This window comes from Cygnus atratus, chromosome 27 (genome assembly GCF_013377495.2).
Source record: "Cygnus atratus isolate AKBS03 ecotype Queensland, Australia chromosome 27, CAtr_DNAZoo_HiC_assembly, whole genome shotgun sequence".
In the NCBI taxonomy this organism is placed as follows: Eukaryota; Metazoa; Chordata; class Aves; order Anseriformes; family Anatidae; genus Cygnus; species Cygnus atratus.
This window is the reverse complement of record NC_066388.1, coordinates 5,036,399-5,153,836: the sequence shown is the minus strand read 5'-3', so window position 1 is coordinate 5,153,836 and position 117,438 is coordinate 5,036,399. Positions and strand designations below refer to the sequence as shown.

The following is a 117,438-nucleotide window of genomic DNA, read 5'->3' as shown; positions in this document are numbered from 1 at the left end:
GCAAATGCAGTGGTCCTAAGGTTCAGTTACTCTTGCTTGAGGTGGATGTAGCTATTAAATCTCTGCTTCTGAGAATCATTTAATCTCTGTTTTTATTTCATGAGGGCATTTCTGATAGGAAAGTGTCAGGCCCTTTTGAAAAGCTTGAAGCATTGCTGGTCACAATTTCTGTGCTAGTGTACAGCAGCACTGGAGACTAAAGAGAAGGAGTAATTGAAGAAGATTTCTTCTTTTTTTTTTGTTTTTCTTAAAAAGAAATATTAAGCCATGTCATCTTGGCAATAAAATCCAAGGCTGAGGATGAATTTATTGATGTGCCCTGTACCAAGTGCCCAGGGAATGCTGGAAAGCAAGTGATGGAGAAAGTGATCTGTGTTATTTGGGGAGGATTGTTGCAATTTTAGCAAAGCTGCTCCGAGTTTCTCAGAAACATATTGGCAGGGTCACTCGGCAGCTGTTTTGAACCACCGCAGAGGCAGGGCAGCAACAGACCTGAACAAGACCCAGAAAGAAGACTTAAAAGGGTTCAAAAATGGAATGCAGTGCAAGCTCATCCTCTCTAAGGATGGCATTTTTACCAGGAAGTTACTGCACCTTGCAAACTCCTGCCTTAAGCATTAACAGGAGGAAAAATGCTCTCTGGTTTGTTTTTAGCTTCTTCGGTGCTTTGCCAGCAGCACACAAAGAAATAGCCATACGCTTCTGCTGCTTTTCCTCTCAACATAACTCTTTGTTATGGCAGGAGTGCCATGCATTTCCAAGTGTTGGCCTTTTATTTATTAAATGATGGCTTTATTTCCACCCAGCAATGTCTGCCAAAAGCGCTCTAAATGAAGAGCGGAGATTATACGTAACGCAAACAGTCCCGCTTGCAAGGCTGTGCACAAATGAAATGAAGTCAGCTAAATTGGATGATTGCTCTAAGCAATTTAAACCCAAATACATCTTGCTCGAGTTACCTCTCTTCTTTACTCCTCCTGTTTTTTTGGTCCTGACTTGCACGTTTGCAAGCAAATGCCCAAAGATAGGGTATGTTTCAGAGTAATTAAAAGCCTGTTAGAGGATGTGTCTCAACTTGGCTTGGTGATGGGGACAGAAGGGAAATGACAAGGAGTTGGTGGGGGGCTGCAGAGTCTCCTTGCCTTGCTGCAAGGGAGGTTCGGGGGTATTGTGGGTAGATTTCAGCATCCTGGCTCCATGCAAATCTTCCCAAACACTTTGCACTTCCATTCCTAGAAATGTAGCAATTGCACCACGTGGTTTAGTAGCAACCATTGTTTGAGATGAGTAGAAACATTCTGGAAATTCAGCTGGATGAGATTTGCTTGCAGCTGGCCAATATCCTGTCTGAAGCATGCCAGTGCTGGGTTCCTATAAAAAAAACTCTTAGGTTAGTTAAGGCTTCCTGCAGCATGGTTGCTTTTTGGGGATGCCAGAAAATGTGGTTATAAATAGTTGACTGGTTCAGCTAAAGCTTGGGATTCCCTCCTTAAAAGCATTTCCTGAGGGCATCTGAGAAATTGCCAAGTTTGAATGTGCTGGGTCTTGTCAGACATGCCTCAATATTTCCTGGAAGATTGTGCTTTAATGTTCCTTGCTCCTAAAAGAAAAGGTATCTGCTTTCTCTGAGAGGCAGAAAAGCAGTGCGGAGATGCTGGCCTTGAAGATCCTGACCCCAGGACTGGGAACAGCAAAGATACCTGTGGGTGAGTTTGTATTTTCAGCCATGTTTCTTCTAGGATGACGATGAGTCCAAGGGAAGAGACTGTGTCTCTGGAAGAAGCTTGCGGCCAGCACAGATGGAAGAAAAATGGTTTTAATCCACAAACTTGCAAAACCCTTGTGCTCTGGGACCTTTCTGGCTTGCACATGACTTGTATTTGGCTCTGTACCAAAATACTATGGAGGAAAGCACAAGGTGGCTTGTGTGCAGCTGTTTCAGGGTAGGGTGATGGCAAAGGGAACCCACCGGCTTTTTTGTGCCACCCCACCCCAGAAATGTGAGGGATTTGCCTCCTCTCCCTCACCACATGCTGCTGGAGGAAGGACTTGATTAGATAATTGTACCGTGAGTGGCTCCAACAGCTGTCAGGACAGATAAAGGCAAGAGACAGAAAAGACCTTAATTATTTCCCTGGTTTTTGAACATGGGAAAAGGCCACTGGGATGGGTAAGGATCAAAGGAGTGGCGAAAGGGGCTGGAGGGAGGGGTAGGGGTTGATCTGTATACAGATGTGGTCATCAGTTTGCTTTGCACTTAATTTTGACTTCTGAGGAAGCACACATGATGCTTATTGCATTTTTATGTGGAATGTCTCTGAGCTGTGCTGGGGTTTCGGGCCGGCAGAGATGCCCCGTCCTTGGTAAAACTGTCTTTATTTCTTTTACTTATATGTGATTATTTTTGTGTTGTTGTTTTTTATTATTATTATTATTGTTGTTGTTTAATTGGAGTTCCTCCCTGTGGATGCTGGTTTTCCTGCAGCAGAGATGAGTCATTCATGCAGTGAGTTCATGTTGAGACTGGTGCTGAAGAAAGTGCATTTAGCGTAAAATATTATGGCAAAGGGAAAGGACCGCCAGACCATCTGATCTAGCACCTGTTCAGAATTAGGGAAGGAAGCTATAGTTGTGCACTGCTGAACTCAGCAGCTGTGTTTTACCCAGTAGGGCTTGGTTAGCACTGACATAGATGACTTGCCACTCCAATCTATCTTAGTAGCCAGAGCTTGCATCTGGCTGGCCATTAATGACATTTAATACTGGCTCTAGGAACTGATTGCATTTCTCAACAGATAAAACTTCACTATTTGACACTGAACAGTATTTCTTTATCTAGAACCAATTTTTCTTCTTGGGGATTCAATCTACGTCAATATGGCAAAGCATATGTTCAGTGTGTTTGTCCAGAGGCTTATCAGAATCTGATGTCTCTTGGCTTACGTAAGCACTAGGGATTTTTAAACCATCAGTGTTTTTACTAACAAAAGACCAAATAGAGAAAGCAGCTCTTGCTACAGGTGCCAATGATTTGTACCAGGTCACAATGGGGAGCACTAGTGGAAAGGCCACTTGAGCCACTTGCTTGGCACTTGGTGCTGCTGTCTTGCATTGCAAATGTTTCTCAAGCTCTACCTGCAAATTACTCAGTCCGTATTTTCCCAGCTGCTCTGAGTTCAGCTGTGTGAGGTCTGTACATGTTGATCCCACATCACCAACCACTGCAAGGATAGAGTGGTGAAGCTATTGCTAAAGCAGTCGGCACAGTTATTTTGGGATTTGAGAGGAAAAAAAAGTCTTGAAGAAGTGAAATGCAGTTTAGTTTCTCAGAGTTAAAATTCAGGCTTGGGGGAAATTCAAGAGCTGTAAGGCATGGAAAGTGGCCTGAGCTCTTGCAGTTCCACCTTTTCCACTAGGTATGGAAGTTGCAGAGGTTTCAGGGTGAAAGGACTGTTGCCAGTAGGATAAATGGGGGGGGGGGGGGGTCTTGTTACTTCATTTGTATATTATCCTCTGACAAAGACTCTCCACAGCCTGTGTGTGAGCCCACCTAAATGTCTCTGCAGAAGGTGGTCAGAGAATGTGCGCTTCTCTCCTGCATGAACTTCAGTCCAAAATAGGAACTGGTGCCCTTTGGAGATTTAGCAAGCAGCTAAATTAAACCTGTTGTTGTTGCATGCAAAATGGCTTTTAAATAGCAAATTTGTACAATTTGGGGGGCTTTTCCTCCATGGAGCCTGTGCAAGGCAGAGGCAGCAGGAAGGTGACTTTCAAGGGAAGGTGACTATTTCTGGCAATAAGTTATTCAATTCTTCTTTCTGCATGCTTGACCTTAAGATAACATGTAGTGTGACTGCCACATCTAAGGAAGCAACAACCAAAGGATTAAAAAAAATCTATATATTTGCCATAGAGAAATTGGAGTTGGTTGTTAACCTCTACTCAATGTGTAGGTGTCAGAGGACTGGATTTGTGTGCTTTCTGCTTTCTTTACTCATCTCCCAAGTACGTATGGTGGTAAACACAATGCAGTTGTTTACTTGGGGCTACAGTATACATAAATGTACCTTACAGTGGCCCCTCAGGGCCCTCCTTTTACTTGTTAGGGCTTCAAAATGGATGTGATCTACACTAGATAGGAGTTGAAGGACACTGAGAAGTGAGGTGATCCTTTACTGCACATCTTTACTGCTCTGCTGTCTCCGAGTTGTAGGTTTTGGTTTAAAAAGCAAAAGCAAAAGCAACATTTTGGAAGTGTAATAAATCAGTTTATTTGGCCAACAGAGAGATTCTCTTATTTACGCTGATATATTTTTTATTTCTTATGTTCCCACAAATCCATATGTTATGTCACATGACTGTAAATATTTTCTCTCCCTGGGATATCCAACAAATGGATCCTGCTAGTGCTCGGTGCAAGCAATAGCTGTTGGGAACTGGTATCACCTGGCTTTGTGCTGGTTTTTAACCAGAGGTATGGAGACAAACTGCAAGTTTGGCACAATGGCATCAAACCAAAATTTGGTCCTGCTTGTGGCCAGGATTATTTTCTACCTTGAGATGTTGGCTTTTCTCTCCACAGTGTAGTTGAGCAGAGTGTTTAATGCTGCAGCTGCAGAACATTACAGTTGCTTTCAGTGCTGCTCAGATTGATGTTTGGCTTTTTAGTCTTTAGGACAACTTAGTACAGGGACTGCTTTTCCTCCCCATTAATCATATTTGTTTCTGGTGGCTTCAGATGCTCCTCTAAGGTACACTAAAGGATCTAGTGTTGGCTTAAAAGCGTAGAAAGGCTTTGTACTGCAAGGTGATTTTTTTTTTCCCTTAACGATCTTATTGTGATGGCATGGGGTATAAAAGCTTTTAAATTCCACATAAAATGCACAATTTTGGATGAGAATTGTTGGTGATGAGTTGATTTCAGCCATTGTGTGTTTCAGCTTTTGCTCTAGAGCTCTGTAAGGACTGATATATAGTTCAGCTCTGTTTTTTTTTCTTACTGTCCATCATTGCAGATGAGTTATCATCATCATATCCAAGGCATGAGACTCAGCTCCACAAGGTGGATAAGACGCAAGAAGCCTGTATCACAGTGGCATTTCTGCTTCAGGTCTGAAGTAGTAGAAATGGCTAAGCCTAGGAGACTTTTGGGGTGAGAGAGTGATAAAGCTGAGCTGCATTACTACAAGAACATAAAGGAATTTGTTCTGTAGTTATAGCCTGAAGGGCTATGCATCATATCCCTGAAACTATAGGGTCTCAAGGAAACAATATGAGGAAAAGACAATCCTGAAACACTGGGTGAGTAGAAGATCACTGAATGGGCAAATCACAGGGATCTGCTCAACCCAGCCTCCTGTTCTGGCATGTGTTTTTCAAGAGGGAGAAGGCCAGTTTCCATGTTCTTCTTCAAGATCTTCAGCAAGCAAGGGCAAGGGTGATTGAGCATGCAGAGTAGTAATTTTTTATTATTTTTCTTTTACCCCTCTAGATGCTTCCTCTCCTTATATAGTATCCTCCACCATTGTTAGTGGTTTTGGGAAGGAAGTCCTTGTTGCTGGAGATGGGCACTAACACCAAACTACCTAGACTCTGATGTACCCAGGAGGGTACTGTTCAGGTTCCTACTTTCTTGAAGGCATGGGAATGAGAGCAGGATTGTACAGCTGGACTGGGGAATGCTTATTTTATTGTCAGGGCTCTAATCTGGGCTTGCGTGATTGGGGGGAAAAAAAAAAAAACAGAAGCCACTCTGGTGATAACATCTGCAAAGTGAAAGCTTTCGTTGTGTTAGAGGCTTTGGTTTTCTCTATTGCCATAGGAATGGAGTGTGCTGGCCCAGAGTTGCACATTGATGTTGGTGGGAAAGAGTCTGGGAAGAACTCGTGCCTCTGCTACACGCAGCTGAGTAAGAGAGGCAGCAACATTGTCATCAATGCCCAGGTTATGCATTACTGGTTTAATGGTGCATCAAGCATCTAAGCTGCAAAATAACTTGACAGCACATCACAGCAGATACTGCAGAAAGCTGCAGCTCTATCTGTTACACTGATGGACATCAGGTCTCTCTCACCCATCACTTTTCAGTAGTCTTGATGGCACATTTGATCCTGCCACCATGGAGTAATTCCTTGAAAAAGCCAAGCAAATTGCAGGAGGAATGTTTGCTAGGGATGAAATTACAGATGTCTGATTGCATTGTCATTATGGGCAAATCATAACAAGCTTGGGGACTTCCAATAAGGTTTTGATTTTTTAAAAGAAAATATTCTCAATTAAGAAAAAAAAAAAAAAAACATGGAAAATACATGTTCAGAAAAATCTGTGTATAATTAAATCCATTTGACTTCTTTTGAAAATGGGAGGGAGGGGAATTCCTTCTCCAAACTAGAGCCCAAGATGCTGGATAATGACTTCTTTTGAAAATGGGAGGGAGGGGAATTCCTTCTCCAAACTAGAGCCCAAGATGCTGGATAATTTCTGTAGCCCCATGGTTTTATTATTTAGCACATTTAGACAGGTATTTCTTGGTCATGTATTAAATACCCATGGAAGAGACTAAATCTCAGCACAGGAATGAGAAATAGGTATAGCAGGAAAACTGCACCATCTCCATCAATGTTTCCCAGGTGGAAACAGGTCTGTACCCCTCAAAACATTGTGGGGTTGGGGATCAGAGGGAACGTTTTTAGTTATTTCTAGTTTGGTAACCCATGTCATGAGTTTGTGATTTGCTGTTGGTTAATTAGTGAAGCATTTTATTGAAGAGAGAGAACTGCAGTGACTCAGGGCTTTGGAGCTGAGTCTTTCAGACTGTGCAGACAGCACACAGAGAACATAATTTGCATAGAAAATAGAAAAAAAATCCTCTTTTCCTGTGGTTTATGAAATAATAAAACATCTTTAAAAAAAAATTCAAATCTGCCAGCTATGAGCTACAAATTCACCTTAGTTTTGCAATCATAGCTTCTCTGTTGGCAAACCCTGATTATTTTTTTATTATATTGTTTATTTATATATATATATATATATGTCTGGCTATCTCTGTACTCTTTGGAACATACTAGTGTGGTGGTTTTACCTTTCTAGGCAGCTCCACCACAACCACTCTCTCACTCCCCCTCCTCAGAAGAGGAGGGGAAGAAGACAAGGAAAGAAACAACTCACGGGTTGAGATAAGGATAATTTAATTAAAGGAAAAAATAATTAAGGAAAAATTATTATTAATTAAACAATTTAACTAAAGGGAAAAAAAGGGAAAGGGGAAAAGAGGAAAAAAGCAACAAGCAAAGGCTGTGTGGAAGTGCAGAGGAAAGAAATTACTCTCTACTTCCCACAAACGAGCAATGCTTGGACATGTCCTTGAAACAGGGCCTCGGCGCATGTAGCCGTTGTTCGGGAGGACAGACTTTTTCACAACAGGAGCCCACCCCTCCCCTATTCTTCTTTTTTCCACCTTTTACTGCTGAGTGTGACATCAGATGGTACGGAATATCCCTTTGGTTGGTTTAGGTCAGCTGCCCTGGTGATGTTCCTTCCTCACCTTTTGCCCACCCCCAGCCTGCTGACTCCTGGGCGGCTTGGAGGGAGTCCTGATGCTGTGCCAGCACTGCTCAGCAGTGGACACCACACTGGTGTGATACCAGTGCTGTTCTAGCTACACATGCAGAGCACAGCACTGTATGGGCTACTGCAGGGAAAGTTAACTCCATCCCAGCCAGACCCAGTACAACTAGCCCCAAATTATAAGCAATATTTTGACGAAGCAGTATCTGTCAGATGTCCCATCATGTATGTGTTTTTGTTGGTTTTGAACCTGAGCTCTGTGCACCTGCACCTATCCGCTCAGCTCCAGCACTGGTGCAATGATTCTCAGCAGAGCAACTTGCCAGAGGGGAACACACCAAAATGTCTAAAAAGTAAGAGAAAAGAGGGAAAAAAAATGGACCCAGTGAATGGGGCCTGTAGGAGCTACAAGGAAGAAAGCAGAAACTCCTGGCACATACAAGCCTTGAAAATAGAGAGCAAAAAGGGGATGCTCTCCTGCCTTCTCTAATAAAGTTGCAGGGCTTCAGGCTGTTGAGGCTGGAAGCATCAGTTGTTTCCTGAGGGGATAATGCAGATTTATGGAGGACTGCTCCATCCTGTGCAATTAGAAGTGATGCTCTGCAGACCAGTGCTAACCGAGGAGGATGCTTGAGTACAACTGAGCCATAGGACCCAGAAATGCCTCTGCTCCGCATCACTTTTGCCACTGGCATGGGCACAGTGTCTGCAGTGTGATGCTGATCCTGGCACCCCCAAGCCCCGCTCTTTGTCTTCCTCTTGTAATCAGAGTGTTTTACAAATCAGAAAATTGCACATTAATGCTTCAGTTTTATTCCTGCTCTTTATCATACAACATTGCTTGCTTATTATCTTAACCCCTCAGAGCTATTTCTCTTCCCCCCCATGGTTCACTTTATTCTTTATAGCTGCTGCACTCATGATTGTACTGAGCCAGCTGTGCCATGGTTTGCAGAGGCAAAATGTTTCTACTTTAATCACTGCCTGCCTGGGAAAATACAGGTTAAGTCATCACTTCAGTAATACTATTGCACCATGGAAGGTCTCTTCATTTGATGATGTGTTTATTAAACAGGTTGGTGCTTTCATCTGCTGCAGGAAGGTGTAGTGAAGCCAAGGTAACAGTTCAGGATGGGGACAGGCAGTATGTAATTTGGGAGCTTGCGGTTAAATGTAGCTTAGGTTTGAAGAATGCAACACACAGGGTTTCATTTAGAAACATGCATCTTGGTGTATTCATTGCCCAATTAAAAAAAAAAAAAATTACACCTGCATGTGACTCAAGAGCATGGAGCATTAAAAGGTCAAATAAAGCATTAGCCAAATGCCACTGTTTTAGAAATCCCACATCAAAGTTTGCAAATGGGGATAAGATCAGCACAAATATTAGTGAATAAAATCACAGGGACAAGTGAAAGTTGCTTTCTGCAGCTCTGGGATGACAGGGAGCAAAATCAAACTCTGAATCAGCAAATGGGGTCTTAGTAGGGTTTGGCAGCTGGGAAAAGAGGAGGTAGCTTCCAGTTTAAGCCCGTTATGCTGTTTGGCTTCAAACGTTCTCCCTTGCAGGATGAATCTCTAAACGCTGCAGGGCATCCAACAACTTTTTTTCCTGCCTCTTGCTCCTTTTTGCAAAGCCCTTCACTGTGGATAACTTGCCCGCGATTTGTCCCTTCCTTTGGAGCTTGTAGCAAAACTTTCCTTCACCCATGTTTTAGACAAGGTGAAAACCCATCTGTGAAGCAGCAATGCTGTGCGCAGGGTGCTGGGAGCCTTCCCATCTTTCCAGGCAGCAGCTGAAGAGAGGTGCTGGGAGTAACAGTAATTCAAAACTCATTTCCTGTTTTTGACACTTTTTTTTTTTTTGATAATTTGGTTGCAATTTGTCTTCAATTAGGTGGCGTTGTGAAATTTGAAATAGCTGCAAGTGCATCCACACAGTCAGCAAGGAGATCAATGCTCTGCATCATTTGTTTTGTGCTTCTTCCTCGCAGTTCAGTGTGTCTGGCTTGCAAAAGAAGTGCAAGTAAGAGCAGTAGCAGCACCACTTTTCATGCAATTAAATGTTAATCTGGTTGAGAGGAACCATAATTTAGGTGCTGTTGTGGCTGTCTGAAGAAGGATTGAGAGAGACTGTGGTAGCTGCTGCTTCTCCAGCTCAGACAGAGCAGGACGGATCCCATCACTGCACCAGGCCTGTGTGCAAAGACTTGACCTTGCCTGGGCTGAAGTGCTAAGCGTTAAATTAGCACTTTCCAGCTCTAACTTGGCTGTAGGGAATTGCAATAGGATCCTGTGAAAATACTCACTAATTAATTTATTCAACAGGTGCAATTAAGGCAGTGAACCCAGTCATGGAATTAGCAAATGCTGACTGCTTGCTCCCTTCCCACCTCTAGTGGTAAGCCAGCTGTTCCCATACCACTTAAATATTGGTGCTAATAAGGAGGATTTTGGCTGACCCTATCCCATGTGCAGCTAACAAAACCCAAGAGCTGCAGCTGCAAGCAGTGCACAGCACCTCTGCTCCCATCTGGCAGCTCAGCAAAATCATTGCAGAGCTCCAAAAGGCCACGGATCTAGTTTTTGACCCCCAGACCCATAACAAAAGCTCCCAAAGACCCTTTTCCCCAGTTCTTTCTGCTTGCACAGGGCTCGCCTTACACCTAGCAGAGGCACAAGCAGCCAGGTCAAACAGGTCCCCTCCTTGCCCCAAGAGCACCAAAAATCCTGCATAAGGACCTCTCTGTACTTCTGGGCTGAAGCTGGGGGAAAAACTTATGGTAAAGGTAAAGCTGGCAACGTTGGAGGAGGCAGCCACATACCTAGGCTTGTCAAACTCATCATGCCAATGATTTGTGATTTAATATGCTAGGGAACCCCACTCAAGGGAAGAAGCAGCATCTTTATTAAGTTTCTTGTTATGCCACCTGCATGCAGAGCACTGTGGAGAGCACATCAATACCACAAGATGGTCCCTCAGAAGGCTGAGCACATTTTCCTGCAGACTCGGTTTTGGCTCTGCAGAACTATTAGAGGAAACTTTTTGCCTGTAAAGCCCAGGGTGATATGTGGGGTGGATGGGAAATCCCCATCCCTGGGCATTGGAGGGGGACAGGGCTCTGTTGGTGGAAAATCTCCCCCCAGTAGCAGCATTGCCTCCTCAAATGACTGCAAAACCCCAAATTTTGACTGCTGGTTGACATCCAGCAGTTTCTATAGTCCTTGCTGGTCCTGAGCGTTAAATGCCAGCTGAGGCATTTCTTCCTGCAGTTAATGATTGCCTGGGCTTGATTCTACCAGGAATGGTGCCACGTTAATGATTAAAAACCATTAAAAGCTAGCTTGTTCCACATGTGTGAAGCCTCTCTGGGTCCTTCACCTGGCTCCAGCAGCATGTACTAGTGTTGTCCCAAAACTGGGTTCTTCACCAGTGTGCAAAGAGCCAATGAACACATAGAGCTATTTATTTCGTGTCTGTGCAAAGATGGGTGTTAGTAGTAGTTTCACAAAGCTACCACACTGATCGTCCCAATCACGGTTTTTTATGCCTATTTCCTTATTATCAGTTAATTATTACAATTGGTGAATAGAAGTTAGTTTCTATATTTCTAATGAACATTTTAACATTAAATGTTACGTACAGTAACATTTTAATCTACTATGCATGTGCTATAAGGGGTGGTCTTAAGTGAGGAGTAATTTTTTTATGAGGAGGGGACTTCCTCTTCAGAAGGTGTGGTTTTCACATAATGAGCTGAGTTCATCTTAGGGATGCAGCTTGGGTATCTTTATATCACATAGCCAAGTGTGGATTCCTGGTGTCTAGTCCTAGTTCTGTCTGTCTTTTGTTGTTTGTTTGTTTGTTTTGTGCAAGATCTTACTGTCCTTTCTTGGTGACTCACCCTGTGATCTTATTTTATTTGTTAGTCTTTCATCACCAGTATCTCCAGAGGGGAAAAATATTCAGGAATAAAACTCAGTGACCCCAAGTTGCTTTCTCTATTGATGGGCTGCTTTCCTGTCCCCTTTCCCTGCTCCCTCTGTACTCTGAGAACATCACACATAAGCGACCTTAAATAAAGTTTCAAGTCTTGCATAAATGTGGACTTAAGAATTATTCAACTCAATGTTAAGCTTTCTAAAAGCTCTGCCTGCATCTCCATTGTGTCCAGCACAGCTTGTGCATTATCTATCCATTATGGTAATGTTAGTAATAAATAAATGGATGATTTAAGGTTGGTTTCTATCTCCTCATCTCTGAGTGCTCTATAGATGCAAGTGGCAAAGCATCTGTATGCATTTGTGCAGCCAGAAGAGTGCTTGTTCCTTATTGTCTATATTTTACAGAAAAGAAAGCATGGTATAAATTTTATTCAGTTGAAGGAAAAAAACAATTAAATTTAAAGATCTCTGTCCATCCGGTAAAGGGTGTTCAGCTTGCTAGGGAAAAGGCTATGCAAGGAGTGTGGAGAGGGTCTTGACACTGCTTTTGCAGGCGTGCAAATGATTTTATTTTTTCAAGGAGAAAAAAAAATAATTTCTGAGGCACATGAGAGTTCCCCAGAGCCCAAGGTCTGAGTAACAGTGAAAATCAGCACTGTATAAGGAAATCTCTCCTTTCTGGAGTGCATCAGACAGAAAATTCTCCATAAACATTGTCATATAGAAGTAATCAGAGAGTTTTATCACTTTTCCCATCCATGCTGCACAAACCTGATTTTTAGAAAAGAGTTATATGGCATAATTTGCCATTTGTAGAATATAGGTGGTTATTTACCTGGCTGATGGGGAAATGATGCTGGGAACAAGTCTGCAATGTGCTTGCAGCATTCTGGCCTGATTTATTGTACCAGAGGTTTCAGGTTTGCCTGTGATACAGTGGGGATGAGAGTCGCCCTGAAACTACTTGTAAAACCTAGGATAAAGCCAAATTTTGTAATGAATTGTTCTCTTAAATGTCACTCTTAATTAAGTGCATCTCCTGAAATGTCTCCTGCTCAGCCTTTCACTGGGTATTGGGGTTTCTCACTGCAGGAGTGCACTGGGCTCTTCCAGCACTCTGGGAAGGACAGGAAGCCCTGATTGCAACACATTTGCTGTAAAAAAAATTTCCACAGACCTACTCAGACACCGATTTTTGGAACACGTTTTGCAGTAAACCTGCTTGAACAGAGGTTTGCCGTCGATCTCAGCAAGAAAGCCACGCAGCAAAGGCAGTAAGGGGTTAACGCCAGCTGCTCATGCTTCTGCCTTCCCTCTTTCACGCTGGGTCCCTGCCAGGCGGAAGCAGTTCAAGTTGAAGGCTGGCTGCGCACGGGGCGGTGCGGTGCATGTCGGCGCTCCTCGGGCGGTGGTGGAGGGCAGCCGGGGCAGGGAGGGGCTGGCAGGCAGCGGGCAACCCCCCCCAGCCGGAGCTGCAGAGATGGCACAAGCTTCCGAGTGCCGAAACTCCCTCCTCTATTACTACAGCGTCAAATTTGCTCTGTCCACCTATGCTACCCTCTTTTCGGTAGGTGCTCGGGTTTGCTTTGCTGTCCTTCCTGGCATCGGCCCCACGGTGCCACCCCCATGGGTTCGATTTGACTTTCCAGTGTCAAAATTTCCTCTTTCAAGGCATCAAGCCCCTGTGGTAAAATCTGGTGCCATGCGTGTTGCAAAGTCCCTTGTGCTTTGAACTAGCTGGGTCTAAAAAGGACAATACTGGGTGAAACTGCAGGTTTTGATGGATTTAAGACCATCATCCTCAGACTGTCCATCCCCAGAGCTGCTCCTGCAAATCCCCTGTAGCAGCAAACTGAGTTTCAAGACACGTGGATCACAAACGTAGAAATTTAATGGAAATTTCACATTTTTATGGTGCAAGAAGTTATTGGACAACAGCATTGCCCATCTCAGCTGTTACCTTTATGTGGTTTGATAGGGATGAGGTTGAAGCTGAGCATAGAAGCAGCCAGCAATGCCCATTAGCATGGATGTGGCAGTTGTGGGTATTTGGCTAGGCTATTCATTTTTAGAGGAAACAATGAAGCTTGTTTTTAAGCAGTTTTGACTCAGATATGGTCAGGGTGAAGCCTCCCTGGCACCTGGGAGGGTGCAAGCACATGTCAGGGCCAGGGAAGCTGGCAGGAAATTCCTCTTCCATTAGGGACAGTGCATCCACAGTTAACAGATTGGATGTGAACTTAGCACCTTCCCTGGGTTAATCTTGCATAATGCAGTCCATAATATTCACAGATATTTCCTCCTGACGTCTAATTAATCATATTTGCCCCATGCATTGCTGCAGGCTGGGTGTGTATAGTGGTATGCATATCTAATTGGTGCAATTGATTGCACAAATATCTGTGGTGTTCCCAGGCAGGCTGAACAGAAAACAGGGTTGCAAGCAAAGTTTGAAAATGCTTTTTTCCCGTTTTGTTTTGTTTTATTTTATTTTATTTCATTTTATTTTATTTCATTTTATTATTATCAGTGAGCTTCTTGGAGAGCAACACTCATCCTTGCTAGCTGGGGATGGTGAAGTGTGTCATCTCACCACACCAAAACAAACTTGTGTCTGCCTCAGAGCATGAATGAGAACAAGAAAAAAAAAAAGGCTTTTCTTTTGCAGAATATCTCCTCAGGTTCCTGTGGCCTTTGGGGCAGGAAGGCTCCTGGTGGGAAAAGAGATGTCAAGTATCCCTTGAGGGCATCCAGAACCCCTGTGGGACTCCTGCTGCACCCAGTGAGAGCCAGAAACCTGGAATTTGTAAAGCTTTTGTGCCTCTGGCTTGAGTGAAGCTGCCTGGAGTTTTTTGTAAGGGATAGTGCAATATTTTTGCTTGCAAAATTAATCTCTGGGAAAACCTGTTACCATGGTTTTGTTTTCTCTAAAACTCTGAGTTTTGCTCAGTTTGTGGTTTCCTAAAAATGCCTTTAAGCAGCATGGGGATGAGGGAAGAGGTGCAATTTTTTTTTTCTTCCGGTCAGTTTGAACCTAGGTCTTGGCTACACTTTGCAAATGCAGATTAATGAGGGGATGCATGAGCACAGTCATGATGCCGGACGCTGATGGATTGCTGGGCACGTTGTGGGACAGAGCTCAGGATGGAGGAGCACACTGCTGTGTGCTCATCCATGAGCAAACAGAAACTCCATAATTCCCCAGAGACTTGCAAAAAAGGCTATTTTGTTTGGCTCTGACCCAGCCTGGCTTCAACCTAGGGGGATGTATTTGCTCATTGTTGGTCCTGTGGTGGTCCTTGTACATGTATGTTGAACACTGAGTCCATATGGATTGCATGGCTCTGGCATCCTTTTCACTCCCCTGACCTACTTCTGGCCTCATTTGCACATGTCACCTTTGTATTAATTCAGTGGCTGTCCTGGACTGTTCAGTCTCACTAACCAGATGTGACTGGAGCCAGGCTTCACTGCGGCCATATGCACTTGATAATAATTATTGTACAGAAACTTCTTGCTTGCACTGAGTGAAGGCCTTGAAAATGCAACCCCCAGGGGGGTGGGGGTGGGGAAACAGTGGAAAAGATGTGATTCACTGGGAAGGACTGAAGAGGTTTGGGGTGAGATGCATCACAGCTTCCTAGCATTGGGTGTCCCAGCCTGCAGCAAATTGGTTGAATAGAGAGAATAACACCACTGGATTCTTTCCAGCACTTTCCTGTAATGAAAGCAAATATTTATAGGTGGGAAAAACAATAAAGAAGTGTGGGATAACTCTGAGAGTGGTTCTAAACCACACATGGAGCAAATTGCCTAGAGGTTTGAGCATCACAGGTTGGACCAGCAGCTTGTTGCCGCTTACCACAAATCACAGGTGACATCACTGTAGCCCATTATATTTTCTCTCTTGAAGGTCTCATCATCTCCCAAACTCCTGGAGATCTGGTCTGCCCCAAGAAAAGGAGAAAAAAAAATCTGCTATCCTGCCGATAGCTATGACTTTTATTTTTTGTGCAGTGCCTCTGCTGTGCATTGGATGTTCATGTTTACAGGGCAAGAAACAGAAGGTGTGCGACAGGTCTCCTTGCTGGTTTTATCCAGGCAAATTTAATACAATTTATCATCCTTTTTTCTTGTTGGAGCAACTCAGTTTGTGACCTGACTTAGAAAAGGAAAATTGCTTGGTGCCACAGACTTGTTTTCAAACTCATTTGTCCCCTAAACTGAGATTGCTGGAATAATCCAACAGCACAGGAAAGTTTTGCATCTAACATTTCCGTTTTAGTAAAATATTCTGTTTCATGAGTAACTTTCCCACATTTTGCAAGGAAAATGTTGTCAAGGTTTCAGCTGAGCATAAATTGATTTTTTTAGATAAATGATTTTTTCATATTATTACTTTTTTCATACATTTAAAAACTGCGATTTTAATTGGCCATCATAAAAGCATAGTTTTTACAATCCCACATACTATCAGCAGTTAGGCATTATATGATGTAGTTAACCACAGTATTATTAATCCCATGATTCTATCCTTTAATGATTAAAAGTACTCAGTACTTTCTTTATCGTGTTTTCTCACCTTTACATTATGGCAAAACATTTTGACTTTTCAAAGAGGAAAAGAAGTGCCCTGTCTGCTAATTTGAAGGCTGACAGGTCTTCAAAAACTGGAAAATTTGATTTTATTGTGAGCCAGGTATATGAAGAACAAGATTTGGAGTTTTACGTCAAGTTTTGCACCTCTGGTCAGCTGGATGGATAGCAAAGTGATGCCCTATTCCCTCCTCTCCTCTATGGACCAGTCCTCTGACTCACATAATCTGTCCGCCTGGGTCTGTGTGGGCTTGAAGCCACCATCGTCATGACTTTTTCGTGTTCCCAAATAAGGAGCAATTACTGCCTGGCATTAGCATTGACTCATCAAATTAATGCTGCCTGCCCTGGAATGAGCCATGTCTGCTGCTTGGCCCTTGGCAGGCTTTGAGGTTGCACTGCTTTGACCATGTTTACATCCCCTGGGATTTGCGGGACCTGTTTGCTCTGCCTGTGGCTGAGAGTGGCTCCCATTACTCAGGTCTTTTGACTCTTGGAAAAGGAGAATGTGGCACCTCTTAGGTAGTAATGGGATTTTTAGGAGAGGGTAGGACCATGTGTGTCTCTGGTTAGCATTGGTTAGCTGCCTCTTTGCAAAAGCCAAGTCATACAAGGATGTAGAAGCAACACCAAGAATCAGAGAATCCATGGCTCAGAGACAACTTTGCAAACTCCCTGTACCACCTGTGGGTTAGCTGCAAGGTCATGCCTCCCATTTGGCACTCCTGAGCACTGCCAGCATCATCAGAGCTGTGTTTTACCTTGTCTGTGCATTAATGTCCTTTCGTTCCATTTCTTGGCATTAGTGACCTCCAAGGGCTCTAAATGACCCCTCAATCAGTGAGATTTTCACCAAACTCCCCTTAGGTTTGCTCCCTCTCAGGACCCCACAGCCCTCAGCTCATTTCTTTGCTATTAGTTGGAACACTGTCTTTCCCTGCAGTGATGGTTTGATCGCATGGTTAGTATACAGAGATGGGATAATCATCCTATCATTACAGAGCAAGTGCAGATTTGCTTTTTCTCTTGGATGCGTTGCAGAGCACTTGTAATTACCAGCTGCTGACTATCCTGGTGTTTGCGCTGCATTAAGGTGATCATTGGGCAGTTGATAATATAACTACAGAAGATTTACCGGCAGGCTTCATTGTGTGTCTTATCATGCCACAAAGTGTGGGTAGTAGACAGTGGTAGTGACACTAGAAATCAAAAACATCTGCTTTGACTGAATTTGTATGGCAATAACATCCCCACTCCCGTTCCCCCCCCCCCCCCCCCCCCAGACAAGCCCAGTGAGATTTCCTTTGCAATCTCCCTTTGGTAGGAGACATACTGATTCATCCATTCCCTTCTGTGGGGTATGTGTTGCTCTGTGAGGTCCTTTCTTGTGCTTGAAGGTGCTTTGAGTGGCAGCAATTCACTTTTTTTAATTTGAGGGTGCTTTTTAGCAGGCAGGATGTGGAGATGGGCTGGGGTCCAGCCTACAGTGATAACCCTAAGCCAAGCAGTCTGCGAAGTGCTGAGTGACTTCTTAAAGTAGGAGTTGAGCAGAGAAAGATAAAAAAATCAAGCAGATCAAGACAGTATTTGCCAACTTTGCTTCTTCCAATTTGCTTGTTAGTCCTGGGGAAGGGAAGAGTTTGAGGTGTGCACAGCACTGTCCGGGCACTCAGAGCAGGGTCTGGGGCTGCAGTGATGCTGGGAGGAAGGACCAGCACAGCCTCCTGCATGCCACATGCTTTAAATGTTTTGAGGATCATTTCAGCCCAGGAAAAGCTATTTTTAAGCACTGCGTCCTGAAAACCCTCCTTGGTTTTGCTCCCTTGGTAGCAGCTGAAGACCAGCCTGTGCAAGATGTTTCATCAGCCCGAGCCTCCAGCCCTCAGCCTCACTTCCAGATTTCCTTCATGCACTTTCCAAAATCTCTTCCTTCATTCACATCACATATCATTAATTAAAATGGAGAAAGTATTTCTGATTGGCATGCAGGAGGGACATTGGGGATTATTAGCAGGCGATGCATGATGTGTGTTAATATCTACCCCCTACCTTCAAATCCAAGTGTATTTGCTGGGTCGCAGTGTAAGAGAGAAACATTAAATCAAGCCTAATCCCAACACACTGAGCTGATGCTTAAAATAGAGGATAAAGGTAAAAGTGTGATTAAAAGTCAGTTATCAGAAATAGGCCTGTGTGTTTAGTTTCAAATCGCTAACAGTTTGTAAAATATCACAGGTCTAAGCTTGATTTTTTGAGAGATTTCAGTTCCTCTATAGAAGAGATGTAGCTTGGAAGTGGATAGTGGTGGATGGACATAAACTAGCTACAATAACTCTCCACAAATAGTGTCCTACCAGAGTAGAGAAGAAAATAAATAATCTCCCCAAAAGAGCATAGATTGTGTGAGAAAATTAAGGATTGAAGTGTCAGTGCAAATTAGCAGGAAGGCTTTGAGCAAACTCATGAGGAGCAATGTAGCCCCTTAGGAAGGTGAAAGCAATGGAAATGGAACAAGAAAAGGAGTTTTTCTCCTCTTTGGCAGTACAGCATTTCGAACATGGGCACCTGCAGCCAGCGTCTTTCCTGAAGGAGTTTTCGCTGATATTTGGTGTGGAGAGAGCTGCAAAAAGCAGCATGAAAATCACTCAGGATGCTCCTCACTTTCCTCACTGAACTTTCTAGGTGTCGACTCAGTACCAGCCATTTGACAAATGGCGCCCAACAGCACCGAGCACTTGGAGTCACCTTGCTGGCTTTGATTTACAGGAGCTGAAAGGATGAAAACAGGCCTTTTTGGAGACCTGTTTTATCCCAGCACCGCTGGGCTCTTTTTTCACTTATGGCTGTTCTACTGAAGGGGGGGAGGAGGGAGGAAGTTTGTGCAGTCCATTGCTACTCTTTATGATGTCTGAGATCTAGTGGCTCTCTATGAGTTTCAGAGCAATTTGGTACTCAAGCCAGGTGCTGTAGTGGAATGAGTAGCGCCTGTCCCCCGCCTCGCTCCCCTTGAGAGGAAGCTGCAGGCCACCATGAGGCCTCCCCTCTGTCTCCTCTTCTCTGGGCTGAAAAAATCAAGTGACCTCAGCCATTCCTCCTACATCTTCTCCTCCAGACTTTTCACCATTTTTGTGCATGGTGATTGAGCTGAGGCCTCACCAGCACAGAGCAGAGTGGGACAGCCACTTCCTTGAGCGGCTAGCAATGCTGTGCCTAAAGCAGCCCAGGGTACGGTCAGCCCGTTTGGCTGCCAGGGCACACTGCTGGCTCGTGTTCAACTTGCCGTCAACCAGAACCCGCAGATCCCTCTCCGGGGGGCTGCTCTCCAGCCTCCTGTACCCCAGTCTGTATGCATAGCCAGGGTCACCCCGTCCCAGGTGCAGAATCCAGCGCTTGCTCTTGTTAAACTTCCTGCGGTTGGTGATTCGTCAAGATCTCTCTGCAAGGCCTCTCTGCCCTCAAGGGAGTCAGCGGCTCCTCCTAATTTAGTATCAGTTGCAAGCTTACTTAGCATGCATTCCAGTCCTGCATCCAGATCATGTATAAAACATTGAAGAGAACTGGCCCCAAAATGGAGCCCTGGGGAACTCCATTAGTCCCCATTAGACACCAGCCCAATGTAACCCAATTTACCCTTTAAGCCCAGCCTGTCATCCAGTTGTTCACCCTTTGTAGCATGTATTTTTCTAGCTGTATGCTAGACGTTTTGTCCAGAAGGATACTGTGAGAAACAGCATCAAGAGCTTTGCTGAATTCCAAAAAGTTCACATTTACTGGTTTCCCTTGGTCAGCTACGTGGGTAACGTTGTTGTAAAAGGAAATTTGGTTAGTTAAACAGGACTTTCCTTGTAAGCCCATGTTGGCTGTGACAAATGACTGTGTTGTCTTTCAGGTGGTTTTCAGTAGCTTCCAGAATACTCTTCTCCATAATTTTGCCAGGCACTGATGTGAGCTGACAGGCCTGTAATTACCAGGGCCTTCTTTCTTAGCCTTCTTGGAAACTGGGACAACATTTGCAAGCTTCCAGTCAACTGGGATCACTCCAGATTCCCAAGGCCATTGAAAAATAACCGAGAGGGGTCTAGTGGTGACATCAGCCAGCTCTTCTTGATGAATCCCATCAGACTAATGTGCATCTAGCTGGAGCAGCAAGTCCCACACAAGTTGTCCCTGGGGCCTCTTCCACCTTCACCTTTCCCTCAAAGCCTCTGCTTTTTCCCATTGGCACCTGATGCCCATCTCATACTTCCCTTCCAGATCCTTGGCCTCATGATCCTTTGCATCGGGATTTATGCTGAAGTGGAGAGGCAGAAGCACAAAACCTTAGAAGGAATCTTCCTCGCTCCAGCCATTGTCCTGCTTCTGCTGGGCTTCACCATGTTCTGTGTCTCCTTCATAGGCATGGTGGGGAGCCTCAGGGACAACCGGACACTGCTAAAGACGGTAAGGCTGGTGCCACCGCCGGGTTTTCTGGATGATTTCAAGGAGGAACTAATGAGTCACCACCATCACATACTGGAAGTGTGTGCCCCTTACTGGCTTTAGGTGCTGCTTGATGTTTTTAGCTTAGCCGTGGAACCAGTGGAGGAGTAACAGGGAGAGGATATATATAAATTGCAGAGCCAGCACCCTGTTATCCTCAGATGAATGCTGCCCAGCATCTGCAGGAGGCATTGCTGCCTTCCACCTGGGGCAACAAGTGAATTAAGGGCTTAGATCCTGTCTCTGGTGGAGGGAAGGCTCTGCTTAATTTTATTTTAGTTGCAATGATGCCAATAGAAAGTAACTTTGTTTCCTTTTCCATGGAAGTATTAGTAGAGAGGAAAATGGCCTTTGAAGCCAAACTGAAAGAAATCCAGGACACTGTTGCAAAACTGTTCACTCCTAACCTGTTTCCCAAGGGTTGTGTCAGAATTGCAGCATCCAACCACATGTTCTCCCCTATGCTCTTGGGGTAACATCTCTGCCTCCAGTGAGAAGCATGAGACTGAAGGGGTTTATAAACTGAATTATAGGGCATTGACGAAGCTCCTCCATCACGCTCAGCCAGGGCTGATATCCGGTGACAAGCTCAGTGCTAGCTCTGCTGGTTTTACAGCTGTGACTGACACTCCCTCAGTGACGAAGTTGCTTTCAGATCAATAATCTGTGCCAGTCCACAGAACCTTCCTGCTGGCACATGCATGCCTTGCATGCTAATGGTTCACATAACACCTTCCTCTCCTACTAGTTTGAGTTGATAGGTTTATTAAAATCAAACACAGGGTAGTTAGCTAGCTCTCACTTCCACTGGCTTGCAATATTCCTTTAAAAATTGCTCAGCATTTCACACGCAGGGAATCACACAGAATCATCTAGGTTGGAAGAGACCTCCAAGATCACCTAGTCCAACCTCTGACCTAACACTAACAAGTCCTCCGCTAAACCATATCACTAAGCCATAAATCTAAACATCTTTTAAAGACCTCCAGGGATGGTGACTCAACCACTTCCCTGGGCAGCCCATTCCAATGCCTAACAACCCTTTCAGTAAAGAAGTTCTTCCTAATACCCAACCTAAACCTCCTCTGACGCAACTTTAGCCCATTCCCCCTCATCCTATCACCAGGCACGTAGGAGAATAGACCAACCCCCACCTCGCTACAGCTTCCTTTAAGGTACCTGTAGAGTGCGATAAGGTCGCCCCTGAGCCTCCTCTTCTCCAGGCTGAACAATCCCAGCTCCCCCAGCCGCTCCTCATAAGACTTGTTCTCCAGACCCCTCACCAGCTTCGTTGCCCTTCTCTGGACTCATTTGAGCACCTCCATGTCCTTCTTGTAGTGAGGGGGCCAAAATTGAACACAGTACTCGAGGTGCAGCCTCACCAGAGCCAAGTACAGGGGGACAATCACTTCCCTAGCCCTACTTGGCCACCTGAGCACACTGCTGGCTCATATTCAGCTATCAACCAATACTCCCAGGTCCTTCTCTGCCAGGCAGCTTTCTAACCACTCATCTCCCATACTGTAGCGCTGCTTGGGGTGGTTGTGCCCCAGGTGCAGGACCCGGCACTTGGCCTTGTTGAACTTCATACAGTTGGCTTGCATTTTGAACTAACACAGATGAGAGCCCAGATCAGAAAGACAGTATTATCTTTGCTCCTGCATTACTGGATGAAATTATTGTTGTTTTCCAATACATCTTGTTCCATGCCACCTGTGATAGGTGGTTTTTACATTGCATTTAAGGTGACTAGGATCAAAACTGTGCTCTGTTGAGGTGTGATACCACCTGGTCCATTCAAGAACTCAGAATAAGCTGTCTATTGACTGTGAGTGTTTGGAGAAGTCTCTAAATGAGAGGTCAGAGAAGTCCTGTCCAGGTGACACTTGTGGTATTTAAATAGCCCTGATAGCTTGATAAACAAGCAAACAAACAAACGATTTCTCTATCAACTGACTTTTTTCTTTCTCTCTGGGTTCTGAGTTATCCCAGTGGGCATTTGCCTGGACTGATTTATATCTCTAGTATATTACCACCTTTTTGCTGTCCATAAAAGCAATTTGAAGAGCTCCATGTTTCTTCATGACATAAGCCCAGATGATATTTTTCTGCCAAAACTGAAGTTATGTCACCTGTGGAGAACTTTATATCTTTTTTCTCTGTCTACCTTTAAAGCTATACAGTATTATGTTCATTCTATCTAGGATTATTTCCAAAGAAGGATAATCACATCAAATTTTTCATAATATTTTCCTTTCTGTGCTAATACTTAGGATTCGTGGCTAATACTCTTTTTCTTTGGCTGGCTTTGGAAGTGGAAAATTGACACATCAGAGGGTAAGAAATCTCATCCTCATGGCAACCCAGGGCAACAGAAACCCAAGCTGATTAACTGCATTTCACAGGTTGTCAGTCAAATCAATTCTGTGATGGGCATAGCTGAGAAAAAGAAATAATCCTGCCTATTTGGATTGTTGTTTTTTTCTTTTCTCCCTGTAGATATAACCAGCTTCATGCCTGCCATGTGGAATAAATAAAACAATACACGTGCAAGTCATCAAGCACAAAAACCCTTGCATCCCTTTTTGATAGGTTACAAGAGAGGGGATGCTGGTCTCTTGTGTCAAAATACATTGTGTTTTTATTTTTCAGAGGTACTCCGGGCTTCTTGGTCACTCACATTTGGCTGCAGATTGCCACAAATTCATTATCTATTTTCTAGCAGCAGATAGGGGAAGTGATATTTCTAATAATGGATCCAGCCTAATTCGCAGTCTTTGAGCTGTAACAGTTTCCCCCATGGATATATTCATTTTGATGGGCATCAGCACAAAGAGGAGAACATGACAGCAGTCTTTCTGAGGTGAAGTGCACTTTATCCCAGTAGCCCAAAACAAGTCCCCAGGGAGACTGGGCTGCACTGGAAAGACCATTGCTGCCAGCATGGTTTTATGGCACTGGATTACTTGATGCCTTTATGTGCTTTTACCTGCTCATAGTTACATTGGCTTGAACATCCGTACATGCCATTTTCCACGAAACCACACTAATAATGATGAGTAAAAAAATTCCCTAAACTTCAAATCAATAATAAAAATTGAATCGTCTCTTCATCTAAAAATACGTCTTGCTAACTTGGAAAGCAGACAGTAAATTCCTCCTATTTAGGAAAAAAAATATTTCAGTGCCCTACAAAAATCCATCAACTAGCACTTGACATTAATAACCAACTTTTACAAAGTATTGTAAGTGTAGGTGTGGGCGTGTGCATACTTGTTACATCCTCATTCATCCCAGTCATTTACTGCTATTAAAAGGATTATCGTTTTTCACAGCCTCGTGGACAAAACTCTACCAATGTTTCTCTTGGGCAAAACAGTTATGAAAGCCACCAAACTTCTAACTCTGATTCTTGATGTATTATTCTAATATCCCCCCTGCAAGATTACTACAGCTGAAATTAGATTTTGGTATTAATCTTTTCTTATCTTATTCTCTCAAGACATTACCTGTAATTGCCATAAACATGCACACACCTCTTACCCATGTGTAAACCAGATTATCACTTCTTTAGTTACTTCTCTAATATCCAGAGCACAGACTATTCAATAAAGCCTCCATCTGCTTGCAGTTCTCAGCTCAAGTATATTAGAAAAATTACAGTCAAGACCTAGGGATTTTAGCTGCTGATAGAAGTAATTGGTGTTACAAAGACCTGTGCTTAATAGGTGGGCTAGGAGCTTCTGCTTGGGAATCAAGTTTTAAGTTGCTGTTTGCTCACCATTAAAATTTACAAGGCTTGAATTACTGTAAATTGTCTGATGAAGACAGCTTGCCTCTGTTTTCAGGAAGTTCACGGTGATTTAGCAAATGGATTGTAAAATAAGTATTTCTCTTACTCAATTAGATGGCTGAGGGGTGTGTGTGGTGGAGGGGGGAGCTGGGTTGATTTGGTTTAAGATGTGGAAACACTATGGAACAGGTGGCTCCATGCAGTTTTTGCACTTGATTACATCCAAATTGACTCTTCTTCATAGTGTTTTTAGAGCTCTTTTTGACAAAAAAGTGTATCATACTCAGCAACTCTTGCCTGGGTGCTTGGTTCCCATGTATTCATCCCATGTATGTTTTGCCTTCCAAAAAGTTACTAAACCCCTGAATTTGCAGAGGCAGTTTCTGTAGAGTTGCATTTGTTTTATGTAGAACAGGAAAGAGATGAGAGTCCAGGTCAGACAAGAAAACCAGCTTTGCTTTTTTTGTGTGTGTCTGTTTGGTGAGCTTCTTGGGTTCTTCCCTTTCTGCCCTGGATTGGCCCAAATTCATCACATGGGGCAGAATTTGACCTTTGGTCTGTGAAAGCGAGAGATAGACCACTGCACCAACTCTTTTGGCCTTTTGGAAGTTGTATATATGTATATATATGTACATATATATATATATATATATATTTGGCTGTACTGCTGTTTCCAAAAGACAGTAATGCCGAGATGTGAAAAGCAAACTCTGGCAACCACCAGAAGCTTTGCCGTTTGTTTTATTTGCAATTCTTATATTTTTTCTCTCAAGGTCAGGCCGTGACATGACTTCCCAAGCAGAGCTTGAAGTGTGCCTTTTCTACAGCTTCTGATTGCACATGTAAATAGAGAGACTAAATGCTAGAAAATGTCATATTTGTCAGGTTTGGAGAGGGGAGCGAATATGGCTGTGGGGAAACGGGTGGCAATCACAGAGCTATTGTGTGAATGGAGAAGTGTCCTTCTCCCAGCAAGACAAATTTCACCTTGAGGACAGTCAGATACTACAGTGATTTGAAGCTTTGCAGCCCTTGCCATTTCTGAATGAAAGCAATCAGAAGAACACGTGTGGAGGAGCACTTTGAGGTCTGAGCTGGTCCAAGCAGCTGGTTTTGTTCCCAATTGCATGGATAAAGGGGCAAAAATTACACAGAAAACCTATGTTACAGCAGAGCTGTGCAGAGCATCCCTCTGCTCCATCACTAGCCCTAATTATTACCCAAGAGCAACAACCTAAAATCAGTTTTAAGCCAGGGGATTTAAAAAATACCAGTAAGTAGCACCTTTCACTTAGTTTTCTTCCATGCCTGGAAACATTGTGTGAAACTATTTAAAGAACTAGTGTTTCCAGGTGCATTGCTTGCCCTTAACCCACTCAGATACTTGATTCGGACTAATTCCTCTTTTTTTCAAGGTTCTGGAAAACGTCTTGGTTGAAAGCAGAGCATTTGCAAGGGGTATCCAGTTCACCCATTTACCATGGAATGCTCAACTCCAGGCCAGCAAAAAGAAACACTCCCTTGAATATCAGCAGTAAAGAGACAAACTCCTGAGGCACAGGGTTTGGAACAGGCATCATCCCTGTGCCATGCTAGCAATGGCTTAAAATGAAAGTCTCATCATGACAACCCACGTGTGGCAACATCCATGGCTTGAGGAGTTTGGTGAGAATTTGGGCTATTCTGGGTTTGCAAAGTTTGCAGCTGATGGCTGGAGGTAGTTTTTACTGCCCCTGCAAAATGAATGAAGGAGAACCAGGCAATTGAGGAGGCAGCATCCCAATCTGCAGAAACAAAATGGGGTATTTATGGGCAATATGGAAATTCCCTTACAGAAAAAAAATTAAAGCAACTTCCAACGGCAGTGGGATTTGAGCAGCATCTCCTTTAGGCTGTTTTTCAGCTATTTCTGCCCTTCTGGGGAATGAACAAGGCAAAAGAGTTGCCACTTCTGCTCTAGACACAGCAAGAGACCCTACCACTTGTATTTTTCCATCAACTGCTGCTCCAAGCAGGGGAGATGTGGATTTAACAGAATCACAGAATGTTAGGGATTGGAAGGGACCTTGAAGGACCATCTAGTCCAATCCCCCTGCCAGAGCAGGAACACCCAGATCAGGTCACACAGGAACACATCCAGGCGGGTTTTGAATGTCTCCAGAGAAGACGACTCCACAACCCCCCTGGGCAGCCTGTTCCAGAGTTCTGTCACTCTTACCGTAAAAAAGTTTTGTCTCATATTTAAGTGGAACCTCCTATGTTCCAGCTTGCACCCATCGCCCCTTGTCCTATGATTGGATGTCACCCAGCAGAGCCTGGCTCCATCCTCCTGACACTCACCCTTTACAGATTTATAAACATGAATAAGGTCACCCCTCAGTCTCCTCCAAGCTAAAGAGACCCAGCTCCCTCAGCCTTTCCTCGTAAGGGAGATGCTCCACTCCCTTAATCATCCTCGTGGCTCTGTGCTGGGCTCTCTGAAGCAGTTCCCTGTCCTTCTTGATCTGAGGGGCCCAGAACTGGATGCAGTATTCTAGATGTGGTCTCACCAGGGCAGAGTAGAGGGGGAGGAGAACCACTCTCGACCTACTAATCACACTCTTCTGATACACCCCAGGATACCATCGGCCTTCTTGGGCACAAGGGCACAGTGCTGTCTCATGGTCATCCGGCTGTCCACCAGGACCCCCAGGTCCCTTTCCGCTATGCTGCTCTCCAACAGGTCAGTCCCCAACTTATACTGGTACCTTGAGTTGTTCTTGCCCAGATGCAGGACTCTACTCTTGCCTCATTATATTTCATTAAATTTCTCCCCGCCCAACTCTGCAGCCTGTCTAGGTCTCACTGGATGGCAGCACAGCCTTCTGGCATGTCAGCCACTCCTCCCAGTTTAGTGTCATCAGCAAACTTGCTGATGGTGCACTCCATTCCCTCATTCAAGTTGATATATTAGTAGTTGATACTATATCGAGTAGTACTGGTCCCAGTACTGACCCTTGAGGGATTCCACTAGATACAGCCCTCCAACTCGAATCCATCCCATTGACCACAACCCTCTGGCTTCTTTCCTTCAGGCGGTTCACAGTCCACCTCACTACCCAATCGTCCAGACCCCACTTCCTCAGTTTAGCTGTGAGGATGCTGTGGGAGACGGTGTCAAAGGCTTTACTGAAATTAAGATAGAAACATCCACTGCTTTACCATCATCTATCCATCCGGTTATGTCTTCATAAAAGGCTATCAGGTTGATTAAGCATGACTTCCCCTTGATGAAGCCATATTGACTGCCCCTAATGACCCTCTTATCCTTGATATGACTAGAGACAGAGCCAAGGACAAGTTGTTCCATCACCTTACCAGGCATGGAGGTGAGGCTGACCAGTCTATAGTTACCCGGGTCCTCCTTCTTGCCCTTTTTGAAGACTGGAGTGACATTTGCTTTCCTCCAGTCCTCAGGCACCTCTCCTGATGCACATGACTTACCAAAGATGATGGAGAGTGGCCTAGCAATGACTTCCACCAGCTCCCTCAGCATCTGCGGGTGCATCCCATCAGGACCCATGGATTTATGGATGTCCAAATTGCTTAATTGGTCCTTAATCCAGGCCTCATCAACAGAGGCAAACTCCTCCTTTATCCTGACTTCCTCTGGGGCCACAGGGATACGGGGCTCCTCAGGACAGCCTCCGGCATTATAGACAAAGAAAACATTCAGTAACTCTGCCTTCTCTTTATCTTCTGTCACCAGGACACCCACCTCATTCATCAGTGGGCCTACATTGCCTCTAGTGTTAGTTTTATCTGCAATGTATTTGAAGAAGCCCTTTCTGTTGTCCTTGAGCCCTCTTGCAATGTTTAATTCTGAGGAGGCCTTAGCTTTCCTAGTTGCCTCCCTATATCCACTGACAACAGCCTTATATTCCTCCAGAGTGGCCAGCCCATCCTTCCATGATCTGTAGACTCTCCTCTTCCACTTGAGTTTGCCCAGCAGTTCCCTGTTTAACCATGCAGGTCTCCTGGCTCCCTTTCTTGACTTCCTACCTGTTGGGATGCTCTGATCTTGAGCTTGGAAGAAGCCGTCCTTGAGTGCTAACCAACTATCTTGGGCTCCTTTACCTTCAAGTACCCTGTCCCATGGGATTTCCCCTAACAATTGTTTGAAAAGGCCAAAGTTGGCCCTACTGGGTCCAACAGGGTTACGATTCTGCTTGGTATTCTGTTCCTGCTACATGAGATCCTGAACCCCACCATCTCATGGTCGCTGCAACCAATGCTGCCCTCAACCTTCACAGCTTCAACCAGTCCCTCCTTGTTAGTGAGGACAAGATCCAGGGCACTTCTCCATTTTGGAGAAGTGATTTCAGGTTTTGATTTCAAAAGATGAAGGTTTTGGAGGTCAGGTGTACACGACGTTCTCCAAACCACGTGTTATAATTCAGGACATTATAACTAATAAACAAATGTGGTCACTGGGGTGGCAGTTCTCAGTGGGCCTGCAGTGCCCACTGAGTGAAGAGGAAAACTTGATAAACAAAGTCTCCTGGTTACAGCATTGCATCAGAAATGCAACCACATTACTGCATCTGAACTCAACCAGGGTCGTCTGGATGAGTTATTACCTTGCTGGTGCAAGGGAGGTCACCAGACATTTTTCCATTCACTTTTCTTTGCTTTCAAGGTAGGTGAAGGTTAATTGGAGGATGGTTTGTGCAAAGCATCACTGCAAACCCCCAATTGCTCTTTGCAGCCTGAGGGTCTCTCTTTGCTTGCTTGGGTCTGAGGCTTGCTGCCCTATGGGGCTCAGCTCCTTGCAGCAGCAGCAAAGGGTTTCCTCTGGATGTCAATATCAGCAGGTTTCAGCAGTACTGGTTTAAATCCCCCAAAAGCAAATTTCTGGTAATTAGCACACAAATAGGATCCTCTCGAGAAAGCAATGTAAGAAACTCTTTCCCACAGAGGTTTGCTTAGGGATATGCATATATTTCTTTTTCTTGTTAAGCCCACTGATTATATAGTTCTCTGATTAGAAGCTCTCTAAACAAAACCACCACTTTCTTGGTTTTTCTGCTTTGCTACACAGAGGGGTCAATAAATGAGCAAGCCTGATATTTGTGTAGCAGCAAGTGTTCAGGATTGCTAGGGGAGCTGAGCACTTCATTAGCTCTGGAGCAAACGCTTGGAGTGAAAGGAGCAGAGCCTGGATCTGCTGTGACAGGGCTTTGGGCCAGGCAGGTAGCGATGCTCCTCACAGGTAGCCTTTTGCACTCTGTGTTTGCCTAAGGAGCTCCTCTATGAACTGGACTAAGCATCTGCAGCCCTCTCATGCGTGGGACAGATCTACAATTGCTCAAACATCAAAATCCCAGAAAAATACAGTCAGAAAAAGCTCTCTGCATCTAATTTGTTCTCCTTTAAATCTATTTTTTTTTTCATATATAGTAATCATTATATAAATTTGACTGACACAAAGTAGGAGCCCCGGAGCAGCAGAGGAGCTTTCTGCAAGCAGTAGTAGCTGATCTCCTCCATTAAGGTTTAGTCACCTCTTGGCTGGGGCTTTTTAATCACTGCAACATGCTTTAAATGGGGATTCATTTGACTCAGGTTTGGCTACAGGGGCGAAGAGGGAGCTGGAGCCCTGTAGGTGTTTGTCACATTATTTATTTGCACTTTCACATTGAATTTCTTGCTGTGACCCCATTCACTGTCTTTCTAGGAGCAGGTTGGGAAGGTTTTGCAAGCAACAAAAAACATACTTTATTCTTCCCAAGCTGAATATGCTAAGTATCACCAGCAAACTCCCAGCTGTTGCATTCCTTTATTTTGTGCTTGCTCTTTTTTTTTCTTCTTTTTTTTTTTTTTTTAATCGCAGAACTACATTAGTCATTACAGTAATAACAGCCATCCTTGCAGTGAATTAGTGGGGCTTCACACCTTCTGGAAAGCCCAGTAAATACTGATTTTATAAAGTCCTTCCAAAAATCCTTCAAGTGTGGATTATTTATGGACATGGACAACCAGGTGTTTGTGGTTCTGGTTTCTCACAGGTGGAATTGCAGGGTCATTGCTCTGGGATGTTATCCACCTGCATTGCAGAACACCTCCTTTATCCAGAACATATTAAAAACCTCTTTCACCAGATGGCAAAATCAACGTGGACATTTCAGTGGAAGTATTGTTTGGAGTTGGCATGACTAGATGCTAACAAGCATCTTCAGAGTTACTATCCTTTTCAGTATGATTTTTTTATGTATTATTTTTTAAATAATAGTTATAGCCTATGCTGTATTTTCACTGCCTAAAGAGAACTGTCAGTGGTGCCCTAGCATCCTTCAAAGTTGATGCTACCCATTGTGTGATGATGAGATGCTGGTGAGCATTGGATGAAGTTCAGGAGTTTTCTTTTTGCAAAGTCTGAGATGGTATTAATAGCATCCAAGTGGTTTGATCTGTATTAGGAGGTTGCAGTGCATTGCCTGATGCTTTCTAGAGGATTGAGCTGATTGTGCCATAGAAATATTTTTTTCTGATTGGGGGGGAAAGCAACGGGTACATACATCTTTGGAAAGAGGGGAAATTTGGTTGCTCGGCCCTCAAACTCTGAAATAAGTTAGATTTGCAGAGAGCCATCAGTCATGGAACTGTATGGACAGGGCCGTAGGAAGCACTATCCTCCCATATTCATAAAAAAAACTCCTCTGTTTTTTTTGGGGGAGGATGAATGTGTTGTAGCTCAACCTGGTGCACTGCAGCATCTGTCTTGGTCTCAAGATAGGAGCAGAGAGTAGCAGGGCTATAGCTAAGGAAGGGTTAACAGCAGTCTCATGGCTGAAAGTCTATAAAAGCCTAAATGAGGGAAAAATTGTTTTCTGTCATGTGAGGGGAGTAGAAAGGGGCATAACTGGTATTCAGAAGGGCAGAGCTGGCATCTATGGGACTGGGTGGAGGCAGAGCTGTTGTGTGGAGGAAGGAGCTCTTGGGTAGTCCCAGACAATTATTTACAGGACTACCAGCCATTTTGGGAATAAAAACAGGTTTCTTGTTTATTTAGATCATGAAGTGTAAAGGAAATGTGTAGTATTTTGACTCAAAGCTTGGCAAATACTTGTGTGAAACCCAAGTAGGTGTAGTTATGAGTCTCAGCCTGGGAGGATGGGCAGGAGGGGTGTGTTGCGTGCTGCAGAAATAAAACACCATGCTTAATAAAGAAGGTGCCCTGCAAAGTCTCATTGTCTCCTCATCTGGGCTTTATTGTTTTCATTTAATCTGTGTAGGGGAGGCATTTCTGAGAGATCTTTTGAGATTTTTTTATTTCTTCAAAGCATATTTGAAAGTTCTTTTCCAATGTTGGAATAAACAATTGTTTGAGTTTTCAGAGGAAGGGCTGCATGCAAGTGCCGTTCAGGAAAAAAAAATAAAGAGAGCTATTCTATGTAGGAGAAAGCTTTAACACATCATTATGAAGTAATATCTCTTTAAAAGCACTACATAAAACCGAATCTGTGATTAAACTAGCTGGATGTGGACTTCTGTGCTTATGTAAAATGGGGGATGCCTTCATGGCTGGTCTGGATGAAGGCAGAAGATATGGCAGGCTCTTGCAAAGGGCATGACTTAGAGGCCTCCTAGGCAGAGTGAAAGGTTTATTTTTTACATGCCTCTGCATTGTCCCTTCGCAAGCATGTCAGGTACATTTCACACGGCTACACTTTTGAGCTGTTCTCCTTTATCAAGGGAGGATGACCAATTCCTTCTCTGGATACCCAGGAATATGGCAAAACTTGAGGATTGCCTTACTGCAAACTCCTGTGCTTGCAAAACATGGAAGAGAGGAGAAGGAAGAGAAATTAAACTGCTTGGGTTTTTTTTTCATCTTGGCAATGGGTAGTCCAGATTTTCCATCCTTTGACTACCTCTTGTTGGTGTTAATAGGTCCAAAACCTTTTCTTGTATTGGCGTCAGTAGGCTGACTTAGCTCCTTCCCTTGAGAACAAGCCATAGAAATGTATAAAAATAAAATTTGGAGAGTTATTTGCGTGAAGGCATAACAGACCTATTCCAATAGGGTTTTTAATGGTGCCTGTAGAAAGGATAAAATAATCTACAAGGAGTCTTGTATTAAATAAACATCACAGATTTCTCTTGTGCTTTTATGTCATTCTATGAGCTCTCTTCCATCCTTGCAGCTGCATCCTTTCCCCTGCTCATCCCTGGCAAAAAGAGCATCCTTCTACCATCCCAAATCCCAGTAGGGTCACACTTGGGCTGAACACATGTGAGCCTCCCATGGCCATAAGTGTCTTGAGGGCACCTGTGCTCAGGGTCGAGCAGATCCATGCAAGGAGCCTGCAGCTCCCTCTGTGGCTGCAGGCTCCTTGCATGGACTGACTCCTGAATAAACCCCTGAATCATCATTCAACCTAGTGCATCCAACCTTCCCATGGTTCCTACCTACACCCTAATTCATGGTGATCCTTTCGGCCTCACGTGAACATGTTTAAGCTGGAAATTTGAGGCAGCTGCATGCTGCTCATGGTCTGGAAATGAAACACCAGCAGGTTTGCACTCCTGTATCAGCCAAAACCCATGTCTAGAATTGTTTGTTATGTACCAGCTAAGTATTTCAGGTGTTTTTTTAAGCTTCTGGGAGAATAAACTTCGCAGCAAGACATTCTATCTCATATACAGAGGTGCCATCCTAGAGGATGTATGGGAAGGGACTGCACCAGACAGCCTATATATTGCTTATGCAAAGTAATGCTAATGAATAAGGTTGCTCCCCAAACTGGAAGGAGACCTGTCTTTAAGCTAGGGTTAATTCAGGTCAGGATTCATAGATGGCCAAGGGCGTGAGGAGCACCTTTGCTCTGGGATAGTCAGGGTGAGGATGCAGAGCACGGCCCCTGGGATCTCTCCTCCCACTCTTGGTTTGGCTTCCAGAGAGATTAATGATGAACAAAACAGAGCTGGAGACTGTTAGAGGAGGAAAGGAGCAGCTCAGAGCTCTGCTGATCACAGGAATAGGGGTGATTAACCTTTTTGTCAAAGTATTTGAAGAAATTAAGCAGTATAATTTATTGTGAAATTTTAGATTGATGGGCTGTTTAAATGGAACTGGCTGTGGCAAGTGTTAATTTGTTAAGAATTGAGAATTTTTTGCCCATGCCAGCCATCTTGAGCAAGATGAATCAGCAGCTGAGAGTTTTTTATTGGTTATTTTCTCTGCATGAAGCTGTGTTTTGCTTCACAGTGGGCAATGGGTGAGATCCTCAGGCATCTTCCCCATCCCTCCACTGCAGTATTTCCCACATTTCAGCAACATCAGCAGCAAAGCCTGGCTGGAGGGTCATATTCGAATCATAGAATCACTTAGGTTGGAAAAGACCTTTAAGATCATCAAGTCCAACCATTAATATTGAGGAAGCACAGCCACTTGCTTGCCCTGTGCAATTGCTTCAGTGCACAGGGAATATTTTTGCAAGAATGGGGGGAAAAACAGCTTCTTGGCATATTGTTTTATTTTTTTAAAAAAACTTTTTTTGTGATTTTTTTTAGCTTGTTGCAAACCTGCAGCAGCTCAAGGCAGGATTAAATGCTGTTTAATGTGGATTTTTGTTCTTTAATTTATGCTGCTGGAGTCTTTTTAATAAAAAAAAATGCTAATTTATCCATGTGCGGTCTGACAGACATCAAGGACTGCAATGCACTTGTTAAAGAGATAATCACAGATGTTGCCAGCAGTTTTGCCCTTACATGTGTTCCAGTTACCAGCGGTTGCTGCAGTCCTTGGAAAAGCAAAGCAAAATGCCACTTTCTGCTATGTCTATGCAGCCAGTGGGGGTTCGCATGCTCCATTCAGCCATTATTTGGGATAAGAACAGCCAGTGTTCATTCAGGCTGCACTTTTGCAAAGCTTACACTGGAGACTGGGGTTGTAGTCACTATTCTTTTAAATCCTCCTTAAATTAGGGGAAATTGTGTCCTTTCTGGAGGCAAGGTTACATATTGCATGGTCCAGGGAGAGCTGGGCATCACCTGTGTGACTTCCCAGGTTGGCAGTTTAGCGCTTGTAAGGAATTGCAGTAAACCTCAGCCAGCTTATCCCTTTCCATGTCTGTCTTCCCAAGTAGTGCTAGCACTTTTCATCCACTTACAAAGACCGTGAGCTATGCTCTTTCTTCAGGTTTTCTCTTGGAAACTGTGGATTTTTCTGGCTGTGAACCTCATCTGATGAAGTATTTGAAAGCAGTCATTTTTCCAATAGCCAGGTACAGCCAGCATCCCATGGACATATGCAAAATATGCCCACATTTGTTTATAAACCAAATGAGACTCCTGGATATTAAATATTAGCCTTGATTTCAATATGCGTGGAGCAGGCTGAATTGTATTACATAAATCTTTCTTTTTATATCTTGACTTGACAAGCTGTACAGCAGAAACACAGACCACAAGAAGGAAATAGAGTGTTGAACAAAGAAATCAGTGTGCAATGGCCAAAACACTGGAAAGAGGTTGGTTAGCAGCCCAAAAATCAAAAAGTTTTCTCTTTTCTCACAGTAGAAGTATTGATAAGAGTTCGCACCTTTTTTTTTCCTTTTTTTTCTGGTAAATGGAGTACAAAGCGCTCATTTTTTTAGAGTTTAGCTAAAGTTGAAAATACTGAAAAAGCAGAAAAATGTTTCCAAAAGGTGATTTCCTCTCTGTCTCACTGCTTGCCACCTTGCTGTAGCATTGCATGATCTATACATGCCCGGTTTGGTAAAACTATCAGCCACGTCACCTTGGGCTTCTTACCAAATCAACCTCTTATTAAACCAGTATAGATGTGTGCACTTCTTGCGTATTGTCTCTGCCTATGAGAGAATGGGTACTTGGTCAATTGTATTGCTTAATTATGAGATTCCCTTCCCAGTTAAATCTGGTCAAGATAAACTGATTTAGATGGTGATGAAAGTGGTGCTGCTTCTGCAGTGGGATTACACTAGTTGGCTCTTAGCAAATGAATGTGGTGCAAAACTCAGCCAGGGACAGCTAATTAAACCCCCTGCAGTTCTGGGTTTGGCACATTAAGTGGCGTGCTGCTGCAGTGTTGCTTTGGTTTTGCCAAACTTGGGAAATAATTTCTGGGTGTGCTTTGTAAACAGGCTCTGCTGATAAGCCAGTGGTCAAATTGAATATCATGGTAATAAATTACCTCCCCCCAATTTACTTTTTTAACTTGCTTTTAGATTTTTAGCTAGTTACCATGGTAACTTTCCACCTTCCTTTTTCTGGTGAGCGTCCAAAGTCACAGATGGAGGTAGCCTTGGGGAGACGTATGTGAGCCAAGCAAAGCTTTGCTGTCTATCCTCTGCAAAGTTGGATGCAACCCCATATGGGACATCTCAAATAGGGACTGAAGCTTTACGAAACTGATGGGTGTAGGCTGCAGGAATACCAGACCTCCTAGTTTAAGTTGTTTGCTCCATCAGCACATTGATTGCCAGCCTAAATTTGTTGCCACAATGAGTTCTGGCAGAGATATGAGTTACTGCCTGTACTCTGGAGATGGCTGACCCTACATTGGATGTCTGACTTGGAAACATCAGTGTTCAAACAACCACTGGCATTCCATCACAAAAGGTGTTGACTTTTCTGTGGACACCTATATCCACTCAGAGATAACAATTGCCTCCACTGCATCTGTTTTACCCGTGTCCCCATGCAGAATTTGGCCATCCAGATGGCATTTGGTTTCTTTTTTTTTAATTCATACTTGCTTCCTGCCACTCATTCTACATGGGAGCAAACTTAGGACAGAGATCTTCAGAAGAGATTTGCAGCTCTCTGGAGCAATCATAATGAACTGGTCTGATTTCTAAGTGTTTCTAAGCACCTCATGGTTTCCAGGTCTCCCTCTTCAAAGTTGACTGGTAGCCAGCACAGCCTTGCTTGGAGCAGGGCTAATCCTTCTCTTTTTTTTTTCTTTTTTTTTTCAGTTCTTCTGGGTTCTTCTGGTGATCTTTCTCATGGAGCTGCTGCTGATATGCATTGAAATCATCTTTGAAAACAAGGTGAGTGCGATCAGGAGGCTGGAGAGCTGCACATTTGCTTAGCGTGGCAGCATACTGCAGCCCTGCATGTCATCAGGGAAAATTTCCTTCTCACCTCAAGTATGTGTCCGTGTATGTCCTGAAACTGGAAGATTTTCATTTTTCTTGCTCTTCTTGGGCTGTGCCTTGCACTCTGGAGCTGCAGTGGACCTACAGCACCACCCAGAGCTCCTGCCACAGTGGCAGCTCCCATGCAGCCAAAAATTCTTTTTTTTTTTTTTTTGAGAGGACTCATTAAGTTCCTCACCTCACTTTTGTTAACAGCTGGCTTGTATTTGCAAGGACAGGATTGAGTTACAGATGAACTAAGTAACATTGGTGAACACTTCCAATGCATGTCCTTTCTGTCTGTCCACATTCTGCTGAAGAAACTCTGCCATTTTCAATTTTATTTTAGCATTGTAATTGATCAAATGATGAAATATCAAATCTCGGTTTCTGCTGGCTCAAAGAATGTGCAGACCAGGAGAGCACCATCTGAAATATGTACTTAGGGACTATAAAAATCAATTCACTTTTGCACAAACAGCTTGATGCTTTCAAACCTGTAAAGGTTGGTGGGCTATGGATAGTTTGAGGATTTAGGTACTTGGTGATTCCCAAAGTGGAAGAGAGGCAAAGGAGGAGGACATTGCCTTTTGGATGCTGCATCAAACTTTGTCCAGCCGATTTTGAGAGCTCTCCAAAACTCTCCAGTCCTGGGAAAATGAAGGGTATTGGGTCACCAGCAGGGAGACATGATTCTCTAAGGAAAATCAGCACTTGAGTCTTTCCCATGTATAGAAAATCAATATGTGCTGGCACACAGTGGCTTTATTTTCATGAAAATTGGCATGAAATCCTCTGCTTTGCTCCAACTATCTACCTTTGTCCGCCAGTATGGGTGTTCAGCACCATCTTGTGCTTCAGACATGTTGCATGGAATCCATACAGAGAGGGGATCACAGCTTTGTGATTAAGCTCAAGGATGCAGTAAAACCATTGGTGTGTAAATTGTCCCTTAATTTAAATTTAACAGGCAATATCAAAACCCAATTAAAAATCAAACAATGAAGGAGAGAGAAAAGAGAGATACGAGTTATGAATCCATTTGACCTAAAATTGTTAGGAGGCGCAAATCTGCATTTGCAACAATGTTTGTTTATTAAACTTGTTAGAAAGATTTAATTGGTTTTAGTATTAAATAAGATGGGGGGGAGGGGGCAATGAGGAATTAATTTGGTGGCCTTGTAGCCATTGAATATTGAAATATACCCTGTTGATATGCAATTTTTTTTTTTTTGAGATTATTGAAGATAACCGGTTTGGTGTCCTTGAAGCAAAGTGAGTGGAAATGTCTCATAACCAGAACTTAATGATTTAACCCTGCAATGTTTAGCTCCAAACTTGAAGTCAAGATTTAATTTGAGACACTGCCCTCTAGACTGATGTCTTCTTGGAGGGTGACAAGATTGCAGGGTGAGCCTACCTGGGGAAAAAAGCAGGGAACAGTAAAGCTCAGGCATTGCCTGTTGTGATGGTTGTAGCAGTGGGAAAAACAGAAATTAACATTTTAATAAACTTCCACATGAGCAGTTTCTTAAAGGCTTTTTAAGTTCCCCTTCCCTGATCTCTTGCTGTTGGCAGGCTTTGTTTTCTACTCCGATATGCCTTCATTTTTTTTTCCCCAATGTTCTTCTTCCTGTTCCCAGTTTGCCCAACCTCTAATTTTCATGTCAGAGTGAATTTTGAAGAACAATGTTTTCTCCCCCCTTCTTTCCCCCTGCTTCTAACTCAGAAAAGGTTCCCTTTTCCTTCATTAATATATCTGCCTGGTGCTTTGTCAGGAACCAAATGGCAAACCTGTGCTGTGCTTTGGCTTTGCATAAGACACTTTGAGGCTCTGCTTCCAGCTCACTAATAAGCTTTCCATTCATCTGTGAAATGCATTTTTCATTCAGTTAGTCTTTAATTTGAAATGCCTGATGTGTCAAAGTGTCCTCAGAGATACAGGACAGAGAGCATCAGGGAGAACCCAGACCGGTTGTGCTGCTGCCTCTCCAGGCATAATTGAATTGCTGGATGATTTGTTGGGATTAGCAGTGATTGAGGGCTCTTACGAGGTCTCTGCTCCTGTGTACAGCTCATCTGAGGGAAATACCACCACGCAGCTGGTGGAGTTGGCTATCACGAGACATTTTGCCTATTACAGCTGCTCCTAATGCTTGTGAGGGGTTACAGTTATGTCAGTGGATGGGATTTGAGGGCTTTAGGGAGCTCCCAAAGAAGTCACCCTAAAAATTCGATTTAATATGCAGCATATAGGAAAAGTCAAATGAGTAAAGGATCGCTTTGCCGGATTAATTGCAGCATGCAGGCAACAGAGAGATGCTATGAGATGCTGCTAACCAAGAGAGCTCAAAAATGATGAATTTTGCACTAAGAAACAGAGTTGTGACATCATATGAGCTAGATTCTTAATCTGGTAACAGCTGGTAAAGCTTGCTATGAAAAGATTTCTCTGCATCTTTTTCATGGTTTGTAGTATTTTCACATAGTCTGTTCCATATGTGAACTGTGATTTTGCTTTTTCTGTCCCCAGATGAATGCAGTATTCCACTCCAACATCCAAGAGGGCATCCGACACTATTATGATGACCTCGACTTCAAGAATATCTTGGATTTTGTACAAGAAAAGGTTTGATTTTGCACAGGGGACAGCACTGGGGAGGTCTGCCTGTGAAGTTTTTCAAGCATATTATACTGCTGTGAATGGGAAACATAATGAGTGATTAACTTTGTGCATCATTGAAGCAGAAGCATTAATTTTCACTGCTCTTTTAGATTTTATTTCTTAAAATCATTGAATATCCCACGTTGGAAGGGACTGATCATCAGGTCATAGAATCATAGAGTGGTTTGGGTTGGAAAGAACCTTAAAGATCGTCTAATTCCAACCCTGACACATATCACTAGACCAAGTTGCCCAAAGCCCCATCCAGCCTGGCCTTGAACACTTTCAAGGGTGGGGCATCCACAGCTTCTCTGGACAACCTGTTCCAGTGCCTCACCACCCACACAGGAAAGAGTTTCTTCCTTATATCTAATATAAATACGTATGTTTTAGTTTAAAACCATTACTCCTTGTCCTATCACTACATGCCCTAGCCCACTTTACATATTGGAAGGCTGCTCAAAGGTCTCCCTCTTCTCCAGGTTGAACAATCCCAACTCTCTTAGCCTGACTTCATAGGCTCTGAACATCTTTTGTGGCTCTCCTCTGGACCCACTCCAACAGGTCCATGTCTTTCTGATGTTGGGGGCCCCAGAGCTGAACACAGTACTCTAGGTCATGTTTCACTCTAGGTGGAGTCCAAGTCCTGGCTCCACACAGGAGCACACACAATTCAACCGTATTTGTAAGACCATTGTCCAAACACTTCTTGAACTCCAGCAGGAGTGACCACTTACCTGTTTCAGTGCCCGACCACCCTCCCGGTGAAGAACCTTTTCCTAATATCCAGCCTGAACCTCCCCTGCCACAGCTCCACGCCGTTCCCTCGGGTCTCATCGCTGTCACCAGAGAGCAGGGAGCAGCGCCTGCCCCCCGCCTCGCTCCCCTTGAGAGGAAGCTGCAGGCCGCCCTCTGTCTCCTCTTCTCTGGGCTGAAAAAATCAAGTGATCTCAGCCACTCCTCCTCCATCTTCTCCTCTAGGCTTTTCACCATTTTTGTTGCCTTCCTTTGCATGCTCTCTCACAGTTTGATGTCCTTCTTTTACACTGGCACCCCAAACTGTGCACGGTGCTTGAGGTGAGGCCTCACCAGCACAGAGCAGAGTGGGACAGCCACTTCCCTTGAGCAGCTGACAGTGCTGTGCCTAAAGCAGCCCAGGGTACGGTCAGCCCGTTTGGCTGCCAGGGCACACTGCTGGCTCGTGTTCAACTTGCCGTCAACCAGAACCCGCAGATCCCTCTCCGGGGGGCTGCTCTCCAGCCTCCCGTCCCCCAGTCTTTACGCATAGCCAGGGTCACCCCGTCCCAGGTGCAGAATCCAGCGCTTGCTCTTGTTAAACTTCCTGCGGTTGGTGATTGCCCAGCCCTCCAATTCGTCAAGATCTCTCTGCAAGGCCTCTCTGCTCTCAAGGGAGTCAGCGGCTCCTCCTAATTTAGTATCAGTTGCAAGCTTACTTAGCATGCATTCCAGTCCTGCATCCAGATCATGTATAAAACATTGAAGAGAACTGGCCCCAAAATGGAGCCCTGGGGAACCCCTTTAGTGACTGGCCATCAGCCCGATGTAACCCTGACTGTAACACTTTGAGCCCAATCCATCAGCCAAATGCTGAACCATCATAATATCTCTCTTAGCAAGGTGATTCATATCTTCATTTGAATTGCTCTTTTTGCCTGGCTTTGCACTGTGCTGCTCTCCAAGCCTATTCCACAGGTGGTTTTGGCCAGCCTGTGCTCTTGTGAGAACTATGAAGAGCATGTTCAGTTCTGTAATGGAGCACAGACAAGGAGACCCCACCCATTTATTTATATTTCCCATTCCTGATTGAAAACTGCCTGATTTTTTTTATTGCTATCACATACTGCATGGAAACAGTAGGTGTAGGAATGAAATAATATGTGCAAAAGCTGCTTTGGGAATGTGGTAACCCTTAGGTAGGCCACCTTAGATAACTTTCTTTTCTGGGACATGTCATCTACAGCCAGGCAAGCACTTCACTGATTGCTGATAATGTGTTTCCACATGGTAGCTGTGAGGAGAGCGCCTAGCTTTCCATGGGCAGCACTGCAAGCTGCCCCATGGACTGGTGAGAGAGGTGCTAGTCCGCACCTTATCTGGTGTTGGGGCTTGGCAATTTTCTCAAGCCAACCTGCAGTTCAATAAACTATTCACCTTGCAGCTGTCTTTTTTTAACCAAACTTTTGATATGCCTCTGCCACTGTTGCCTCGTATTTCATGCACTGCGTAGTTTTTTGAGTTGCCTGTGGTTGCTAGTCCTGCTTTTTATTAAATTAAAATGCCTTCCTAATTACTGCCCTCTACCTCCAGCTAGATGTTTCCGACAAGCCCCTTCCCTTCCATCTCACAAAACCCCAGGTAATCATGCTTCAGCAAAGCAATGATGCATCCCTCCAAGTACACTGAAAAGCCAGACTGAGGGAATAATCCGTGATGTGGTACCACTCAGAAACAAAATCCCTAATTTATACACAGGATTAAGGCGAGAGATTGAGTCGTGTTGCCAGCAATAGGTTATTGATGAAACTCTGCCTTGCTAACCATTCTCTGAGAAGCTTTTTTGCTGCAGTATAGTTTAGGACACACTTCGTACCACACATGCATTCAGCAGAGAGCTTGCAGACCTAATTTAAAGTCAAACTTGAAGATTTGTCCACACCATTAAGAGTATGGCCAGTTTGGACAAGTATGGTTGGCTCTAACATATTATTTGTTTTTCCAGTAAAGTGAGGAGCTGCTCCTGGGAATTAGGGAAAGTAGATTTGCTCCTGTTTTGAGCGAGGATATGAAGTTTGACTGTTATTTGTGTTATTGTGAAAGGAAACACTCGGCTCAAAGCATTTGATGAAGTCTTTGAGGAAAAAAAAAAAAAAAACAAAGTGGAAAAAGCAAAACCTCAAGATCTAGGAGAGGTAAATGGGAGAAACCACATCCAAGCTGCATGCTCACAGCTTGGTTTTGCCAGCAGAGCTGCTTTTCAGAGCTGCTTTCTCTCACCTCAGGTTGATTTCTCTCCTTTCATTGTGGGTTGGAGCATCATAAATATATGAATCTTATCTCTAGCTTTGAAGGAGACCAAGAAGCTCCTTCCTCTTTGATGTAGTTGAAATTTAAGGCTGGTGGTGACCTCCACACTCCCCTCTCTTTTTAAATACCTACTTCTGACTCTTGGAGTTGTCATTACTGAACCAAATGCATTAATAAAACTGGGAGACCTCTAAAGGTTTCAAGACTTGACTGATCTCAAGAAAGATCTTAATCTTTTTTTAAAGTTTGGCTCCAAACTCTCTAAAAAGGTGCTGTAATTCAGTCCTCTCTGTATGAATGATAAATGGATGCTGCCATGAGCCAACACAAATGCATGTGGGAGCCATCCTCGATGAGCCCTGGCAAGGAGGTTAGACCACAGATCTCCAGATAAAGCAGATCTGTTTGCGGGAAGGTTTCTGTATCTCCAAACAAGCAAGGACTAGGCACTTATCATATAATCCTACCCCCTTTTTATGATATTTTCCTGTCTACTTCCTCACTTGAGTTTTTGTTTAAGTTTTCAGGGGGAGATATTCATCTCATAGTGTCTCCCTCTGTACTTAGAAGTTATGGCTACTTCTAATATTGCCGGTAAGTTTTTAGCATCCGCATATTTTCTTTTGTAGCAAGAGAAGGAGCTTTGCAAGAACTTGCAGCTCATTGCTGTGAGTTTTTGTATTAGAGTATAATTTGCAAGCCAGGTTTTTGTATTAGAGTATAATTTGCAAGCCAGGAACAACAGCAACATCAGCAATTGAAATGCATCCTACTGAGATAGGAGTGGGGAGAAGCAGTGCAGAAGCATAACTTCTTTTAAGAGAGTAAATCGCAGCATTCTTGCATTCTTGCTGTTCTAGGCATTATGCTCAGCAACACTTGGATTAGATAAAAAAATGGTGGAGTTGCTGATGCCAGTGGTCTCATAATTACTTGGACTTGGCTCCTGTGGGGCTTTTACAAGACCTGAGCAGCCCAGACCACCTTGGAGGGATGAAAATTTGCATCCAGTCTGGAAGGATTGCACCCAGGCTTGGTGGGTTTTGCTTGTTTGTTTTGTTTTGTTTTGTCAAAAACAGGCTCAGAGCACCGTATTATCACCATTTAGTGCTTATTCTTGCCATTTTGGGGGTAAAAATCTTGTCTATTCATTGGTTACCTGGCACACAGCTCATTTAGCTCAGGCAAAACCATGCTACGCCCCTTAGGTATTAAATTTTGCTTAAACCCTCTCTCAAGCAATGCTTTGAATTACAGCTGACTGCTTCCAAACATATAAACCAGTATCATACATTAAAATAAGTAATTATGGTCCTTTCCTAAATAACAGATGTACATAGAAGTGCCAGACAGTAGTTATTACATTACCCTGATTATGGCACAAATAAGGTGGTTTTACCTGCCAACACCTATTTGGTCTTGCTGCCTGTGAACAGGAAGATATTGAAATAAATATGCCTTAAAAATAATATTTACCTTTTATATTATTTGTTTTTGCTGAACTACTGCCCTTTGTACCCCATGGATGCAAGGCTGGAGACTAAAATGACTCAGTTTGCTGAAAATCTCTAACTGCAGCTCTGTGCTGCTCCTTGCTTTGTGTCTTTTGAATGGTTTGCTGAGTGCAGGTGAGTGCACTGCTGAGTGCAGTGCTGAGCAGCTCCAACCTCAAAGTAAGGCTTGGAGAGCTGAAGGTGTTATGCTTGCAAACCTGCATCTTTATTCTTCAGGTAGAATAAAGGCAGCTTCCACCAGCGTGGCTCGTTTTAGTGCATTGCTTTGAGGCCACTGTACAGGGCTATGGTCATTAGCCATAATAAGCCTGCATGTCAGGGGTTGTAGCAGCAGTACTCGAAGCATAGCACTTCTTGGACTTTTTTTTTTTTTTTCCTCCTGTGTGTTAGCCCTCTCTGAGGTCTGGGAACCAATATGAAAGTAAAACACAGAACCAGATCTGTCTCCACTTATGAAAAATAAATCCAGGCACAACAGCAGTTCAGCCTAAACCTCTCTTTGCAGAGAAGAAAACACCCTGGTGAGGCTTCCCAGCAGCTAGTAACACTCATTACAATGATTTTGTACCAATTTTTGCAGAATTATAAAAGCAAATGGAAGAAACTTCTTTGCAGCACGGGAATACAGAGCAGGGTAGGAATATCCAATATCCCTTTAGGGTTTTTTCTCTCCTCTTTCCGGACAAGTTTTGCAAGCTTGTCTCCCTCGCTGATACAGATGGGATTAAAAGTAATAGAGGAATTAAAGGTAGGAAGTTAGTAATTAGTTTTCAATTTGTGGGCTGGCAGCTCCTGGCCATATCTGCCCATTTGGGCATGGGAGGAGGCCATGAGGACCCAAGGAGCTGATGGCTTTTCCTGCTCCTTTTTGTCAAGTATTGCCACCAATCTATGAGCAGGAGATGGAACAGATACTCATGGGGTATTAATTAAACTTGTCCTGAAAACTGCTCCTTGGAGACTGTGGTGCTTACAGAAATGGGGAAAACCTGGAATTTTCTGTCTTGTCAAGCACACACACAGCTCTCCTGCCCACTTCAGGCTTTTCTTTCTGGGGGAAATGTAAAGATTCAAGCTTGTTTAGCAAGAGAAGGGATGATTTGATATGTAATAAGCCCAGTTTTATTCCACAGAGAACAGAAAATGACTTTCATTAAACTTTTTTTTTCCCATTATACAAGAAGTAGAAAAAAAGAAGCTTTTTCATTTGTAGCTGCAGCATTTGATCTCTAATTTAACTTAATGGGAAGAGAAATCCCTGTTAGACTGCAGAGTATTATTAGCATACTGTTGAATAACACCAACTAGTTGAGCAAAGAAATACATTTATTCAAGGTGCTGAAATAGCCATCTCTCCTGCACACCCCAAGAATAGGATGGATTAGTTACCTATAATTAAATCATCTGGAAGAAAGCATGAATGAGCCTGATCTTTCCTGGTCCTGTGAAAGCCAGGATGCCTCCTACACATGCATGCACATCTCTATACCTGCTACACACTTCTAAAATGGGGCTAAACCAGGCTAAACATCTGCTTTAGCTTTTTGTTTGTGTGTTTGTTAGTTTTTAATGCAGAGTCTTCAGCTTCCTGGAAAGTAAGAAATAACTGTGGATCTCTTTATAGTAGCATTGCAAAACAGCACTGAAGATTCAGTGCAAGGCTGGAGAGGAGATGCATCAGTGAGTTGGAAATGTTGAGGTTTGCTCATCTGCATGTCTCACTCTTTCCTTTTCTTTTGCAGTTTTCTTGCTGTGGTGGTGATGAATACCGAGACTGGGAGGTTAACCTATACCACTCGTGCAATGGCAGTGGGCCACTTGCATGTGGGGTGCCCTACACGTGCTGTATCAGGAAGGTAAAGCAGCCAAGGCATGGAAAGTTTTTACTTCTTGTTTCTGTACTTGAGTTTTGTATGAACTGTGTTGCCATTTTGAAAAGTGGTTTGAGACAGCATCAGCATTTCATGCTAAAGAAACTAAAATATACGTACATATGGGTTGCACTGCATTTTAGTATGGTCTGCTGTTTTAATGCAGCATAAATAACAAAGAACTGGGATATTAATTGCATTTGTATTGTGCCAAGGAGTTGTTAGAAATGCTGAGTTCCCATCTCTCTACCTACTATGGGATGTAATGCTTTGGAGGATGGTTTTGCAAAGACTTAAATGCTTGGCTGTATCACAACGTGGATCCAAGTTAGCTGTTGTCCTTTGTTTTCCTCTGCAAGAGCATACATTTCTCAGCCAGCTGCCACAATGTTTAGCAGAATGGGGTTCATGTTTGCTGGCATCTGCTTGTAACATGGTGGTTTTGAGGGTTTTGATGTAAGTGGAGCCAGGAGAGGAGTTCAATTTGCACCCTTGTGCAATTGAATAAAAAAAGTCTTGTGAGCAAATGCAACTCCAAGGCTGCATTTCTGACATGCTGTGAACTGGGACAAGGTCTCCCCTTGGAGGGAAGGTTGGGTGTGTTTGCCACTGCATGACCATGAAGGTTTATTAAACTGATTTTCTGAGCTGCAAGCCAAGATTCTCCTATGTAGTGCTGCTGAGACTAAGCTAAGTGCTCTCACACTGTTTTGCTTAATACAATGGTCTGCCTTGTTGCAATCAGTCTAACTCATACTGAGGGAAAACAGAAAAGCTCAGCCAAGGCTGGGTAAAAAAGTGCAAATATCCCTGGCTACTGTGCCTAAAAATGATATCCATGGTGCTAAAAATGAGTTACTAGCATAATCCTGACTTTAACACTAGTGATGGGCCCTGGGAGTCCAAGAGCCCTGAGTTGGAGGACCATGACTGGGGAACAATAAACTCTCAGCCAACTCTGAACTTGTGAAGGATTTCCTGCTCCAGCTAGATGCACATTAGTCTGATGGGATTCATCAAGAAGAGCTGGCTGATGTCACCACTAGACCCCTCTCGGTTATTTTTCAATGGCCTTGGGAATCTGGAGTGATCCCAGTTGACTGGAAGCTTGCAAATGTTGTCCCAGTTTCCAAGAAGGCTAAGAAAGAAGGCCCTGGTAATTACAGGCCTGTCAGCTCATATCAGTGCCTGGCAAAATTATGGAGAAGAGTATTCTGGAAGCTACTGAAAACCACCTGAAAGACAACACAGTCATTTGTCACAGCCAACATGGGCTTACAAGGAAAGTCCTGTTTAACTAACCAAATTTCCTTTTACAACAACGTTACCCACGTAGCTGACCAAGGGAAACCAGTAAATGTGAACTTTTTGGAATTCAGCAAAGCTCTTGATGCTGTTTCTCACAGTATCCTTCTGGACAAAACGTCTAGCATACAGCTAGAAAAATACATGCTACAAAGGGTGAACAACTGGCTGACAGGCTGGGCTTAAAAGGTAAATTGGGTTACATTGGGCTGGTGTCTAATGGGGACTAATGGAGTTCCCCAGGGCTCCATTTTGGGGCCAGTTCTCTTCAATGTTTTATACATGATCTGGATGCAGGACTGGAATGCATGCTAAGTAAGCTTGCAACTGATACTAAATTAGGAGGAGCCGCTGACTCCCTTGAGAGCAGAGAGGCCTTGCAGAGAGATCTTGACGAATTGGAGGGCTGGGCAATCACCAACCGCAGGAAGTTTAACAAGAGCAAGCGCTGGATTCTGCACCTGGGACGGGGTGACCCTGGCTATGCGTAAAGACTGGGGGACGGGAGGCTGGAGAGCAGCCCCCCGGAGAGGGATCTGCGGGTTCTGGTTGACGGCAAGTTGAACACGAGCCAGCAGTGTGCCCTGGCAGCCAAACGGGCTGACCGTACCCTGGGCTGCTTTAGGCACAGCACTGTCAGCTGCTCAAGGGAAGTGGCTGTCCCACTCTGCTCTGTGCTGGTGAGGCCTCACCTCAAGCACCGTGCACAGTTTGGGGTGCCAGTGTAAAAGAAGGACATCAAACTGTGAGAGAGCATGCAAAGGAAGGCAACAAAAATGGTGAAAAGCCTAGAGGAGAAGATGGAGGAGGAGTGGCTGAGATCACTTGATTTTTTCAGCCCAGAGAAGAGGAGACAGAGGGCGGCCTGCAGCTTCCTCTCAAGGGGAGCGAGGCGGGGGGCAGGCGCTGCTCCCTGCTCTCTGGTGACAGCGATGAGACCCGAGGGAACGGCGTGGAGCTGTGGCAGGGGAGGTTCAGGCTGGATATTAGGAAAAGGTTCTTCACCGGGAGGGTGGTCGGGCACTGAAACAGGTAAGTGGTCACTCCTGCTGGAGTTCAAGAAGTGTTTGGACAATGGTCTTACAAATACGGTTGAATTTTGTGTGCTCCTGTGTGGAGCCAGAAGTTGGAGTCAATGATATTTGTGGGTCCTTTCCAATTCATGATACTCTATTATTCTATGATCCCAGTGGCAAAATCTCCTTGGAATTAAGAGCAACAGGCAGCATTACCTCTGAAACCTGGCCATTCCCCAAGCTTTATGAATTCCACAAGGAAAATATAGCATAAATCTCTTATTGTTGTTAGCTTTTTAATTTTTTTAAAGGAAAAAGAGGAACTGTGGGGTGTTTTATTATCGGTCTAAGCATGACATGCAAATCATCTGCAAAAATAATTTTTATCTCTAATCAGGGTGTTGATTAAGGATCTTTGTCAGCTCCTGAAGTTGAATTAGAAATTCATATGTTGTCCTTTTCTATTGGTAGTGAGTATGTGTTGGAGAAAGTCAGGTGCATTTTTCATTATTTTTACACTCCCCGTGGTATGTTGGAACAATGTGGGAAACAGAACACCTTTGCCTGACAGGCACTGTTCAAGTTATAAAAATCACAGATGTGTAATATAGTGGGATAAGAAATAAGGCAACTTTCTGGCTTCACGTTTTAATGAGCCATGTCTGGAGGATGCTCTAGCAAAGGACTCCAGCCCCTGGGAGGGAATGTTGATGGCAAATTCTGTACATTTTTTTCCAGAGTTAAAGCCTGTGAATGTGTCTCTGACTGCCAGAGAGGTTTTATTGAAAGTGAGGCCTTGCCAAATGAATCTAAATCTCCACATGGAATGAAACTCTTTCTTGGCAAGAGCAGTAACCAGGTAGATAGATGTGGCCTCTTTCTTCATTTATTTGTTTTTTTGGCACTGCTTTTGTTTAAGAATCCATCGCTATACAATATCAATAGTATATTAAATGGGTCATGAGAGCAAGATCCCTTGGAAATTTTTCACTCTCTGTGGCACAGAACAAGCTAATAAAAATATTTTTAACAACAGAATAAAAAATAATAAAAATAAAAAATAATAAAAAACATATTTGCATGTTAATAATAAGTGCGTAATTGCATTATAATAATAATTGCATAATTGCTATTGCAAGTCTCAGTATAGTTGTTACCTGAAATTGCAAAGTTGTTGTGGAGGTTTTCCTTGCAGGCTGAGAAGATGGGAAAAGCACCTCAGGATGAAGACAGTACCTGTCTATGATGCTCTGGACATACCATGTTGTTCTGAGCAATGTACAAACCCTATTCAAAATCCTTTTCTCCAAAATATGCTACTTAAAGGCTGAAGAGAAGATTTTGCCTTGGCCCTGCAGTTGGAGGGATAACTAAAGGCCACACTTGGCATGTGTATGTTTCCCACAGTATTCTCCTGGGGAAACTGGCTGCCAGTGGCCTGGACTGGTATACTCTTTTCTGGGTAAAGAACTGGCTGGAGGGCTGTGTCCAGTGGGTAGTGGAGTCACTTTTCCTGGCAGTGTTCAGGAAGCGCCTGGACAAAGTGCTATGATATATGATTTAGTAGCTTAGTGGGTAGTATTGGTGATAGGAGGACGGTTGGACTAGATGATCTTGTAGGTCCTTTCCAACCTCGTGTTTCTATGATTCTATGAATTTATCTGTGCTGAACCACAATGGTCTCTCCACTGTGAATAACCCTTGTACCAACCAGTTTAAATAAACCAGTTTGTAGGGCAAGAAACCCTTTTCTTCTTTTGCAACAAAATGTTGCTAAGACAGTATCCTCATCACTAAGTACTTTTCTAAATGGTTTTCCATTGCAGTTAGGCCTTCTCCTGTGGAAGGCACAGGGTAGCTGTGCCTCTGCCAAGCACAGTGTCTCTGAACCCCTCATGAAATATCTGATTTTGGTAGGGGGGAAACTGTTGGTTAAAAGAAAAGTGCAAGCATTGCAGTCCTCTGCCCTTGGTGGGTTTTAAACGTCTGCATTTGTTGCTGTTTTGTGATCTCTGAAGGCATCAAAATTCACTTGGGAAGACTAAGGACATCTGCTGGTTTTTATGTTAGAAATATCAGTTCCACTCGGACTTTCACTTCCATGCAAGACAATAACAAAGATAAATCAAGGCTAAAAACTCACTTTTCCACACTTCACCCAAATACAAGCTGTTGAGGGAATTACTCAAGTGGATGGTCAGAATTGGAGATGGTTGAGAAACCCTTCATTATTTGATGCAAGAAGGAAGAAAATTGGTGATGAATTTGCACCATAGACAGATGTTGTTCAAATGGGTAAGTCCTATAGAAAGCTATGATGTTTCACCAGCAAAGATCCCATGATGTCCATGGAAGTGAGTCTGAAAAGCAAGGATAACTGAAAGCTGCCAAGAACAATGCTTTAGTTTTTCTTTGTTTGTTATTTGTTTTTGTTTGGTTATTTTGTTTTGTTGTTGGTGGTGTTTTTTTTTTTTTTAATGAAAACCAAATACATGGTTCCTGGATCATGTGCATATTCCTTTATACCACTATTGGCAACAGCATGTGCCTTAGGAATGTCGCAAATTCTCCTTATTCTGAGGGCTTCCTGTTTCATGGTCCCAATGTAGCATGAGACCTCCCCAGAAGTTCCAGTGGGCATTTTGCTGCTGATCTCTGGATGTCCCCACAAGCCTTTAATATGCACAAGGACTAATTATTCTCCTTAACTATGCCCAGTTTATAGATAGTGTATTGAAGTGGTGAGAGATGGTTGTGGTTTGTGGTTTTTTTTTGATAGCCCTGTCAGTAATGTACAGAGGTACAGATGCTCTTGGTAGTGTATTGCTGGAATAATTTCCCTGCCAATTACGGAAGGAACAAGCTGCAGCTTTATGGCTGGAGCCTGTCTGAAGGTGCACATTTCTTTTATGCTGTGTCTTGCAGGAGAGTATAATTTACCCCTAAATGTGCACATTTCTCTTTTTCATCTCTGTGCCTCTAAAGCACAGGAAGTTTTTGTTTTGTTGTTCAGGAGCTTTTGCTGGTTATCAAAGTCATCTTACTGAAAGTGTAATAATTTCAGCATGTTATTATTTCATGGGTACGAGGCCCCTTTAGAAATACATGGTGTTATGGAAGCTGCTGTTTTATTCATGAAATAAGCCATAAATAAATAAATAAATAAATAAAGATAGATCAGTCCTGAGAGGTGCAAAGTACCCAGCTAGCTCAGGGTGTTCTGGAGCTACCTCATAGCTTTGCTTTTTCTGGGATGAGCAAGAATTGGTTTTGTAACTGGTGTTAAAAAATGTTGTAATCAATTCAAAAATGTATCCTCTTCCATCCTGATGGAAGCAGAGGAATTTGGTTTGATTTAATTTTATAGAGCTACTGAATGGCAGTATTTGACTGGGATTTCTGCAACTTTTGAAATGCTTTTTTTTTTTTTTTTGGGCCAACAAAGGTCTAAGCATTGTGGATCCCTAAAATCCTTGGGTTTCTCCCCAAAGTGCTGGGAGACTTTTGGGAAATTCCCCCTTGATTTCTGTAGAACTAAATACATTTGATCTTGGTGAAATTACATTTTTTTTAAGAAGGAGAAACATGACTGAGTATGTGAGAAAAAGTGGCTGGAATTAAACAAGGAGAAAATCAAGGTACCATTTTAAAGAACCACTTTACTAAATTCTCACACAACGTGGAGTTGCTTTCAGCTCAAATCACTGGACATTCCCATATCGCTGGATAGGGGAATGCTGAGCAGACTCTGAAATGGCAGAAACCAGAGAGACAAGTAGTTTAAAAGAATAATTTTTCAAGAAGCAACTTATTGCTGGCCCAAGCCAAGCTGGCATCCACAATATCAGCAATGCATTTGAGGAAAAAGGATTAAATGGTAACAAAATGAAGTTTGAGGCTAACTGTTTGCCTTGTGCTATGCTGAATGGTCAAGGCAACCGGGCAAGCTTTTCTATTTCTTTTTATTTTTCTTCTTTTTTTAATGTCCCCTTTGGTTTCCTCCAACCTAAGTTTGCACTAATTCTCTGTCCACAGGTCCCTGGAGAAGTCATAAACACGCTATGTGGATACAGGACACTCGATAAAGAGGTAACTTTTGCTTTTTCCTTCCTATGTACAGTATTTTTATGTGAAACCCTTCCTGAAACCATTTAAAAAAAATGGTTATCTTCATGGAAACCCTGCCTCACAGTGGGAATCTCTTCCCCACCAGGGACAGCTGTTACTGCAGCTGTATATAAATTTATTTTTACTTCTTTTCACTAGCATCCCTGCACAGGCTTGCAGAGTGTGAGCAGTCTCATTTATGTAGTCTCTGCAGGCTTTGGTATGGCATTTCTGAGAGTAATGAGCTCTCTACTGGATGAGTCCCAGGAAATGCTGGCCCTGAGTTGTGATTTGAGGCTTGGTGGTAGGAGAGAAGCTGCTTTTGAGGCCCTCAGGGGTGACTGTGGGTTGTATCACGGCAGAGAGCTGCAGTATGACCTGTAACTTTAAGGGACTGTGTTTTGGCAAGAAAACCCAGGAAAATATCAAATCCAATAAATCAGTTCCCAAATGTTTGTCATGACACTCCTTTGGCTTGCGGGAAGGAGCAAACACAAGAAATAGCATCTTCTTCCAAGTGCACCATCTAAATTAAAATGGTGGTGCTTCTTTTCAATCTGCTTCCAGCGCCTGGAGTTGCTTAATGTCATCCACGTGCGAGGCTGCATCCATGCCGTCGGGCTGTGGCTTAAAGACAACTTTGAGGCCACTTTGGGCATCGTTTGCTCCATGCTTCTTCCCCAGGTAGGTGGTGAATCTGGTCAGCATCATCTTGCCTTCTATCTCCATTCTGGAGGAGGAAAGCAATTTGGTTTTAGGTATTTTTCCCCACTACCTTTACATCTGAAATCTGTGTCTTGGGTGTGAAATGTCACAGCACTTTTAAAGCAACTTTAGCAAAATGCTGGCTCTCTAATAATGTACTCATAAAATTTAATTAATGTTCAAGTAATAGTGTCTAAAATCAAGGAATGTCTATGCTAGCCCAGCAAATCCTTTTACATTTGTTTTTACAGCTCTCTTCAAATAGAACATAAATATTAACAAAAATAAACAGTAATCGTAAATTTAGCCAGGTTTGCCGTACATCATGAAATCCATTTTTGAGCTATTTGCCATTAACAATGCCGGATGATCCACGCAATTTTGCAGCACAAGTCATTAAGCTCTCTATCATGGATGCTGGATATGGAGAGAAACTTTGGGTCACAGCAGGGGCTACCCCTTTGCAATGCTGTTGCCACTGTGCTAGCAAGGAGGTGAAACTCCAGAATTATCTTTGTTGTGTTGGTGTTGATTGCATGTATTTTTATTTTATATGTATTTTCTTCAAATCTTGCATGTGAAAGCTTTCTTTTTTTCTCCCTGGATGTAACTTTGGGTTTGCCACTGGATGTACTTGGTGATGCTTTCACCAAGCTTTTCAGATATGGCGTTTTATCTAAGTGGAAGTGATTTTTTTTTTTCCTGGGTTTCTACTTGCAGTGAAATGTAGAATACTGGTTGAATAAATAGAAGCTGCTTGGGAAACGTGACAAACTGAGCTAATTTTTCAAAGGATTGAAAAGGATTTCTCCTTGATGTCTCAGATGGCCTGAAAGAAAAAAAAAAAAAAAAAAAAGGGGAGACAGGGGCTCAGTGTGTGCCCAATCCTAGCTGCAATGCTCTGCATTTGTAAAGTGCTTCCTCCACGGTGTGCAGATGAGCAAGAAACTTCTACTGTGCTACCAGCAGGAAATGCAATGGTGTGGTGGTTTTACTCAGCTGGGCAGCTGAGCTCCACCACAACTGTTCTCTCACTCCCCCCCTCAAATGGAAAGGGGGAGAAAATATGATGGAAAGGGCTCAAGGGCTAAGATAAGGACAGGGAGATCACTCCAGAGTTATTGTCATGGGCAAAACAGACTCAGCATAGGGAGATAAGAGAAATTTATTACCTATTACTAACAAGCTAGAGCAGTGAGGAACTAATAACAAGCTAAAAACACCTTCCCCCCATCCACCCTCTTCAACATCCTCCCCCCAGGTGGCACAGGGGAATGGGCAAACGGGGCCTGTGGTCAGTCCCTAGTGCTTCATCTCCGCCGCTCCTTCTTGGTCACTCTCTTCCCCTGCTCCACCGTGGGGTCCCTCCCATGGCATGCCATCCTTCCCAAACTGATCCTGCATGGGCTTCCCACAGGCAGCAGCTCTTCAAGAACTGCTCAAACATGGGTCCGTAACACAGGGTCCATCCATCAGGAGCAAACTGCTCCAACCTGGGTCCCCCACAGGCAGCAGCTACTGCCAGGTCCCCTGCTCCTGCGTGGGCTGCTCTCCACGGGCTGCAGCTCCAGCCCAGAGCCTGCTCCTGTGGGGGTTTTCCACAGGCCACAGCCTCCTTCAGGGCAGATCCACCTGCTCCGCTGTGGCCTCCTTCATAGGCTGCAGCATGGAAATCTGCTCCGCCGTGGTACACCATGGACTGCAGGGGCTGTTTCTCATTCCTTGCTCTCCCAGCTGCACAGCTGCTGCTGTTGCACAGCAGGTTTTTTTCCTTTACTTAAATAGGCTCTCACACAGGCGCAACCAACATCGCTTTTTGGCTTGGCTCTGGGCAGCAGCGGGTCCCTTTGGAGCTGTCTGGAACTGACTCTTATCTAACATGGGGCAGCTTCAGGACTCTTCTCACAGAGGCCACCCCTGCAACCCCCAGAACCTTGCCACATAGACCCAATACAAATGGGCACAGAAATGGGGTGAGAAAGTGCCATAATAGAGGTTACCATTACCATCTGCCTTGCAGGATGTCTAGAGCCCATTACAGGAGCTTCCTGTTGCATTACCCATTAACCTCCCAGCATGACGCTTTTAATTGGGAAGGATAGGGAGACAAACCAGAAATGGCAATAATCGCTGAGCCTTGATGAATATCAAGTGCTTTTGAGCAAGCATTGTGATTTTTCTGGCATGCCGTTAAATGCTCTTCAGTTGGAGAATCGTGTTCTTCCCATCTGCTCATGATTTCCAGGTTTTAAATATAAATTGGATTTGATGCTGTCAAGTTTTGGAGGGAATTAAGTTACAAATGGCCATCTCTGTTGCCAAGAACTGTCAGTCTAGAAACAGATTCATCCCCAGCAGCTGCCATTGGAAAGCCAGGGTGAGAATATTGTCCTCGAATTGCCAGTTGGAGTGGAAAAGGGGAGAGCACCGCTGACATGGAGAGGTGATAGCTTCTTGAACCTTGGCTTGAATGAACATGTTAGCATGTCTCATCTTTGGTCATTGGGTATTTGTCATGTTCTGCACAGGACATATGCCTCACTGTGAACTTGTGTTAATCTCAAAAATAGCTGCAAACCACCTTGATGGAAAGCTTGCAGGATGCCAGGAAGAAGGTTGGAACCAAAATCCACATCCCAAGTCCAGCTTTGGGTTTTGCCCAATTTTCCTAAAAGTGTAACTTTCCTTAGGAACAAACTTCAGCCTCGCCTGTGATGATGAGCAGCTCAAGGGCTCATAGGTGGGATTTTGAGCTTGGCCGGTGTTCATCACCCAAGTGCCAAGATTTGTGCTTGTATTTGGGGTAAGCAATATTCTGGCCCTTCTTACACAGAAGGAAGCACCCAAGAAAAATTTTGGCTGCCGTAGATTGCCCATAGAAAGCATGTCTGAGCAATTATTGCTGTTAGTAATAATTAGGCTTTCCATCCTACTCAGATGTGGGAAACCACCATATTTTGATTTTCCATAATGGGGGAAGTCCTTGAATTTACTTATTTATTTATTTCTGAAATTTATACATAAGAGACCTAACGGCACAAGGCTTGGCTTTGTTTTCTCATACATTCTAACGTTTATCTAATTGGGTTTGGGGAAGCTGTAAAACAGGTACTGAATTGATCAAGTAAGTGAGAAAGCAGGGAGAAGTCTTGCCTGGGAATGTCACCAACCACTCTCCTGGCTGGTGCAGGTGATAGGGAGTCTCTAATTTTAAGATCACTCTTAAATCACGGATGTCTCTGCCTTTTTTAAGCAAGCCATCAAGAAACATCAAGCTTGTTTTGAGAGTGAGGATATGATTGTGTTCATTTTTCTTACTTCATTCAGAGTGAAGCATGAATGCACCAACTCAATTGTTTTTCTGCTTTTGAGAGTACCTTTAGTTTTCTCTTTTTTCCCTGTTTCATTCTTTAGTAACAATCCTGTCTCTTTGCCCTTCTCAGCCAAGCTGCAGACTGAAACTAAACTGTGATGCATTTCGTATCAGTATCAAAAATGTGTTTTAATTTAGCTGCTGGCAGTCAGATTGTGGCCTTGTACTACTAGTGTTTAATTATGAAGCAACCCAGGTCTCTCAGAAGGTGTAGTGAAGCAAGTAAATTTGTTGTTTTAGTGGCTGCATCCCTACTTTCCCTGCTTCTAGTAAGATTATCCGAGGAGTTTACAGTGTGCATTTGTAGTTAAAATAAACCAAGTAACCTTGTGCTTTGCTTTTTCCCCTTTGCGTACCATGATGCTCTCTCAGTCAGCATTCCTCGCTTCCCCTTCCCTCCCTTCTCCTCCCCTTTCCCCTCCCCTCCCCTCCTCTCCTCTCCCTTTCCCTTCCATCTTCCCCTTTCCCCTCCCCTCCCCGTCCCCTTCCCCATCCTCTTTCCCTTCCACTTCCTTATCCCCTTCCTCTTCCCCCTTTCCCTTTCCCTTCCCCTTCCTCTTCCCCATCCCTTTTCCCTTCCCCTTCCCTTTCCCATTCTCAATTATTTTGTATTTTGTTTCCTTTTTAATATCTAAGCTGCTCCAGGGGCTGGAAGGCAATATATTCTCAAGCAACTGATGTATGCTGAAAGAAGTGGAAAAGGAGAGTAAAAAGTATTTTTCTGTCTGCAGTCTGTGACCTCTGTGAGAACCCTGCTGATAAATACTAATTCATGAAAGGGAGAGCCAATAAAAGACAAATATTTGCCTTTTACTTTATTAACTCTGGGACACCTTGAAATGGTTCAGCTATTCTTTTTAGCATGATCCATTCAGATTTACAGCCACCCAAATGAGAGAGGACTTCCATAGCCAGGCTCATAGCTGCGCAGCCAGCAATTTTTGAGTGAAAAAGTGTTTTCTTGCAGAAAGTTTTGCTTGCAGAAGACACTCGTTGGGCTGATGGATTATTTCCTCCATGCCCAGAGTTGATTTTACCAGGAGCGTGATGCAGTGGGACATGGTTAATGTCCCTCGCCCTGCAAGGGTCCTTGAGCATCATTTTGTTTGTATGTGCCATCTTTATTTTTTGCCTTTGTCAAGCAAAAGCCACATTGAGCTTTGCATGATTGATTGCCCAGGAAAAAGCAACTAAAGGAGCTGAGCTCCTTTTGAGTGGTCTGCACAGGCCCACAGTAAAACCTTTCCACCCCAAATGAAACTGCTGATCTCCTGGAGAATATGTACACCCCTAAGGGAAAACATCTGCAGTTTTCCAGACCTCTTGTTGTATAATATCAGGATGAGCACTGGGCCCTCACTTCCTTTGCCTCCAAAAATGATGTTGACTTGGAGCGCACTTCCTTTTGCCAGACGTGGAAGAGATTGCATATGAGCCATCAATACATGAGTATTTCCAAATAAGGAGGATATAGCAATCAAATTTCAGTCATATCTGCGTTGTTGAGACCTATTCTTCCTGCATAAAGGTTTTACCTGAAAGAACAAGTAGAACCACCAAGAGACAGTGAGCAAATCTGCACCTCGTCAAGGATGGAGCTGGGCAGCGAAGAACCTTGTTCTAAATCTTATGGCACCTACGTAGGAGATAGAAATACATTGTTCATGTCTAGCTCAGGTCTTTGTACCATACCAGAACCACAGGAATTGGCACGTAGCCTCAAATACTTCTATACATTTAGCTTACCCTAGTGTGGGAAGAGACGTAATTATAATTAGTTGTGTTGAAGTATCCCAAACCTCTGTATTAATTCAATTTTGGTCTTATGATATTGGCAGGAAATTGGTAATTAGGACTGACGCTATCTTGTTTGAAATAGGTTAAGGAAGGCAGCGTTGGTGATGGGAGATGCAGGACCCCTCAGCTTCCCAAATGCTGCTGTCAGCTTCAAGGGGAAAGATGTTGATGTGTTGATCCCAAGAACCTCAATATTAGGTTATATCTGTGATAGATCACGCTGAAGTGAGAACCAGAATGTTTCACTGCCATCAGAAAAACGAAAAACAAGTAGTGAACAGGCACTGAGACCACCAGACCATCAATTTCCAACTTTTTCTGGTTATCTCTTGTAATATGTCAGCTTTTCATGCCTTGGAGTAATAGCAGTGAATGTAGCGACACATTTGCTGTGTCAGGTGCAATAGCTATTTACTTTCTGGAGCAATGATTAGGAAACATCATCAGACAGTGCCCTGGTGTCCCTGCTCAGACAGACAGGCAGACACCCATAGCTTAATCATGATACAGTGCCCAGTTATAATTAGTGTCACTATTCTAAGTTAGCTAGAAATAATTACTGGACAAAATAATATGGTTTTAATTTGCTTGCTGAGCTTTTGCTGTTTTGCATAGAGAAAATTCACATGTGTTTCAGAGCGAGGCAGACACACCGACTTCCAAACATTCATGGAAACCTTTTGGGTTTAAATGAGAATTAAATGAGAATTTGTAACTGGATCTTCAAGTTAAACTAACCAAAAAAAGAAAAGAAAAAAGGACTGCCCTTTCCTGTCTGCTTGTCCCCGCACATTTGTGCTGGAACAGGGAAGTTCCTCTCCCCAAGAGTCGTGGGGACAAGAGAAATACAATTCAGTGTTTTGATTAAGTGTGGTGGGAGGATATAAAAAACTGCCCTTGTCATCTTTAGCCCTGTCCTCATTTGTCGGGGTGGGGGGGGGATGAGACATTTCTGTTACAGCTGTAAAATTGCTCTTAGAGAGCAGAATAGATAGCCAAAAATATAGGAGCAAGTGGTGAATGAATTCTATCCATCTTCTTTCCATCCTCCCAGGCAGCTTGTAGTCATTGTACAGCACCCACGGCCAGAGACAAAATCCCTGAGAATTTGTGCTTTGAAGCAGTTAGGTTTTTTCTTTCCAACAGACATAAATTTTCTTCAGCTACTTGGGTTGGATGGGAGAGTTTATGGCTGGCCCTTGCTGATGGCAGATGTCCCACTCACCCGTTCCATTTTGGTGGTTCAAAAGGAAGATGAAGTTGTTCTACCCAAATCGGGTGGTTGGGGCAAAGTTCATCTGTTGCTTTCCAGGCAAGTCCCAAAGCACTGTTTAACCCCAAAAGGTCTTTGGCTGTGGTTGGTCTTTGCTGCAAGATGCTGGTTTGGATCATCTCAAAGCTACTCATTTGCAGCTGGGAGGAGGCAGAGACGTGGGAATTGGCAGTGGGTATCTTCCCTGTTTCTGTTCTGCTCTGCATTTAGACATTTATTTCTTTATTTATTTTTAAAAAGCTACCAGCTATGTCCTTTCTGGTGCAATGTTGTGTGCCTACTGGGTTAAAATATAATAATCCAGGTATCTGCACGGCCCTAAGGACTTGCCTTGCTTTGTGGTGCTTTCGTTTGGCAAAGTTTCCTGTCCTGATTCTGGTGCAAGGTGTCTGGGGGGCAGATGACAACATGGGCAGCATATGCCAGTGTGGAGAAATGCTTGCAAAGGGAGGGGTGCAGGAAGGATATGCACATGCAAGCCTTTGTGGGCTTCCTCCTGCAGTGTTCAGGTGGGAACAAAGGCGCTAATTCTCAAATAATATCATCTGCAGCGTGTTTTTTCCATAGGTGTCACTGCAAAAAATCCTCAGTTTTAGGTGCTGCGGAAAGCTGACTGGAAGCTGGCAAATGTTCTACCAATTTTCAAGAAGTGCCAGAAACAGGACCGTGGCAACTACAGGCCTGTCAGTCTCATGTCAGTGCCTGGTAAAAATACGGAGAAGGTTATCCTTGAAGTTATTGAAGCGCACCTGGGGGACAATGCAGTCATTGGTCCCAGCCAATGTGGGTTCACGAGGGGTTGGTCATGTTTGACTAACTTGATTTCCTTTTATTATAAGATCACCCATCTAGTCAATCAAGGGAAACCAGCTGATGTGATCTTTTTGGATTTCAGTAAAGCTTTTTGAAACTGACAGTTTCCCATAGGATCCTACTGGACTAAATGTCCAGCATACAGCTAGACAAAAACATCATACGATGGGTGAATAACTGGCTGAGGGGTAAGGCTCAAAGGGTTGTGGTAAATGGGTCTGCATCAGGCTGGCGGCTGGTCACCAGTGGGGTCCCCCAAGGCTCCATTTTAGGGCCAGTCCTCTTCAGTGTTTCTATAAATGATGTGGATGTAGGACTAGAAGGTGTTTTGAGTAAATTTGCTGATGATACTAAACTGGGAGGAGTTGTTGACTCTATTGTGGGTGGAAGGGCCTTCCAGAGAGATCTGGACAGATGGGAGAGCTGGGCAATCACCAGCCGCAGGAAGTTTAACAAGAGCAAGTGCCGGGTCCTGCACCTGGGACAGGGCAGCCCTGGCTATATGTACAGACTGGGGTACGAGACGCTGGAGAGCAGCCCCCTGGAGAGGGATCTGGAGGTTGTGGTTGACGGCAAGTTGAATATGAGCCAGCAGTGTGCCCCGGCAGCCAGGAGGGCCAACTGTATCCTGGGGTGCATCAAGCACGTCACTGCTAGTCGGTCGAGGGAAGTGATTGTCCCGCTCTACTCTGCGCTGGTGCGGCCTCACCTCGAGTACTGTGTGCAGTTCTGGGCAGCACAGTACAAAAACGATGTGAAACTATTGGAGAGTGTCCAGAGGAGGGCGATGAAGATGGTGAAGGGCCTAGAGGGGAAGACATACAAGGAGCAGTTGAGGTCACTTGGCCTGTTCAGCCCAGAAAAGAGGAGGCTGAGGGAAGACGTCGCAGTCTACAACTTCCTCACGAGGGGGAGTGGAGGGGCAGGCGCAGATCTATTCTCTTTAGTGACCAGCAATAGGACCTGCAGGAATGGTGTCAGGCTGCGACAGGGGAGGTTCAGGCTGGACATCAGGAAGAGGTTCTTCACTGAGAGGGTTGTCACACACTGGAACAGGCTCCCCAGGGACTTAGTTACGGCACCAAGCCTGTCGGAGTTTATGAAGTGTTTGGATTGTGCTCTTAGTCATATTGTCTGAATTTTGGGTAGACCTGTGTGGTGCCAGGAGTTGGACTCGATGATCCTTGTGGGTCCCTTCCAACTCAGGATATTCTATGATTCTATAATTCTATGAAAGCATAAATATCATTATCAATGCAAATTGCAATGTATTGTAATCACTGCAAAATGATATTTTTCTATCATATCACAACTGCCTAGTGGGTCTGCATGCCTTATTGATTCCCTCAAAGTTCTTTGGATTTATTTCATGCAAACAGCTGTATCTGTAAGAGCACCCACTTGATGAAATTGTACGCCATGCAGAGCCTGTGCATCTGAATCCCCCTGCAAAAAGCTCAAAAAGTGGCAGAATAGAGACCTTCCCAGGCAGTAGTGGTTTCTGTACTTTGCTGAATGCCAACCAGAAAGAACGTGTAATTTTATTACATTAAGTGATCCATAAGCAGTAACTTCCAAGCAGTTCTGTTCTTGTTCAGTCGCAGTTATCATTACAAGGTGGAGGAAGGCAAGGAGAAGAGCAGCTTTTAATTTTTTTATTTTTTTGCCTGATGCTTCATACCTTTTGGTCAAATGCTCCTCTGTAATAAAGCCTTCCTTCATATTGCAATGAAATAAAATCAGCTCTCACGTTAGAAGTCTCTTTACTTCTGGAAAACATGGTGCCCTTGATGCCAGGGATATTGAATGCATCTATATTCCTGACAGCTTTTTCTATTTTCATTAAGTGAAAGAGGATATTTAGAGCTGGGCTGGAATGGAATTTGGTTCATAACTCAGCAGAGAGCAAAGGCTAGGGGATACAGGCTGCTGACTGAGGACTTGGGGTATTTTTATTCATTTAAAGAAATCCTCAGTTTCACTAGGATGCTGTGTCCCATGGTACCTGGAACGTCACTTTGCCGTCAGGAGGAGAGGAGGAGGAGAGATGTTTCCAGCAGTATGTCCCTGAATCTAGCTGGTTTTGCAGAACAGGATCCATTTGCATTAAACTTACCGTAAACACTAATCTTTTTCTGAATTACTGTTTGGTTCATGGAGGAAAAATGACACCCTAGTCTTAAAATTTGTCATGTCAAAGGGTTCAGTTTTTTTGGTCCTTTCACAGCACAGCAGTGCATTTTTAATCTGTCCAGTGATAGCATGCTAATGGAAGTAGATAATGCTAAAGCTAGACATAAATTTGCATATTATTTTAAAACTTTTTAAATCCTTAAAAGATCTGCTGTTGAATATGAATTAGCACAAGCTTATTTTCCAAACTCATGTTGGAGCAGTTGCTCTGGGCTCTCCCTCAAGTTACTGGATAGATGAAGCTGTCTCCAAGCATCATGCAGCCTTGCCGTGGCCTCCTGCACCCCTGCCTAGAGGTTTCTGCAGCTCTGAGGGACTGAAGAGGAGGACATATATGCGTTAGGAAAGCAGCACCCTTGCTGGTGTTTCCATGACAAAGTCATATTTTGTTATTTTTGCTTCTCCACAAGAAAGCTGGATCATGGGCAACCACAAGGTTGCACAGCACCGTTCTGGTCCTGTGCATGTTATTAGGAATGAATATTATCTCTCTACACAGGCTGAAGTCATTTCTTTGAGTATTTGGGAGGAAGTTGCCTGCTGAAATAGACATATAGAATGCATCACAGCAGTGAATATTTCAAGGGCAGCAGGGAGCTACACAGCTACATAAACAGAAGTTACCAGGGCTGTGAGATAACCTGATTTCAGGCCATTTGGACAAGAAAAGGAGTTCCAGAGTTCAAATTTTCTTTCACTCTCTGCAGTCTTATTTCCCAGCAAAGAACCCTAATGGCATTAATCCAGTACTTCTGCAACTCCTGCAATCAGAGAAAGCCCTGCTAGCCATAACCACACATCAGCCTCCTTCACCCTATCTGTTATTTCAGTGATTAATCCTGTTATCAAGGGAATAAACATACCTTTTGCTTGCAATAATTAGGTGGAACGTAAAACAAGCAGGATGTTCTTTGAGGATTAGTGCAATTAGGAAAGTGGGAATTGGGCAAGCTCAAACTTAGGGCAGGGAGGCCTTTCCCTCTTGGGAGAGCATCTGAATGGACATAGTTTTCCCCATTTCTCATTGAACAAAGAACTGTCAGTCCTGGGGGTGGAGGGGTCCCCTTGGGATCGACCTGCAGGTGAATTTGGGAAGGAAAAACAAATATTGAGTGGTTTTGAGGTTTCTTCTGTGCAAGGTGCAAGCTGCTAGTGGAGATGGCAGGGTTATTTCTCCATCTCGGAAAGGCAAATTAATGAATGCCGATGCTGTTCATGTTTGCCTGTTTGCTTTCAGGTCACCAGGTGACACTTAGGTGATTTGCTTTTTCCCCTGTGGAGGTTGCTTCCTCTTGGCAAACATGTTTACCTTTTCATTTTGGGATAAAATGATCCCTAATTTAAGATGCATTACAACCTTTTGCTGCTAACCCCATTTATCTTTCTCTTAATGTTCCCACTCTCCAGACTATTTAACTGGTCAATTAGGACCCAGTAAATGATTGATAATATTTTTCAGCTCCAAAAGCAATGTCTTGCAATACAGCAGGAGATGCCAGTTGATGAATGGTACAAGTGCAGTTTGCTTATTTATTTACTCTTTGCTATGTAGAAAACATTGTTAGCGCTCATTCTATTAGCCTCAAAAATGAACAGAAAAGCCCCAGGGCTCAAGACAATGTTGTCTTTATCCATCCCAGCCTGGTTCATTGAAAACATCATGTGTAAAACTGCACTGTTTGTATCCTGGATATTGACCGCTGCAATATCGCAGAGCATCTTCCCTATAGGGAATAAACCTTATTTCTAAGGAAAGTGCCATTTGCTGAAATTAAGATAGATAAAGGGGTAGTGCAAAATAGGCACCTTGTGCTGAACATGCTGATTGTCACCATTCCCCTCATCAGTGTCTGTTCTGCAAATAATGTGTTGTGACTGCTTATCATCCAATCCATTCTCTCACTGGCATTTTGTTCATAGCCACCACACAATATCACTGCAAAGGAAACGTCAGGCAAAATCAAAGCAATGGACTTGAAATCTTGTGCTTTTTGAAATGCTTCTCTTTTCCTTCCTCAAGATCTAAAAATCAAATCTAAGCCCAAACCCAAGATCAGATTTTTTTTTTTTCCCTGACAGCCAGCTTGGTTTATTGGGAAATAACCCAAGTGGCACTGTGCTCACAGCAATATCTTAATTTTAGCAAGAACCTGGACCTGTGCCACTCTCTTTGCAATGCTTGCAACAACATCCAACATGTTCCACTGTCAGGGCCAATGTGCAAATTCACGAGGTGGACACAGCTGTTAACAAGTTTAGCAATGTGTCCACTGCTTTGTCAGCTCATGTTACTGCATCTTGTTCTCTCCCATCTCGTGCCCAGGTTTGAAAATTTGAGTGACAGCTCCTCTTGCATGGGAAGACCTTCAGAAATGGTTTGCATGCCCATAGTGGCTTTAACACATGCATTTTGCAGGTGGTCGGCCTTGTGATGGCTTGGCTGTATTGGCAAAAGCTCAATGAGATGTATTCCAAGCTGGACACCGTGGACTTCAAGATGTTGGAGATACATGATTTCAGCTTTGGGGCAGTGGATCTGAGCGGTGCAGGCTGGTGCTGGTGCTTGCCCAAGGAAGGGGGCTATATTCCCATCAATGTCATGGAGGAAGAAGATAAGGAGGAAGAAGGCACCGTCTGACACAGCAGAGTGAGAAGGCAGAAGACGGAAAGCAGTGGTGGAAAACAAAGCTTGGAGCAAAGCTCTTAGAGAGGCAGCTGATGTAGAATGCGGAAATAATGTGATTTATTTTCTCAGGTTCAGGAAATACCTTGGGGGAAACTGTAAAGTAACATTGGAAGGTTATAAAAATGCAATGCACTGTGTGGACGCGTGAGCTTACAAGGGTCCTTTTACTACTTTGGCATTTTGAAGCATTTGTACATTTCTTTATTTTCTTTTTACACAATAAATGTGACTTCTGTTCTATTTTGCAAAGTCATTTATACTTGGTGCACATTGGTCCGGTTGTTGGTGAGGGAAGAAGCACTTTTGAGGTATCTTTATATTTATATTTAGCCCAATATCCTAAATAATAGAGGCTTTATAGTAGATTCCTGAATGTGCCGAGGCCCCAGAAAGACATAGCTAAAGGAAGCGGAGAAGTTTACTCTGGGGAATCCTTCCTAAAGGCTTTTCCAAAGGATTAAAATACCCTGGGAGGCACAGCTTGTGCCTGCTAGAGCAAGCTGCACACTTTCTGTTTGAGCAGGGCTTGCACAGGGGGAGAACCCTGGTGTCTGAAGCTTTTATCCCCAGGCAAGGAAAAAGAGAGGTGAGCAATTTTTATACTGAAGGCAGCTTTATTGCAGCAAGGTGTTGCCTCTGGAGATGATGATAACTCATTTCTTCTAGACAGCAACCTCTTAAGATTGAGTAAGAAGGGGAATTTTCTATTTTGTAACATTTACTTTTTAGCACAGTAACATGGTGATCAAGGCAGCAATTCCCATCTGCATTGCTCAGGATATAAGAATTAAAGAGATGGTGTGTGTTGCATCCAACCCTGGAATAGGTAAGTGAGGCATGCTGGGAAACAAGCTCATGGAGGGAAGCCTCAGGCAGATGAATTGCAAAAATATGTGTTTTTATCAAAAAAAAAAAAAACAAACAACAACAACAAAAAACAGTAAAAGCCTTTGCAGAGCTCCCCCAGGGCAGGCTCAGCAATAACCTACCATCAGGCTGATGAATGGCAAAGCTTCCCCCAGCAGCCCGAAGTCAAATGTGCAGCTCAGCAAATGCAGAGGATGGGCTATCCGAGACCTATTTTCTCTCAGAACATGTCCAATTCCTATGAGCACCCAGGGCAGCAGTAGTAGCTGCAACTGTCAAGTGGGGGAAGTCATTGCAAAACCAAAATGCAAAGAAAAATTCTTTTCTTAAAAATGGCAATGTCTGCAGCACCGCTAAGCAAAGAAAGGCTGGGTTTATTTATCCTTTTTATTAAATACGGACACTTAGGAAGCTAGAAGCTGTCTTCTTTGATTTGGTGCCCAAGTACCCGAGGCAGTGTGCCACATTTCGACTGCTGGGCTCTGTCTCCCTCTTCTGACAGTTTTGATGCTTTTTTCTTTAACCTTTTAAGAAGCACTCCCCCAGCACAAGCCTGTGAAAAAAGCACTTTTTTCACTGTTTATTTCCATACATTATGTTGACAATGGAGCTGTGAACCAGTAGTGGGGTTGATTAGTTTTAAAACAATGTGACCAAAATTGTGTGATTTTTTGCAAGTGAGAAGGTCAAAACCTCCAGCCCAGGAAAACTGGGTGATCATGATCATTTAAGGGTGGCTGCCTTCATCAGGCATCTTGCTAGCTTGGCAGATTTTGTTTTCCTTCCTTCCTCCTCTCTCTGGGAGGTATTTAGTAAAACGTTAATATATACAAGCTGATAAATTCAGTCTGCTCCTTGGGTCTGATTTCCATGTAATATTTGGAGGAAGAAGGTTTGTTTCTCTTATTTTTCCCTTTTCTTTGTTACAGGACAAGTAGCTGCTGTCATCTTTATACTATTTTCCTGTGTGGGCAGAGTATGATAAGGCTGGACTCCAGCATTTAACAAGTCAGACTCAAGCAGGTTTTCCTGCTTGGACTAACAAGGTATGTTTTTTGGCAGGCAGTGGGTGATGGGAGATGCAGGGGAAAGCAGTTCATGCATTGGCTTGGCATCCAGCTGCACTATTCCCACGGAGTCAGTCTGCAAATGCCTGGAATACTGGGAAGGTAGATTTAAGCAGCAGCATGAAATGCTAAAAGTCAGTCATCAACGCCCTTTTTAGGAGCAAAGGCCATCACTTACAAAATAGACCTCATAACTTGGGGTGATACAATAAAAGGTGATGCCAATAGTATTCCCATCCCCCACCACCCGCTGTAATTCACCCTAAAGTTTGCATCTTGAAATTGCTGCTGCTTTTAGCACTTTCCTCCAGACCTGACCCTGCTAACCATGGAAGAGCAGTTTTAGTAAAACAAAGGCTGAGAAAAAAATGGTAGCGTCAAACAGGCTTTCCTTTGCTTTACTTCTGCTGAGACTTCAGATTGTGCCAGCAGACAGCTCAGGAAATGTGGGCAGGCAAGGGAGAATGTTCATACACCTGTCTGACCAGGAGGCTGGTTCTCACAAACTCAAATTTACAGATGTTCAGTGTGTTAAAGGCAAAACATGTAAATTGCAAAATAATTTGATGTGGAATACTTATTTAAAAAAAAAAAAAAGGAAAGAAAAAGGTAAACTGTATTTGATGAACTGTATTTGATGGTCCTTGGTCAGGTCCTTTCCATTCCCATTCATTTTAGGAGCTTTTTCACTCTTGGTGGTACTTCTCTGCACCTTCCTGAATAATTTTCTCCTGTTCTTTGAGATCGACCATTATGTAATATTGCACAGGGCAAAACAGTAAAAGCAATTCCTCTTCCAAGTCCCTAGTGATCTAGGCAAAACTGATGAAGAAGGATGGAAGGACGGATGGAAGGAAGGACAGGTGGAAGGAAGGGAGGGAGGGAGGGAGGGAGGAAGGAAAGATGAAAAAAAGAAAAGAAAAAAAAGGGAGAGGAGAGGAGAGGAGAGGAGAGGAGAGGAGAGGAGAGGAGAGGAGAGGAGAGGAGAGGAGAGGAGAGGAGAGGAGAGGAGAGGAGAGGAGAGGAGAGGAAGAAAAAAGAAAAGAGAAAAGAAAAGAGAAAAGAAAAGAGAAAGGAAAGAGAAAGGAAAGGAAAAGAAGAAAAGAAAAAGAAAAAAGAAAAGAAAAGAAAAGAAAAGAAAAGAAAAGAAAAGAAAAGAAAAGAAAAGAAAAGAAAAGAAAAGAAAAGAAAAAAGAGAAGAGAAGAGAAGAGAAGAGAAGAGAAGAGAAGAGAAGAGAAGAGAAGAGAAGAGAAGAGAAGAGAAGAGAAAAGAAAAGGAAAGGAAAGAAAAGGGAGAAGAGAAGAGAAGAGAAGAGAAGAGAAGAGAAGAGAAGAGAAGAGAAGAGAAGAGAAGAGAAGAGAAGAGAAGAGAAGAGAAGAAGAGGAAAGGAAAGGAAAGGAAAGGAAAGGAAAGGAAAGGAAAGGAAAGGAAAGGAAAGGAAAGGAAAGGAAAGGAAAGGAAAGGAAAGGAAAGGAAAGGAAAGGAAAGGAAAGGAAAGGAAATGGAAGGGAAGGGAAGGGAAGGGAAGGAAAAAGAGCAACAAACACAGAAGAGACAGTTCATGGAAGTTAGGGATTTAAAGCTTCAATATTTGTGCATGGTTTGATTTCTAGAGACCATCACTGCATATGACTAGGCCTTCAACTGGCATGAATGTCATATCCCCTCTGAAGGTCTATTTACATCCCATGATGCTTTTCTGTTCTGAAAGTCAATCAGCATTGCCCAAAATACATTTTAACCTGGGAGCTACAGAGCTGTTGGCAGTAGGCATCGATACGATGTTTGCAAAAGCAGTTTTCTCTCAAGGCAGTCTGGGCTCCTGCACCCACCAGCACCTACAACTTTATTCCACTGAGCGCAGCCACACAGACCTGTCCTCCAATTTCTGAGTGTTTCTGGGGAGCTAAAGGTGAGTTTATTAATGCTAAAGTTTGCTTTTGTGAGATTGAAAGCTGGCAGGGGTAGTGGGATTTAATTGGCAAAAATTATAGTGCTCTTCTTTTTCTACCTTTATTTTCATTGCACTTAAAGTCACATTTTCAAACAGTTTTAGTCTGTGTCATGCTTGTGTTTATATTCAAGAGCTTGGGGAAAAAGAAAACTTTCTAAGTAAAAAATTAGAGGAAAAAATCCCAAGGTGTGACTTGAATACATCAGCCATAATCAATCAGGACCTTCCATTTATCAGTGGATCTAACAAAGTGTGTTTTTATCAGGAAATTGATTATTTTTTCTGCTACTTTTTACAGCTCTTCTGCAGTAGAGCTCTTGATGGCTAACTTGGGTTGTAGAAAAATCATATCTCTTACAAATGTAAACCCAACTGGAGAATTGTGTATCCCCATCCATTTTTGCAGTGTCCTGGAAGCTACGCCAACATTGATACCCTTGGGGAAATCTTTTGTTGGGTTCATGACACGTCATCTGCTAGAAGGTGCCAGGTCAATTTTAGAGCAAAATTATTTATGCCTGCAGCTGGGTAGGTGTTATGCTGTTTTTTTTTTCCATCAGCAGCCTCCTGAACCCCAGAATTAGCAGAATATTCCGAGGAATAACCCAGGAAGCCAAGGGTCACCACTGATGTGTGTTATCCCTTAAAGTAGACAGGTTTGCAGCATGGTTGTCCATCTAGAGGTGTTCGCCCATAAAATAAATTGCTTCCTACATCTGAACAAGAACTGTTGAGCCAAAAATCCCAAATCTGTTAGATCAAGAGATGTCTTCAGATAGCAACTGGGTCTAGGCTAGAGCTCAGATTGGTCTCAGGATGGTCTCTGCCTTGAGGGAAAATGGGTCAATAATTTAGCAACCCAAGCAGAACAGACCTGGCCAGTTGTGGACTCTTCCAGCTGTTCAGGTGCACACCGTGTTTGCTTTTTATTTCTAACTTGGCTTGAACTGAGATTCTTCTTCTTTACAGTAGATGGATAATGATATGATATTGCCATGGATGCAAGCAGTTGAAACAAGGGATGCAGAAGGACTGGCTCTCTGCTTTCAAAGTGACTTTGGGAGGCATCGACCGGGCTGCCATTAATAGTAACCATTCTCCCATCCAAGTCAAGTGTGAAAGGCAATCACTGGAGGTCAGATAATCAGGAGATTAATTAGTGACTGTGGCAAAATCCAAATAAACTCACATGGGGAAGACACCTGGAAATGGGGATGTGAGCAGTGAAAAATCAGGCTGCACTTAGAACAAGAGGAAAAAACAAACTCTACTTCTGCAAAACCCCTATTAGCTGTGCAGGTCTCCCCCAAAATTAAATGGGTGTGTACTCCCAGCACACAGCCCCATCGCAACAGTTCTGTTACCTGAGTGAGTCTCCATAATCATACTGGCAAATCTGTCTAATAACCACTTGAGCCTTCCTACAAGCAGCAGGAGACATCGCCCTGGTAAAATTTATCCAAATTTTCTGAACTGTGGGGAGAGCAGAGGTGGAGTGATGGCACAGAGTGAGGCAAGGCTGAGCCAGCTGCTACAGGTGGGCAAGGCGAGATGAGTGCACTGCAGGAGGTGGTGGAGAGTCCCCAGCATGTTCTCATTCTCCCAGGAAGGTCTCTGCGTTAGCTGGGGACACACACAAGGGTTTCCCATAGTGGGGAACACCCAGCAGGTGAGCAAAGAGTCTTTTCCCCAGCCCAGCACCCCTTAAAATCACCTCTCTCTTTTCTCTGCCTTTGACCCCATCATTCAGCTCTCAGCAAGCAACAGGACCATGCTAGAGGATGAGGATGGGCTGAGTGAGAGGGGTCTCAGCAGCTCAAGGAGGAGATACGATGATGAAGAAGGTGAGTGAAAAAATGAGGATCCCCAAAGTGGCAGCACAATATCCTGTTATATGCCAGCAGGGTCTTTTAGACATCAATGCATCAGAGCTCCTGGCATTCAGGGCTGCACAACATGAAAAAAGCTCCTGTGGGTGAAACAAGGTCTTTTGACCCTGGTGGGAAGAAGGCATATATCTCCCTGGCTTTTCTTTGAAAGTTAGAAATGCTCAGATCTGCTCTCTAAAGCTTCTCCCCTCACCCCAGATTATCACTCCATCTACATTGGGGTGCCAGTGCCCCGGGGCTACCGAAGGAAACGGCGCCGGCGGCGATCTGCCTCCAGCCAGGACAGAGCGAGCGAGAGTGAGCGGCACTATGAGCAGCAGGAGCGCTCCGACACTGATGACGGTGGCCATGGCTGCTACGAGAGTGGCAATGACAATGCCAGCAGAACCAGTGAGTTGCCCTCGGGTTTCCCAAAAAAAGCAGAAGGGGTTTTGCAGCACAATTTGATTTAAACTGGGGTTAAATCAGCCCCTGCACACAGCCACATTGCCTGTATGGCTTTTGCTTTCAGCATTGCTTTTTCTGATGCTTTCCAGGCTTATTTTTCTCTATGGATGTCTCTGAGAGCTGTGCACAGTGTGTGAAACAGCATTTGGGGCTGCTTATGTGATGGGTAGGCTAAAAAGAGGTTGTCAATGGAGTGGTACAGTGAGGTCTTGGAGGTGCAGGCACATCTCAGGCGTCACACCTTGTTCCCAGTAGGCTATTGCCTAGGGCTTTACCCAGTCTCATTAGGTCTCCTTAGCAAAGATTAATATTTTGCACAGCAAAACAGCTGTTGATCTCTTGATTTTTTTTTTCCACCACCCTATAGAAATGTGTTTGGTTTTATGTCAAATCTACCACACTGCAGTCATGGCTCAGCTGTGCAGGCAGGGTCTTGGCTTTGCTTTTCCATAGAGAGGGAAAAGTTATTCCAATTTTTTTCATGGGGTCAAACTTTTTGTTTGCAGTGGGCTTTGCTCACAGCTTAGGTGGTGGCCCGCTGTGGCTTCACCAGCAGGACCACATTCCCTCCTTTCAGCATTCAGTAAGTGCCACCGGGATATAACACAGTGGGTTGATTTGCAGGGCAAAGTCATTTTATGGAGGAGAAACACCCCAGAAAAGTTTACCTCTTCAGCAGCCCTGCTTTTCCCTAGAAGAGCTGCCGGTGTGCCTTATTTGGGCATTTCATCACCACCACCCCCCAGCCCCCCACCCCCACCCCGCTCCACCCCACCCCCCCAAAACTGCCCGAGCTCAGAGGAAATGCTGCAGGTTGTTTTCCCACATCACACAAGATGGGGGAAAAAAAAAACACCTCCTCAAAACAAACCCAAATCTGTCCTTGGATTTCCATTCTCCCATCTCTCCTCCCTCCCCTTTCTTGCTCCATCCCGCTGCCACACATGCCCCCAAGTGCTCACCTCTCCTGAACGCATCTCGCTTGATTTGGTAACTTCCCGTCATAAGAGCTGAAGGGAGAGGAAAGTGCTTTATATTCTCTATAATCTGCTCCTTAAGCCTGGGAGTTTAACAAGCTTGAGTGGATAAAGGAGGAAGTTTGGGGGGTTTTGTGCCGTGCAGTGAAGGTTTGTTTCGCCGGGAAGAAATGGGGGAAAAAATGGAAACAATTCCAGGTAGGAGCCAGTGCCGCGTGTTATTTCTCCTTCACAGCCACGGTAGAGGGAGCGGGAGGGGGAGGAAAGCCTCCATTTATTTTCAGCTTTGCTTCTCCTTGGCAAAAGCAACATGAGAGCCAGCACAGGGCTGGTTCAAGTGCTCGTGATGCTGGCTGGATAGCCAGGATGATCCTGGGGGCACCGAGCTCCAATGCTGGGGCAAAGTTCACCTCAAAGATAGAACAGGGGGGATCTGTATCACCATCTACTACACCCCAGCACCAAGGAAGCAGCACAAACACTACTTAGGAGAAAAGTCTCCCAGACCTGGGGGCACCTGATTTATTGAAATGAATGGGAGCAGAGCATTTAATCCCATAGGATGTGCACCCCAGTTTCTTTTTTTGGGGGGGAGGACCATGCTGAGCCATGAAAAGGCTGTCATGGATTCAGAAGGACCATGACAACAGATGGTTAATGTGCTGTAGTGATAAGCAGGGTTTGCAAAGGAAGCTGCATGGTACTGCTGCCAAGCCCTACTGCAAACTGCGGGCAGCACCATGATCCCCCTTCCCCCATGGGACGACATTTCATCTTTTTATTGTGCCTCTCAGTGAGTCCCAAAACAAGAGTGGGATTTTTGGTTTGTAAAAACATTGTAGCTGAGACTTCACTGATTAATCAAACTTGGGGTGTGAAGGGCTCTGTGAACCTCAAATCACTGTAGGCATAAATCAGTGCAACTGGTCTGTCCTGTCCAATTAGCCATGGAAATATAAACTCTTCTGTATGTATAATTATCCTCTATTATCACCAGTGCTAATGCTGAGCTAATCCTATAGCTGTGGGCTTGATTCAGATCCACTCTGGCTTAAATCACTGCAGCCAGAAGAGGTTTGATGGGTGTAAATCAGAACAGAGCATCTGTGAGTATTTTCCCATCATAAAAATTGTTTAAGGGGTGTGGATCTATTATGTTCAGCCTTTCGTCTTTGAACAATGTCTTGTGAGAAATAGGTGCTGTTTGGAGGTGTCTCAGAGGTTTTTGTGTGTCTCTGCAGCGGTTTTACTCTTGTGCTTCCCAAATGCCAGCCATGGCCTCCAGCAAGTGGCCATCCTCAGGTGATTTTACCAAAAAGACCAGCAGCAAACTCGGAGAAAACAGTGGCAAAATGGGATAAACCCAAACAGCAGCTCCCTGCCCTTTTCACATCCTCCAAAAAGATGCCACTATCCAATATATCCTCCCAAGTGAAAATCTGGTCAGCTCCCTGCCCTTTTCACATCCTCCAAAAAGATGCCACTATCCAATATATCCTCCCAAGTGAAAATCTGGTGCTTTCCAGGATTAATTTCATGGCTAGATCAAGTTTCCAGAAGGAGAAAAAACCTGCAACCCAATGGCAATTTCCCAGCCATAAATGGGCCCTCCAGGTGAATAAATCACAAGAATTTTTGCCAGCCCTCGTGGCACAGCAAAGCCCCAGTGCTGTTGGTTTAGCATACAGCTCTTCGGGTCAGCGAGCAGCCAGGAGGCTCAGTGGCTCTATGCAAACTGATCTGCCAACATACCAGAGAGGACCACACGTTGCGTATCAAGAGATGAGCTCATTCTTTCAGCTGGGAGAGAATGGGGGAAAACAAACAAACAATCAAAAAAGCAAAAATAATAGTAATAAAAAACTCCCCCTTGTCTATTGTGATTTCCTGCAGCTACAACACATCACAGCCCCAACACCCTGAAATGAGTCATAGGGGAATCCTCCAATAGGTGGAAGCAGGAGGGACCCTGTCTTCAGCACATGGTGGGAATTTGGGCAGTTAGGTGCAGCTAAATCACAAAGTCATGATCAGGTGACAATTGGCTAAACTATGCCCAGCTCTGACCTGCTCCTGGAAAATTGCAAATCCCTTTTGCAACTCATCTGGAGATGCAACCTGAGAAGGACATTTCCAGCACTCCTTTTGCTGTGGTCCAACTCATTGCATTTGCAGAAAGTTTAAGGATTGCTGTGAATTTAAATTTTGCAGAGCAAAGTGGGGCCAAGTTGCAGGCAGTGTGAAGTCAGGCTGTTGCTGCTATTGCACCAAATTTCACCCCCCCTTACTTGAACAGCGCTGAGGGTAAAGAGTCTGAAGCTGTCCAGGCATGTAGCCCATCTCTAAAATTAACAGGAATATTAAAAATCAAAATAATGAAGCTTATGGAAGTGCAAGGACTTGACAACAGGTCTTTAGACCTGGTGGTGTGGCTTAAAGTCCTTAAGCAGTTAAGCAGGCTCAGCTGGAGCGCAAGGGACATCCTATTCTTTCCCTGCACCATGGCTTGGGCTTCAGCTGATTTGATGGCAGGACAAGGCAATGCTCCAGCAGTAACTCAAGCTTTTCCTCTGATCGCACATGGCAACTTAATTAGTTGCTTCCTTGTGTACCGTATTACCCGACTTTCATATTCATGGGTCTGAGAACAGGAGGATTCTGCTAACAAAGACATTTTCATAGCTGGATTAACTCCTATTGTATTAGGTGAGGGCTAAGACCCAAGATTTTATTAAAAATACGCCATTTCCATGGAGCCTGGAATAGGGCTGATTAACCTCTTGTCTGAGTAACTGGGCAGCTGGAGAGAGGGGAGGGAGTGGTCCCGGCCACCCTCTGTCTGCTCAGGCTGTACACTTCAAAGGGACAAAATCTTTTCCTATCATAACTGAAAATGTTCTGAGCTGTGGAGATTTGCAGTTGATGTGATGTAGCTCAGCTTCCTAAAGCACACAGGAAGCCTACCCCAGCCTGGCCTGCTGTTTGTGGCAAAAAGGTGGATTTTCCTGGAGAAATCATAAATTTGTATCATTTCCCTTGAAGAGGGTTACTGGGATGCAGAGTGAAAGCACTGAGCACTCATGCATCATGATACAGTGCAAGTGTAATGTCAGACAGGGATTTGGTTGATGATGGCAGGCAGCTCTGACTTGGCAAAGATAAGCTCAGTGGGTGGGAAGAATGTGGGAGATTCCACAGAAATGGAGTGCAAAATGCTCCTGTGAGGAGAATTTGATTGTATTGCATGTAGTGGTGGTTGAATTCCCGATTCACAGCTGGCACCTACATATTCCCTTCCTGGCTGCTACAACCCCTCCCCATTCATCCTTTCTTCCAGAAACCGGTGTCTCTTTGCACAGGGATTTTTGGGCAGGATTACTTAGAGTTTCCCTACTCCTCAATAGCTGGTTGGCACCTTCAGAGTTTTGCTCAACACTTTTTTTTCTTCTTTTTTGTGGGGGTGTTACCCTAGCATCCTAAATAGCCATGAAAATCGCCTTTTCTCACTGGGGGCTTCCTGCATGGGGCTGACATGGGGCATCTCAGCAAATCTTTTCCTCTCCATCAGTGTCACCGGCTGCTGAACGCCTCCGCTACATCCTGGGTGATGATGATGAGCCTCCCAACCCCACACTCTTCACAGAGATGGACACACTGCAGCATGATGGTGAGGAGATGGAATGGAAAGAGTCAGCCAGGTGAGAGGAGCAGTTCTTCGGATCAAAAATGCATCAGCCAGAGACCCCGACCCCAAATCTCCTAGGTGGAAACATTGCCCTTTGCAATGGGTTGGTGGATAATCATCTTTTTAATGAGGTTAGCTTCAGTCCTTTTGGCTTTTTGCCATGCCCAAATTACGGAAATTAAGAGAACATGGCTGCCCTTTTGTGCATCTTTGCTGAAGAGGAGGAGAGGAGGAAGATTTCCCATCTTCTCCCACATCTCCCTGGGCTGTATCAACCCCAGAGCTGGGGCTTTTCCCATTCCTAGTTGCACCTGTATATTTCCCTCCTGGCTGCTACACCCCTCTCCACTCATCCTTTCCTCCAGCATCCCGTTATCTCTTTGCACAGGGATTTTGGGGCAGGTTTACTAGAGCTGCCCCACTCCTCAATAACTGGTTGGCATCTTCAACATTTTGCTCAAAACCTTTTTTTTTTTTTGCCCTAGCAACCTAAATATCTCTGCTCAAAAGGCAGCATTGCAGGGAGGATTTGATTGATGATGAAGTCTGAGCTGAGTGGGAATTTTGAAAGGGTGATCAATGGAATGATGACTCCTCTCTAGCACGCTGAGAAGGGAGGCTCTTGATAATACACATTTTTCCCCCTGGTCTTGCATGACTGTGTTAGATACACACCTCACCCTACTCCCCAAAAAAACTCAGAGGTGCAAAAAATCAGCACTTATATTTGGTTTTTCATCAGGAAGAGTTTGGCATGCAGGTTTACAAATTCCTCACAGTAGGATGGAGGTTTCTCAATTGCCAGATTTCCGCTCTCCACCAAGGAGAGGTTTAACCTCCTGAGCTGTGGAAGGGCAGCTCCTTGGTGTTGGGAATGCTACCTGTGGCTAAAACCCATGGTGGGATTTAGTCCCCAGGTAGGAAATAAAGAAGCTGAGCACAGCAGGGAGACAGAGTTTTGAAAAGGCATTACAAGGTGCTGATCCCAGGGCAAAGGTGCCTCTGGAGACATGCCTCAAGTCCCACACGCTGTCCAGAGGAGCTCTCATCATCAAGCTGCCACCACATGTACATGCTAACCCACTTTCATCAGGAAAATGGGGCAAAAGAAAATGAAAACCAACTTAATCGGCTTTGGGCAAGCAACACCAGAGCTTAGCAGGTACTATGGCTGGGCCAGAGAGAAGCTTGAATTTCCTCCCAATAAAAGCCGAGTTGTTTGAAAGGCTGGAGGAGGGATTTCTGCAAAGAAATAGGAGTGGGGATCTTTGGAACCATGGCACTAGGGCCAAACTTTGTATTTTTGAATACTCTGGATTACGTCCTTTGCATATGCCGTTCGTGACATTCCCAGGTGGTATTTTGTGTTTTTTTGTTTGTTTGTTTGTTTTTAATAGAGACACCTTGCATTTTCTCCTTAAAACAACATTTTAATACACACCCTGCAGCTGTTGCAATCTTAAGCTCTCCCCGTCCTTCCCCTGCCGCTTTCATGAGCCATCAGAGATTTCCAAAAGCCCTTCTCCTCCTGCATCCTCTTTGTGCCCTCTGCAGCGGCAGGAGTCCAAATCCAAGTTGTACCAGTTAAAAGTTGCAAGGTTAAGCCCTGCCAAGACTAATCCATGGAGCCTGAAAAACTCCTTTCAAAAAAAAAAAAAAAAAAAGCAGCTTTCCTCCCCAAGTTGACATCTCACCGATTGCTGCGAGAAATCAGCCACTGCTCCCAGATTTGCTCTGAAATCTTTGGTTTGTAAAATTAAGGAATGAAGGCAGAAGGGCTTGTTTCCAAGATACAAGGGCTTGCAGTCCCTCTCCTCTCCCTTCATGGAAATGAATTGCCCATATTGAAGTTTGAACATTGCTAAAACATTATAAAAATATTTCCAGTGCACTGGGTTTTTACATCCCTGTGTGCATAGAGATGAAGAAGGTCTGTCTGGTCCATGCAAGTACAGATCTTGGGCAAGGCAAGGTCATCTCCATGGGAAAACCTCTCAAGTCTTGCTGGAGCAATCTGGAGTGTCAAAACTGCAAGGTTGAGCACAGAGGTGGAGACAAGTGATTTTGCTCTGTTCTGCAACTGTGCAAGTGACACCTTGTCTGATGATGTTACTTAATTTCTCCTTTCCCATCCTGAATAATATGCAAAAATTTTGCAGGATGAGTGGATGAGTTAATGAGTTAATTCAGGCCTGCAAAGCTGCCTGCAGAAAGTAAACGCTGTATGTGTGCAGGAAATGCAATTCTCTTCTACTTCTCATACAAAAGTTCACCTCCATGTCTGTTCTCATGGCTGCTACTGTCATTTCAGGTGGATAAAGTTTGAAGAAAAGGTTGAGGAAGGCGGGGAAAGGTGGAGCAAGCCCCATGTGTCCACATTGTCTTTGCACAGCCTGTTTGAGCTGCGGACTTGTCTACAGACAGGAACAGTGCTCCTGGACCTAGATGGCTACTCTTTACCCCAGATCATAGGTACAAGCCACCGGATATCAGTGACTTGCAATGGAATAAGTCAAAATGGGTGTTGAGAGCCATTACATTGGTCCAATAAATGTTGACATCCCTAGATTTCTGGGAGGGAGGAAGATTTTTCAATGGGGTGACTGTCTCCCTCGTTTGGTGCTTTCAGACGATGTCATTGAGAAGCAGATTGAGGATGGTCTGCTCAAACCTGAGCTGCGGGAAAAGATAAGCTATGTGCTCCTCAGGAAGCACCGTCACCAAACCAAGAAGCCAATCCATAGGTCCTTGGCTGACATCGGCAAGTCTGTCTCCTCTAACACAAGTGAGTGCTTGGGGTCCAACCCGTACCCGGTTGCATCCTTGAGTCTTCAGTTAGCAAGCCCAGGGGGCAGTCAATCTCAGGAGAAGGAAAGGCGGAAACCTGTCCATTTGGGACACACAACTATTTACAGCAGCAGGAAAGACACAAAAAGCTTTGTCACTGTTGGTCCTAAGAGTGGCAGATAATTGGACTGAAAAGCAGAGTTGCCTGCTGAGATGGACAAAGGCACTGTGCAGTGGACACCAGAACTGTGTGATGGACGTTGCATTGGCGGTCACTTGGCCAAGGGGCAAGCAGCCTACAGGCAAATCCAGTCTGCTCCATAGCTAAACCTGCCTATTTTTGAGCCTTTATAAAAGGAGATTTGTTTGTTTTCATGCTAGATTATTTACTTAGGTTTAAATGGAGGTCATTTGGTGGAGCCCAGGATTTTCCAGGCTTCAGTTGCTCCCCAGGCAGACACAAATGGCAGCACCCAAGCCCTAAGTGCACATGCGAGAGACTGTCAATAAACAATATTCCCACCCCATTGGGCATTTCCAGGTTTCAAAGTAGCCATCATCCATGTCTGAGGACTAGATATTTGAGCTAATATTTGCCCAGAAGCTCTCAAAATGGATAATAACTTGGATTTTTTTGTGATTATTCCCTGTAGATATGGAAAATAAGGGAATCTTTCATTTGTTTCTAGTGCCTCACTGAGATGATGGCACTGCTTCAAGCTGGCAAGGAGTAGCACCAAAGTTAAAGAGATGGCTGTTGGCACAGCAGAGGGGTCCTTCATGTTTCTTCTGCCGGCAGAACTCTGTGATACCAGACTAAATACTGCTGGCATTTTGAAAAACAGGGTCACACCTATTAAAAATTTTATCATCGTTTATAGCAGCTTTAATATTGAGTTGTGAAGAAAATGAGGATGGATGCTGTGGTTGCAGCTGGTGTTTCAGAGTTGCAGAGCAAAACATGGTCCAGATGGTTTTCCTCAAAGCAAACACTCTTCGAGAATACAGGAGGTTTCCTGAGAAAATTCTGGGTCCACCACAGAAAATGCATGGAAAAAAAGTAGAGCCTCTATATCTAACTAATTCAGTTAAAGCATCTGAGAATAAAAATGGGAATCATAACCAGCTTAGGGAGAAGAAATGTTTACATGAAGCTTGGTAGTGGCTAATGTAAATATAATGAAGTTCATGGCAAATTTTAAATTTTGGTTTCTTTATACAATTAAGGGTCTAAAAAACAAAATAAAGCGTTGGGTCTTACTAAGAAACAGAATTTGCCCTTCCGAACCCTTTTATGGCCTCAAAGAGAGCGTTGATGGGGTATGGGGTGGTACGGGCTCCTTGCATGAAGCCTCTGCAGAGAAAAGACATGGGTTAAGGCAGGAAAGTGTATTTTTTGCTAGTGGAAGAATTGTTATGTGTGGGATAATAGTGATGAGAATGGAGGCAAAAGCAAATTGCAGGTATATCATTACTGGAAAGATCACATCAGCACCGGGCAGATGATTTTCAGCCTGGCCACTTGCCTTTAGCATCACTCAGCCAGCAGCTCCCTGTGGTACCCACACCTCCTCTAGCCTCTCTTTTTTTCCAGACCGCAGCCCTGTCCGGAGCCCAGCTGCTGGCACCACCTTCCACCGCTCCACTGAGGACCTGAGGATGCGGCAGAGCACAAGCTACGGACGCCTGCGTAAGCCAGGGTGGGCAGCAGGGAGGCTGGAACAATCCTAAAAGAAGTAGGAGAAAAAAATGAGTTGCAGTGTGACATAGGGTGATTGCAAGCAGATCACACCACACCTCCCCTCTGTGGCCGTGAATGAGATGTGTTCTGTGCAGCCACAGGGTGACTGATACTAGAAGAGCTCTTATTATTGGGCTTTTATCTTACTGCACCTAGCTTTCAAGCCCAGCTATACAAAATAATGTTTTATTTGCACTGAAGTCCTCCTGCACTATTTTCTTCTTGCACAAGGGGCTGAAATTCAGCTGCATACCACAGAGTGGTTTTCTCACCCTCTCTCTCTCTCTCTCTTGTCTCCATCAGGCCATGCACAAAGTCGAAGCATGAATGATATCTCAGACACACCAAGCACCGACCAGGTAATAATCCCCAAAGCGTTTGTGTGATGCAGTGAGGAGCATCTCCAACACAACTGGCTGCTATGGACCTGTTTGCAAATGCACCATGATGTGTTAGAGACTCTGTGATAGTTAAGGTCCATGTGAGCCTTGTGCAGTTTCATCCAGTCAATAACCACACACAAATTCCTAATTAATGAAACTAATACACATACTGATCCTTGTTAATTCTTGAGGAAGCTGTCCCAGAAATAATCATAAAATCATAGAATCATCTAGATTGGAAAAACCTTCAAGATCATCAAGTGCAACCATCAGTCTGACCTACCGAGTCCCATCACTAAACCATGTGTCTTAGGGCCACGTCCACACATCTCTTAAATACCTGCAGGAATGGGGACTCCATCAATTCCCTGGGCTTAACCATCAGGAAATTCTTCCTGACATCTAATCTAAATCTTCCCTGGCAACTTGAGGCTGTTGCCTCACATCCTATCACTTTTCACCTGAGAAAAGAGACCGACACACATCACCGCAATCTCCTTTCAAATAGTTGGAGAGAGTGCTGAGGTCTCCCCTCAGCCTCCTCTGCTCCAGACTAAAAAGCCCCCATTCCTTCAGCTGCTCCTCATACAACTTGTTTTCCAGTCCCTTCACAACCTCTGTTGCTCTTCTCTGAATGCATTTCAGCAACATAATATCTCTCTTGCCCTGAGAGTCCCAAAACGCTGCACTCAAGGTGCGGTCTCGGTGCTGTGCACAGAGGGCCAAGCACTTGCCTCATCCACTGGCCACACTATTTCTGAGGCAGGCAAGGATGCCCTTGGCCTTTGACCAGCACCTCCAGGTCAATACCTGTGCTTGAGCTGGGGCCAGCAAGGTGAACACAGAATTAGGGCTCTGCAAAGATGCTGATACAGCTGAGATCTGACCTCAAGTTGCACCAGGGGAAGTTTAGATTAGACGTCAGGTAGAATTTCTACATGGAAAGAGTGGTTGGGCATTGGAACAGGCTTCCCAGGGAAGTGGTGGGGTTGTCATCACTGGAGGCATTTCAGAGACGTGTGGACATAGCACTAAGGGACATGGTTTATTGGTGGACTTGGAGTCTTAGGTGATGGTTGGACTTGAACTTAAGTGTCTTTCCCAACCTAAATGGTTCTATGATTCTGTGATCCTTGGGATACAGAAAACACATTTAAAATCCACCAGTAGGATAGGAAATGTGTTTGACAGAGTGCAGGGATCTTAAAAGAATCTTGGCTCAGCACCACTGCTGGGTACAAACAGCTTGCTTGGGGTAAATCCCAACCAGCACTTGTGTTTGCAAACAGGAATACAGCTCTTAAGAAAACAATCTGTAAATAAAGAGGCAGTTTCCAATTTTTCCTCTGTTGCAATATGATAAATGTGAGTTTCTTCATGCAAACCTTAGCTGACAGTCTGTAGGGAGCTTTTCCCATTGGTTTGTTTTGCACAGGAGAGCTGAGAAAGAGGTCAGTCGGGCTGCCCTGGGCAGTTTGCTGGCAGATCTCTGCTTGGTGATGCAATATATTAGCAAGCTTTTGTGTCATTCTTTTGCAAGGTGTCCTGGCCCCCTCCTGGCATCGAGGCTGTTTAGCTGGGATCTGTTGATGTGTTATGTGGGCTTTTGCTCTGTTTCTATTTGTGCATGATTTCAGCGTAAGTGTAAGGAAAAATTGAATGGGACTTCATACAACCATGTATCAGAAAGGTTTCATTCTGCATTTAAACTCTCTTGTCCGCAAGAGAAATGGAGTAATTAAGCATGTGTCATGTAGGCATGCTTTCTGTGCAATTGAAATGCACAGAAAATCGAAATGCAGCTTGCAGTTTGGTCCTCAGAAATACTTCTGATGTTTTCCTACTGCTTTCAGTCATGGAGGCATTTGATACAAGGCGTTTGGTGAGGAACCAAAAGGTAGATGTGTTTGAGATGCAACTCCTGGAGCTGGAAAAGATGCTGATCAGGGGAAAGTCTGCATCAAGGCTGAGACCGCACAAGTTGAGTCCCTTTGCACCTGCCAGATGTTTTTCTCTCTCAAGGGGTAATGCCTGAAATCTGGCAGTCAGGAGCTAATTAGCAAACGCAGACAGTAGTGCAAGAAGGGTCTGGCATAGATTTGAAAAGGACAGTAAGGTATAAGTGTTTGCCTTGCCCTCAGGGACATCCTCACTGGATGGAAATTCATATATTCTTCGATTGCCAGAGCATGATGCTCTGGGGCTCATGCTCCCTTCATGGCTCCCAGGAAATGGTAACATCTCCAAGCTTGGTCTCACCCTTTGGTGCTGGCTTTGAAATACGTCATTGTGTGTTGAAAGGGAGCGTGTCCCCTCTGTCTGCTTCACTTGCCCATTGCCATCCAGCAGGTGGCACATCCCCAAACCCAGGCAGTGGGTGCAATGGCTGGGAGGGGCACGACAGGGATGCCGCGATACACGGGAGGCAACACGCAGGCAGAAGGTTTCCAGAGCACCTTCCTAAATTAATGCTGCTATAAAGGAAGCAAATTGCCTGGTAACGAACCCCAAATACCAACCTCCAGCAATGGGATACAGAGGGTTAATCACAAAATATGTAAAGCATTTAGTACTGAAGAATGCTGGGTTTAATGCTACAAAGGGACTTGTTCAGTGTTACACAAAGCTGAGTAGTCACTGTTAACTCCTGCTCTTGCTTATTCCAAGCTGCGTTGGAGGAGTTATTTTATTACTATTATTTTTTTTTCCATTGGGGTTTAAAGGATTAGAGAGGGAGAGCCTGCTGCCCAACTCACATGCCTCCCCTCATGCTGGCATATAGATTATAATAACACCCTGCCTGGGTTTGTATAGAACCATTTTAGACTAGTAATGAAAGAGCTGCAGGGGAGAAGAGACCAGGAGAATAAATCCATGATCAAGGTTTCCTACTTGCATTATCTGCTCTAAGAATGGGATGTGGGAGAATAAGCTGCAGAAACATTAGCTTAAGCCACCCATGCACAGCGCCAAGCGGTGTTTCGGCATTATATAGGGCCTTTAGGGAGCCTGGGGCTGCAGGCCTGCAAACAGGCTTATAGGTATGCTGCTGGCTTGCTTCAGGATCAGTATTTTTGGCTCAGATTTTCTTCAGGGACAGGCTGGGGATTGCCACAGGCTTTCCTCGCTTAGATCCCAGTGCAGCAAAGCACCTTCTGCAAACCACCAAGTTGCATGCTTGCACTGGGGAGACTAGAGTATGTGCTTTCAAGTTAATCTTGGGTGTAGTGGTGGTTTTGAATAGGGAAGAAATTCAGGTTTACAAATTCTCACTGTTTTATTCATGGATATGGCTCTCAAATTCCCTGGGAGATCCTAGGAACATCAGAGAGCAAGAGGTTGAAGTCTGCAGTCTGCGCTTGATACTGCAGCTTTAGCTTTTGTAGTCAGGGCGTGGAAAAGGGGGAAAAGCCAGATTTCAGCAAACACTCCCTTCCCCACTTCATTTTCCCCAACAGCTGAAGAACAAGTTCATCAAGAAGATCCCCAAGGATGCAGAGGCCTCCAATGTGCTGGTAGGAGAAGTTGAATTCCTAGAGAAACCCTTTGTGGCTTTTGTGCGGCTCCTCCAGGCAACAATGCTAGGAGGTGTGACAGAGGTGCCCGTCCCCACCAGGTGAGCCCAATTCCTTTAGGTCTGGAGCTGGTTTTGCAATGTGGGTACTGGTGGTGCGAGGTTACCAGCATGGTCCCACTCCTCTCCCAGATTCCTCTTTATTCTCCTGGGCCCTGCAGGAAAAGCCAAATCCTACAACGAGATTGGCAGAGCCATTGCAACCCTCATGGTGGATGATGTGAGTAGATGCAAAACCTGACCCTCACTGGGAGCCTCCCTTGCTCAGAGCTGAGGAAAAAAAAAAAAAGCAATTTTCATCCTTTTGCCCAAATAAATGAGCTTTAAAGGCCCACAACAATGTGCAGCATATGTGCAGGATACCACCCCCAAGCTGACACATCTCTTGACCCCATAGCTCTTCAGCGATGTTGCCTACAAAGCCCGGGACAGAGAAGACCTGATTGCCGGCATAGATGAATTTCTGGATGAAGTCATCGTTCTGCCACCTGGCGAGTGGGACCCCAACATTAGGATTGAACCACCAAAAAAAGTGCCCTCAGCTGAGAAGAGGTGAGTGGGAGACATGGGGCTGGGCCCAACCCTGTGGCCGTCCCTGTTTTTCCCATTTGAAGATGCTGGAGGAAGACAGCTCCTTTGCTTGCACTCATCCCTAGATATATTCTCCGCAGATTTTCCAGAAATGCTGCTTTTTCTGCAGTATCACCTAATGATAGTGATATCCCCAATATCACTTAAGAGCCATTTCCACTCCACATAATCTGCATTACCCCCAGCCCCCACCATTCTGGGCTGAGAAAATCCAGCTCTTTATCTTTCCAAATTTGCCCCTAGAACCCAAGCCCTAGTGCAGGTGGTGAGCTGCACCATGGCCTTGGTCCTTTCCTCAGCCCCATATCAGAGACAGGCATGGCAAGGCAGGTGGCACGGCCAACTCTGGCCACTCTTTCCCACAGGAAATCAGTTTTCTCACTGAACGAAGTGGGGCAGATGAACGGCACAGCTGGTGGGGCAGGTGCTGAGAGCGGTGGAGGAGGCAGTGATGATGGAGAGATGCCTGAAGTGCATGAAATCGGGGAAGAGCTTGCATGGACTGGCAGGTGAGCATCACCCAGACACCCAAAAAACCTCGGAGGAAGTTGGCACCCATCAGCATCTCCTGCTGGTTCACCCCATGTTCTCCTGGGGCAGAGAGAGGTGTACTCCTTACGGGCACAGTCTTTTGTGCAGTGCTGTACATATTTTGGTTGAGGGCATATGCATCTTGTCCTTGGCTGTGTTTCCACAGGTTTTGTGGTGGCCTCTATTTGGATATCAAAAGGAAGCTGCCCTGGTTCCCAAGTGACTTCTATGAAGGTTTTCATATCCAGTCCATCTCTGCCATTTTGTTCATCTACCTGGGCTGCATCACCAATGCCATCACATTCGGGGGCTTGCTTGGAGATGCTACGGACAACTACCAGGTCAAGTCCAAGGACAGGGTCACTTTGGACTGGTGATGGAAAGCAGGGATGAGCTGGGATGGGCTGGGTTCTGCCCCCATTGTGCCATGTCAATCTTCAATGCTAGGGATGGAAATTCATTCACAAATGGGACTGGCTGGCCTTGAATACTTAGAGGATGGGAAAACCCATCTCAACAGCAATACCAGTAGCAAAGGAACACGATCCCAAACCCTATATGGGTCCAAGCAGAGGTCCTTCCTTCTTATCTCCATCTGGGGTGTCCATGGGGATGTAACCTGGCACAGCACCACCATAAACCTGGGTTTGATCTGTCCCCAGGGCGTCATGGAGAGCTTCCTTGGCACAGCAATGGCGGGCTCCATGTTTTGTCTCTTCGCTGGGCAGCCACTCATTATCCTCAGCAGCACCGGCCCCATCCTCATATTCGAGAAGCTGCTCTTTGACTTCAGCAAGTAGGTGCTAGATAATGCCAGGGGGAGCACGACCCATCTGTACCCGGACAGGGGATGACCCTCAGCCCATCGTGCACTCCCATAGGATCCCTATTGCTTTGTGCCTGCTTTCAGAGGCAACGGCATCGACTACATGGAGTTTCGCCTCTGGATCGGCTTGCACTCTGCTCTACAGTGCCTTATCCTGGTGGCCACTGATGCCAGCTTCATTATAAAGTACATCACACGCTTCACAGAGGAAGGCTTCTCCACCCTCATCAGCTTCATCTTCATCTATGATGCCATCAAGAAGATGATAGGAGCCTTTAAGTACTACCCCATCAATTCGGACTTCAAGCCAGACTATGTGACCATGTACAAGTGCGAGTGTGTTGCTCCTGACCCAGGTGAGTACAAATCTTTCCCAGCATTGGACGGGGATGGTGAAGGGGGGGGGGGGGGGGGGGGGGCACTAGCAGAGGGTCCCACTGCAAGTAGAACCTGCTGGATTATTGGCCAAAGACGTTGAAGAAGTCAGCTACCCAGTGGGCATGGGGCAGAGACACCTCATCTTCCTCCTCTGAGGGTGATTTGGGGCAAGATTATGGAAATAGAGCCTTGTCCCCTGCAGCCAAGCATGTCAGTGCTTGCTGGGATGCAGTTAACAGTGCTGGAGAGCCAAAACATCAGCCTGAAGCAACCAGACCTGGATGAATAAAAAGGAAAGAAGAAAGGAAGATTTTTAAGATCATTAACTCCACCCAGCTACCAATGGAAACTTATCCTCCAGAAAATACAGAGGAGGGATTTTGTCCTCTCTAGTGTCCAGGATGCCCAGAATATTCCAGTTGGGTGTGGAAACTTCCTTGGACTGTTTTTTCTTTTTTTTTTCCTTCTTTCTTACTTCTTTTCAAAAAGGAGAGACCACAAGTTTCTGTGAAGACAGTCTTTTGACAGCTCCCCTGGTTTTGACCCAATTTCTACTATGGGCAAAAGAGGAAAAAGTTGTAATCCCTTATTAAACCAGGCTGTCCTTTGGGAGAAGCAAAACAATGCATTTTCCAGATATAGCCTTTTCTGATGGTGGCTCAATTGAAGAGGGCTGTAATTCAGAGTTGCCCTGAAACCACTGCTTTTTTGCCACCACTGCTTTTTTGCTCTTGGATAGATGTGCCTGATGAGCCTTGATACACATCACAGCTCAGATGCTCCTACTGCTGCCTGGAAGGGAACAGTGACTTTCAGTTTTGGGCTAATGCCAGCGACCACCTTCTCTCAGATGAGCTGAATTTATTTAAAAAGTATAAATGATAACAATTTGGGGAACTGCAGATGGAGGAGGCAGAGAGGTATGACAGTGAAGAAATAAAAGCAACCAAGACCACGTTGCCTATCTCTAATACATCTGTCACTGCAACTGTCTTACATGCCATGACGGAAATAACGTTCAGTCTCTTATTTGTTTTGATTTTGTGTGTTGTCGGTTTTTTATTTTTTTTCCCCTCAATTCCTGTTTATCAACCATATCCTGAAGGAACCGATGACATTGGGTTTTGAAGCCCCACAGGCAGTGGGAAGCACCTGGATACAACATCATCCTTTCCAAACCCAAACCTTCCCAACTCTGGCCAGCAGAAAAGCTTAGCCCAGGTTCCTGATGCAACACCCAGGGCTGAAACGTCCCAGCCTTCCAGAGCCCCCAGCCTGGCCTCAACCAAGAGCAGACCCCAGTGGTGGCAGGGAGATGAGTCTGGGTGCTGAGAGGCATGTGCACCCTGAAACCTTCAGCCTCTTGGCAATCCGGCCCTGGTTCCTCACCCTTGCTGCTCTAGACACCAAAGCAGTGTTGTCCATGCTAGCTTTTCCATTCCTCTAGATATTGAGAAGTTGTGTTTATTCTCCCCTACAACCTTTTTTTTTTCTTTTTTTTTTTTTTAATAGTTCTGATTTTTGATTATTATAACTGATTTGTACCATATTTGTCTCTGCTGCACACATCAATTTGGGCTGATTTCAATTTCAAGTGAGTATCGCCTTCTAAATATTAAAGCTGTTTTAATATTTGATACTCGTACCTCTTGAGGTTTTGTTATTATTTTTATCATGTATTTTACTTTTCTCTCTGCTCCAATAGAAGGGTTTATACAGCGCCTTTACAGGTTCTCTTCTAAGTTACTTCCAATGCTACACTATCTCTTGGGTTGTAGAAATCACAAATTTTCTAGTTTCTGGAATATCAAAAGGTTATGAAAAAAAAATGCTTTTAATGCTGTAAAGAAGCCTGAGTTTGCCAGCACCATTTCCTGGAGCTTGGTTTCAGCAGCCCCAGGTTCTCAGCTTCTAGCCCAGCAATCGCTTCTCCTTCATTAATACTCTGCACTGGGGAAGGAGGTGGCAGGTTGCCAAAATCCCCACCTGGCTGCAGGAAGAGGATGGACCAGAGGGACTGGGGTGGCAGAGCAGTCCCGGACCCTTCTTAGGTCACCCACAAGGAGCATGGGTGTTCCCGAAGCCGCGGAGCTGCATCACCTGAAGATCCGAGTGGAACCACTCTTTGCACCAGAGGAGAAGGTTCTGGGGCTAGAGAGGAAAACCCAGTGGGTTTCTTTTTACTAGTTGTTTTGCAGTAAGAAATCAAAATGTCCCTCAAAAAATTAATGAAAAAAAAAAAAAACAAAACCTGCCACCACCAACAAATTGGGCGTTATTGGGTGCTGACTCTCCAAAAATGACAGGCTACTTTTTCAGTCTTCTTCCCCCTTCCACCTTTTTGGTTTGAAAGGATGGGTGGCAGCACAAGCTGGAGTGCTCAGCCCCACTTGCCAGTGGCTTCCCACACTAGGAAGCTCCCCAAAATCTTGCTGGCACTTGCCAGCCCAGAGGGATAAGCAGCCAAAGGGGAAGACGTGCTGTCCACCAGTGTATCTCTGGATTGGGCCGGCTCTGGAGGGTGTGCATGGGATTAATTATGGAGAAGTTGCTGAGGGGTTAGAAAGAAGATTTTGCTCCCCACATCCTGGTTTGTTCATGGGCACTGACACCTGCATAGATGTCAGAGGATGTGCTCAGCCCCACGTTTGCTTTTACACCACCCAATCTGGGCTCCGCAAGGCTGAGCTGTTCTTCTCTGGATGAAGCCTGGACATTTTTAATGTAGAAACCTCTATGTTAGCCGAGAATCTTATAACAAACTTCTTTTCTGCAGCCAACATGACATTGTTCGATGCTTCAGCTCCAGTAGCACCAAACACCACTAACATTTCTCTGGTAAGTGGGTTTGCTTGCTCTGTGGGGAAGTTTGGGGCGTGGGAGCAGGGGAGCTCATCCAAGGGACTGTTGTACCCAGGGAATGGTGCATGCTGCCTTGGAGTGAATTCTGGGGAAACACAGGCTTTGCATTAATTTGGGTTCATGGTTTGGCTCAGCAGCACCAAATCCCCACCTTTTTGCCCAAATTCTTAGCATCTCTGGGTTTTCCCATGATTACAGGGCTGGAGTGGCTCCCAGCTGCAGCAGCACACCAAAGCCCCTTTTCCTTGCATGCTGCAATTGCTTAACATGCTAATTTTGCTTTTTTTTTTGTGGGGGGGGTTCTCCCCAGTACAATACTATTAACCTAACAGCTCTGGATTGGACTCAGCTGAGTAAGAAGGAGTGTCTCAAGTACGGTGGCAGCTTAGTGGGGAAATCCTGTAAATTTGTGCCTGACCTGGCCCTCATGTCCTTCATCCTCTTCTTCGGGACCTACTCCATGACATTGACCCTGAAGAAATTCAAATTCAGCCGCTACTTCCCCACCAAGGTAAGAAAAGCACCAGCTCTGCAGGATCTTGCCCCATTTTTTTTCCAAAGGTAGAAAGAAGGGGAGCTGCTGGTCTCATTCCTGGGTGCAAGAAGCTATGGGAAAATAAATCCATATTTCTATTTTCAGTAAGGTGATTTGCTGGAAAAGGAGATGTTAATATCAATTAGGATAATCCTATCTGAACACTGAGACGCTGCTATATCTCTTGCATTCTGTATAAACTATCACAGTGCAATGCAAAGGGAAAAAAAATGCCTTTTGTGAGTTATGCCCACCTGTGTGCAGAGCTGGAAAGCCGAGGGGAAATATGCAGATGCAGGAGCAAATACCTCCATCCCATTAATCACCCTTTCCACCCCCATTTCCCATCTACCTCCAGGTCAGGGCCTTCATTGCTGATTTTTCCAATGTCTTCTCCATCCTGCTGTTCTGTGCTGTGGATGCCTGTTTCGGACTGGACACCCCAAAGCTGCATATTCCCAGTATCATCAAGGTTTGGCCACACTGGGAGGGGCCTTGCCTCTCCACTGCACTCTCTTCCAGGTCCTCAACGGTTTGGGGGAAAATTGAGTTCCCTTCTCCCTTTTGGGGGAAAATGTGGTGTCTGGGATCCTTCTGAAACACTGCTTTGCCTTTTCTGGAGGAATATTCTAATTCTGTGACTTTTCTTCCTTTCCTTTCCTTTCTTTCTATTTTTCCCCCCTTTCTCTTTTCTTCCTATCCCTCACTCCTGGCAGCTGCGCAAGCTTATTAGTGATTTCTCTATCTTTATGTCCATACTAATGTTTGTGGGGCTGGATGTGCTTTTCGGACTGAACACCCCAAAGCTCCAAGTGCCTACTGACTTTAAGGTAAAAAGCAATAAATCCCTTTCTGGAGGTGTTGCTGAAAACATCTCTTCCCCAACCTGGGATATCACTGTCATGACATGGGGAGTCCTTGCGGGAAGAGCTCAGTCCAAATGAGCATCTGGGGAAAATGGGGGGCTGAGGCACATGGCTGCTGGGGTGGTTGGGGTCCAGATGTTGATGGGGTGCAAGGATGAACATGGGATAAGATGATGCTCAGAGGGGATGGAATATGGGGTGAAGTGGGGCTTCCTGAAATTTCAGGGATTGGGTTTCCTCCCCATCCCTGACCTGTGTTCGGCTGCAGCATGCAAACTCCTCTCTACCAACAGCCCACTCGTGTGGACCGAGGGTGGTTCGTGTTTCCCTTTGGGAAGAACCCATGGTGGGTATACCTTGCAAGTGCACTGCCTGCCCTTCTCGTCACCATCCTCATCTTCATGGACCAGCAGATCACAGCCGTCATCGTCAACAGGAAGGAGCACAAATTACGGGTGAGCCAGGACTCACCCCACACTCAGGTTTACAGCATCATTTCAGGCAGCAGGTGCATCTTTGCAAGCACCTGCTTTTGGGGTGCAGATCTGGTGCTGCCACAAGGCCAGGGGTGTTCACTCCAGCTTGGCATACTGTTCAAAGAAGGGGCTTTTCCTTTTCTTTGCAAGCTGCATTTTTGGGGTGACAAAGCCTCCAGGGAGTTAAACTCACTGAATGTTGTAGGTACTGGGCTGCACCAGAGTGATGCAGGATGTACTGCAGGATATGCAGGATTCACCAGGGCAATGTGAGGTGCACCAGAGCAATATAGGGGGTTGCAGGCTGCACTATGGGGCATGTGGGGGTGCATGATGGCAGTATAGGGTATACCAGGGTGATGTGGGGTGCACTGCAGCAATGCAGGACAATGCAGGGTGCATCACGACTATGCAGAATGCACCAGCGCAGGGTGCACAAGGATGATGCAGTATGCATGAGAGTAATGTAGGTGTGATGTGGGTGCACTGTGATGATGCAGGGTGCCACAGGGTGATGTAGATTATATCAGGGCAGAATGGGGTGCATCTGCATTCTGCTCTGCAGAAATACAGGTTGCTTCAGGGTGATGCAGGGTTCATGAGAGCAATGCAGGGTGTGCTATGGCAATGTGGGGTGTTCTGCAGCAATGCTGGGTGTACCAGGGTGATGTGGGGGACACTGCAGCAATGTAGGTTGTTTCAAGGTGATGCAGTGAGTGCTGTGGTAATGTAGGGTGCTGAGGATATGGGTAATGCTGAGAGCAATGTGTAATACACAGTGGTGATGCTGGGCTCTTCAGGGAGAGCACTGGGGGTTGAAGGGTGCTGTAGAGGGAAATCTCTGCCTTGCTGGGCTCCGTGGTGAATAGAGGAAGCTCTTTGTGTCCCCCCCCCATCTCCCCTCCTTACCCTTCTGGGCACTACATTGCAGAAAGCAGCGGGTTACCACCTCGACCTGTTCTGGGTTGGCATCCTCATGGCTGTGTGCTCCTTCATGGGGCTGCCCTGGTACGTGGCAGCCACCGTCATCTCCATCGCTCACATCGACAGCTTGAAGATGGAGACAGAGACCAGTGCCCCAGGGGAGCAGCCCCAGTTCCTGGGTGTCAGGTGAGGAAGGCTTGGCTGCTCTCTTCCTCGGGGTGGGGGATCCAGATGCAGCAGTGGGTGTACCCAGCATGGCTTCATCCTGCCTCTTTCGCCACTCCAGGGAGCAGAGAGTGACAGGCATCATCGTATTTGTGCTTACGGGGATTTCCGTCTTCCTTGCCCCGATTCTGAAGGTAAAACATCCCCATTGCCCTGCAGATGTTTGGGGCAATTTTTTTTTTTCCCTGCATGGCCCCCAGCATTTGTCCCTATCCCCAACAGTAAGCTGCTACCTTTTCTGTTGTAAGTGTCGTGTTTTTTCCATGTCCCTAGTACATTCCCATGCCAGTGCTGTATGGCGTCTTTCTGTACATGGGCGTTGCATCACTGAATGGCATCCAGGTAAGCACTTCTCCTCCTCTCTGGCCATGAAGAGGTTTCACATCTGGTTTCACATCTGGGCAGAAACGGGGATTTTTGACCCCAGAACTTGCATGCGTCCAGCATTTCCAGCTGCATGAGAAAGCAGATATCCAAATCCCTCCATAAACCATCAAAAAAGCCTCAAACTCCCATTTTGGGCACTAAAAGAGGGTTTATCTGGGTGACCAGGAGCCTGCACTGGGGGGAATGGAGCTGATAGCTAACAGCAGGCTTTGCCCTGCCGCAGTTTTGGGACCGCTGCAAGCTCTTCCTCATGCCAGCCAAGCACCAGCCCGACTATGTCTTCCTTCGGCATGTGCCACTGCGCCGCATCCACCTCTTCACTCTGGTGCAGATTGTCTGCCTGGCTGTGCTCTGGATCCTCAAATCCACCGTGGCTGCAATCATCTTCCCTGTCATGGTAAGGCTCTGCACAATAGCATCCTCCAGGCTGCTTTCACTTATGCTTTATTGACCAAAAAAACCACACAACTTTCTGGATTTCCACATGCAGTCCTGTTATTGCAGCCTCATCAAGCTTTTGAGATTTAAGCAAATTTTGGCGAGTGTGGCTGGCCCCATGGTGGTATTCCACAGGTCCTAACTCATGCATCTCTCCCCTCCTAGATTTTAGCCCTGATCCTGGTGAGGCGACTGCTAGATTTTGTCTTCTCCCAACATGACCTGGCCTGGATTGACAACATCATCCCTGAGAAGGAAAAGAAGAAAGAGGATGACAAGAAGAAGAAGAAAAAAGGCAACAAAGGGGACAGCAGCAGTGACGAGGAGGTGTGTGTGGAATGGGCAGGGGGCTGAACAGCACAGACACCCTGGGGTGCTGCACCCACCTAGGAGGGGAATGGTGCCACTGGAACAAACCTCCAGGTTTGGGAAGAACGTCTTTGATTTCTGGGGATATTTCTCTGTTTATATAGGACTGGCTGATTTAGGGGCTTTAAGTGATGCTATGGGGTTGACCAGCGGCTCTAGGAGATGCTCAAAGCATCCTGAAAGCTGAAAAATCATGGCAAAAATGAAAATTAATGAAAAGACCACAGATCCCATAGATGAGGCACCCATTGTATGGCTACAAAGTCTCATTAGCCTGTGCAACCTCCTGCTGCAGGCTCTTTCCCTGGCAGAAGTGCTGCGGGTTGATTTGGGAAGGCAAAAGCAAAGCCTCCTCATCCTTATACAGTTCCTCAATCTTACCCAGAGACTGGACACCTTTAGGTGTTCTGGGTAGACTTGGAGCCTGCCCAGGCTCCTCGGTGAGCTGCAGCTTCAAGCTGCAGCCCAAGCCCTTCTCTGCCTTCACTGCTTCTCCCTGCTTTCTTCCCCAGTTCCCATCTCCCTCAGTCATAAAGATCCCCATGGAGCCCCTTCCACCAGCATCCCAAAATGGGGGTCCCCATTGCCTCAGCTGTAAGTAAAGATCTCAGGATCCTCTCTCATCCTAACTGTTGCTTCCTAACTCCCAGCAATGGGGCCTGCGCAGCTGCCAAGTGCACTAACCCGATAAACAAAGCAGATGCAGCCTGGATTCATCCTGCCAAAGCTAGGGGGAGGGTTGGCTATTTGCTGTATTTAAAGCAGGTTTTATGGGATTCAGCACACTTGGTGCTGCTAATAAAATCTGTGTGGCTGAAAAGCCAGGACTCCTGCATCTCATCCCTGAGCTGAACCTGAGGGAGATATAAAAATAAAATAAATAAATAAAAAGATGTAGAAGGTCTTTGAGCCCCTAAAAGCAAGAGGCAAAGAGCTTGTGGCAGCGTTATTCAGGTTGCAAAAGGGCAGATAGATACATGCAATTTGGCCCAACCTCATTCCAAAAGCATCATAAGTGACCTGGCACAAAGCTGGCCAGCCACTGAAAAAAAATAAAAATAAAAAAAATAAAGGAGTAAATCTGGGTGAGTTTATTCCAGCTTGGCACCAGATTGCATCACGATGTCAGCAATTTTTAACGTGCTAATTAATTTACTGTCCCCAAGCTGCTGCTTGCAGAATCTGGTGGTTCCTCTCTTTCTCTGATCACTCCCAAAATCAGCATTTCCCAGGAGCTTTCCTCCCCTCCTACTACCTGAGGTCCACCAGACCTGGTAGCAAGGTGGGGTGGGGGAGTGGCTTTCTGTGGAGTTCCTTCCTCATCTGGGAAGTGTTTCACCTCCATGTCCCCCCAGGAAAGAGGTCCTCCACCTGGAGCTTTGCGTTCTGATTCTTCCCCAAATGGTTCAGATCTGGATCGCAGGTAAGCACCAAATGGACTCCACCACTCACTCCCTGCATGACCCATCCCTAGGGATCCCATGCCCTTGGTGCGAAACATTTCTAGGTTTGGCAGTCAGTGGTCCCAACTGGGAATCGTTTTTGTCACTACCTTGAGCCAGTTGCCATTGTCCTTGGGCATTTTTGAAATATCTGAATATGTTTTCACAGCATCCCATGGTATTTTGGCTGCCTTCATTTGCAGGCCATGGCTATCATGTTGTACAAAGCAGGTTGGGCGGGGGGGAACTGGCTAACGTGTTCCAAGCCTGGTGTGAGAGCACTCACAACAATAAGATGCTACTGGGTAAAGCTGCAGAGATTTTTAGGATGAGATGTACAGATGAGTTCTGAAAGCTTCATGTAATTTTCTACCTACAGATTATACATACTAATTGCAAAAGATCAGTAACTAGTGATAGGAACCAAGGGAACAGGATGGAGCTGCAGCGGGGAGGTTCAGGCTGGAAATTAGGTAAAGGGTCTTCACTGAGAGAGTGGTCGAGCACTGGAACTGGCTCCCCAGGGAAGTGGTCACTCCTGCCAGAGTTCAGGAAGTGTTTGGACAACTGCCTCAGAAATGTGGTTGGATTTTATGTGGTCCTCTGTGGAACCAGACATTGGACTTGATGGTCCTTGTGGGTCCCTTCCAACTTGAGATATTGTATGATTTGATAATTTTTTTAATGACTTTTTTTCATGGCAGTAGCAGCATCTGGAGCCCTTTGCTGGGGTTTCTGGGGCATTAATCAGGTACCCATGCCAAATGCTTACCTCCCTACGTCCCCCTCTTCCTCTGCAGTATTACACTTCACCTGAAGATTTCATGTCCATCGTCTCCAGCATTTAACTACTCACGAAACCCGATTTGCGCTGTGCCCCAGGTGAAGATAGAGATGGAATCAGACTACGAGGACACCGACACCGAAAAGCCACCTCGGGACATGGGCAGTGAGACCACACTATAGTTCCATGCAGTGCTTCCTCTAATTTATATATATATATACTTATATATTCATATATATATATATATAAAGCTAATTGGACATATTTTTCTATGTGACACTGAGGAGAAGGTGGCCCCAGAGGCCCATTGCTCCAGTAGCGTTTAGTGTAATGCTGTTGAATTTCCTCCCTTTCTGCTGGGCAAATGCATCACTGCTGGTAGCAGAATGCACTGGTGGCAGAATAGCCCCCACTGCTGGGGCTAAAAATGTGGAGTTGGTGTATTTGGCCTCCACTTGCCCTAGAACTGCTGCTGGAATGGAGAAGTCAAAGGCAGTCAGGGCCATGGATGTCAGGGATCAGTTGGCTGCATGCATGGCCTATGGAGCAGGGGACTGTGCTGGGGTAAACCTTTCAAGGGGGATTTTGGGGTGGGGAGGAGGTTTGCACGCCTGAGAAGGAAGTGGGAGCATGTATCCCAGCTCCCCCTGCCCTGAAATCGCAGCGCGACTCCTGCCAAATCTGACTTGGCAAAGGGGGTAGTGCATTTCCCATGGGGAGCCTCAGGCTTTGAGTTTGCAGGATGCAAACAAAAGCAGTCTGACCCCTTGCAGTGGGAGTCCCCTCTTGCAGCACAGCCATGCTGCAGCATCCCAGCAACCGAATCAGGGTCTCTCTGCTGCAGCAGGTGGGATTCTCCTGCCCCAGGGGGACTCAGCTGTGCTCACCCCAGCATAGATGTATAAGAAGGTGAGGATGCATTACAGGCTAGTGAGGGTTGCAAAGAGGCACTTGGCAGGAGGAGCGAAGGCTCTGGAGCAGGAGACCTTGAGGCCAAAGGCCATTGCTTCTTGCAAGTAACAACAGGCAGGCTGTGAGTGCCTGAGAGCAACAGCAGAGCAGGGAACAGGGCATGATTTCTGCTGGCTGTCAGGCACTACTGCTGCAGGCAGCGGGTCATAGTTTCTGCAGGGAATTGAGCACAGTTTCCATTAGGCAAGCACGGCCTTACCCATCCACACATCCACAGCCCTAGCAAAGCGCAGCTTTCCCAGAACCAGTCTAGGACCCCCAGTGCTGTCCGGAAACCTAGGCTGATAACAGGGCTGGAGCAATAGCTGCAGCCAACCGGAAGCCAGCTGAGCTGGAGTATTATCTCACCTTGTTTTTGCCACGGGCACACTGAAGGAGCCCATCCAGCCCCTGCACAAGGGGCTTTGCACCTCCTTGAGCTCCTCAATTGTAATTATACTCAGGTGGTTTAACAGCAAGCAGCTTGAAGCACTGATGGGAGAGCAAGCACGTCCCTCACCACGTATCCCCACACACTTTGCACTTGCTTCCCCACCAGGGAGCAGGTCAGGAGCCACCTCAGGCACCACCTCAGGCACCAGGCAGTTTGGCTTGCCCAGCTCTCACTTTCTTTCAGCAGTGCTGGGGCATGGATGAGGCTTTCAAATGGCTTTCCTTCCCAGCATGCCTGCAGGCTATGGTTTAGAAAGACTAGTCTTGTTTGTTGACTTTCTCTCCAGTAGATGGACGTTTCTCACGGTTTTAAGGTAGCACAAAGCCCCCCCTCATCTCCCAAGCAGAAACAGCCTACCTGGTATTTATAGAAGTTCTGTGCTAAGGCCAGCCACAGAGGGGTTTCTGGGGCGCACTGGTTAAATATTGCAACTGATCTGAACCTTTATGCGGGACAGAGCCCAGTTCTTTGTAAATAGTCACGTCAAACAAAGACATGAACACAGTTGTCTGTTTATAGTATTTTTCTGGTTCAAGTATACCTTATGAGGAACCATGGTGAGATTAATAAAACAGTATTACTCCAGTGACCACTTAAGCAAGCGCCACTTAGCTTGACATTAACACTAAGAACTATTTCAGCTTGGATGCAGTGTATACTTTTTAGTGTTTTGTACCAATCTCACGTGTGCTAGCTAAAGCATGGTACAGATAGGCCTGTGATTGCAATCACTCCAGATAGTAAATTTGCTTTAACCAGTACATCAGCACCTACTACACAGCACCCCTACCAGAATCCACAAAGCCTTTCCAGATGTTTCATAGAGCACAACTGAAGCCTAAGCTCAGATCCCTCTAGAACACTGCTTGTTTCAGCTAGATTTGTCCTTTTTGCAGGTCTTACAAATGGTTTATATTTTTTGCATATGGAAATACTGGATTGTCACAGATTTGTCACCCCCATTACAACACTTCTTTAGCCATTTTGTATTTATCAGTGATACAATCCAATAAATCTCATTTAAATTAGTCTCTGCTCTTAGTGTGTTTCTGATGCAATCTCAGTCATTGAACCTTCCCTCTCCAGGTGTTCCTTACTTAGCATTGTTATGAGCAGGCATTGCTCTCCCCTGGAAGGGAATGGGGAAATGTGTGGTTCGCAATGACTCAACAGGTGGCTCTAGCATGGCAACAGACCTTCAGCTTCACAAAAAAGTTTCCCAGCACCCAGAAAGGTAGGATCAGTCTTACCAAGGATATGTGGCCAGATGCTGAAGAGGAAGAAGTCTAGACCCACCTCACTGCCCCAGAACAATACTACACAAGATTTTCCAAAGTAAGGTTGGTATTAGATAATCAGAGCTTGCAAGCAAAAAGCAGAGGACTGTATGTTTACACGGTCACTATGAACATCAGCAACAGCTGATGGATTTGTTTACAACTGGAGTCTAAAAGCTGAACAGTTTTTGTTCAGGCATGAACAAAATTAATTATGGATGTAGCACTTATGCCTTGGTCAAACTCAGGGAGAAAGCCAGACCCAGCCCTGCTCTGAGGGAACAAGGGAAGCTCACTGTACAAGTGTTTTCATTTGTCAGAGAAGTACAAAACTTGCTTAAAGTAATTCTAGGAAACAAGTGGGGTTCCCCCCTTCCGTACTTTATTCAGAGTTAGCCTGGATTATTCACCAAGCACTGGAATCCTTTCACACTACAGTCCAGGAAGCTTACTGTGGGCCCAGTACAGTCACCAACAGCACCACCCCCCCCCCCCAATTTTCTTTGGTTAGAGAAAAAGGGTTTAAAAAAGTCACCATCCAAATAGCAAAAAAAAAAAAAAAAGCTTAGCTGCACACTAAAAATGTTACAACAGATCTACCACTGTCTATGGCCCCAGCCAAGCTGAGAACAGATGTGGCTTTTTCAAGTAGATGGTTCTACAGAAGAGCTCAACTCAAACTACATGTCTAGCATTGAGTAAAATACTTCAGAGCAGGTCAAATGCAAGCAGTCTGGGCATTTGTGAGAATAGAAGCACCGAAGTCATTACTTCTGCACTGTGAAGCCCCACTCCAGTTCCTCCAGGATTGCTAATATTGCACCAAGTTCCCTGGAGAACTGCACGCCCAGCATCTCAACTGCTGCTCTGTCCCTGCAAGAACAGTGTAAGCTGCAGGGCTGACTTCTTAGAAGAGTGTTAGCTCAAAAAGCAGCTCTGCTAGATGTTATGTGCTGAATGAATAGGCCAGGAGTGTAGATGCTTATGCCTTGGTATAAGCAATGCACATATGCTTCAGCTTCAAATAAATATCTATGACCTCAGAATAGGAAATACCACTTCTGTACAATAAATAAAAATATTGCATTTTCTATCGGCCTGTCTGGGAGTCATTTTGGAATGTTGTTTTCAGTGCTAAAAACAGTCCTATGTTAAACAGTTAAGGCTTCCAGTGCTTTGGGTTTCAACAGCTTCTTGGCAGCAATGATGGTGTTCTTCATCAGCATGGCAACTGTCATGGGCCCAACTCCTCCAGGGACTGGAGTGATGTAACTAGCTTTCTTCTTCACCCCTGCAGAATGGGGAGGAGTTACAGTTTAGCATAGAAGTCAAGAGCAGTAAGACATACACTAGTCAGCCAGCTTGGTAAGAAGCCATAATCAATCTAATATTGTTGAAATTCCTCCAAGACTGTCAGCTAAGGAATATTAGGAATATAAGGAATATTAGGAATATCTCAAGTTAGTTATCCCATCCCTCCCCTCTCTTCCTCATTATCCAAGGCAACACAGAGCACACCATAGCCTGACCATCTCCACTATTAAGCAAGCTTACCTTCTAGCCCAGGCTGGGGAAAAAAAAGAAAGGTCAAATAGCTAGATTTATGCAACAGAAATCAAATCTGAAACCAGATGTGGATGGGCCTGATGCATGCTCTTGCAAAGCTCTCCAATAAAGTAATAGTCTGAGTATTTGCCCTCTCTTCCAAAAGGACTTTCCAGTACCTTTTACAAGGTATATGGAGATGCGGAGCTCATCAGAACAGCCTGCCTGGGCACTATTGCAGCTAAGTGGTGAGCAAGGCCAGTAAATAGCAAGCCAAAAGGTAAGTTCCATGTGTTTTCATATGACAAAATTTAAAAGCAGGAGCATGGGCTATAAATTTGAGTAGAGACAAGCAGACCAACAGGTCCAGGATGAATCTCTTCTACGTTGCAATACAGTGTTCCCATGCCATGTTACAGGAAAGCTCTTCCCTTGTACACTGAATGCACAAGCAAGAGAGCTTCAGGATGGATCAGCATCTGCTCCACTACATGAACCAGGACTTTCTCACCCCTTCTCAGCATGCTAAGAAGTTTAATGATGAGTTTAAGCATGAGTTTAATGCTCAAAGTACCAGATGCCATAGTCTTTTATACCTTCAAAATCCACATCCCCAACCAGCCTTGATTTGGCAGTGATGGGATCCTGCACTCTAGTTATCCCCACATCAATAACTGCAGCTCCTTCTTTGATCATATCAGCTGTGATCAGGTTGGGAATGCCTGTAAGAGAACAGAACCACATGCTTATAGTGGTGCTAAACAGTCCCCTGTTCCCCCTCACCCCCATCTTCACACCACCCAGCCCCATAAGTTTTGACCCACCCAGGCCTTCCTGCCTCACAAATACAAATCTAGCCACAGTTGCGAAATCCAGTGCCACTCCTTGAGAGGTTCGTCTCACCCAGAAATGAAGGATTTTTTTTACTTATAGTCTCAGTATAAAGAACTAGAATCCATCCCCGAGAAAGAAGTCTGGCCAAGAACCTGGAACACCCCTTTCAGGGTGGGGCATTTGTCTGGTTCTACCACATACTGCATCAGCTGAGGAACTCATCCTACCTTCCACTTAGAGTCACATGAAAGAGTTAAGTCTTTCTCTGGTTTACTGACCACCTTTGACTATGAACACGCCTTCCTTCCTGCCAGCAGCATTTCTGCTTTTATGCAACACTACCTTCAAACACCAGTTCTAATCCTTCCAGTACCTTTTGTCTCTTCATACCCAATTTCTAACCCACATTTCTCTCCTCTCCCACAAGCTTACAGCAAGCTTCAGCTGCCAAGCATCAACACCCCAAATCAACTTTTCTGTTGATGAGCTACCCCCATGCCAAGGGGATAGCTCAAGATCCCGCCTTCAACCTGGAGAAGAATACGTCTACTTGTAGCTGTTCTTTAGGTCTGATCAAGTGCTTGCTGGCACACCGAGCCCTCCTGCCAGATGCTATTTTGCATTTCAAAGGGCCACAAACAGCTCTGCTAGACTCTCCTAGGCTTAATCACAGGATATACTGGCTGGCTCAAACAGCCAGCCCTTGCCTACAACAGCTGCCAGCAGCCATAAGAATACCAGACTATCCCTGTGCTCCCAGAGATGCCTCAGACAGGGAGGCCCTGGAACATATGCCAACAGAACTGTCTCCTGCAAGGAAAGATTCCCATCAGAAACACCACACAAGCTGCAGTGCAGCATCCTCTGTGCATCACCTGTACTGAGAGTTCAGCCTTACCTGCTGCTGCTACCACAATGTCAGCACGGATTGTGTGTTGCTTCAGCTGCTCCTTTGGAGTGTAGCGGTGTGATATTGTTACTGTGGCATCACCTGCAAAAGGGGTTACACAAAGCCTTTTACCCATAAGTGTACCTAAACTTGTCAACTTCTAACTCTTCACCTTTGAGGACACCTGTGAAGGTAGGAGGAATACAGGAGCCTAAGGACAAACCACTGGGAGTAGCCTACAAAGTCAGATCTTGCACGGAAAAGGACAAGGACTAACTGAAGAAGGCTCTGAAGTGTTACAAGACTGCCCATGTGCAGAGTTAACTCTCCAGCCTCAACCACAGCCCATGTGATGTCATGGTCCCTGAGGCAGGCCTAGGACCTGCTTAAAAGCCTAACAAGGACTGTGGTATAGGCAAAGGGCTTCTTCCCACAACTGCCTGGTGCACAGGCTCCAAGACCAGCAAGCTCCTACCTCCTGGGCGCTCATGCCTGCCATCTGTATGCAGCAACATGGCTATGGGCATTCCCACGTTCTTTGACCGGCCAGCCACCACCACATTCTTCCCCAGTGTTGGGATGCCTGCAGTAGATATGAGAGTCTTAAGACAAATACAAGCTGGAGTTGTGCCATACAGCAGCCAAATACTGCAGCAGCTTACCAGTTCTCTTAATGATCTCCCACACACCCCAGGGGGTAGCTGGCAGCATGGAATACTGGTCAAGGCACATGCGCCCCACATTTATTACATGAAAGCCATCAACATCTTTGTCTGGAGTCACAGCATTGCAAATCTTTCGCTCATCAATGTGTTCTGGAAAAGATAAAAGCTTTAGCACTAGGGATCAGACAAAAAAAATGCATTTTGCAGTCAACGGGAGGCCTGGCTCACTGCACTAGCCCCTCAACCCCTTCAAAGTTCGTAAGCTTGAAGTTATTCAAAGCCTCCAGTGAGCTCAAGGCTAAGAGCTCCCAGCAGAAGGGGACTGGAGCCACTTGGGAACTACGGTGTCGCTAATGCAGAGGGTATTTTTAGACTGCCTCAGTGTCACAACCAAATTTAAGCTCCTGGCTCAGGAAGCTGATACTCCTCACACAAGAATAGATTTCCATGACCCCCATCAACTCAACTCATACAGGCAGCAGTATGATGAAGTAGTGAGATCAATTTCTTTAAGCTACATCAGCGTGCCACTTTTCATGTGGCAAGAGAACTCCTGAGCTATACCGCCTTCTGGCACATAAACTTAGATTTATATAAAAATGAAACAGATTGATATCTAGGTACTCACCGGGTAAAGGAAGCTGCACTAACAGGCCATCCACATTGGCATCATTATTTAGTTTGCCGATCAAATCCAGTAGTTCTTCCTCAGTAATAGAAGCTGGCTTGAGAATCGTCTCACTGCTGATTCCTGTGCAGTCATTGAGAGTGCTGCGTTAGACAACAGCATGTACACAAGTGGAAAGCAACTTCCCTAATCCATGCTGATTTAAGCTGTCTAGTTTCATTTCTGCACAAAATCCAATATGGATACACCAAGGACTGCATGCTTCATACAACAATGAACACCTTCCAGGTTGTAGAACTTCATGAGTCTTGCAAGTTATGATTAAGGACCATTAGTCTGTGCAGTCATTCCTGGGAAAGTCTGCTGAAACCAGAGGCCCTCCAAGTGCATGGAGGGCTTGGAGAAACTAAATGGAAATGTGTTATGATGAACATGCAACTGCACCTGCTGCAGACCCTCTTCACCACAGTAAGGGCATGCTAGCCTAAAATGTCAGTTCCAAAGAAGGCTTCAGCAGCACAGAACCCAGTAAGAAATTAAACCACTGTGTGCCCTGGACCCCCTTCAGCACATTTCCCCAGAAGTACACTCAGGAAATCTTTGGCTGAACATCAAGTAGGACCTTGCCTTGCAAGACTCTGCTGAATGTGACTGCAGCTTGGATAGTTAATTTAAAAAGACAAATCAAAGCCTTGCCAGTGTTTCACACAGGCCTGGAAAGACTGCAAATCCAAACTACAGAGATTGATGTTGCCCTAGAGGATTCAAGTGGCATAACACATTCAAACCATGCCTATTAACTACATCCCAGCACTACTATGACCGCAGGCAAAGCGCTCACAGCAAGTTCTGCCATAAGCCTGGACAGCAATGCAGCTGAGGTGAAAAGCAGCCAGGTGGATGCATCCTAAGATCTTCCACAGTTTCCAGCATAGAGGACTCCCCCCAGCCAACGAAACAGGAAGCAGTCACTTTGTTCCAGTTTCAGAGCATAGTGCAAGACTTACCAACATCAGCAGCTGCTTTGGTTTTGTTCAATACATAGGAGTGACTTGCAGGATTTTCACCAACTAGAACAACGCTGAGGTGAGGTCTCTTGTTTCCAGCTGCTACCCACTGTTCAACCTCATGACGGGCTTCCTGTCTGATCTGTCGGGCCAGCTTCCTTCCAGAAATCACAACTGCATCACCTCTGCAGTGGAAAAAGTGTTACCAAAACAGTCAGCATTGTTACGAACATCAAATCCAAGCTTTGTGCAATACTAGCATAAAAAACAGGTGCTAACCACAAAGCAGGACAGAACTGTCTCTTTCATCTGAGCTGAGTACAAGCCTTTATTACAAACCCTTTTTGTTTCTGCAAATTGTGTTAAGCAGCATATTTCAGTCTTAAGTTTCCAGCTCTGCTGCCCAAAGCTACCATTAACAAGCAAAACTACTGGTGGGACAGAGTTTTGTTTTTTTTTGTGAAGCCTAAGAAACCGTACACTGCTTCTCTGCAAGGCTGGGAGTCCACATGTATTGTTCGTATTTTAGCTTGAAGCATGAGCTATATGACTAGCCTCCGCTTCTGAAAAGTCAGCCACCCTTCCCTTTCAAAGGCATGACAGCTTCACTATAAATGACTTACATGAGGCAGAACTCGTTCCACTTAAGTGGAATTTCCACTACAGAAGATACCAAGCAATTCTGGCATGTCTGACAAGCGAAGAAGGGTGTCACACTGCTGCACCAAGTGCAGTTCTTAGAGAGCCCGGTCACCCATAGATTTCTCAGGAATACCACCAGTCTACCTAGCATGCACCTGGCACATGTCCTGCCCTGCTCAACTAATTGCTGCCACCACTTCAGTCAACTCTTTAGATTGTGAGAGCTGGGCTGGGTACTCAATTCCAGCCCCTTCAAAAGACTGCAGCGCTTAGCTGGAGTTGAGGGGATATTTTTCCGCTTGAACCATGTCAGAACAGGTCCTCACGTACTTCTCAGGTCTAAATTGGTAGGAAGAATATAGAGCCTCTGTCAAATGCATTCCAGGCAACTGGATACCCTGCAGCATATAGAAAGGCTGGCACGGATTACAGCTAACGAGGCCACAGCTGCCAGCCCCAGTCAGCACAGGCTGTGCACACTGCTCACATTTGTTCTTTTTTCCTTCAGGTTATGGCTATCACTCACATTAGAATGCGACTCTCACTCACTAGTCCCTCTGTGAGGGATTAACCTGCCCAAGATTCACTTTTAGACTTCGCTGGAACCCCCTCCTGCAAGGCCTCGCGATGAGCTCTTCACTCACGTACCCAAGTATTTACCCAGGTACTCGGCTCCTCCATCAGGCCCCTCACATGGAGCAGAGGGAGCTGCTCCCCAGCATCACTGCACAGGCATCGCTCACAGCCAGGACCTGCCCATTTCGGAGGCAACCAGCCAGCAAAACGCACCACCACCAACTTGCCACGGAAATCCAGGAGACAGCCACCCCTTAGAAGAGAGCCTGATGACTTTCACCCTCCCACATCACTCATCCCAACAGGAACAAGGCGGCCGGCTGCAGCTCCCTCCTCAAGAGCGGAGCAGCCCCAGCTACCCGACGTGCAGACCTCCTCCCACCCGAGTCTCACGAGCCCGGCGCTGCTTCCTGAGGGGTCTCCGTGCTCCAGGCACGGCTGCAGCAAAGGGGAGCCCCCAGCGGAACTGCTCCAGGCCCGGAGCAACGCGGAGCAGGGGCACAGCAAAGCCTCACATCCCCACCTGGGATGGCGTGCAGCGCTCCCTTCTTTCCTAGGCTAGGACCCGTGCAAGCATGGGGCTCTCTTGGTACGTTAACCACTCAGCGCCTCACCCCAACAGCCAGCACCCCAGCCGAACCTCTCGGACAGGCGTCGAGCCCCCCCCCCCGGGGGCAGAACCGCCGCAGACCCTCCACGCAAGGCGGCAGCGGGATTTCATCAGCCTGCAGCGCCCGGCACGGCCGCTAGGGACCCGCCTCACTCATCTCCGGCAGCGCCCACCCCGCGGCCCCCCGCGGCCAGGCCCTACCTGTGCGCGCTGAGGTGCAGGCGGCGGCCGCAGGGGGGCCGCAGCGCGACCCGGCCGAGGGCGCGGAGCGGGCACAGCGCAGGGGCCATGGCGATGGCGGCGGCGGCAGCGCCAGCGGCGGCGGCACCTGATGAGAGGCGCGCCCAGCTCCCCCGCCCGCCCCCTTATAGTGCGCCGAGGGCCCGCCCCCGCTCGAGGCCGCGGCCCGGGCTGGGTCTCGCGAGAGCTTGAGGGGCACGGCCGCGGCGGGAGCGGCGCCGCTTCCCTTCAGGCTGGTCGGCGCCGCTCGCCATGAGCTTCCTCTTGTGAGTGCCCGGCCGCGGGGGGCTCCGAGGAGGAGCCGTGGGGCGGGTTCTGAGGGGAGACGGGGAGCTGGCACGGGAAGGCTGCTGGAGGCAGGGTGGGCGGCGGGGGCCTCGTGAGGGGCCCGGGGAGGCTGCGGGGTGGGGGAGCGCAGCGTTGGTTGCGGGGGGGAGCCTCGGGGGGGAGGTGGCTCGCGGACTTGTCGCTCTCTTCGGTGCGAAAAAGTATCGGTAACCAGCTCTAGGGGCGGGCTGCGGCATACCCGTGTGATGTGAACGCTCCGAAAGATTTTAGCTCTTAAAGCCTGGGAAGCGTGGCGGAAGGGTCGGTGGCAGGCTGTGGTGCGGGGAGGGGCTGGGTGCCTTCTTTCTGGGGTCGATGGTGTGCTAGGTCTGTGTTTGGGGGCTCTGCCTGCGGTCAGCAACGTGCTGGGCCTGTGTATTCTGCCTGTGGTGTAACAGGAGGCAGTGGCCTGGCTGAAGAGTGAGCTGGGTTGAAGGGTCTCTTATTTCCGCTCAGAACGTTGCGCGGAAGCAGTGTGTGAAGACCTCAGGCCGTGCAGTAATGCTGCACCAGGAAGCTGGTGCGAAGCGTGCGCAAGCCAAGCACGTCTGGTTGTGTACGGCTAGGGGAGGCAGCAGACCAGCGATGAAGCATATGTACCCTCCTCGATGCTTCGGCTTGCGCCACCCTAAATCAGAAGCAGATTTGGCAAAGGCTGAGAGCAGGACACTGTGGGCTCTGCACAGTCTAAAAGTTAACATGTTGCAGTTAGAGGCATTGAAATTCCTTCGGCTCTTGGCAGTATTGGCTTTTGTGCGTGGGTTTAAAGCCAGTACTGAGTTCAATGACCTGCGTCCCTCTGAGCACCCTGCAGAGAGCAGCTTCGGCACTGTTGTAGGGGCGTGGAGTTGTGCAGTGGCACAGCTGTTGTAGAACACAACAAGAGACAATTGCAACTGCTATGGTAATTTGTGTTTTAGGGCTGGAGTCTGTTAAATTGCTATTTTGAGCAGATTGTTTCTACAGTGTGTCTGAGTGTCTTGTCATTGCCCTGTCAGACTTGACCCAGTCAGCTGGTGGTTTTGTTTCCTGGTTTGTGGGCCACTCTGAATGCAACTGTCGCTGATCAGTCTTTAGGCCTTTGCACCAAATGTTTATTGCGATGTGAAAAGGGAAGTGTGCACACGGCTGTCAGAAACACTTTGGCCTGAGCATATGATACGTTCACCCTGGTAGGGGGATGGGAGGGGTAAACGGCTGGTGTTACCACAGCTAAAAGTGCCAAATGGCAAGGAGTAATTCAGCTGTAGCAGGAGGGAAATATTTCTTAGAAGGGATTGCAGCTGACAGATTAACTAGAAATGTTTCTCTTTTGTCAGTGGGAGTCGATCTTCGAAAACATTCAAACCCAAGAAGAATATTCCTGAAGGCTCCCATCAGTATGAACTCCTGAAACATGCAGAAGCCACCCTGGGAAGTGGTAACCTTAGGCAAGCAGTTATGCTGCCAGAGGGAGAGGACCTTAATGAGTGGATCGCAGTTAACAGTAAGTCCTATGAAAAAGCAATCCATCCATGTGTGGAGGTGGAGTGGGAAGAATATGAATCTCTGGGTTTCATCCTTAAAAGAAAAGAAAACAGACAAACAAAATAATAATAAAAAAAAATCCCAAATGAAGTTCACATCCTGGCCAGATTCTGTTTAACTAGGTAGGGATAAAAGGAAAGTAAGTCAAGAGTCAAAGGGCTGTTGTGCTCTGGAAGCAAGCAAAAAGCAAGAAACAAATCCATATTATTTTGGTTTTGGGGTGCATTTTCTTCAAGTTCCAACTTGTAAAGATGATTAGGTTTGTGAAAGGTTATTTTTAGAATTAGGAGTAAGCATTGATTTTGGAATTATAAAACCAGTAGTTAGTGCTGTTGGCTGCAAAAACTGTGACAGTAAACAGCTTGGGTAAAAAATGGAACTGTATTCTTCAACCATATTTTCCAGGTTTGTGTTGGTAACTTAGGAGTTGTATTTTCTTTCTTAAAAAGGAGGCTGGGAACTAAAGCAGTTATTTCAAAGTTACAGGAAGTTAGGAGGTTATGTACAGCTTCGTGCCGTACAAATAAGTCAGGGGCAGTAGCCAGAAGATTTAAAAAAAAAAAAAAAAAAAAGATCAAAGCTGACTGAGATATTCATGTTCCTAGATGGTCAAAGGGTCTTGAAGTCAGCCACATGATGGTGTGTGTGTTTTTGTGGAGAGCTTTGCAGTATGTTCACCCCTGTGATGGTGATCCTCAGAGGCAATGTCAGCTGAATGGAAGCAAATTGGTGCTGCAGTTTGCTCTGTTTGCGTTTTGGATAAATTTGATACTTTTTCCTTTACAGCGGTGGATTTCTTCAACCAAATCAATATGCTCTATGGGACCATCACAGAGTTTTGCACAGAGGCCAGCTGTCCAGTCATGTCTGCTGGACCAAGGTAAGAAGTTTTATGGCAGCCTGCAGCTGCAATTTATGTGTTGGGGAAGTGGATGGATGTTCAGGTCACTCAAGTGTGTCGAGAAAAACTAAAAAAGGGAATGAGATGTGTCTGGATGGTGTTGGGGCACAGCATCATGCTCCTGTAGAGTCACTCACTTGCATGCGAAGCCATGTGGTCCATTAGGGAAGCCGCATGGTATCAGTAGCAGATTTGTTTTAAGGAAAATAAGAGGTCTAACTTTGAAGTGGCAGATCTTTCTGTTCGAGTCATCTCTTAATCTGTTGTCTCAGAGCAAGCACTCCAAGAGGTCATTGCTTGTTTTTTTCTGAGTGAAAGTGATTGAAGAAGATTGAAAGGTTGAAGAAGAGTATACACGATGGTTCTGAACTTAAGTACTTTGTTGAGTTGAAGCAACAGCAGCGTATCTTGTTGGTAAGGTTGGTTGAGGCTTGTTATCTGGGACAGCAGCATGGAGTCTGGCTATTGAGCAGTATTTGTAGGGTGCTGTGTAAAGTCCTGCCCTGCTTTTCTAACCAGAATTATCTAGATTGCAAGTTCCTGTTTCTATATTTGGGAATGTTTCCTGTAACGACTTCCTGTTTAAAGTGCAGCGTTCATTTTCACTTGGTGGTGGTTGAGACATGACAATTGAAACATGTTTTTTTCCCCACTGCCCAATTTTGCAAAAGACCTCTGAGAAAGGAGAGTTCCATGCTACGTAGTGTTCTGACAGAAATCTGCCCCACGTCTGAGGAGCTGTGGATTTATAAGCACGTATCAGTTTGAGATGGTGGCTTTTAAAAGCTTTTGGCTGACATGTGGCCTAAGGATGGGGTCTTGGCTGTCTCGTGCTGGTGGGCATCTCCCCGAGGGAGTGCTGAATTCTCCGTTGATGTGTGAAAACTATATGATTCTATATGTAGTAACTCAGGCACTGGGGTTTGGCCCCATCACATGCCCCATTTAAAGGAATGCTGATGTTGGAAGAGGTTGATTCCCAGTTGAACATCACTTGTGAGGGTCGCTGCACAGAGTGCTTCTTTTGCAGAGCACATCTTACCAAGATAAGGAGGAAGCTGCAGTGCCTTGTTGCCAGAGTAGCCACAATGCAATGAAAATGTATTTCTTTCACTTGTATAGCAAAGAATTTCTTTTTTCGGTCTCCCAACAGATATGAGTACCATTGGGCAGACGGCACCAACATAAAGAAGCCGATTAAGTGCTCGGCTCCAAAGTACATTGATTACTTGATGACATGGGTTCAGGACCAGCTGGATGACGAAACGCTCTTCCCTTCAAAGATTGGTAATTGCAACTGTTGCATGATGCAACATGCCTTGTATATAGGACTGAGCCACAGCGCCACCGGAAGGTCTCTTTTTGCTTCTTACCAAACTGAAACTTATCCCTGCATATTGGTGGTTTTCAGGCGTCCCTTTTCCCAAGAACTTCATGTCGGTGGCCAAGACCATCCTGAAACGGCTATTCCGCGTGTATGCCCACATTTACCACCAGCACTTTGATTCTGTCATGCGGCTGCAGGAGGAGGCCCACCTCAACACCTCCTTCAAGCACTTTATCTTCTTTGTGCAGGTGAGTTGCAGAACAGCTGGTCACCTGCCTCCACCAGGGTTTCTTGTTCCCTGATTGCTTTTAAAGGGAGTTGGATTTTAAGAGCCTACTTGCTCTTTGAAGGTCTACAACAGTGTTGTGATGGAACACAGCTCAGCTCTCACCCTCTTTACCATGTGAACCATACAGCAGCGCCATCTGGGGTTTGTTTTGATTTTTGTGCAAGATGGCTATAAAGGCTCCCATTTCCCTCTCTAATTTTAAGCTCACAAAGGGACCGGACTTCAAAGAGAACCTGGGGTTTTGTAGCTCAGTAACTGACTCTGAGGTAGCAGCAGCACCTTTTTCACGTTGCCCATTTTTTAACAGCCTGTAACTGCGGGCGACTTATTGTGCGGAGCAGCCTCAGCAATGCAACATGGTTTGCCCAAAACGCTTGAATCTCTCCGCAGAGAAATGGGAGAGATGGCTGCAGTAATGTCTGCATGGGAATTTATGCCAGCACGCATTTATGCAGCTGGTTCCCAGGGCGTGTGTGCTGGCTGCACCTGGAGCCCTGTGTTTTCTAGTGGCTCTTTCAGCAGTGTGTTTAGTTCTTGTGATGCTTTTTCCTGCCAGGAATTTAACTTGATCGACAGGCGGGAGTTGGCTCCACTGCAGGAACTGATTGAGAAGCTGGGCTCCAAAGACAGATAAACTTTCCCCAGGAGGACCCATTCAGCTTCTGGTTGTGTCTGTTCCTTTCTGCTTTGTACACCAGCCGTTCTCCGTTTCACCTTCAGCAGTGCAAGCCTCAAGAAGCTGGATGATGTGCTGGCTGGCATCGCCTCGCTCAGTCTTGCAGGCCTTTGGCAAAACAGTGCTTGTACTGCACAGTGGCAGCCTGCATTGTTTTATAACTGGTGGCTGAGCTGTGGTGACTAGCGCTACTTCGTACATTTTTTTCTAAGCTATGTACTCAAGTCTGGCAAGAATTGCAGTCTGGGACTCTTGACACAGAGCTTGTAGCAGGTTGCTTTGTTTCCCACAGGCATGGGTGAAGTTCCAGAGTGCCACACTGTTTTCAGTGCTGGAGCAGTTTCACTCTGGATCCCATGGATACAGAACCTGGCCTACAAGCAGCCAGCCTGGGGCTATATCCAGCATGTGCTTCCCTTGGGGAAGACCAGCAGTGGTACAGCTTATTTTTGGAAGTGCTTTTTTTGGATTTAGATGCACTTTGGCCAAGAGCCTTAAGCTCCCCTCATGGCAGCATTGGGGGGAGGAGGAAAAAAGTGCCTGTCAAGGGGAGCCTGTCCCCTTGGTGTGCAGAGCAGCTTTTCTGTCCCCAGCTGGGGGGGGGGGGGGGGAACACGACACAGAGGGAATGGCAGGGACCATGTGTGGCAAGGCAATAAAGTTTCTTCTTCCTGCTCTCTTTTTTAATGGATGTCTTGTCCTTGTACCTCCTTGCTCTATGCACTGGTGCCCTCACAGCCCCACCCAGGTGTTCCAGTTGAAAACAAACAACCCTAAGGCATGTTTTCCCTTGCAGGGAGTCCCCCTGGCTGGTGGCTGCAGCAGCATCCTGCTTCTGCCCCCCAGTTCTGGCTGGTCCAGAGCCTCTTCACACACACAGCCTCCAGCATCTTTATTGACCGGGTCATTCCCGGCAGCTGCACAAGTCCCCTCCCATTCCCCCACTTCCCACCACAGAGCTCAGCCCAGCATCAGGGCTTGGGGGTGGAGGTGAAGATGCGCAGTCCATGCATGCTCTTGATCTCTTCACTCAGCGCCTGCAAAAGACAAACACAAATACTAAGTCCCACTGCAACGTGAAGGCGGGTGGCTTAAAAGCACCAAGTATTAAGTGCTAAAGTGGAGCTCCTAACATGTATGCATACAGCGCTCAAGTGCAAATGCAGCGTCTGCTGTGTCAACTGCAAGTGCTGTGCACGCAAGCAGACCGCATGCAGCGCTGCAGCATACCCATGCAAGCGGGATGCAAAACTAAGCAGTGACAGAGCACGAGGGCCAAATGCTGCATGCTGGCACCGTGCGGCCGTGGTGCCGCAGGAGCGTGCCAATGCCTGGCTGCGTGCGGGTGTGCATCTCGGGCGCCGTGCACCTGCCGCTGCAGCCCTCACCTGGTTAACCATCTGGTGCTGCTGCACCGGCCGCTTCTCCCTGAACTCCTCCGACTCGATGTGGACCTCGTACATGGCACCGCAGCCTCCTGCAAGGAAGCGCAGCCCCGCGGTGCGGCCCCCGGCAGAGCGCTGCCGCCGCCCGCCCGCCCAGGAGACCCCCGCCCCCCCCGGCAGCCACCGCGGGCCGGGCCGGGCCGGGCTCAGCCCCGCCGTGGCGGAGCGCACGGCACGGTGCGGGGGGGGGGATGTTGGGAATGGGGGTTAGGGGGAGCTTGCGGTTTACCGGAGATGTCCACCACCCTGATGGCAGAGGCGCGGGGGAACTTCTCCCGCAGGACGCGGCTCACTCGGGCCTCGCCGTCCGTCCGGGAGGTGAAGCTTCGCCAGGGGCCGCACCGCAAAACGAGCTGGGATGGGGGCGGGGGGGGGGGGGGGGGGGGGGGGGGGGGGCAAAACAAAGGCGCTGTGACACCGCTCCGCGGGGCCGGCAGCGCCGCTTCCCCGCCGCACGGCCCGGGGCGGGCGCGTCACTCACCGGCCCGCGGAACCGCAGCCCCGCCGCGGCGGCCATCTTGGGCCCGTGGCGGCCTCGGGACCGGGCGGGGGAGGGCTCGGCACAAGCCGCGCCGCGCCTCTGCCGCCTCCTTTCGCCCCCTGCCGGCCCGGAGGACCCCGGCGGGGCCGCGGCCTGGTGGCAGCCGCGGGCCCGTCCTGCTGCCAACCCCCCCCCCGCGAGGATCTCGGCCTGTCCGCACCCCCCCCCCGGGCCCCTTCCCGTGCCCTGCTTGAACAGCCACTCACCCCCCCCCCCCCCGCAGACCCAGCCCCGACCTTCCCACCCACACCGAAGCGGGCGTCAAACCCCCACCGAGGCACAGCCCCCCCCCACCCCCAGCCACGACCCCATCTTGTCCCCCCCCCCCCCCCCAGCGACACACACAGCCCCCCCCACCTCCCCCAAGGGCCCCTCCTCATCCCCACCTCACCGCCAGGCAGAGACAAACAGAATGGCCAAGTTTGAGTGCAAAAAATAAATATAAAATTTATTAAAACACCCACAATATTTTAAAGATATCAGGAATAATACATTTCACAGCCTGGTTGGCTGCGTGTAACTTAGAATAAAATACAAATTAAAAAAAAAAAAAAAGAAAGGGAAAGGAGGGGAAGGATCCATACATGGAATTCTTAGGCATCCTAAAAATAAATTTACCAAAACACTGGAGGTGAGGGGAAAAAATAGGGCATTAAGAAACAAAACAAACAAACAAAAACCACACAAAAAAAAAGGGAAAGAGGGAAAATTATACAAAATAAAATTATCAGCATAAATTTACTGTCCTAGAAGTATCTACAGTTTAATACACATTAATCCTATTGCCTTGAGACATGGGAAAATCTACCGTTCCTCGATCCGCCCCGGAAAAACTTCATTTCAAGTAACCACAGTCCCGAGCTGACCAAGAAATCTTCAAGTGTGAGTCCTTGGGAGCCACAAGGACTTTGCGCGGTGCCCCCCCCACCCCCCTGCCTGCCACCGTCCCACCTCCCTCATCAGCTCTCCAAAACCCGAACAAAATGTCAAAAAAAAAAAAGAACACACAAAACAAAAACAAAGCAAACAAACAAAAAAAACACCTCCAATCAAATCCCGAGTGCTGAACCCAAGAAAATGGCGCTTTTTTTTTTTTTCCTTTTATTACCTATTCACTGCGCTGCAGTGCGAAACCCATCGCCAAAATGCGTCCAGGATAAAACAAGGCTGAAACTACGGCAGTTTGTAATCCCTGAAGGATGCAAAAATGAGGAAAAGCCTGGGCGGAAAGGTATAACAAAAGGAAAAAAAAAAAAAAAAAAAGGAACAAACACCGCTGCAAAAGGATCCCTGATTTTGGAAAGATTTGCCCCAGTTTCACTTGCCTTCGCTGCCATGGCGCTGCGGGGTGTGTGTGGGGTTGAGGTATTTGCCTTAGTTTTGGGGCGTGGGGGAGCTGCTGCCCCCCCCCCACTCACAGGAACCCAAAGGAAAAAAGTAGCACCAATGAAACCCAACAAAATGCAAAGGGAAAAAAGGGAAAATAAAGAGATGGGAAAGTGTGAAGCCCAGCTGTTCCCTTGCCATGGCTCCCCCGTAAGCAAACCCCTGTTTTTTCCGGGAGGGAAATGAGCTGCAAGGGATGGGGAGGTGCTGGGCACTGTGTCAGGGTACTGTGCCAGGGTATGCCCTCATCCAGTGTTGTGCAGTGCCCAAGCACAGCGCACATATGACGTGATCAAGCGCCATACGTTTGCACTGTGGCTGTGCACCAGGTGCAAGCACCACGTTCAAGCACTGTGCCCAAGCACTGTGTCTGTGTGCCAGGACCAAGCACCATGTCTGTGCTCAGTGGGCAAGCACCACGTCCAAGCACTGTGCCTGAGCATCGTGCCTGAGCACCATGTACATGCATGGTGGGCAAACAACAAGTCTAAGCACCATGCCCAAGCACCATGTCCATAATGCCCAAGCACCATGTTCAAGCACTGAGTCAGCTAACTACAGGCAAGCACTGTGCCTGAGCAACTGTTCCTGAGCACCATGTCCACACGCTGTGCCCAAGCACCATGTCTGTTTACAACATCCATGCATCCTGTTCAAGCACCATGTCTGTGGACCATGCCTGAGCACTGTGACCAGTGCCTGAGCACCATGGCCATGCCCTGTGCCCGAGCACTGTCTGAGCACTATGCCCGTGCCCTGTGTGCACATGACACACCCATAGACCAGGCTGTGCACCCTGTCTGAACACGGTGCCCATGTACCATGTCTGAACATACAGCTAAGCACCGTGGCTGAGCACCATGTTCCCACACCCTGACCGAGCACCAAGTCCACGCACTATGTCTGAGCACTGCAGCTGAGCACCATGTTCACACACCCTGGCTGAGCACCAAGTCCGCGCACCATGTCTGAGTACCAAGCCCACAGGCCATGGTGAAGCACCACGTTCACACACCCTGACTGAGCACCACAGTCAAGCACCATGGTCACGTATCGTGGCTGAGCACCAAGTCCATGCATCCTGCCTGAGCACCAAGTCCACACACCGTGTCTGAGAATCAAACCCGAGCACCATGACCAAGCACCACGTTCACGCACCCTGGCTGAGCACCATGTCCCTGGTGCATGGCTGAGCAAAGTGCCCGAGCACCACATCCACGTACTGTGGTTGAATAACAGATCGGAAAACTGCACCTGCACCTGCCTGCCCTCTTGCTGGCTCCCTGGCCCTGTACTGGAGGAGAATGAAGCCACTGCAAGCAAAGGTGCCTCCAACACTTCCGCAGGGCACTGATCTCTGTTTGCATAAAAACAACACGCTCCCGTCACTCTCTGAGTTGTCGCTCCAGAAAAGTAAACTTCCTTCTCAACAACATTGCTTTTTTTTCTTGGTTCTCTAGTTTCATATATACATTAGTAGCACCACAGCAAGATGGAATCAGGCAGAAGCATGATACAGTTTGTTAAAACACCATAGCACCATTTTAATTAGAAGATTTCATTTAATAAAAAATATGCCTTAAAGAGCCCACAAAGCATATTCCAGTATTAAAAGGAAAAGTCAGCAATTGAGGCACCTCAGGGATTCTGGTTTTTCTCCTTCCTGAGCCTCGTCCTGAGAGCGCCAAGAGGGGGAGCTGCTCCCCGGAAATGCCCCCTGTCCCCCACAGACAGCTCCACAGGCTGAGGTGAAGCATCATGGCCTGAAACGCTGAAGTGGGTGGAAGGAGCCTGTTGGGCCCCCCGTGTCAAGATCTCCCCCGTGTTTCCATTGTGGGTGTTCTAGCACCAGTGTGGCTGCAACCTGCTGCAAAGTGTTCCCCACCGCCACCCCCACCCCCACCCCAGCCCCAAAGCAATTAAAACGCTGCCCCCAGCAAGTCCCGCCACCCACCACGCGCCAGTACGTCCCCTTAATGCTTCAACCCCCATGGCTTTTGCGCGGGTGGGACAAGCGTGAATGCTAGCGCTGGTACGGATAAAGAAAAAGATTTCACTTAAAACAGACTCTCAGCAGCAAGGGATAAAGAGCTGTGCATAGTTTTCTAGTTTTCATATAAGAAGTCTGAAGCATGCTAATTTTCAATGACTGAGATTTGAGGTAGGTTATACGTATGTAGTGTAAAAACATGAGACTGCAGCAGTTCTCGCTCCCAACCCACGCACAGCTGCCGCTGCCATGGTCCGCCCCCCCCCCCCCCCCCCCCCCCCAAGTTTGGACCAGTTTGAGCCTCCCTTTGAGGCAGGGAGGGAGACGCCATGCTGGAGTGAGCCCCCCGAACCAGAAACCTCCAAGGAAGCAGGACTTAGACAGGTTGTATGGACTGAAACATTCTCCAAACACACCCCTTTCTCCCAAACACCGCAAATTTCTCGCTAACATCATCTATGCGAAGCTTTCAAGGCACCCCTGCGACAACCTACAATGTGGAAGTCAGACGAGACCTGGGCGAAACAAACCGAGGCCGGCACCCGAATCCGACCCCTTTTTTTGCCCTGTGAACATCACCACCACCATGCCACAGCCAAGCACCATGGTACACAGCCCCAGGACACACAAACCTGTCCATGGGCTTCCCTAAAATCTGACTTGCCATAAACTCTACAATCCTGATATGCTATTGGGTACTTATAAGAAAAGCGATAATAGCTCATTGAGTTTCCTTGTCAAATATATGCAACTTTACAGATTACGGTTAAAAAAAAAAAAAAAACTATGAAGGACGGACAAAGCATGTTAAATATTCTGC

General features: G+C 45.7%; 5 protein-coding genes across 7 annotated transcripts; 3 read left to right on the top strand and 2 right to left on the bottom strand.

Annotated features, from left to right (window-relative positions):
• The first annotated feature begins 12,853 nt into the window (after positions 1-12,853).
• LOC118259344 (tetraspanin-15-like) lies at positions 12,854-65,125 on the top strand. 2 transcript variants are annotated; one of them, XM_035568780.2, is made up of 8 exons: positions 12,854-13,078; positions 20,362-20,547; positions 36,361-36,435; positions 39,056-39,151; positions 45,489-45,602; positions 51,974-52,027; positions 52,613-52,729; positions 64,616-65,125. In XM_035568780.2, exons 1-8 carry the CDS (start codon positions 12,992-12,994, stop codon positions 64,835-64,837), a joined length of 951 nt encoding a protein of 316 aa, XP_035424673.1. In that variant the 5' UTR covers positions 12,854-12,991; the 3' UTR covers positions 64,838-65,125. The 2 variants fall into 2 exon arrangements, with proteins under 2 accessions (XP_035424673.1, XP_035424675.1); XM_035568782.2 differs by lacking the exon at positions 20,362-20,547.
• A 10,592-nt stretch (positions 65,126-75,717) lies between these two features.
• Positions 75,718-95,022, top strand: SLC4A5 (solute carrier family 4 member 5). The gene is made up of 23 exons (XM_050715787.1): positions 75,718-75,785; positions 78,084-78,244; positions 78,402-78,557; positions 80,154-80,249; positions 80,604-80,659; positions 84,142-84,299; positions 84,390-84,477; positions 84,655-84,809; positions 85,214-85,357; positions 85,546-85,720; positions 86,042-86,175; positions 86,290-86,561; positions 89,360-89,421; positions 89,756-89,956; positions 90,339-90,452; positions 91,140-91,301; positions 92,254-92,432; positions 92,533-92,605; positions 92,745-92,813; positions 93,082-93,255; positions 93,462-93,623; positions 94,178-94,259; positions 95,021-95,022. Coding segments are annotated over exons 1-23 (2,928 nt in total). The 5' UTR covers positions 75,718-75,732.
• A 3,897-nt stretch (positions 95,023-98,919) lies between these two features.
• On the bottom strand, positions 98,920-106,359 carry MTHFD2 (methylenetetrahydrofolate dehydrogenase (NADP+ dependent) 2, methenyltetrahydrofolate cyclohydrolase). 2 transcript variants are annotated; one of them, XM_035568773.2, is made up of 8 exons: positions 106,171-106,359; positions 104,142-104,326; positions 103,135-103,257; positions 102,504-102,656; positions 102,317-102,424; positions 101,851-101,943; positions 100,715-100,840; positions 98,920-99,864 (listed from the first exon to the last, which is right to left on the bottom strand). In XM_035568773.2, the coding sequence occupies exons 1-8, from the start codon at positions 106,257-106,259 to the stop codon at positions 99,725-99,727; spliced, it is 1,017 nt and encodes a 338-aa protein (XP_035424666.1). In that variant the 5' UTR covers positions 106,260-106,359; the 3' UTR covers positions 98,920-99,724. The 2 variants fall into 2 exon arrangements, with proteins under 2 accessions (XP_035424666.1, XP_050571749.1); XM_050715792.1 differs by lacking the exon at positions 106,171-106,359 and adding an exon at positions 105,974-106,080.
• Positions 106,355-111,947, top strand: MOB1A (MOB kinase activator 1A). Its single transcript, XM_035568777.2, has 6 exons — positions 106,355-106,475; positions 107,856-108,022; positions 108,850-108,943; positions 110,118-110,251; positions 110,376-110,539; positions 111,137-111,947. Exons 1-6 carry the CDS (start codon positions 106,462-106,464, stop codon positions 111,212-111,214), a joined length of 651 nt encoding a protein of 216 aa, XP_035424670.1. The 5' UTR covers positions 106,355-106,461; the 3' UTR covers positions 111,215-111,947.
• Positions 111,948-112,133: 186 nt separating this feature from the next.
• BOLA3 (bolA family member 3) lies at positions 112,134-113,294 on the bottom strand. Its single transcript, XM_035568778.2, has 4 exons — positions 113,183-113,294; positions 112,931-113,054; positions 112,645-112,733; positions 112,134-112,293 (listed from the first exon to the last, which is right to left on the bottom strand). The coding sequence occupies exons 1-4, from the start codon at positions 113,216-113,218 to the stop codon at positions 112,228-112,230; spliced, it is 315 nt and encodes a 104-aa protein (XP_035424671.1). The 5' UTR covers positions 113,219-113,294; the 3' UTR covers positions 112,134-112,227.
• Positions 113,295-117,438: the final 4,144 nt, after the last annotated feature.

Excerpts from the sequence above, each read along its gene's own strand:
- LOC118259344 (XM_035568780.2), top strand. The coding sequence starts at position 12,992 with ATGGCACAAGCTTCCGAGTGCCGAAACTCCCTCCTCTATTACTACAGC. Across the intron at positions 13,079-20,361 it reads CCTATGCTACCCTCTTTTCG|ATCCTTGGCCTCATGATCCT; the intron begins GTAGGTGCTCGG and ends CTTCCCTTCCAG. Across the intron at positions 52,028-52,612 it reads ACAGGACACTCGATAAAGAG|CGCCTGGAGTTGCTTAATGT; the intron begins GTAACTTTTGCT and ends ATCTGCTTCCAG.
- SLC4A5 (XM_050715787.1), top strand. The coding sequence starts at position 75,733 with ATGGACACACTGCAGCATGATGGTGAGGAGATGGAATGGAAAGAGTCA. Across the intron at positions 78,558-80,153 it reads GTCTGTCTCCTCTAACACAA|ACCGCAGCCCTGTCCGGAGC; the intron begins GTGAGTGCTTGG and ends CTTTTTTTCCAG. Across the intron at positions 85,721-86,041 it reads ATGCTACGGACAACTACCAG|GGCGTCATGGAGAGCTTCCT; the intron begins GTCAAGTCCAAG and ends ATCTGTCCCCAG.
- MTHFD2 (XM_050715792.1), bottom strand. The coding sequence starts at position 106,080 with ATGAAATCCCGCTGCCGCCTTGCGTGGAGGGTCTGCGGCGGTTCTGCC. Across the intron at positions 101,944-102,316 it reads CAGGCATGAGCGCCCAGGAG|GTGATGCCACAGTAACAATA; the intron begins GTAGGAGCTTGC and ends CCCCTTTTGCAG. Across the intron at positions 99,865-100,714 it reads TGGGGATGTGGATTTTGAAG|GGGTGAAGAAGAAAGCTAGT; the intron begins GTATAAAAGACT and ends CCCATTCTGCAG.
- MOB1A (XM_035568777.2), top strand. Across the intron at positions 108,023-108,849 it reads TGAGTGGATCGCAGTTAACA|CGGTGGATTTCTTCAACCAA; the intron begins GTAAGTCCTATG and ends TTTCCTTTACAG. Across the intron at positions 110,540-111,136 it reads ACTTTATCTTCTTTGTGCAG|GAATTTAACTTGATCGACAG; the intron begins GTGAGTTGCAGA and ends TTTTCCTGCCAG.
- BOLA3 (XM_035568778.2), bottom strand. The coding sequence starts at position 113,218 with ATGGCCGCCGCGGCGGGGCTGCGGTTCCGCGGGCCG. Across the intron at positions 113,055-113,182 it reads GGCTGCGGTTCCGCGGGCCG|CTCGTTTTGCGGTGCGGCCC; the intron begins GTGAGTGACGCG and ends CCCCCATCCCAG. Across the intron at positions 112,294-112,644 it reads AGCACCAGATGGTTAACCAG|GCGCTGAGTGAAGAGATCAA; the intron begins GTGAGGGCTGCA and ends TGTCTTTTGCAG.